The sequence below is a fragment of the Miscanthus floridulus genome, chromosome 15 (genome assembly GCF_019320115.1).
Source record: "Miscanthus floridulus cultivar M001 chromosome 15, ASM1932011v1, whole genome shotgun sequence".
NCBI classification, from domain to species: domain Eukaryota; kingdom Viridiplantae; phylum Streptophyta; class Magnoliopsida; order Poales; family Poaceae; genus Miscanthus; species Miscanthus floridulus.
The window spans coordinates 553568-675463 of record NC_089594.1 but is presented as its reverse complement, the minus strand read 5'-3'; the positions used below and the strand labels follow the sequence as shown (position 1 = coordinate 675463).

At 45.9% G+C, this 121896-nt stretch overlaps 4 protein-coding genes and 4 pseudogenes across 20 annotated transcripts; 5 read left to right on the top strand and 3 right to left on the bottom strand.

The window, feature by feature from the left end:
• Positions 1 to 7389: 7389 nt before the first annotated feature.
• Positions 7390 to 9437, top strand: LOC136509588 (exocyst complex component EXO70H1-like). The gene has a single exon (XM_066504342.1). The coding sequence runs from the start codon at positions 7390 to 7392 to the stop codon at positions 9214 to 9216; it is 1827 nt and encodes a 608-aa protein (XP_066360439.1). The 3' UTR covers positions 9217 to 9437.
• A 653-nt stretch (positions 9438 to 10090) lies between these two features.
• Positions 10091 to 11553, bottom strand: LOC136509358 (glucuronokinase 1-like; annotated as a pseudogene).
• A 2236-nt stretch (positions 11554 to 13789) lies between these two features.
• LOC136509359 (glycine-rich protein A3-like) lies at positions 13790 to 28327 on the top strand. Of its 14 annotated transcripts, XR_010772325.1 has the most exons (5): positions 15797 to 16067; positions 17028 to 17077; positions 18790 to 18894; positions 19403 to 19584; positions 19853 to 20053. XR_010772325.1 is itself a non-coding variant. In XM_066504177.1 (3 exons), exons 2-3 carry the CDS (start codon positions 27566 to 27568, stop codon positions 28325 to 28327), a joined length of 510 nt encoding a protein of 169 aa, XP_066360274.1. In that variant the 5' UTR covers positions 13845 to 13918; positions 27480 to 27565. The 14 variants fall into 14 exon arrangements, 1 of the variants encoding a protein (XP_066360274.1); XR_010772330.1 differs by lacking the exon at positions 15797 to 16067 and adding an exon at positions 13790 to 13918 and having other exon boundaries at positions 19403 to 20053; XR_010772329.1 differs by having other exon boundaries at positions 15797 to 15997; positions 19403 to 20053.
• Positions 28328 to 52187: 23860 nt separating this feature from the next.
• LOC136508286 (caffeoylshikimate esterase-like) lies at positions 52188 to 55027 on the top strand (annotated as a pseudogene).
• Positions 55028 to 55170: 143 nt separating this feature from the next.
• LOC136508285 (caffeoylshikimate esterase-like) lies at positions 55171 to 59199 on the top strand. Of its 4 annotated transcripts, none has more exons than XM_066502939.1 (4): positions 55171 to 55556; positions 55587 to 55661; positions 55748 to 56407; positions 58743 to 59199. In XM_066502939.1, exons 1-4 carry the CDS (start codon positions 55539 to 55541, stop codon positions 59043 to 59045), a joined length of 1056 nt encoding a protein of 351 aa, XP_066359036.1. In that variant the 5' UTR covers positions 55171 to 55538; the 3' UTR covers positions 59046 to 59199. The 4 variants fall into 4 exon arrangements, with proteins under 4 accessions (XP_066359036.1, XP_066359034.1, XP_066359037.1 ...); XM_066502940.1 differs by having other exon boundaries at positions 55174 to 55556; positions 55587 to 55646; XM_066502937.1 differs by having other exon boundaries at positions 55171 to 55661.
• A 21559-nt stretch (positions 59200 to 80758) lies between these two features.
• LOC136509421 (uncharacterized) lies at positions 80759 to 81729 on the bottom strand. The gene is made up of 4 exons (XM_066504224.1): positions 81547 to 81729; positions 81239 to 81322; positions 80999 to 81131; positions 80759 to 80925 (listed from the first exon to the last, which is right to left on the bottom strand). Exons 1-4 carry the CDS (start codon positions 81727 to 81729, stop codon positions 80759 to 80761), a joined length of 567 nt encoding a protein of 188 aa, XP_066360321.1.
• Positions 81730 to 92183: 10454 nt separating this feature from the next.
• Positions 92184 to 107353, top strand: LOC136509420 (protein FAR1-RELATED SEQUENCE 5-like; annotated as a pseudogene).
• Positions 107354 to 108119: 766 nt separating this feature from the next.
• Positions 108120 to 110355, bottom strand: LOC136509632 (uncharacterized; annotated as a pseudogene).
• Between the last annotated feature and the right edge of the window lie 11541 nt (positions 110356 to 121896).

The following is a 121896-nucleotide window of genomic DNA, read 5'->3' as shown; positions in this document are numbered from 1 at the left end:
GGGCGTCCATTCGAAGTGGTCGGCCTTCTTCAGAAGCCGATAGAGGGGGAGACCTCATTCGTCAAGGCATGAGATGAAGCAGCTGTCATAGCATCCACCATGTTAAGGGTGGTAGCCATGGCTGGCCCCCTCCCATGCATCGCTGTGGGTACGCCTATGGAGGTCGAGGGTGTTGCGCACGTCACGGTTGTGGCCGAGGCGCTCATGCACTAGAACCATGATGCGTGGTCTACCGCCTTGCGGCGCCTAATGGACTGATGCGTCCTTGTTAGGTCGCTCTGAGGGCATGTGCTGGCTAGCGTCGAGCTCACGTTGTCGAGACAATGAGCTCTCGGCCTGCTGTGCCGCCGTGCGAACCTCATGATGGGCCCAATGCTCATCGGGCATCGTGGCCCCCGGAAGCCCACGGAGCAAGGCCACCGAAGCAATGATGTTCTGGCTCGCCTAGGCAAAGTGTGGGAGGATGATCATTCAGTTCACATCGCTGGCCATGGCGCGTGCGCGCCCACCGTCCCCGTGGTGCTTGATCTCTCGATCGAGCTTCGCGTGTTCCTGCTTGAGCTGGAGTCATGCTTCTTTAGCTTTCGGTGCTGGGCCTTTAGCTGCTCCACCCATAGGTGGGGTGGGGCCCCTGCATCTCCTTTGACCTCGTCATCGAGGTTTTTCGTTGGGGTAGCCTCCTCCTCTTGGATGCTTTCGACGTGTCCCTTGGGGGTACCTGTCATGAAGTATTCACGAGAGGGGTGATGGCTCCCCCTGCTAGAGTCAGAGCCAGAGGGCTACTCTGACTCTTCTGCGAGGAGGTCATGGAAAGATTCCGCGACATATTCGGTCATCCCCATGAACTCGTCATTCATGGGGAAAGGAGGCATACGTTGTGCCATAAGGTGGCTAACGGTCTCTGCAACGTTGCGTAGACCGAACGGGAGCACCATCAGGGTGCTCCAAATGAGGTATCCCAGAGAGAGCAGCTCTCCTCCGGCAAGCTATGCCATGACATTGGCAAACGAGAAGGTGAGGTAGCGCAGGTCCTCCTAGGATGGTCGGGGTCCTAGGAAAGCATCGAGCTAGCGCTCTAGCCTCCCGTACTTGAAGCCGAGGAGTTGGTTGCCTCCGGGGGCGTGGGCCTCCGGTGTGTGTAGCTGCAGCTCCTCAAACGCCTCAGTGATCGCATCGAGGTCGGTGAGGTGGAGAGGTTGGATGGCGGTGGGGGCCTATGCCAACTGTCCCTCCATCGTGATGATGAAGTCTAGGTCCCCGAAACGCACGTGCACGCTCAGAACCTAGATGATGTCGTGATTAGCCATCCGAGGCCTGGTGTTGATGTTGAGACACGCAAAAGGCCCCTACCTGGCGTGCCAACTGTCTGTGTTTTGGGTAAACACCAACGAGTAAATTTCAAATATTGCGTGTCTGGATTGGATGGTGTGCTAAGAGGACACGAGGTTTATACTGGTTTGGGCGAAATGTCCCTACGTCTAGTTCATTGCTGTTGCTCGTGTTACTAGCACTAAAAAGTTCATAGTAGGGGTTACAAACAGGTGAGAGAGGGACATGTCCCAAGTCTCTGGTGGAAAGAACGAATGGGTGCCGAGAGCTCGGTCGCTGCCCGGCTATGTGTTCGAGGTTCGATGCTAGTGGTTTTGATCTGATGCCCCTTAGTGGGGTGCCCTGCTTTCCCTTTTATAGGCCAAGGGAAAGCATGGGTTACAGTGGGAGAAAAGGGGAGAATGAGAGGGAGAGGAAGTCCTTCAGGGTCCCCGAGCCTTTCTTTTCCTTTGTGCGGGTCCCACTGACATGGCAGGTGGTGATAGGGATAGCTCCACGTTGGGCGCCTGTCCACCGATGATGCCATGCCCTAGCGTTGTCAGTGGGTCGTGATGTCCCACTCCACCCTAGCGGGTGGCGTGGCCAACCAGCGTGCTGATCAGCGACCGTACAAGGAGTAGGCAGCATAGTGACCACGTGTCCATCACTGTGGGCGATGTGAGTTTCCTAGAATGACATGTCGCAGGGATGGGTCATGTTGAGACGTGACCACTCCCCACACAATGCCAGAAGTTTGACCTTGGGTTGTACTTTATGGCCCGTAGTGGTTGGCGGCGGCATGAGCTTCCATTAGGAGCCATGCCTGAGGGATCGAGCGAGGCAGAGCTAGCCTTCAGACGTCGGGCGAGGTGGAGTCCGCCCTCAGATGTCAGGTGAGGCGGAGCCAGCCCTTAGACATCAGGTGAGGTAGAGCCCACCCTCAGAAGTCAGGCCAGGCAGAGCCCCCCTCAGACGTTGTCGGGTGAGGCGAAGCCCACCCTTAGAGGTCGAGCGAGACAGAGCCTGCGACCTCAATGTCAGGCGAGGCGGAGCCCATCCCTAGATGTTGGGTGAGGCGGATCGCACGACCTTGGGGTCAGGCGAGGCAGAGCCCGCCCTTAGAGGTCGAGCGAGGCAGAGCCTGCAGCCAGAGGTCGGGCGAGGCGGAGCTCGGGGCCTCAGTGTCGGTTGGAGCTATAGTCGTACCCTTGACTGCCTGGATGGATTAACGTATAACGACCATTAGTCCCTCCTCTTCGGGTACCCTAGTATTGGTCCCCGACAAAACATGCTAAGCTACTAAGCTAGCTCTAATGACTAAGATACTAAGCTAATCATTATCTCTACCAAATAAATTTCAAGCTTACCCTACAAGTGCTTAACTTTTTATAAACCAACATCATGCCATTATTCCTTTAGCCTTAATGGGTATTTAACTACCATATTAAGTAGTCTATCCTAGGGCTATAAAATTACAGTGAGCACATAATAATACCAGAAAACTACCATAAAAAATTCAGGATTAAAGCAATCACCAATTTACCACAAAAATTCCTATAATATTTAACCTAATAATATTAAGCACTTTCAAATGATTTAATAGCTCCTGGTATCAATATGTATATATATGAACTAAATGCACTAATAGATAGAGCATAATTTTAGGAACTTAACAAAATTTGTTGCACAATTTTTTGATACCTACATGATTTTATATGATTTACCAAAGATCAGCTTAAAATTAAATCAGAAAAGTATTTCTAATTCCTTATGAAAAAGAAAAATGAATTCTCCCGCACGGCCAACACGCGCGGCCCATGCGACGCAGCGTGCGCGCGCGAGCCCGTGGCAGCCCACATGCGCGGCCCATGCGAGGCTGGCCTGTAGCCCGCGGTGGGGAAATCCCGCGCGCTGGCACATTAGCAAAAATGCCCCTGGACTATGAACAAAGCAACCCCATAGTCCATGTTAATATTCCTAGAGACAGCACCTATGCAAAAAGACCCTTGTACTCTCTCCTCTTTACAACGGCATGGTCCCTGGCCTCCCCCGTGCGCTCTGACGTGGCGAGCGGTGGCACTAGCGACAACGCTGGCCACCTGGGACCCATGCTAACCTAGCTAAGAGGCTGAATCTCACCAAGGGGTCGACGCGAGGCAATGGGCGGCGGTTGCACGAGCTAGGACACCGTAGAAGGACCTCTCCACAACGGTGGGCACCCTACGGCAATGGCAACGATGTTCAGGTGAGCCGCAGCAACAACAAGGCAGTAGGAGTAGTGGGTGAGCAACGATGACTCACTAGTGACCTAACCGAGGTGTCGGCTCGACCGGAGATGACATGAGCGAGGCTGGCCACGTGCACGCTGCGAGGTGAACGACAGACCGCAAGGGCACGCCTGTGTCAGCGGCAAGGAGGTGGCACTAGAGCTGCGACTAGCGTGCGCATGACGAAAAGGGGTTCTAGGTGGGGCTAATGGTGCAGTTAATTTGATACGAGATGGCAAAGTTGGAGCTGGCCATGAGAAGGCGGGCTGGGCCTTAATGGCGCGGCGGCAGGAGCAAAGCTCCAAAATTGAAGCTCGGCCTGGTCGTAATCAAGGCGGGGTGGGGGCGGTCGGCAAGAGGACATAAAGGCGGAGACGCGGGCACGAGGAATTGATGAGAGGGGCTCGCTCTCTGGCTCACCGTGACCACGACTCGATGGCGGTGGAAAGCAGAGGGAGAAAGAGAGAAACAGGGTGCGACAGGTGGGCTCGGTTCGTCCTCGCCTTGGCGGGACATGAGCGGTTGTGGCCGAGGGACCTACATCCAAGCACGAGGGGACGAGCGCGAGGGTACGTGACCGGCCATGGCCGCGCGCCACAGCGCCATTAATAGCGTGACGACGGCGTGCACGGCCACGTGCAGACGGCACCCAACAGGGCCAGGGACAGGGCAGCGCGATGCAGCGAGCAGGCGTGAGTACGGGAGTGACATGACGGTAGCGGCAGCGTCGCGACATGAGGCAGCAGTGGGCGGACGCGACAGTAGCGACAGCGCGGCTGGGCAGCAGGGCGCGGGGCTAGCGGCTCGCTGCGGCCAGCCTCTACTAAGCCCAGGCGGTCCAACCGCCCAAGCGCGGCGGCACAGGGTGACTACGTAGGACGTGGTCATGGGGCGGCGCGGGGTGGCCGCGCGCACTACGCCACCAACCCGAGACATGTGACGCACACGAATTTTGAAGCGTCCAACACGACTAAACGGTTGCTCCAGGAGCCATACCATCTTCACCATGCTCAAGATGGCATATGAGACTACCAAATCGAGCTATAACACTACACCACCTCTTAACCCAATCTCTCAAAAGAATTTGCTAAACATAACAATGTCTAGCTGTTGAAAGACTTAGAAATTTTCTAAGTTTTTGAGCTAGATTTATTTTCAAGTTCCGTTTCTAGACTATTAGAAATACTAGCTAGTAACATCATTTTTCTAGAGCAGTATTTCATTATCATCTATAAAGTTTGCACTTTAAACTTTATTTAAGTATCACACACATGTTCTATAGTATTTTTGCTTAATAAAAATTAGTTTATACCCCTACTTGTTAACTATATAAATCGTGGAGTAACTTTCGTTTAGCATTTTTATTGATCGTTTTGAGTTACAGAAATTGATCTACACACTTTATCCTATACATTAATACATAAACATGATGCTCATGACATGTTTTAATAATTGATTTAGGGTGTAACACCGAGGGTGTTACAGACGCCACGTTCAACTTTCCTAATGCTAATGCATTAGGGTAAATTTTATCTTTCACCACTAAAAAGTCCGAGATTTACCATATATCTCGTTACCCTACAAAAAAAAAATTCAAAACTACTATTCATATAATATATACAGTTTTTTTGACCAACCTAAAAGTTTTAGGCCCTCTTTGGAACGGAGAAATTTTGCAGGAAATGTGAAGGAGTTTAACAAGAATCAGTTTATTTTCACAGAAAAAACGCATGAAATGGGAAAGAATCCGGCAATCCAAAGGGGCCCTTGCTTTTCTATGTATAAATAAACATCAGCAAACACAATGACATAAAAGAACGTACTAAAGTTTTATACTGTCTACAAAAAAGTTTCTTGGAAACGTAGCACTAGTTTTAGGTTACTTTTCTTTGTCCCAATGTCAAATATTTATTGTTGATGACGGAACTAACAATTTAAGCGAAAGTTTTTGATAAGTTTAGCGTTTGTAGTCTTGTTTTTCTGAAAGTATTGTAACAAATGATCTATCATCACAATGTAAGCAACACCAAAGAGATATCTAATGATATCCCTTGTTTCAATATTTATTTTGTTGATATGCCGTCCCTCTATCTTCGAGTTCGTCATGTCTCTCATCATAGCCACCTATGTATCTCCTTGATGACCTATATACACACACCTTTCATCTTTTGCCTTAAGCCCGCCTCTATTTTCCCCAAGTCTGTTCTAGGTAGAGAGAGAGAGATGCCTACGGGTCAAAAGGCAAGACAAAGAGATTCCACTCCTACGTTTGGCATGGTGAGACCTAATCCAAGGTATGTGCATTTCTTTCTTTCTTTCTTTCTTTCTTTTTGTTGTCTTTTTCTCTCGGACTCCAATATTTCATTTAATTTTCTTGAACTCCTCCATTAAATCATGTAAATAGATTATTTCACTTATTATTTATACATTGTAGCATGCTCGATTTCACTTTATGGGTTTTTAAGTCCCCATCAAAAAGAGTAAAATTGTATACATCATACAACAACTAAGCAGGTAGGTGCATATTAATCCAACAACATGCAAATACTCATTTTGTTAGAAGCACAGTGCACCTACGACTCAAACACTACCATGTGTGTGTATTTTTCTATGCTAGGTTACCGTCGTGATGTTGGGCAGCCGATCAAAATAAGTTACCGTCGTGATGTCGGGCGTGCTAAGGAGACCAAACCAAGTCAGCTGGACCACACCCTCAAGTAACAGCAGATTATCCTGAAAATACAATGAGGCCAAATTCACCAATCGTGGTATTTGGACCGTAGATGCAGAAAACCAAATTCTTGTGTTAAATTAAACATATTACAAGACGTTAAACCAATCTGCACCAATAGTTATTGCATGGTGGATGCAATTCACTCCCACCAAAAATCATGTCGAGCAAGGTAAGCAAAAATTTAAAAAAATACTAATATAACTTCAATTTATATATGATGACAAATAATAAATGCAAAAGTCACTGAGGGAAATTGTCTCAAGATAATACTTTTTTTTGTTATTGTAGTACTATACATATTTTTATCTAGCACATGGTACAAGTATATATGACTGATGAATCATGTATTTTTTATTTTACTCCAGCCAGAACGTAAAGCCGTAAAAATGGAAGGATACTAGTACAGTGTTACGGGGAGCCGATCACGTCACGGCAGACTAGGTTAGTGTTTAGTTGGCGTTTTTTTTTGAATGGTACTGTAGCACTTTCGTTGTTATTTGGCAATTAGTGTCTAATCATGGTCTAATTAGGCTTAAAAGATTCGTCTCGTGAATTTCGTCTAAACTGTATAATTAGTTTTATTTTTTTATTTATATTTAATGATTCATGCATGCGTCCAAAGATTCGATGTGACGGGAAATCTTGAAAAATTTTGGGAACTAAACACTACGGAAAAAAGAGCAGTACTTACTGGGTCAAACAAACTGGAGGAGGCAAGATCAGGACAAGGACTTGTTTAGATTAGGGTTAGGAATCAGTATTCGGCACTGTAGCACTTTCGTTTGTATTTGACAATTATTGTCTAATCATAGTCTAACTAGGCTCAAAAGATTCGTTTCGTAATTTACAATCAAATTGTGTAATTAGTTATTTTTTTATCTATATTTAATACTCCATGCATATGTCAAAGATTTGATGTGATGGAGAGAGAGTGAAAAAACTTGGAATCTAATCAAGGGTGGGTGGGCATGCTGCAATCCCCATGTATATATATTTGATTTGATTTGTATCGAGTTTGCTCGATTCGATCGCCTTCGCCTGTGTTGTTGCAGCTGAGCTGGGTCGCGGGTCCGTCCACCGATGCCTCGCGCCTTCTCCCCTTCGCGCTCGCCGCCACGGCAACGCCATGCCCTCCCTCCGCTGCCGCGCCACCGCCGCACGCTCTCCTCCACGCTTGTCGAGGAGAGCGTTGCTGCCGCCGCCGCGCTCGTCCAGAAGTGGCACCCCGACGTATCATGCTCCCTCTTCCTCCACGACGGCGCCGCCGGTCAAGCGGAGGAGGCCCAGGGCTTCCTGCGCGCCGCCGCCGAACTCCACCGAGCCATGCTCTTCTTCGCCGCTGACACGACCAACCCGAACTCCCAGAGCGGCCACGGCCTCGTCCAGGCGCAGGCGCTGCTCCAGACCGCTATGCGCAGGCTCCAACTCGAGCTCCAATTCCTGCTCGACAAGCACGACGAAAGCCAACAAGCGGCCGGCGCATCAGCTGCCGGTGCCAGCAGCAGTATACGCGCAGTCGCTAAGGCCATGATGGCCGCCGGCTACGGCATGGAGTGCATTTCCACCTTCAAGTCCCACCGTCGCACGGCTCTGGCCACCAAGCTGCAGCGTCTGCTCGGCTTCTCACCTCCAGCTGCTAGTGGTTGCAGTAACAGTAACTCGTCGCTCTTCCACAAGATCACCTGGGAGCAGATCGACGGCAAGATCATACCGTCGTGGATCGCCACTGCCACCGTCGCCTTCACCTCCCTCTTCACCGGGGAGAAAGACCTCTGCGACACGGTCTTTGCCCGCGATGCGGCTGTTCGTGAGGCTGTGTTCGCGGCCATCGCCAACGACCAGGCCACGAGCCTCCTCGGCATCGCAGAGGCCGCGGTGGCAAGAGCAAGGCGCGCCCCAGAGCGCCTGTTCCGGGTGCTCGACGTCCATGACTCGCTCACCGAGGTGCTGCCGATGCTCTTGTCCGTTTTTGGGGACAACTCCGAGGTCGCCACCAGGGCCGCCGTTGTGGTCACCAAGGTCGGCGAGGCTGCGCGCGGGACCCTGAGCAGCTTCGAGGCGGCAATCCAGAAGGAGCCGTCCAAGGCCACCACGTCTGGCGGCGCGGTGCACCCGCTGACCCGCTACGTGATGAACTACCTCGTCTTCCTCGCCGACTACCAGGAGGGCCTTGCTCTTATCTACGAGCAAGCTGATGCAGCAGGCGCGGAGTCAGTTTCGGTTGTCGCCTCTGGCAACGTTTCGCCGGAACATTATTCGGTGTCAACATCGTCTTCGTCGTCGAGCATGTCGTCGTCGTGCTTTTACAGTTACAGCCCGATCCATCGGCTGGTGTCGGTTCTGCTGGGCAAGCTGGACGCCAAGGCCGGGTGCTACCGGGAGGTGGCGCTGAGCTACCTCTTCCTGGCGAACAACAGCAAGTACGTGGCCAACAAGGTGGCCGGCAGCGGCAGGCTGCAGGGGGTCCTCGGGGAGGAGTGGGCGGAGGCGCAGAGCGCCAAGGCGCGGGCGCACGTGGATGTGTTCGTGCGCGCGGCGTGGGGCAAGGTGATGTCCGCCATCTCCTCCATGCCGCAGGAGCCTGAGGTTGTGGAGGCGGCGGTGTTGGAAGCGGTGGGCATGCAGGATCAGTGTGTGGCGGCGGACGAGGAGATGGGTGGGGCGTTGAGGGCGGCGGCAACAGCGGCAGTGGTGCCCAAGTACAGGATGTTCTACCGGCGGTACGGCGTTGCAGTGCGGCTGACGCCGGGGGACGTGGTCACCATGATCGCCGCACTCTTTGGCGGGACTATAAGCACTCCATGGCATCAGAGCCGGTGCACCGAGGTGGCAGAGCCGCTGCAGCGCCATCTTGAGGATCCAAATTCAAACACAAACCCAAGGAGACCGCAGCAGCTGTTCGCCTGACAGAGAAATCATCAGCATGTACCTAGCTGAATAGATCAAGAAAATTCGTTCTGTCATTCCTTTTCATTTTCCCCAATCACATGTTGTTAACTTTGAGCAGCATTTGAAAGATTGGCAATAACATTCAAGCTGATTAAGCGTTTCATTTGATCACATTAGACTACTTCTGCTATAGTCCTAAGTATCACCTGTAAGGCTGTAACATGAAAAGTTTTCTTTTGGTTAAGCAGAAGAGTTGTCCTCCAGAGATGATGGAGCTCAATAGTAATAATACAAAAAAAAAACTGAATGGCCACTGGCTCCAACTTTGCTTTACTTTGTTTGAAAGGACATAGGGGATGATGATATGACGTGTAATGGATGATGAAATGAAAGAATTTATATACTCGGTGCCTGGAGACTGGAGGGGGGCAAGCAGGCCGCCCGGCCCGCGGCCGTCTAGCTTTGGACCAGGTTCTGCTTTGCTGTCGCTGGATCGCATTCATCGTCATAGATTGCTCAGACTCGCAGACCAGACAGCAGACAGCAATGCATGTAAGCTGGATCATACAAACTCTCTCCCATATGCTCCAAAAAAAAAAAAAAGGATGACGCGCGACAATATACAAAACCAGCTTTCAGCGACCAACGCGAAGGTAAGCTACTCCGTATCTCCATCGTCCGTGCCCTGCCCTCTTCGCACGCTCTACTAATAACCTAGTAACAATATACTAATCACAGTCCCATCGTGCAATGCAAGCACAAGTTGTTTTGTATACACCACATCCACATCGTCACCACTCACCAAGACAAAAATTTGCAGTACTCTTCCATTTGTTCATTGTTGAAAACAATAGCCTTGCCTTGGCCGTCATGTATCATACAAGGCATCGACTAAACAGCCACACACCATCACACATATCAAAACATGACAAATGAAGGAACATCATACAATTGTTTTATCTTGTTTATCGTTTTCATCGTTCAACTAGGAAGCTAATAAACTTGACAGCTCCGCATCCGTCAGCATCGAGGGAGCAACTTTCACCTGCTGTACAACAAAGCCGGCTGCCTCGCAAGCCTTGCAGAGATGCTCCACCTGCGAATCCCCATCTGGGCACAGCGCAACCACTGCGCCTCCGCTGCCAGTGAACTTGGATGATGCGCCCACGCTGCGTGCCACCTCCACCATCTTTATGTTCACTGAACCAAGTACATCATCCCCAAACATTTCCCTACAATCACGTAACCAATAACCACATATGACTCTGTCGTACCTTGCCATTCCATGCATGCGTTCAAGCAGACACATTAATCTTACCTTCGCAGATCAAAATTCTTATTCATAAGTCTCGCTAGCTCAGTATAATCCTTCTGCAGCAAAGCCTTGTGGCCATCAAATGCTACCTGCGCTACTTCCTTCATACCTGATATTATAAACTCATCACCATCAAGCTATCTTTGTCTAACAGTGCTGTGGACCTACGTTAAAAACCATATATGGCTGTTAATTAGCAGGACTCAAACATCTCAATATTATTCTGTGGCATGTGACTAGATTAAAGAATGAACTGCAGTTTATAGATTTAATTCAGTAAGAACCTTGCCAGAGTCACTGGGGTTCTCTGCATAGATGAGGTATAGAGGAGGAAGCAGATTGACATCCAATAGCATGTATATGCCATGACCCAGCTTGTCGATATACCCCTGGCTAAAATCCTGAGTAATACACAAACTGTAAGAAACAGAGTTCAAACTAGCTAGCTGTACTTATGGAACAACTTATACATTATAATAAACAGAGTTCACACTAGCTAGAAGTATGTTTGCAAGAACTATACTATCAATAATGAATGCTTGTATCACGTAACGTACCATATAAACCAGTCCTCCATAAACCTGTGCCACTCGGTCCTGAAGTCCAGCAACAATCCCAAGCTCTTTCTCAGCGTTGAGAATTAGATTAGGTCTCATTTCAACTTTTATTAGATGTCTGACATCATAGAGGTCAAGAAGGCAACTTAGAGCAGCACAAACAATCGTGCTCGAACCCGACAGCCCAGCCTACAGAACAAAAGAATCAAGACAATATGCATTTAATCTCCAATTCATCAGCATATCAAGAAAATGCTTTTAGCAAGGGTTAATATACAGCTACCAATATGTAATGCGAGTAAAAGAGGGAAACAAATGAAGTGGATCCCGACTAGTTACCTGCCGAGGATTATTAGTATCATATGATAATGTGAAATTTTCAGCTTTTAAACTGATATTATTTTGAATACAGTGATTGTAGAAAACTTTACAGATAGCCATCAGCAGCCGGACGCCTCCATAATATCCTTCACTTTGCAAACGACTCACCTAAACAAAAAAGGGGGAAGAAATTAATACCAACATAAGTTATTTGTTGAAATAATGGTAGCAATAGATATATGCCTTGAACATGGAATATTTCAATATAATGTTCAGGCCGGCAATTGCCTTCCGTAGTTCCTCTAGAAAATAGTGAAATGCCTTGATGTTTCAGCAAGATTGTTTGTTTCTGAACATGATTCTTCCTAGCCAAAACACAAACTGATTCGATTGTTCGAAAAAAGTGTTTTGCCCTTGTATTTGGGCTAGGTGGTTCATTCCATTTGTATTGAAAACAGTTTAAGAAGAATTTGCCTTGTGCCAAAATTTTCAGAAAGACCCTTTTTATTTTTGCCTGTATTGTAAGCTCTGATTCTTTTCTTCTTTAGCATACAATGCGTGGGTGTCTCGAATTCATAATTCATATGGAAAACTAGATATATCAGTGTACAACTTGTTCCTTCTTGGCTCATTATGGATTCCACAGATTGAAAATGTGCACATAAGAGAGATGCACAAATACATTGTATGATTGGGCTTGCACAACAGAACTGCAGTGCTTGATTCATTGCAGTGATGCTTGATGGTCATAAGTGGGAGGGAACGGAAGAACGTAGCATGTTTCAGGCAGGATGACATGGCCATCTTGTTTGATTTGGTGAAAAGAGGACTAAATAAGATAAGGAAAATTGGCTCATGGACACTAAAAGTGACCACGCTTTGCTGCTGGACATGCAAAATGAAGCGATTTGCTCGAGGACACTCTGGTTCTTGACAAATTTGTTGGTGGACACTCCGCCTAATAAAATATTAATTTCTGACTTTTGAGGAGAGAGAAGGGCGGTAAAATGTCCTTTTTGCCCCTGCCCCTTTCTTCTACCTTGGTCCGGCGCGAGGTTGAGGACGGCGTCCAGCCCCAGCGCGACGTCGCGGTCCAGCGCATCCCCATCCTCGCCCTCCACCTGCTGCGCCGCGACGCCACTCGCGCCCAACCTCTGCCGTCACGTCCGCGCGCCGCCATGGCCGCGCGTCGTCCTCCACCCGCTGCGCCGCGACGCCACCAGCGCCCAACCTCCGCCCGCGCGTCCGCGCGCCGCCATGGCCGCGCGTCGTCCTCCACCCGCTGCGCCGCGACACCACTCGCGCTCGTCCTCTGCACGCGCGCCCCGCGCGTCCGCGCGCCGCCATGGCCGCACGTCGGGCTGTGGAGGGAGCCGCGCCGGTGGGATGCGGGGGAGGGGCGCGGCCGCTGCCGCATGGAGGAGGGCGAGCCGCCGTCGCACGGGGGATAGGCGCGCCATGGTGGCCCGCGCCATGCTCGCCCTCGCCCACGCTCGCCCTCGGCATGGTGGCCACGACGCGGCCGAGCACCATCACACGTGCCGGGTGCGGCCAAGCGGGGCCGTCGGGGCGCATCGAGCAGGCGGGGCAGCCGGGGCACGGGGGAGCGCGGCAGCCGGGGCGCGCTCGAGCAGGTACGACCGCCGGGGCGATGGCGAGCGTGGCCACCGGGGCTCCGGGCGGGGCAGGATGAGGACGGGGGCCAGGGATCGGCTCGACTCGGGGCAGGGAGGGGCGGCGCGCCGGCGAGGCCGCCGGCAAGGGCGTGGCGGAGGAGCAGGCGAGGCCGCCGGGGTTCGGCTCGTGGCGGCAGCGGGTCAGGGGGCGCGAGCGACGTGGGGAAGAGAGAGAAGGAAAAAAAAAGGAAAAGAGAAAGAGGCAGGGGTATTAAAGACATTTTACCGCTCTTCTCTCTCCTCTAAACCCGAAAATGAATATTTTATTTGGTCCGGTGTCCACCAGCAAATTTGACAACAAGTAGAGTGTCTATCAGCAAACTGCTCCATTTTGGCAGTAAATAGAGGTCACTTTTAGTGTCCACTGGCCATTTTTCGCAATAAGGGGCCTGTTCGCTTGAAGGAATTTGGATGGTTTGAAGGAATGCTGGAGAAATTTGTGAGAGAAAAATATCGTTCCGGATGAAAAAAAGAAGCGGATCAAGCCGGGTTTAAGGGCACGCGAACGGGGCCAAGATAAGATGGGAATATATTCGTTAATTATGTTTTCTGCAATGGAGTGGAATCGAATCAAATAAAAACATATCACACGGTGCAAGGAATTTATTAACTCCATCCATTCGTTCAGTAATATAAAGTAAGTCTGAAAGAATAAAAGATTCGGAAGGTGGGTGGAAAAGAAGAGGAAGGCTTATTCTCGAGTTAGTGCATTAGACGATCAACTCGGGAGAACTTGTAGCAGGAGTAGCTTGCCAATAAAAAAGCACCGTCTCCACCTTCATTGTTAAGCGAAAGGAACTAAAGACAGACAGTAGCTGGGTTTCACCTTCGGGATCGACCTAGCCTCGGAGGTAATGTAAACACAAAGCACTGCCTCTGCCTTTTGTCACTAGTAACCTACATGGCTAGTAACTATTCGTGTTTGCTCAGTAATCTTCGAATTATTATTTAAATAATAAACGATGTCGATTAATTGAATGGATTGGGGATCGGATAGCTAGGGTGATAGATGGAGTAGACCAGTGCTTACGAGTTGAGGGAGAGAGGGGAAGGCGATGAGATCGTGGTGCGGGTGCGGCTGGATGAGCAACTGGGGCGAAGGGTGGAGGCGGACGGTGGCGAGGACGTCGGCGATGGTGAAGGACAGCGCCCTGCCACCGTACACATCGCTAGGGTTGCCGAGGAGCCCCACCCGTGCGTACGCCCACCGCTCCAACCCCATCTCCCGCGCCCGCTTCCACCGGTCACTGCCATCTCTAATCACGTCTTCTCTCCTCCTCCACAGATCATGAGACGGAGGTTACTCGAACTCGAGACGTTGCTTCTAGTTATCATACATCGGGCCGGGCCGGGCTAGTCCAGGTTCGGATCGGGTCATGACCGAAGCCCGCCAGAGCTGCCTTTTGTTTAATTGCCTCAGCGTTGGGCTATGGCTATATGTGGTGGTTGCGAAGCTGGGTGCTGAACATATGCTCGGAGATTTAATTAGCCAGCGCAAATTTCTTAATTTTTCTTTTCTACCGATCGGGCCATTTGGGCTTCCCATGGTCAGGTTGGGCAATCGATTTAAACTGATAATTCGGTTTAGGAAAACTTCAGTTCCGGCCAACACAGCAACCGATCGGTTCTAGAGAAAAATATATGGGTTTCGGTGTAAGTGTTCGGTTTCAATTGCGTGGGATCTGGTAGCGGAAGTGGGGCTGGGACTGAGAGACGCAGCGCCCGCGCCGTCCCCCCGCCTTGCGCACCGCGGCCTGCAGCTCGACGGCTCGACCCCTGCGCCTGCGCTGCCCTGGGCTGCGGGTCGCCGCTCGAAGCTCGCCCGCGACGCGCGGTCGCGCCGCCCCGCTCGCTTCTCGCCCGCGCGGCAGGGCCGCTCCCGAAGTCCCAATCGCACAGGCGTGGACGCGTGGTCGTGGTGGGCTTTGATGCCGTGGTGTGGATTGGAGGGTTCACGTGGGCTACCACTCCCTTCTGCTGGGCTTTGGTGGGAGAAGCACAGGCACAGGAACTGACGGATCGAGTGGACAGGACAGAGCTGCTGCTGTTCGGTTGAACGGTTTTTCGGTTCGGTTTGGGACCAGAACCGAGAACCGAATCTCCCCGATGCAAAAACTGAAGCTGAACCAAAATACCGACACCGCGGTTCGGTTTCGGTTCGGTTCAGTTTGGGTTTCGGGTTAAAAGTGCGCACCCTGAAACCATGGGCTAAAAAATAGATCTAGTTTCAACTCGAAATTTATTCTGGGTAAAAAAAAAAAGTCTACACCCACCGACGTGATAACCTGAGTTAGGTCAGGTCAGATTTTCTTTCGGACAAGTTGGATCAAGGTTGAGTGACTCGTGATCAGATCTAGCCCCTGATAGTGTCGTATGGTCTAGATATTCAATGTCCTTAATCTTTCCCAAATCAAATAAGCATATTATTTTATTACTAGTATCTTATTATCTCTTGACCTAAACTAAACTATCTATTTATACGATATCTGGCATACTCTCACAAGATCCCCGTTTATCAATCTAAGAAAAAGATTATCTTTATTTGTATTTTTATATATCTATTTATATTTGATCCATTTTCATCTATATAGTTGCTTGGTTTGGGGTACCGCTTCGATTCAGTGTCCATCAAAGCAGCACCTAAGCTAAAATTTACAAAATCACTAGAAATTTGTTCATAGCTTCACCAAAGTGTAATACCCAAAAAAAAAAAGATAGGGAAGGGGAGGCCTGCTAAAGGCCCAGCCAGCCAGCCCCTCCTTCACTCACGCCCCCTCCTTCCTCCTGACCGACCCTCCCCTCTTCCTCACGTTCTTCCTCTCTCCCTCCTCCTCCCATGGCTGCCTACCTTTGAATCCAAGCTCTGCAGCGCCAAACCCTTGGGGGGATCCAGCAAAACGGATCGGGGATGTCAAGAGGAGCAAGAAGAGGTGCGTCTTCCATGGAGATTAGTCCTTTCCCCATCTCTTCCTACTGCCCTAGGTTTGGGGAATATCCAAGGTGAGGTGAATCCACTTTAAAACTGTTAATTGAGGTGCTTAGATGTTTCTTGGTCATGGGGATTAGTGGGTTTGTAGGGGAATCACCATTTGGATGTCAACCTAGGGTCTGCTGTCCTGGAGCTCGAGCAGTGCTGCTGTTCATGTGGTTTAGTTGACCTAAACGATTTTTCCTCAACAAGTTGATAATATGGAAGTTGTAGAGGACCTTCAGATCTGTTTGCCTGTGAAATTTCATGATTTTATCCCAGATGGTTTGAGAGAGATGAATTTTCTAAGCTAGCTGCTATTTTCTGACGAAAATCTGGACGGAGCTGGATCTAGCCGGATTTGAAGAACCTTAGAGGATTTATATGACTTTACAAACTATAGGAGAATTGTAGCATTTTTCATTATCTCTCCATATTGGTAAAGATCATGGCTTTTGGATAAGAGGAACTCTAGATATAGATTTTTGAAGTTAGAGGTACTGTTTTCTCTGCAGAATGTTCAGTTATCCTTTGCTCATTCATTGGGCCACCTTGCTGACCCTATCTGCAAATGTGAGAAATATGAGAGTTGTAGACCATGAGATGATTTGCAATCTGGCCAAATTTCACAATTTTTGGACAAATGGGTATGGAGTTATAAAAATGTGAAGTCGGCTGTCTCAATTGTTAGACAAATTCTGAAGCCTGTTTTCAACTGCCGATTAGGCCATCTTTTAAGCATGATAAAAATATAATCTCTTCATGAAAGTTGTAGGCCTTGTTGTGTAGATCCCCAAAGTGTATTTGTTTGCTATCATAGCCTTAATAGATTAAAAGATACAAAAAGATGAAGCAGCAGTGCTGTTGTTGGCTGAATTTCCAGAGTGTTGTCAGGCCTTGTTTGTGGGGGTTTTTCCGAGCATAGGAAGCATTTGTTTGCTGTTTATATACATCTTTGGTACTGCTGCAAACTGAAAAACATGTATGTTCAGGTGGAGTCACTTCGAGACGCAACTAGCGTCCGTTTTCATCGTCGGTAAAGGCAAGTGAATGTAGCTGTTGTGTTGCTACCACTTTAACATGCTATCTTTACTGCCTCCACTTATAAAATGCAGCACACATACTTATATGTGGTAATCTGAAAAACATACATGATGCTCATAGTTATGGCAGAAGTATAAATATGATGTTACTAGTACAGCTATGTAGTGGGTGTATTCCTTTTTAATTCGACATGGCTGCATAGATAAATGAAATGTTCAATGGATGATGGTTTTTGAACTCATGGTTGAGGCTGATAGTATATTGCACTTGTGGCACATACTTGGTAATTTAAACTATCTCATGATTCTTTTACTATAGACGAAGTCTATGGAATCCTTAGTGGCTTAATAGCTGATGGATTTGTTATAGCATTATGTTGATCTTGGTGTTTGAAAACATCTGTGGCATTATGCTACTTTTTGTCTCCTAGGGCTAACACGTGCGGACCAAATGAAGTTTTGGGTTATGAGTAAGGTCAGAAGTAGTTTCTAGAAGTCTTTGGGTATATGTGTGTTCAAACTTAAGAATTAAGTTACGGGCTGACTAGCACTATTTTAGAAGTTCCTTTTTAAATATGATATACATGGTTTGGGCTTAGATTACAGATTTGGTGCTTTACTCCATATTTAAAAAGATAATACTTACATTCTATCCTATACCTGTTAAAATGAAGGTGACCCATAGATAACATGATATGGAGAATGAATTTGTTGATACTTGGCATACATGAGATTCTATAATTCAATCATGGTTGATACTATTTATGTTGAATAAGCTCTTTATGCATCTCTCCGTATATATTATCATGGCTTGTTCTCTTGTCATTATGGAGTATGTGGTATTTGGATTCTGGAGATGGCATTTATATTGTGGCATTGCATCACATTGCATTGCATGGCATTTGGAGTTATGTTGTGAACCTATGGTTGCGACCGTACCGGTACAGCATCGTCATAACGATGCAGCTTCATACCTTGTTGGGTATGAAGGCAGGAGTTCATATGCATGCATATGCATACGTCATCATTTATTGGGAGCCGATACAACTTCATACCTTAATAGGTGTGAAGGCAGGAGTTCATGTGCATTGATATATAATTCGGAATGTTTTGGATGTGGGATGTGATGAAGTTACCTTGTGCCGACATACACTGGGATGTTACTTATGGGATTTCGAATATATCGTATGTGAGCTTCTTGCCATTCGCATATTTGTTATATATGGGTATTTGAAATATTGGCGTGATAGAGTTGCAATGACTAACATGATAAGTGATGCTTCTCTATGGTGATGTGTATTATGGTATGGCCTATGGACTGTGGAGATATTATATGTGTTGTTGCAGTGCATTCCTATGGGCTTCAATGCCATTACAAATGTTATTCCATTTTTTTTAGGTATATGTTCTGTATTTATGCTACCTATATTTTTAGTTGTTATGGAGGCCTATATGCTATGGCTTTTGAGGGTTGTTAACTATTGTTCTACATGGACCTTATATCAATTGTTATGGTAACTATTGTGCAGACTAATGTTGTTTTTGCCATTGCCATGATCACCTAATTCTTGGTATATCAAGTAGATTGGTGGAGATGTTAATACTTGTTACTTTATCGAATGATTGGTTAATCTAATGTGGTTTAAATAGCCTGTTGAAGTAGTTCGCTTGCTGAGATTATTCAATCTCACTCTTGTTTTCCCCTCCCTAGGTTGTCTTTTGATGCTAGCATGGAGGGAAGTGGGTTAGTTGCACTACATACACTTTCACGGGATCCTACCTAATGCTAAGATGTGTTCTTTTAAGTTTATGAGATGTGAGTATCCTTATTCATGTTTGTTTAAGTCGAGTAGTTGTTATGTTAGAGAACCACGCTTTATAATCTATCTATTTGTTGCTTCCGCGTTGGGCTGGTTTCAAGGTATTTGTTGCCGAAATTTTCTAGTTCGGCATTTTGTGGTGTAGTTGTGTAGCATCCTAGGGTTGCGTGGCACCTGGGGTGTTACACAAAGTTCATATGTAGAATCTTAAAAAAAATTGATGGCATTATATACTGCAGGTGAGAACACATTAATAGAAAACTTAAATAACACATTTATCCTAACTATTTTGTGATAGGTGTATCTTTATTTCTTGGCAAAATTTGCTACGGGACACTCAAAGTGACCTCCCTATGCTACGGGGCATCGATCCTCTTGTCAAATTTGCTGGTGGACATTAGACCCAGTAAAATATTCATTTCCAGCTTTCGAGGATAGAAGAGCTGTGAAATGTGCATTATGCCCCTGCCTCTTTCTTCTTCCTTACTCGCTTTCTTTTTTCAGGCATGGGTGGCCGGTGAGCTAGGCGAAGGTGGCCGTGGCCTCGATCGGCGCCCGCGGCGAGCAGCGAGATATGCTCACGCTGGGAGAGGAGCAACGAGCAGTGAGACGTAGCGCGACACAGTGTGGGCACCAAAGTTCATATGTAGAATCTTAAAAAAAATTGATGGCATTATATACTGCAGGTGAGAACACATTAATAGAAAACTTAAATAACACATTTATCCTAACTATTTTGTGATAGGTGTATCTTTATTTCTTGGCAAAATTTGCTACGGGACACTCAAAGTGACCTCCCTATGCTATGGGGCATCGATCCTCTTCTTGTCAAATTTGCCGGTGGACATCAGACCCAGTAAAATATTCATTTCCAGCTTTCGAGGATAGAAGAGCTGTGAAATGTGCATTATGCCCCTGCCTCTTTCTTCTTCCTTACTCGCTTTCTTTTTTTAGGCACGGGTGGCCGGCGAGCTAGGCGAAGGTGGCCGCGGCCTCGGTCGGCGCCCGCGGCGAGCAGCGAGATGTGCTCACGCTGGGAGAGGAGCAACGAGCAGTGAGACGTAGCGCGACACAGCGTGGGCACCAAAGTTCATATGTAGAATCTTAAAAATTTTTTTGATGGCATTATATACTGCAGGTGAGAACACATTAATAGAAAACTTAAATAACACATTTATCCTAACTATTTTGTGATAGGTGTATCTTTATTTCTTGGCAAAATTTGCTACGGGACACTCAAAGTGACCACCCTATGCTACGGGGCATCGATCCTCTTGTCAAATTTGCTGATGGACATCAGACCCAGTAAAATATTCATTTCCAGCTTTTGAGGATAGAAGAGCTGTGAAATGTGCATTATGCCCCTGCCTCTTTCTTCTTCCTTGCTTTCTTTTTTCAAGCACGGGTGGCCGGCGAGCCAGGCAAAGGTGGCCGCGGCCTCGGTCGGCGCCCGCGGCAAGCAGCGAGATGTGCTCACGCTGGGAGAGGAGCAACGAGCAGTGAGACGTAGCGCGACACAGCGTGGGCGTAGGGCCACGCGAGACAGGGACGGCGGTGGCGGCCGGCCATGGAAATCTGATCGGCGAGTTCCCAGTTTGGGCCATGGTTGATGAAGCCCGCGATTTGGGCTACGATTTGGACCACGTGAGCAGCACCCGAGGGTGGCGACGATGACACCCGACATTGTTTTTGCGTGGGAGAAAGGGAGGGCGAGAGGGGCGACGGCGGCCAGGAGGCGGCTCTGCCCGTCCCCGAGCAGCGGCGTGGCTTCCACGGCCTCACGGCCTAGGCAGGCGCGGGCGGACGGAGCCTGGGTCAGGCACAGGGGCGGCCGGCATCGTGGCCTGGGCGGCCTTGAGGCCTCACCGGAGCTAGGCTTGGTTGGCGCGGTCGGCGTCGGTGCCGTGCTTGTGACCTGGGCAGGCGCGGGCAGATGTAGCACGGGCTGGGCGGATGGAGGTCGTGCCGGCATCGTGGCCTGGGTGGGTGCGGGCGGCCCCGTGGCCTCGCTGGAGCCAGCCATGGTGGGCACGACCATCTTCGAGGGTCGAGCTATAACACCCGGGTCTAAGGATAAAACTAGATACACACCATATGTGAGTCTAGAAAGTCAAATCTCATATGTAGCTACAAATAAGGGTAATATCGAAAGACAATGCTCAATATATAACGTACTTAGTATAAAGGATATAACCTTAGATAGCAAACAACGACAAGACAATTCTGATCTTTAGGTGAAGACTCCAACTCCACAGGGACAACTGACTGGTTGATCACAAGCCTAATTCCTCCAAACTCTAACAATCTGGTACCCATCTAGGATTTTTCCAAAGATTTAAAAAGTAAAGCAAGCGTAAGTACATGTCGTACTCAACAAATATAACATGGGGTTCATGAGGTTCAAAAGGCTGACACTGGTTTAACTGCGATTAGCTTTTAATGAGTCATAATTTTAACAATTGAGCGGCAACAAGTTTATTCACAAGCCCACATAAACACATGATAAGGTAAACATGAATAATGAATAGAATAAATAATTAACCATTAATGATCATCTATTCCATAAGAGTTCCAAGGCCGCTCGTGACCGTGAGCATGGCTGTTATAATAGTTTTACACTCTGCGGAGGTTGTACACTTTTGCCATGAGCCGTGATTTACCCTTTCGCCCGAGATAGCTAGCCTCTTGACCCACAACCTAGGAAGGTCGGCAGGGTTCACTATGAAGCCTTTCAAAGGTTCGTCTAACAAGTTAGGGCCGCTAGGATCCAATTGGCAAACAGATGTAGAGCTCCCCTTCTCGATGGCACAATTCCTCGCAGGCTATACACAAGAGGACATAGGCCGCACTATACCTAATTCATCAAGCCCCTCTCGCGCCATAAAGGTAACCACTAACAAGCTAGAAAAATGTCCTCATACTTGACTAAAGCTAGAGCCATGTGGCACTCATGGTTGTACTGTAAGTCCCTGTTGACTACTTACAGATAAGTCCTTAAGGAGAGGAATCTAGAGCACCATAATATTAGCCCAATGCTCTAGCCCTCTTGAGCCATGTTGCTAAAAAGCTTCTTTTAGTGTTTATTGTATATACCATTAGTCAAGTTACAAGATCATGGTTATTTAATGGAGCGCTAGCATCATACTACCAAATGCAATACCCCATAGGTGACAAGGAATCCAAGATATCAAATAGCTAGGAAAATTTACTACGGTTGCCAAGGTAGACACATGCATATGATTAAAATGTGATTAATGTGAATAGGACAACAAGGACGATCCCATGCTATACTTGCCTTAAACTCAGATCTTCTACTAGTTCTTAACCTCCAAAGGATTACTTCTTGATCACCAACGCAAAGCTCACCGACTAGACATGATCATAAAGCACAACACAAGCATCCATGCAATCATACATGAAGCAAACAATAAAACTAAATTAGAATAGTACACCAAACATATGAAACAACGAGTGAAAATGTTTTAAAGACGTTCTACATGTTGCTACGAACACACAGACGCAAAAAGCACGCTAATTGGAACTACGGTGCAAAAGAAATGACTACCGAAGGGTTTACTTTGAAAAGAAACTATTAGCTTCATTTACTTTATATCTTAACTATATAAAAGCATGGATAAGATATTTCAGAGAAATATCTAAATTGAATTAAGCCAAATTATATTTGATTTAGAAAACCAAGATAAAACTAATCTTATTTTATTTAGAAAAGATAGAAGCGGAAAACCTAAGTTGCTTTTAATTGGAAAACTAATTGCATATAGATTAATTCTAATTAACATTTTATTTGAAAGCATAGATCATGTTAAACAATTCTACAATAACTTAGATTACGTTGTTATGAATCTAACGCAATTTGAATAGGTCAAAACGGAGTTAAAACGAAGAAGATATGATGAGAACAGTGTTAGTGGTAGTTTTGTAAATAACCCGAACTAGATTACGTTTTAAAACATGAAAACGTATTTTCCAGAGAGTGCTTTGGACTATAGGTTGTAATAAAAAAAAGTGCAGGGACTCTTTAGCAAAATCTCCAACCGAAGGGGTATAGGTGAATGTCGGCCGTTGGATTAGATCTGGATGGATCAGATTGAAACAGTGCCAGGCGCGGCGGCTGCCATGATCGGTGGTGATCGAACTCACCGGCGCACATGATTAGGGCCCTAGAGGCCATGATTTGATGAACCGAGAGCATCGGATAAAAGAGGAGACGAAGGCGAACTCATCAAGGGGCTTTACGCGGATGAAGGCAGGACTACAGCGACGTGTGGCTCAGCGGGACGGATGGCGTCGATCTGCAAATGACGACGACGATAAGCAAGCAACCGAAGGCAAGAGAAAGGAAGGGAAAAGATCCAGCGGCTTTGCAAACTCGACGCGAAGCTCGGAGAAAAGCTTACGGCGGCGTTGAAGCAACGGAACGGTGAAACAAGCTCGGCGACGATGGCGGCGCTTAGGGTTACAGCGGCTGCGAGCTCTAGGCGAGGTAGCGGCTTGCTCTAGGGTTAGATGGGGAGGCGGCATGGTGCGGGGGGATCGGTATTTATGGGATAGTGCCGTGGGGCACATGCCAATCCATGAGAATTCAGCGTGGAGGTGGACTCCCAAGTAGAGTTCGGCGTGGAGACGGGAGGAGGAAGACGATGGCGCGGTTGACACGCGGACCCAAGTTGTCAGCGATAGGAGAGAGAGGAGAGGGCGGCCTGCTTTCAGCTAGCTTGCTAGGCCGTCCCACTCAGCGGGTTGCGCGATGAAACGGGGAAGAGAGAGGAGGCAATCCAACTGCTGAGTTGGGCCAGCGGAGAGGGTGAGGCCGAGCAGGCTGCGGGTGAAGATTTGGCCAGCTGGGCCAAAAGAGAGGGAGGAGGAAGAATTCCTTTTTCTTTTTATTTCAAGTGTTTTTTTCAAATTCATTTTCAAATCCATTTGAATCAATTTGGAGTTTGGTTTCAAACCACTCAATACAAAATAATATGCAGCAGCATGTATGCACAAACATGTAGCTAGACCTTATAGTTGATTTTAATTTTAACAAAAGTTATTATTTTTCTAAGTTTAAATGCTCACAACATGCATAAATAAATCATTTTCATCTATTTTAAAATGATGCAAATTTTAGCGTGTTACACAGGCTCGCGCCCTAGGCAGGCGCGGGATAGACAGAGGTCGCGGCCAATGTCACGGCCTGGGCAAGCGCAGCTGGCCTTGCGGCCTCACCGGAGCCGGCCGTGGTGGACGCGGGCGTCTTCGTGGCTGGGCTCATGGCCGAGGCGAGGGCCATGGGCACCTTGCTGTTAACTCGGATGGAGAGAGGGGAAGAAGAAAGAGGCAGGGGCTTAACGGACATTTTACCGCTCTTTTCTCTTCTCGAAAGCCAGAAATGAATATTTTTATTGAGGCCGGTGTCCACCAGCAAATTTGACAAAAAACAGAGTGTATATCAGCAAACTGCTTCACTTTAGATGTCCAGCAGCAAAGGGAGATCACTTTCAGTGTCCCATAGCAAATTTTGCTTTATTTCTTTGGATTATCACATCGGCAAATGTGAACACATTTAATCCTATTTTTAATATGAGAAGTATATCTTTCTTTCTTTTACTTTACCACACCTACATATGTTTATCCTCTATTAACCTTATACACCCTGTACACGTCATCAGATTTATTATTAAGTTTTATATAGACAGATATAAGTCTCCTCCATAGTTTTAATTTTCTTTTTTCAATCTTATTTTTGAACTTGCAAATATGTTTTCCGTTGAATTTCCATTATTACCCGTAGTTAGGCCATTTGCAAATGCAATGCACCCAACTTTGGGTGTTGTTTCTCCTATAGCATTTTGTGCGCGAGCTTTCAATTTTTTTTTCATTTTTTTCTTAAGTTGACCTTCATTAAAAATTGGACGACCGATGGTAATGTGAACAAAATAAATAAGATGCTTTCCTTTTGTTTCAATACATCCTCTTATTTTAATGGAGTATAGCAAATTGTGTGTACCTAAAAACAATGTTGTTCTATTGGTTTTGACAGTAATTTTAAATGTGAGAATTTATGTTATATATTTATATTCTATTAGTGCTGGTATTGGATAACTAGTGTGTCATACCTATTGAGAATTTTACTTTCTCATGACATGCATGCCACTATTATTGTGTCTCAAAATTTCAATAGCAAAACATGCACTGAAATCTTGTGTGTTACATTGATGCGTGTCTATTCTACTAACTCATGCTCTACCCAATCTCGATAGTGTACATACAACAATATATCTAAGAGAAAAGACTAACAACAAATATTGATAGGGGCAAATGAAGACGAGTTGAACAATTAAAAAAATGACAAGGCAATTCTGCCATCCAATCATTACTTAACCAACAAGAACGAGAAGGTGCATCACCTTGGCCTTTTAACTTTGTGTTCTTGATGGATAGTTTTCATCCGCAATAGGTGTTCTATCGAGCAAGGTTGGTTGAATATATATTATTATTAAGTTCTTCTATAATCTTGATATATTTATTAATTATTGTAACTAGAGTGGGAATGGAAGCATGGTATCCACATAAGCTCCAAATATACTACTCTAATCTAGAACAAAAAGCTCATGTAGCCAACATTAAACATAGTTAAATGATTGCATCCATTAAATAAGCCATTGTATATTGTATATTACATTTATTTTTGTCATGTATATTGTTTATCACCAACTAAGGAACTCTTGATCTATCATGTTTATTTAATCAAGTTGTCTCAATCTTTCATTAGCAATGCACAACCTTTGCACATTTGTTTTACTTAGGTGTGTCCAACCAAAATTAAAAGTGTTATCAACAAATGCCCACCCACACAAGTTCAATCAGGTCAAAGATAGAGCTAGAACCAACCTAAGACTAGGGCTAGTAATGTATTCTTAGCCTTTATCTCTACATTACATTGAATTTTACAATAAACTATTTTCACAACTTCGAATTCACACTTATCAATGTTCATCTAAACAATAAACACTAAATAGTATATGACCCATCATTTAGCAATTTAAACAGGAATAAACAATCATATAAATGTACTAAATAACATTTATACATAATAAATGGATGTTTAAATAGACATGGTTCGTGTTGGAGAACTGGTTCCAGTGGAGATGTAACGGTGGGATCTCTGCCTAGGCGAAGGCCCTAGGCGAAGACTGAAGAAGAGACTAATGGGCCCAAACACAGTTAGGGTTTCATAAATGAGTCCACCAACTTTCCTTTACACAGGGTTTTGCTCCCCCTTTTATAGGACTCTGTTTACTATCATTCCTTTTTACATCTCTACCCTGTGCCAGCTAATGTACATTCCTGGAATATCCTAGCACCTATACTAACCGCCGTGGGCAATCCAGGCTTTCTCTTCTTGCACCGCCTCTACTTCTCGGGCCTTAGCCTTTGGCCCATGGGAGGCCCATTTTTGGCCCGGGACCAAGGTGCCATGGAGGTCTCCTTCGATAGGTGGAGACCGCCCAGCCTTCGCTTGAGCCGCCTTCACCTCCGTCTTGCTGTCCGAGTCCCCGGAGCCTTTGCTCTTATTTCTCGGACCTCCGCCTTGGACCGCGCCTGGGAGCCTTCGCCACCTTCGCTGCCGCATCTGGGGGGCCTTCGCCGCACTATTGATCATGGGCGAAGGTTCCTTTAGGGATTCCTGCACATCATCACTTGCATGATCTGTCGGTGTAAGTTTCTGTAGTCCAAAGTGGGATCTAACCTCCGCTACTCACATATCCATGTCCCAACAGTTGGCTACTGTGTAGTTTAAATAGGTTGAATAGCCATTTAGTGAACAATGAACATATGTCAAGAACCCATGCATACCTCGATTATGGTAGAAATATCATACAACACATGGTATTACTAATTTAAAAACAACACCATAGAGTACATTTAAATAAAGATAAACAATGGGTAGCTTCATCCATGGACCATCCCATCTATGCATTTATTTTGCTTATTGAATTCTGTTGATTTCCTGCAACACTTTCTCAAGGGGATAACTTCCTTGAATTGAGTTAGCAAGTACTCAATGCATTTACTTTTAAAGCAATCCTATTTCATATAGTATGCAACTAATTGCATCCCAACTATAGTGATTTGCTAAGGAACTTAAAATACCATGGCCATGCTGTGGGATTTGATGCACAACCACGTTTTAATAGAATGACCATTGATTACTTTTCATTAGTCTATATGGTGAACAAAAAATTACAATACATCCATTTTCAAATCAAATTAGCCCGTCACACTTTTTCAGCATTTATTTTATATAGTTGCATTAGTTAATATTGCCCCACCACAAACTATACTAGTGAAAGCGTTATTGTAACATGAAAGACAATGGACAAAGGATTTAAAATTCCTAATTGTCATATAAAAGGTTCAAACTTATGGAGTAAGTTTTCTCATTTTGTTTTCATTGTGTGATCATTGTCATTTTTAACCATGAGAATTATTTATATTAATTATTACCTCGTTATTTGTATGTGCATTTTCATAGTTAGCAATATTCTTCATACAATAATCTTGGTGACAGAACATGGGAGATGGAAAGGACAATAATCATGCTGACAAAGGATGCCATCCCCAATATTCTTCATACAATAATCTTGGTGACAGAACATGGGAGATGGAAAGGACAATCATCATGCTGACAAAGGATGCCACCCCCCTACTGGCTATCCACAACCTGGATCTATATGTCCACCACCATTAGGATCATATCCATATCGTTCACCTATGTACTCTTTGCACAGTGGTTACCCACCATCTGGATATCCATTATATACTCAAAGTGCTTACCCATCGATGGGTGGCTATCCTGGTGCTAGTTTATATGCTACTCAACATCATGGTACTTGTGCCTTTATCATTTTTTCTTCCTATGCACCTCATCATGAGAGTGAGATCAAATTAAGAGGGATAACTAATCACATGGTCATGTGTCAATTCCTGTTATTTGCATTGGTGTTTTACATATTAACATTGTTAGATTAATGGTATTAAGTATTATACTATATAAACCTAGTTCATGCGTTCACTTTTGTTTAACTATAGTGTGACATATACATATATAACTTGATACCATGATGTTGCATGTTCTCAGGTCAAGGATCTAACATGGGGGCAACGCTCATTGGTGGAGCAGCTGCCGCCGCTGCCACTGCATATGGTGTACATCACTTAACCCATGGGCATCACCCTCATGGTCACCATTTAGGGCATTATGGAATGTTTAAGCATCATCATCATCATGGACACTATGGCAAGTTCAAGCATGGAAAATTTGGGAAGCACATTAGGTTAGGTGGAAAACATGGCCTTCTAGGGTGGAAGCATCACCATCATGGGTTCTTTGGAGGAAAATACAAGAGGTGGAAGTAGTCAAATTATAGGCAAGGGTATGCAATTGGACCGTGCAAGTGTGACAAATAACATATGTCAAATAAAAACAGGTTGGTTCATATTAATGTTATATGCACATGTAATGCTGTTATAAATTACTTATTATATGTGTCATCATCAATCTACAATAAGAATACATACTTTACTGATGGCTTATGCTAGGAAGAATTGCTACAGTTTCTATGAACCATTTAATGTTTAAACGTGTGAGCAATACCTTTTTTTTTGTCTGTCATTATTTGATAATATTTCCTCACATAAATACATTTTCAACACATAAGGTGATACCTCCCTCCTATTTTTGTTCAAAATATGTAAAGTAAATTTCAACACATAATTCAATACCTCCCTCCTATATTTGTTCTAGTATATGTAGCACCCTTGCTTGTTAGTAGCTTGCTAGTAGTTGTGTTGTTGGCCTATGTGACCCAATGTTGGTGTTGCTGTGGTGATTTATTAGAACCACCTTAGAATCAAACTTTAGGAGGATGAGGCCATCCTATAATCGTCATTGCACCAAAAAATGGAACCTAAGGGTTAACCCATTTACACAAAGAAGGGATGGAGGCATAAGAGAGGTGTTATGCATATTATAAGGTCAAGATGGTTGACTAGAGGGGGGGGGGGTGAATAGTCATTTATAAACCTAATTGTGTTGGCTAGCTGAAACAAATGTGGAATTAACTAATCGTTTATTGCCACGACTACACCCCTCTATCTATTTGATCAAGCACCTTATAAAAGATCCTACACAAGGCAAACTAAGGTACCGAGCTATTGGGAGCTCACCTAATAAATTCTAGTTAGTAAGGTCACACAAACCTATGCAACTAGTCAAGCAAGCACAAGGGAGATCCTACATATACTAATGTGCAAGCAAGAACAAAGCACAAGTATTAACACTAGCACTACTCAATTAGCTACACAACACAAGCACAACTAGAGAGCAAAGCTACTTAGCTACACAAGCTAACTAGCACAAGAGCACCAACACTTAGCACAAGTATATGAACAAGTAAATACAAGCTAGTGTTAGGGAATTGCAAACCGATCGGGAAAATAAAGTTGACACGGTGATTTTTATCCTGAGGTTTAGTGGTTCGCCAACCACTTAATCTCCATTGAGACAAGATCCAAGGTTGCCGCTGGTCCTCTTGCTAGGTATGGAGCTTGCAAGCCCGCAATCACCCCTCGAGGTGAACTCCAACATGAGCACAAGCACTTGACCTAGCTGGACCACTTGTCACCATTCACACATTGCTTCTACTAGAGTTGCTTTTTGTGATCTCCAGCGGAGACAAGCATAAGAGCCCCGTACAATCAACTTCTCTAGAGCACCATGTTGGTATTTATTAATGCACACAGATAAATCCGCAAGCGCACGGATATCGCTGTAGCTTTCATCTAGAAGTATTCCAAGTATCGTATCCACAGGAAAACATGTGAGACTACTACGGTCTAACTTAACTAGGGGTAGGAACAAGGCTAGGATAAATAGGAGCACAGAGAGGATACCTAAGGTTCTCTTGTTCTGACTTCTATAAGCTATGTCGTCTACTATTCAACTAGGGACATTACAAAGGAAAAACACCAGTAGAGGATGCTTTCCTTCGTAACCGGATCCTACTTGGCCTATAGACGGGAGGTGGACTATAGAGGATTCAATGAGGCTATAAGAGTCACCCTCGTGAGCTACCACCGATCCCGAATGTAGGGTGCATCCACGATTAACCCAAGTCTAAGCACCACGCTTACCCTATGATTAATACTTTACTCCCTCTAGAATAGGAATAAAGCACTCAAAAGAGTCGCAATCCTGATAAACAATATAAACAAGATGCTTACTTGAATCAGAAGTTGATTACCAGAGAAATCTCAGAGGCAAGCTTAGATAGAACTTGCATCCACCAAGGTACAAGCCATAGAGAGAGAGAGCACCGACATGCCGACACCTCCTCCAAACTCTTCCCTCACTCTCTATCTCAAAAAATATTTATAGGACTAAATCCTATAGAGGACTAATCTTCTCTTGATAGCTGCTCTGATCCTGATGAGGAGGATATAAATTAGGGTTTCAGGATGGCTCTGCTGGAGGGGGTACATGGCTGTATATATAGGGGGTAGCGTCATTTCTGGACCCTCGGATCAAACTGACTTAAAAGGATGGCGTAGATACAATCTAGGAGGCGGTGGAGAACCAACATATGAAGCGAGGGCTGACTAGTGGGCCCTATAGGTCAGTCGGCCTACAGACAGGGTCGGTCGGCCTGTCACAGTGAGAGGTGGGCCCCACTTTGGTGGTTTGCCCTCTGGAGTCTTCTAGAGTCTTCCCAAGTCAGTTTCGTCGTGAATAAACGTGATTTGCTTTGACGAATAGGCCCTCCTTGATGGTTTTCTGATTAGATCCTCCTACAAACACAGATTCACCAAAACTCATGGAATTTATTAGTATAAACCCCTAGACCTATGTTTGGTGATGGAATTAAGTATATATGTAGGATATGTTGATGGTTTATAATTGATGTTAACGATCGTCAACAAGTTGCCCCAAGCTTAACCTTTGCCAGTTCCTGAGCAAAGCTAAACTCATCAATAGATCAAGAGTTGCTACAATGTTTTCGCACCTTAAAAGTACATATGCGTTCAATAAAAAATTCTCCTCTGGATTAGAATAAACTGATTTGACTTTCAAACTTATCCATATTACCTTCAATCATGGGGCTTCTTAGCCTTCACTTGGGTCTTGAGCAATTGAAAGACAGAATGATCAAGTCAAGCACTATGTCTCAAGTTCTTGGTTCCACCATTGTTCCGGAGTTTTTTGTAAGTTTTCAAAATAAAACTCAGAGATTCCATTGTATGACACTCTCAAGTCTCTCAATATATGTGGTATTTATGGATCCTCACCAAGGCAATAAAGATGTTATGCCTTTTCTCTTCCTACCACTAAGGCTTTATGTAGAGTTCATAGGTAGGGAGAAAGTTAGAGCATACTTGCAATGCATATATTGTAAAGTAAAACAATGGATCCAAAGAGAGCCGAGTCATACAATCAAATCAAGATGTGCATGTGTGTGGATGTATGGTGGATATATATGGTGGCTAACCTAATTCTACTATGCTCCTTGAAAACATATCTCTCATTTGCAACTTGGAAATATTTTTGCAAGAGAACAGGGGCTATCTTATTCATCTCTCTTTTTTAGGCGAGCATTTGAGTACCCATTGTTTTCAATATCTCAGACACTTTTGTGTCCATTTTTTCTCAACTCTTTTTTTCTCTTTTCTCTTTTCTTTCTTTTTTATGAATAACTTTTGCATAGCCCCATGTCTCTTTTATGCAACAAAACTTTTGAGAGATAGCAACAAGAACTTGAACATTTATTTGGTGGATGGGAAACCTAACAAGCATGTTTTTGTGTTCACCCCTAGTGTAGGAGTAGAACATTTTTTGGTGGATCTAGATGGAAGACATGTTTTTGTGTCTACCCCAAGTGTAAGAGTAGTGCATATTTGTCACACCCAATTTTAATGATAAAATGGGATGTAAAATCTTATGTGCGCCCAGAGATCAGTCACACACATAAGCCGGCAAATTATGAATAGTATCATCACAAGTGTTTATTACATCACGAATATTAAGATAGAGTCTTCACATAGATATAGCGGAGGTATAACAAAAAGATCTCTCGTGGAAGCTCCATTTCACAGGGACATCGACTGGTTGACCACAAGTCTAGAAGTCCTCAAGAAAATCATCATACCCATAGCCATCTGTTACCCATCCAGGATTTTTATCCAAGTAATGAAAATAAACAAGCGTAAGTACATGTCATATTCAACAAGTGTAATATGGGGTTCATGAGGCTCAAAAGGCTTGACACAGGTTTAACAGCATTCAGCTTTTAGTTGTCACAATTTTAGCTTAAGAGTAGCAACAAGTTGTTTCAATTTCCAATGGAGAACACATGATCAATGTAAACATGAATAATAAATAGCATAAACAGATAATTCTTAGTGTTCATCTATTCCATAAGGATTCTAAGGCCGCTCGTGACCGTGAGCACGACTGATATACCAGTTTTACACTCTGTAGAGGTTGTACACTTTCACTGTGAGTCGTGATACCCATATGCCCGGGTTTGCAACTCCTAAAACACTTCCAAGGTGAGCAGGCAGGGGTCACTATGAAGCCTTTCAAAGGTTCATCTAACAAGTTAGGGCCATTAGATTCACTCAGCAAACAGATATAGGAACCCCCCCTATCGAATGGCACAATTCCATTGCGGCTATACACATAAGAGTAGAGGCTGTCCTATACCTGATTCGGCAAGCCATTCTTACACCACTAAAGGTAACCACTAACAAGCTAGAAAAGGTCCTCATACTGAGCTAAAGCTAGAGCCATGTAGCTCTCACAGCTGTACTGTAAGTCCCGGATGATCACTTACAGATAAGTCCTTAGGGAGAGGAATCTGAAGCATTTAGAAAGTAGCTAAATACTCTAGCCCCCTATTTCCAAGTTGCTAAAAAGTCATATTTTAATGTTTATTGCATATACCATTAGTCAAGTTACAAGATTATGGTTTAATTGAGCACTAGCAAAGCTACCCCAATGCATAACCCATAGGTAACAAGGTAAAAGTTCAATTCTAGGGAATCCCTATCAAGGCATGCAACATGAATTTAATGAATTAAAGTGAATAGGAAACAAGGATGATCCCATGCTATACTTGCCTTGAGCAAAGTACTCCTGCTGGTCCTGCACGTCAAAGTAGTACCCTTGATCTCCCACGAATTGCTCACCGTCTATACTCGATAACACAACAACATACAAGCATCCAGGAGCAATCATGCAAAGCAAACAAAGCTATAGATTAGAACAGTACACCAATAGCATAAAATCAAGATGAAAAGTTTGGAAAGCGAATCTACGTCTCGCTACGAACACACAGATGTGAAGATCACAAAAATCGGAGCTAAAACAAAGAAGTTATAAATTAAACAAGTTTTCCTTTAGTAAATAATAGATTAAATCTAATCTCAAATTTTAAAAGTTGGAAACCTACTTAACAATAGCATAAACATGTAGATCACTTAATTATGAACCTAACGCAACTTGAATGGATCAAATCAGAGTTAAAACGGAGATTTTATGGCTAAAACAAGTTGAGTGGCAAAACTATAAATAGCTGAAAACATATTTTCAATCTAACCGAACCAAAATACGCTTTCAGAAAAAGAAAACGGAATTGTAAGGGCTCTTTTGCAAGATTCCAAGACGAAAGGGTATCTTTCATCTGGGACCGTCGGATTAGAATTGGATGGCCTATATTCACTCGGAGGGGAGAAAGAGAGAGAACCTGGCCAGAACAGGGCCGGCGCCGAGGTGGGCGACGGCGGCGCCATTGCCGGCTCACCGGAGCTCCCGGTGTTCGGCCTACAGTGCATGGTTGGACTCACTGGAGACATGGGGAGAGAGCGGAGGAGATGGGGATCTCACTGGAGCCGAAAGGAACGAACGGAAAGCGACGACGACAGCGCGGCGTTCGACGGACGGCGGCTCTCGTGGCAGCGCTAGGGCGAGGCGCGGCTGCGGGCTCGCGTGGGCAAAGACCTTGCTGCGAGGTGGGATAGGGAGGCAGCACAAGCTCGGGCGGCTATTTAAGGGTGCGGAGGCGTGGGCAACACAGCATCGAGGCGTGGCGGGGACAGACATGGACGTCGGCGTGGCGGAGGAATCCAGCTCGGGTACGGCGCGGGGAAGAAGAAGCGCCGACATGTGGGCCAGTGCTGTCAGCGGAAGAGAAGATAGCTCACGCGCGGCGCGGGGGTGCGGAGCTGGGCCGGCTGCCCGATGGGCCGTGCGGGAAGGGAGAGGGAGGGAAAGCGTGCCGGTGCAGCCCAAGAGCAGAGAGAGAGAGCGACGGCCCACGGAGAACTGGGCCAACATGCCGAATGTGGGAATGGGAATGAAAGAAGCTTATTTTCCTTTTCCAATTTTCCAAAGCAATTTCCAAATACAAATTCAAAACAATTTGAAGTTTGATTTCAAATCACACCTACTCAAAAATCATTATGCAGCAGCATGAATGCACACACATGGTTGTAAACTTATATTTGATTTTAATTTGATAAAATCCATTATTTTCCCTAACTCAAATTCCCACAAAATGCATAATTACTCATTTTCTCCTATTTCAAAAATATGCAAATTTTAGGGTGTTACAATATTTGGGTGGTGTGTACGTGATCTTGATTTTAAGAGTATAACAAATCTCTCATAAGGGTCAACAAAGCTTGACAAAACCCAATGCAAAAGCAAGCAGCATATATGTGGAAGTTTTCCTAGTCTAAATAACATGTATGGCTTTGGTGGGAATTCAAGCTTTGTCATACAGGAACTCATCATGTAGCTTTTTTATGTTTTTTCAAAAAGATAAATCTCCAGAACTTTAGTGTCACTTGGAACAAGAAAAAAAACTACTCAGACCTTCTCATATCATATCTGTCAACTACCTAGACTTAGATTAAGCATATGCTACCCACGAGTTTCAGGTTCAGAGTAAATCTTTGTATCAAAACAATTTTATCCAAAACTCGGGACAATTTAAGGCTAGAAACTAGGTACTTGAAAGGAATTACAACAGAGCAACTATTCATCATTTTCATTTAAGAGATTATTCTGAGTCCTCTTTATTTTATTCAGTTCTTAAAAAATAAATTAAAGCAAACTAGACACACCTTTTTATTTTGTTTTTAGTTTTTTAGACCACACATTACTACTAACTATAAGTATTTATTTTGTTTTCATTCATCGTTTTTAACTATTAAAAAGAAACTAAAACTAAAACAAAAGGGGAAAGAATACTTACTTGGATACACATGAGTGCATCTCCCCCAAGCTAGCTCTTTCGGTGAGGGTTCAGTGTTGTAAGTCCTTCGACCTAGATTTCTCCTCATGAAGTTTATTAATCGAATACCTTGGTTTGTTCTAAAGACGAGGGTTCTTGTGATGATGCCTCTAATGGTGATGTCACCTTCTTTTGCCAAAACCCATCTTGGTTCCGAGTTTGGATTTTGGTCTGACAGGTTCAGAACACTTGTAGAAATTTGGAGAATCAACCGACTCTCCCATACTTTGCTTGAAATGTGTCCTACTCATAAAGACAAGGTAGAGATCAAGTGCAGGGGCTCTGTTGGTGGGAAAACACCCATAGAACCAAAACTTTATTTATTCATATCTAACCTTAGGCACATCAAACAAGATGAAGTTGATGTTATGTGCTTTGTTCATTTATATCATGGGTGATAAGATCAAAAGATTGAGCATGAATGTAGCATTTGAAGATATTTGGCCAAAAGGGTTGAATTGCTTAACCCATGGAAGGATTGTCTATCTTTACATAATGTATCAATCTTTACATAACTATGACCATGATCTTCCAGAGATAAGGTGTGCAACTTTTAGCTCATCTGGTTAAAACTATGAGATTAAGAAAGTGGTGCTGGGAACAAACTAAACATGTTGAGTTAATCAGGTTAGATCAAGTAGAACTGTAACTCAAACATGTTTGTTTCTTATTTGTGTGCCTACCAAAATCAAGGAAAAACTTTCTAAATGATGACCATTTACCTTAGGATGTTACCTTTGTCCTTGGGGCATGATGACACCATGTGACAAAGAGTAGATGACTCATAATGGTCCTTCCTGTTTTGCTTGAAGTTTTCCTTGTTTGGCTAGCCTCACAGTTATGAGCTTCTTGTTGCCTTCTCATCCTTTTGTCATGCCATCTTTTTTCTCTTCGATCTTTGATATTTTGTTGGATCTTCCGCTCCACTCATTGTTTCATGCCTGCTAGGGATTAGTGGACCACACATACCCGAAGGAATATAACAAATTTGAACTATGAGTTGTCCATAAATTATATGAATTACATCTATGCTAATGAAAAGATGGGTTTAGGACTACTTTAGCATAGGTTTTGTTCACCATGTTTTATACAAGCATGGCTCAAGGCAAAGGTAACTTGTAGTAGAAGATAAAGTGAATGAACTTTGATACTTACAGTTCTTCCATCCATGATGAATGACATGTGTCTTCTTTGCACACTGTTATTGGAGTTCGTCATGTGCCTTGCTTTATCTCTAATTTGAATTCATCTCGTGACTTACCCAAATTGAATTGAGAGTTTTCTGCAATGGTTAGTCCAACAACATATCCGGTGTATACTAAATCATACTTTTGGCTCAAAAATCAACCTAGACACCATGTATAATTTGATTTCAGAAGGCATTTTAACCTAAGCACCACACTTAATTTAAAAGCCTTTGGAAGTAAAATCAGCATACCTTTTGGTTCAAGAATCAAACTAGACACCGTGTCTAATTTAATTCAGGATAATAGTTTAATCTAAGTGCCATGCCTAATTTAAAAGGTGTATGAAAATACTTCAAAAACCTACACATATACTATAGCAAACAAAGGTAGCATGAAAGCATTATAGAGATTTACTTAAATGGAGATGAAAGGGTATGATTGTCGTTTAGCAAATTGAACATGGCTTAATGATAGAGACAATCAAAATTTGCAACATGGCATAAGATTTTTCAGAAAAGTCCATCCGCATACTTGAATTTTGCAAACACAAAATCAAGTTTGGATGGATGTGGTTAAATATTGCATGATAATTGGTTGGACATACCTTGCGTCGTCATCCTTCATCCTTTTTGCTTCAAACCTGGAATTGTTAGTGACAAAAATACCAGAAGGAATATTTTCATAGTTATATTTCTATGCTCATTTCACAAGGGCATTATAGCAAAAGATGAAAGCTCATGTTATCTCCCGAAAGTGCTTGTTTTAGGGCATAAGCTCGTCCTTGGGAAACCTCCAAATGTATTTCTAATTGGTGAAGTGGTTTCCCCTCCAACACCAACTTTTGGGTGCCTATCTCAAGATTCATGCCAACGAGATTTGTAATATTTATGATAAACATATGTATCTACAACCACCCTTTCAAAATTTTTATGAATAGGAAGCACAAGGGGGTTTAAGATCTCGTGTGTGATAATGTTAGAGAGACCAATTGATTCAGGAGATTTCTCATGTGAACATGGATTTGATGAGGTGTTAATGAAATAACTTCCATGCTCATCGATGTCATCTTCCTTTTTAGACTCTAAGGTTGTTTCTTCATGAATGTCTATATGCGGAAACATTGTCTCCATCATTCCATGCCTATGACATTCATTGGTCATTTTATTGTCCAAAATTTTCCTTAGATTGGTGACTCTCGGGTTGATCTTATCCAAGGCCTCGTCCATCCATTCAATGGCAATGACACATAAGTTCTTAATATCCTTTAGTCATTGTTGTTGCTCTTTTTGGTCTTCCTTGTGGCCTTCATGACTCCTATGCTTTAGGTGTCTTGGTGTATTTCTAGGATCATCATGAGTTTTAGGAGAAATAGCATAAGAGGAATCATCAGGGTCAAGGATGGGTTTGAATGAGACATCTAATGTGGGTATAGAAGGGGAGAAGATAGGAATTGCTTCTAAATGTCTTGGCTCTCCTTCTATGGGTTCACTAGACATGTTATCCTTGAATTCTTCCCAATGTCCTACATGGGAATAATGATGCTTTCTAAGAGATCCCTTCTTGAGAGGAATTGAATTATATTCGCTCGAAGGTCTCTTGTGGAACTAGAAGTTTAAGCTTTTCCTAAAATCAGCATAAAAAAGATCATCCTCCTAAGAAATTTCAAAAGGTTGAACTTTTTTCTTTGGAGGATTTGGATTTTGGGGAATTGATGGTTCCAGATTGATAGCTAAATCTTCGGATTGGAGTGGTTGTGTTTTGGCTATCAAAACTTCCTCTTCTTGTTCGGAAGATGATTCCTTCTCTTCCTCGTGGAGTTCATTATGAATGCTAGTGTAAGGAGTCTTTCCACTAATTCTATCAAGCATAGATCTTGCTTCACTAATAGTCAAATGAAGGAAAGATCCTTTAGAGGCTTGATCAAGGGATTGCGCAGAATCCTCGCTAAGACCCATATCAAAATGTTGAAGGAGCATCGGGTCTAAAATAGCAAGGTCTAGGCCAGTGGTGATAAGATTGTTAATACGTTTCCATGATGTGCCAAGAGATTCTTATTCTAGTTGTCTAAAATTTAGAACCTCTTTCCAAGGCTAACCACTATAGAGATGGGAAAGAAACATAAACAAAATTTAGAGCATAATGTTTCCCAATCAACTTGCATACTTCCTACGGTTAGATTATACCATTGTTTAGCTCTTTCCATCAAAGAAAATGAAAACAACTTCCATCTTAAGGTTTCATCAGACATGCCAGCGATACGCAAGTATGCATAGGTCTGCTCAAACTCCTGTAGGTGCGAGTATGGGTTTTCACTGCATTCTCCCAAGAAGGATGGTTCCTGAATTAGTTTTATTAAACATGGGCACAGCTCATAACCAGGTGTTAGGATAGTCTCTATAGATTTTGGTGGCTCTAGGCATGCGCTCATAGGTTTAGCATATTGATATATAGGTGTGTTATCCATGCTAAAGGAAAAATTAAAACAAAAGATAAAAAGCTAAGCTAGGTTCGTAGTTAATTCAGCAACAATTTCCCCGGCAATGGTGCCAGAAAGATTGTTGGTATTTATTAACGCACACAGATAAATCCGCAAATGTACGGATACCACTGTAGCTTTCACATAGAAGTATTCCAAGTATCGTATTCATAGGGAAATGTGTGAGACTAACTATGGTCTAACTTAACTAGGGGTAGCAACAAGGTTAGAATAAATATGAGCGTAGAGAGGATAACTAAGGTTCTCTTGCTCTGACTTCTGTAAGCTATGTCTTCTACTATTCAGCTAGGGACATTACTAGAGAAAAACACCAGCAGAGGATGCTTTGCTTCGTAACCGGGTCGTACTTGGCTAATAGACGGGAGGTGGACTACAGAGGATATAACGAGGCTATAAGAGTCACCCTCGCGAGCTAGCATCGATCCAGAATGTAGGGTGCATCCATGATTAACCCAAGTCTAAGCACCATGCTTACACTTATGATTAATACTTTACTCCTTCTAGAATAGAAATAAGGCACTCAAAAGAGTTGCAATCCTAATGAACAATATAAACAAGATGCTTACTTTAATCAGAAGTTGATTACCAGATAAATCTTAGAGGCAAGCTTAGATAGAACTTGCATCTACCAAGGTACAAGCCGTAGAGAGACAACACCGATAGGCCGACACCTCCTCCAAACTCTTCTCTCACTCTCTATCTCACTATTATTTATAAGACTAAATCCTATAGAGGACTAATCTTCTCTTGATCGCTGGCTCTGAGGAGGATACGAATTAGGGTTTCAGGATGACTCTGTTGGAGGGGGTACATGGCTGTATATATAGGGGTAGCATCAATTTTGAACCCTCAGATCAAACCAACTTAAAAGAACGACGTAGATGCAATCCAGGAGGCGGTGGAGAACCGACATACAAAGCGGGGGCTAACTGGTGGGCCCCATAGGCTGTCCGGCCTATAGGTGGGGCCAACCAGTTTATCACAGTGACATGTGGCCCCATCTTCGATGGTTTGCTCTTTGGAATCTTCTAGAGTCTTTCCAAGTCGGTTTCATCGTGGATAAACGTGATTTGCTTTGACGAATAGGCCCTCCTTGATGGTTTTCTGATTAAATCCTCCTGCAAACACAGATTCATCAAAACTCATGGAATTTATTAGTTTAAACCCCTAGACCTATGTTTGGTGATGTAATTAAGTATATATGTAGGATATGTTGATGGTTTATAATTGATGTTAACAACCGTCAACACACCACACAAGTTCTTGCGTTCTTCGATGGAGCCTCTTGTGACCAAGCTATCTAGGAGGTGGCGACCTCCAAGAGTAACATGCTCTCAAGCTTGCTAACCAGCCCTAGTGCAACTAGATGATATACATCGGTCTCAAGCAAATGCACAAGATCACTCCAATCTCACATCGTTTACAATAATCCATCTAAGCACAAGTGAGGAGGGCTTCTATTTGGCTCTAATATATGGGAGATGGACCCTTGGGCACCAGCAAACACAAAATGGTTGCCCAACCCATCTATATATAGAGCCTATCAAGCCAAACTAGCCATTGGGGACAATCCCCACTTTTTGTGATAGCATCGAAAACGACGCTGGCCCACCGGAGAACTTGCATCAGAGAAATGGACTGGCACATCCAATGATCATATTCAAATGGTCACTTGACCATTGGAATAATGTTTCTTTCATGCACCCTTCCCGGTGCACACCAAAAATATTTGGTGACTACCATGTAGTCAGTGGCCCCTCAGTGCCTACATACTCCTATGCGCCCTTAGCTCCACTACCAGAGAATTCCAATGGTGCCAAGCACTCTCGGTTGATGCCACTAGTAAATATTTCTTTGCACCAAAAAAGTTTAGTGCCCCACACCTTGATTTCCGGTGCCTCATTCAAACAGCCATGCATGCCAAGCCATATTCTAGAGCTGACCGCCGAGAGACCACCTGAATTTTTTTGGTGCTGCCTCAATGGCAAGCCTATCCTCCGATGCTCTCTGTAGGAGAATGTCGAACATTTCTGGTGCAGAGACATAACTCTCTATGCCTTGTTTCAAACCCTCTTTCAAACTTGCTAACTTCCACATGTTGTCCAACATGAAAACAACCTCTTTGGCCCTAAGCTAGCATTTTCAAAGGATTTTCACTTGCTCATTTTCATGTCACTTGGTATAAATGGTTCACAATTAGATATCACCTAGTGGCACTAGATAACCGTTTAGATCACATAAATGCTCCTCTTGATAGTACGACTATCTATCCTAAATCCGTCGAGCACTTTGAAAGCATCTAGGCCCCTAGTTGGGTTTCGGTGATTAATGACAATACAAGATTACTATGACTAACGTGTGTTTTTGCAGATGCAATTAAGTTAGGTCATGGTAATGGAGATCGATTGGGCAATCAAGGTTGTCATGCCCCTACGATGGAAATCGTTTCGGTTTTCAAAGGATGGACGACAAGGTTAAGGATGACTAGTTCTAAGTGTCGATTGGATTTGGAGAGACACTTAGAGTAGTTTAGGACTTTGTTTTTTCCTTTGGCTATACTATTAAGGGGGGTATGGATGGGTAGCTTGACCTAGTTGAGTCTAGTGAGTTAGGTGTGGTGCACACTTGTTAAAACTAGCTCTAGGTAGCTCCTATGAATGCCTAAGATCCTTTGGAGCAAACTTCATTCATATATGATCGAGAGTTGGAAGTGAATGGAGGGTCAAATGTTGACCAGACGCTGGCCGCAGGGTCCGGTCAGTTCATTTGATCAGCAGTGTGCGTTCGGTGCGACCGGACGCTGGAGAGGTCAAGTGACCGGACGCTAAAAGGCAGCGTCCGGTCGACTCCAGTAAGGTTCCAGAGAAGGGAATCTGCGACCGGACGCGTCCGATCAGTTCTGACCGGACCGTGAGGGTTCAGCGTTCGGTCGAGTCCAGTAAGGTTCCAGTAAGGGTTTTATGCGACCGGACGCATCCGGTCAGGGCTGACCGGACCCTGCTAGCGTCCGGTCAACACATTTTTACTGGTTCACGGGTTGAACTGACTGGAGCGTTCGGTCAACACGACTAGAGCGTCCGGTCACCCCGCAGAAGCTCATAACAGTTTGTTTTTCAGGCTGCCTTATAAATAGAAGCTCCACTCGTGTGTGGAGTCACTTTTGCTCATTCCAACAGCTAAGAAACATGTTTGTGAGTGCCAAGAAGAGCAAGGTCCTAGTGAGGTGATTGAGATTTGAGAATCCAAGAGAGTAGCCTCATTAGTGAATCAAGAGTAGCAAAGTGTGCATCCACCTTCTCATTAGGCTTCGCGTGGTCAAGTGAGAGTTCATGCTTGTTACTCTTGCTGATCGCCATCACCTAGATGGCTTGGTGGTGGTTGGGAGCTTGGTGATCACCCGGCGGAGCTTGTGGGTGACCCAACTCAAGTTGTGAGCGGCTTTGGGTGATTTGCCGCGACGGAGTGTCGAAGAATCAACCCGTAGAGAGCACTTGATCCTTGCGCGGATCAAGGGGGAGCTACACCCTTGCGCGGGTGCTCCAACAAGGACTAGTGGGGAGTGGCGACTCTCCGATACCTCGGCAAAACATCGCCGCGTTCCTCTCTCTCACTTTATTTTGAGCATTTACTTTGAGTACTTACTTTGAGCAATTCAATACTTGTCTTTACATTCATAGAATTGCCATGCTAGAGTAAGTTTGGAACATAGATTGCAAGTCCTTTGTGCGTTAGTTTGATAGAAACACTTTTCTAGGCACAAGGGGTTAATTGGGCTATCCGTAGGATTTGATTATTGCAAGAAAATTTAGAATTAGCCCAATTCACCCCCCCTCTTGGGCATCTTGATCCTTTCAATTGGTATCGGAGCCTCATGCTCACGTTTTTAAGCCTAACCGCTTAGAGCAAGATGTCTCACGGGGATGGACCTCCTCCTATCTTTGAGGGAGATGACTTTCCATATTGGAAAATTCGCATGGAGGCGTACTTAGAAGCTCTAGACGTTGGTATTCTTAGAGCCGCCTCACAAGGCTTCCCAAAACCTCGGGATGCTACAAACCTACAAGGCAATGAGGTTAACTATGAAAAATGGAATGCAAAGGCTCAAAACACCATCTTTAGAGGCCTTTGCAAAGATGTGTTTAACCGTGTAAGGAACCACAAAGACGCCCATGCACTATGGTCGGACGTTTGTGCGCTCCATGAGGGAACCAAGAGTGAGCGTGAGGAACGCTATCATCTTGTGATTAAAAAGCTAAATTCATTTGAGATGCTTCCCAAAGAAAGTGCTAATGAAATGTATTCTCGTTTAAATATTCTTGTAGAGGAAGTCAATGGGCTTGGACTTACTCAAATGTCACCATCCGATGTTGTGAGAAAGATCTTAAGTGTCCTCTCCATTGACAAATATGGGCATATTGTGACCGTGCTACATCAAGGTGATCTTTCCGCCGCTACACCGACACAAATCTGGGGAAAGATCAATGCTCATGAGATGTACATGCACATCACGCCACAAGACGGCTCATCCTCTACAAAGAAGAAAGAGAAGGATTTAGCATTCAAAGCTAGCCAAGATAAGGGCAAAGCAAGACTTGAGTATGAGAGCTCAAGTGATGAAGATGAAGAAGAAAGTCTTGCTCTCATGGTGAAGAAGACCGCCAAGATGCTAAAGAAGCTAAACAAGAGTGGCATCAAGTTTGACGGCAAGAAGAAGAAGTTCTTCACTAGCTCAAGAAGAAAGCCAATCTCTGAGATGGATTGTTACAATTGTGGCGAACTTGGCCATCTAGCTCATCAATGCACAAAGCCCAAGAAAGACAAGTTCAAGAACAAGAACAAGGGCAAGAAATATGACTCAAGCAATGAAGATGAAGATGAGAAGAAAAAGAACAAGCCATACAAGAAGAGAGATGGCAAGAAGAGGGACTTCCACAAGAAGAAGAAGAGTGGAAAGGCCTACATTGTCGGTGATTGGCTCACGGACATTGATTCATCAAGTGGATCATCCGATGATGATAGTGACAATGAAAAGGTGGCCGCCATTGCTATTGATCTTGCATCTTCACCGCCACCATCGCCATCACCCTCTACACACCTATGCCTTATATCACTAGAAGGTGTAAGAACCGAAGATCAATTAACGGATATCTTCACTAAACCGCTAGATGAGGCTACATTTTGTAGATTGCGAAATGAGCTCAATGTGCTTGATTTTAGCAACTTCACTAAAAATTGAGCTTGTGTTGTCCCTTGCATTCATTGTAATATACAACATGTTTAATTTTTGGCAATGCATATAGGGCTTGTCTAACATGGTTAAGATAACCGCCGAAAAGCGTGTGAAGAGGCTTAACCTTGGATCAAACTTGACAAGCAACTAGATTTACTTACAAGTATTGCATATGCATGAATGTTGGTTTGTCGTTTTGTTCCATTTGCCCTCTTATTGCCTATTTTCTTAAAAAGAATTATAGCCTAAGGCAACATATTTTGAAAAATATGAGGGTTTGAGAGAGGTCACTCACATCAGTCCCAATTGGTGTTTATTTGGATCTTATTCAAGTTGGGACTTGATTGGGAACAGGCAGCGCGAAGGAACTTTGAAGATTTGCTGGAAAAGGTGCACCGGACGCTGTTGTCCAGCGTCCGGTCAGTTCATAGGAGGTGAACTGCTGGTGAAGGAGTGACCGGACGCTACGTTTGTGCATCCGGTCAGGAAGGGATCCAGCGTCTGGTCGATTGAAGAAGGAACAGGCTGTACTGACCGAACCCTGCCTGCGTCCGGTCATGGACCACCGGACGCGTCTGGTCCTGATTCTAGAGGAATTGGACCTCTCTGGAATCAACCGGACGCTGGGTGGTAGCGTCCGGTCGCTACCACCAGAGCGTCCGGTCAGTGGATTTCGCGCGACATCGGGACTCCTTCTCCGTTTCCTTATCTGTCGCGTTTGGGGGACCTATTTAATTCATCAACCGTACCCCTTGCTAACCTATTCAGCCGAGCCCTAGCTAGCGCCGCCGTTCCCACGCCTAAGCCACCGTGCCACCGCAGCTCGCCGCGCCGCCGTAGCTCCGTGCCGAGCTCCTTGCGCCACCGCATCCGCTACTCGCCACCATGCCGCCGCAGAGGAGCCCGCAACCGAGCCTCTCCGCGCATCCAGTCCGCCAAGCGAGCCTCCTCGTGCGCTCGCCTGACCCGAGTGCCTCCAGTGACTCAGCACCGCCGTCGGCTTCTCTGCCACCGAGAGCAGCTGCCTTGCCCTAGCTCTCCCCCCTCGATTGGTAAGGGCAAATCTGTTTTCTCAAATTGCTTCGCATATGACCTAGTTCAAATCTCAATGCATTGACCTAAATCATCCAGGGCCACTGATTCATCGAAGTGCTTTGCAACCTAACCCTAGCCCTGGGTCCGAGGTTTCCCCCGCGCGACGTCTTTTCTTTTCCTGGATCGCTGATCGTCAGGTAGTTTGCCCATCGTCTCAATTTCGCACCTACATTGCTTGCTTCCTAGGTCTTTCGCATCTATTAGATATATTGTATTTATTCGTATATCCATCTATTCTATCGTGCAGCGAGTCGGTGTCGTTGTGGTTCTTGTGGCAGTTGGCAGTCAACTCGGAGCCAAGCTCGCGAGTAAGGATCGAGGCCAAGCCTTGGGAGTGTCAGTTTGACAGTTGATATTCATCAACGGCAGTTCATCTTCTTGTCAGATCAGATGGCTCACACCAAGAACATTGGTGGTGGCCCAGGTGATGATGACCGGAGGCCTCTGCCTCGCTAGCCTACAGGATCGAAAGGCAAGGCAACAAAGCAAGTGACATCCAAGAAGCGCAAGTACCCCGACACAGAGACAGCGAGAGCAGCAGTTGTTGCAGAGGCCACAGAGCATGCCGAGAGAGGAGGCGCTCGCAGTGGTGTTGTCATAGCAGACCCACAGCTCACACCAGCATAGAGGGCAGCAGTTGAGGAGGCTGAGCGTCGTCATGGTGGTCCACCTAGGACTGTAATGATGGCAGGACGTCGACTGGCCATTGAGGAGGCTTGACCTCAGGGGGAGTCCTAGCAGGAGGCACAGCAGCAGCCCCCACCAGCAGAGCCTCAGCCAACTCAGGACACTCAGGAGAGTCAGCAGGCCAAGGAGACCGTGCCGGCACCCTAGCTACGTCGCTCTGGTCGTACCGGTGCTACAGTTCCACCGAGGCCAGCTACACAGCACAGGGGTTCACGCCCACTGCCCAGACCATAGGGTCCGCCTCCAGTGGTACACCTCGACTTGAGGGCCGCCACAGCCAGACAGGTTCACCAGTTGAGGTTTGTTGAGTTCGATGTGTGGTTTCCTCCGAGGAGGGATGAGAGAGCAGCAGAGGGGTTCTACACGCCGCTCCAGGAGGATTTCTATAACGCATATCTGAACAGTGGAGAAGTGTTCAGATCTAAGAGAGTCTGTAGTTTGGAGTCTATTGTGGCAGCAGCTGGAGAGCACATCCGCCCCTACTTGTCATATTTGCCGGGGCTCGTAGATCTGATTGGCCGGACAGGAGTATATGTACCATCTTGGGTCCGACAGTTTTATGCTTCACTCTATGTTGATCCACATCACAACTTCATTCACTTTGCATTCAACGGCAGAGATTATAGGGTGATGAGTTTCAGGGCCCGGGAGATACTGAGGCTATAGGATCAGCCTGTCAAGTTGCATGAGGTATGCTATGGACAGCAGGAGCCTCCCAGGCGTCCTCATGGAGGGTTGGTGCCCCCTACAGATCTGGTGCGACATTGTTTCAAGGAGCCCTTTGGTGAGGGGTTGAGCAGGAACCCCAGTGACCTGACTCCTACAGCTCGTGTGCTAGAGGCCATTATCAGGAGGACACTACTTCCCAGGTTGGGTTACAGAGAGGGTCTGACTCGCTTACAGCTCTGGCTCCTTAATGCCCTGATGCAGCAGACCGTGTTCGACATTTGGGACCTCCTTCTATCAGAGATGGAGGATACTATTGCTGAGGGCTTCAAGGGTCGCAGACAGCTTCCTTATGCACATTGGGTCACATTCTTGATGCTCAAGTGTGTGCATGTCAGGACCCCTGAGATAGTTGCAGAGTACAAGGCTGCCACCACAGAGTTTCCCGCATATAACATGGCACAGAGGATCAGGCACAACACTCCACATGCACCAGCTCATCCTAGTCATTGTCCAGATGTTCCAGAGTCAGCAGCTCAGTAGGACGAGATCATTAGAGGCATAGCCGCTACAGAGGAGGAGCAGCTTGAGGCACAGCAGGGGATGACCGAGTCCAGTGATAGTTCGGATGATGACTATCTACTGATTCCTCAGATGCCTCCACGCAGACATGATGCAGAGGCCGGCAGTTCCAGCTCAGCTCAACCAGCACCGCAGACGGACCCCGCATTGATTGCCATTCTTGAGCGGATGCAGCAGGATCAGGTACGATAGGCACAGGAGACCGCTGCCAACTTCGCACAGTTCTAGGCTCGTCAGGACGAGTTCCAAAGGCAACATTAGCTTCTCCAGCAGCAGCAGCAGCAGATGCATCACCAGTAGTTACTCATGCAGCAACAGCTTATGGGATTTATGCAGCATGTAGTGACAACACTTGGGGCCCCACTGCCACAGCCTTCACCCCAGCTTGCTCGGCCTGCCACCACTTCGATGACTCCAGCAGTACAGCCCAGTGGACTTCAGAGTCAAGGACAGCCTCCAGCTCAGTTTGCCTCACCTACAGTTCAGGTGTCCCAGTGGTTGTCCTCACCGGTGGTTGCCCCACAGTTCACTCCATATCACACGGGTTTCTCACCAGAGCAGTCACCCTCGCTTTTTGTGCCTGACACATCAGTCTCCAGGAGTCTTGGAGCATCTTTCAGCGAGCTGACCGGCATGCCTACATCGCCTCATATGCATACCGCCGGTCCTTCTACAGTAGCTCCAGTCGTAGTGACTACTCAGAGGCTCCCCTCATCTGTCGCCTCTTCAGATCCTAGGACAGACATACTAGCAGCTTCATAGGCAGCACCAGCTCTAGCTTAGACCCAGTCCGCTTTAGCGACACTTCCTGCCACAGAGGGTCAGTCAGTACAGAGCTCAGGGTCCGATGATGATGGTGCCCAGTTCTAGCTTGCTCCACGTACTTCAGCGCCCGACTCATCCGCTACAGCCCCGCCGACCGACCCTTAGGTTTTGGTGTTTGACGCCAAAGGGGGAGAGGGTTTGAGTATGTAGACTCAGGGGGAGCGACTTTCAGGGGGAGCTAGTTATCTAGTTTTAGCTTATTATATACATTTGGAGTTTTATTTGTGTGATACACTATTACTTATGCATTCGTCGTGTGTTTACTTTCATGCATATTATTATATCTATGTGATAGTGTTATCTACGTGATTGTGATATATGACATGTGTGCTCACTACTTTACATTATTTATATGTCATATCACTTGTGTTATGCTCATTTGTCTTTGCTTTCGCGTTTATACTCCGATGCAAATGAGCTTTGTTACTTGTACTCATGCTTAATTCATATTCTTTGAGTACATTGTGTTGGCTTGGGTCATATAAGCTTGACTAACACTTTTGTTCTTATCGACAAAAGCTTATATGAACCAAGCCCGTCAAAAACCTCACTCTTTCACATACTCAAGGTGGTATTGTCATCAATCACTAAAAAGGGGGAGATTGAAAGCATCTAGGCCCCTAGTTGGGTTTCGGTGATTAATGACAATACAAGATTACTATGACTAACGTGTGTTTTTGCAGATGCAATTAAGTTAGGTCATGGTAATGGAGATCGATTGGGCAATCGAGGTTGTCATGCCCCTACGATGGAAATCGTTTTGGTTTTCAAAGGATGGACGACAAGGTTAAGGATGACTAGTTCTAAGTGTCAATTGGAGTTGGAGAGACACTTAGAGTAGTTTAGGACTTTGTTTTTTCCTTTGGCCGTACTATTAAGGGGGGTATGGATGGGTAGCTTGACCTAGTTGAGTCTAGTGAGTTAGGTGTGGTGCACACTTGTTAAAACTAGCTCTAGGTAGCTCCTATGAATGCCTAAGATCCTTTGGAGCAAACTTCATTCACATATGATCGAGAGTTGGAAGTGAATGGAGGGTCAAATGCTAACCGGACGCTGGCCCCGGTGCGACCGGACGCTGGCCGCAGGGTCCGGTCAGTTCATTTGATCAGCAGTCTGCGTTCGGTGCGACCGGACGCTGGAGAGGTCAAGTGACCGGACGCTGAAAGGCAGCGTCTGGTCGACTCCAGTAAGGTTCTAGAGAAGGGAATCTGCGACCGGACGTGTCCGGTCAGTACTGACCGAACCCTGAGGGTTGAGCGTCCGGTCGAGTCCAGTAAGGTTCCAGTAAGGGTTTTATGCGACCGGACGCGTCCGGTCAGGGTTGACTGGACCCTGCCAGCGTCTGGTCAACACATTTTTACTGGTTCATGGGTTGAACTGACCAGAGCGTCCGGTCAACATGACCGGAGCGTCCGATCACCCCGTAGAAGCTCATAACGATTCGTTTTTCAGGCTGCCTTATAAATAGAAGCTCCACTCGTGTGTGGAGTCACTTTTGCTCATTCCAACAGCTAAGAAACACGTTTGTGAGTGCCAAGAAGAGCAAGGTCCTAGTGAGGTGATTGAGATTTGAGAATCCAAGAGAGTAGCCTCATTAGTGAATCAAGAGTAGCAAAGTGTGCATCCACCTTCTCATTAGGCTTCGCATGGTCAAGTGAGAGTTCGTGCTTGTTACTCTTGGTGATCGCCATCACCTAGACGGCTTGGTGGTGGTTGGGAGCTTGGTGATCACCCGGCGGAGCTTGTGGGTGACCCAACTCAAGTTGTGAGTGGCTTTGGGTGATTCACCGCGACGGAGTGTCGAAGAATCAACCCGTAGAGAGCACTTGATCCTTGCGCGGATCAAGGGGGAGCTACACCCTTGCGCGGGTGCTCCAACGAGGACTAGTGGGGAGTGGCAACTCTCCGATACCTCGGCAAAACATCGCCGCGTTCCTCTCTCTCACTTTATTTTGAGCATTTACTTTGAGTACTTACTTTGAGCAATTCAATACTTGTCTTTACATTCATAGAATTGCCATGCTAGAGTAAGTTTGGAACATAGATTGCAAGTCCTTTGTGCGTTAGTTTGATAGAAACACTTTTCTAGGCACAAGGGGTTAATTGGGCTATCCGTAGGATTTGATTATTGCAAGAAAATTTAGAATTAGCCCAATTCACCCCCCCTCTTGGGCATCTTGATCCTTTCACACTTCTCTACTCAACCTTCGATTGGTGAAATTAAAATGTCCTACAAATATACCTTTACCTTGTGCATTCCATTCCATCTCCTTTGTCAGTGATGCCACAAAGGCATACAACCTCCATCTTCATTAAATGATGAACAATGGTCATCCATCAATGTAGCCAACCACTCTACCCTAACCATTGCCCATAGCATGAAGCTCCTCCATCACTCTCCAATCCACTTGATCATCATATCGAATCAACACTTGGTTTGATTTCTTGAATGATGTGATCCACTTCACAGCTTCACATGGCCTTATTGGTTCATCGATTGCAGCCTCGCTTGCTCTCTATGGCACTAGAGACTTCAAACAACCGTCATTATCTTGTTACTCTTGGAGGTCAATGCCTCCAAGATGGCTTGGAGCTCGTGGTTCCATTGAAGCACAATAAGAAGATATTGTGTTGGTGCTCCAAAAGATTAATTATAAGGGGTTTTGTGCTCACGCCACTAGAGGAGGTGAAGAGAAACTCTAGCAGAAAGGAGGTGTGGAGTGATTCTCATGTTCTATCTGGCTTAGAGATCAAGTGAAGATTTGATAGAGAATTAGTGAACATTGAACCCACCTCAACATGGATCAGCGATGGTCAACAAGTCATCAATACCATGGGAAAAAGTAGTGTCTCCATTGTGGCGATCTCTTGATCTCAAGTTTTATTCAGGTTTTACTTTGCACCGTTACATTCCTAGACTTGATTTGTTGTTTGTCACCCTACATTTCAAACCTTCACCTGACCTAGTGAAAGTAGTGTGTTAGGCCTTTTGTGTTACTAATTATTTTTTCCTAGTGCTATGAATTTTTAGTGGTCACCGTTTGTTCACCCCTCTAGCTGGTTACTTAGATCCTACACATGGCAGCATTCCGACATTGCAAAACCTCCAACGCCTATTGCCATGCCCGATGATACCCTATCACACTATCGGAGTGTGGAGCCAGCGCGAGGCACCTCCCAAGCCACATGTTCAGCCCCAAAGCGATGAAGTATCACTGGTTCCACCGAGGCGGTGTGCCCACAGTGCCCAAGACAACGTCATATGATCACCAATCTTGACCCTCCTAGTCATGAATGCTTACTGATTTTACGCTATGATTCAATGTCAGGTGTTTTTTTGTGGATGGAGTTGTATTGTCTTTCCACCATGATCCATAGGGTCATTTAATGGAAGAAGTAAATAGAAGTGACAAAAGTGTCAAATAAGGAACGAAAGATAAGTCTAGTGTCAATGAGAAAGAATGAAATTTCCTGGGCCAAAGAAAGACGAAGTTCATCTTTTTTAATCTCAAATAAGGATTTTTCTCAAATAGATGGGGATAGAGGCTAGGAAAACACAACCTTTGTGATAAGCTCAACCTTCACACTTGGTAACTTATTAGCCACTTTGTGAATGAAAAGAACAACAACTTAGGCTTAGTAATTTCCTCACAGACAAAGGGTGACCCCCGAGTGTATGCATGGAAACTTAGTTAGCTTGTTAGAGAGGCATGAGTGACTTCTTGGTCTCAGACCATTCTAAAATTCTTAGAGATTTGATTTAACTACAAAATGAAAAAGAATATTCTTGATGTGAACCACTAATCGATCTCTTGTCTAGCAAAATAAAACCATACTCTAGCTATAAGTACAAAAATGATTATCCGGTAGTTTGAACATGCTAATCCATAGAATAAAATTTCAAAATGAGCTTATGGAAAAGATAATTTTTTGGCTAAACTTAGACCGCATAAATATAACTAAGCCTCTACCACACAATTCATGTTTCCATGCATGCATAAAAACACCACCACACAAAACTACTTACCTTCAAATTAAACTATCCTCACAATGGGGTACCTCATACCTGCTTCTCTTTGTCCATTCCTAAATATATAAGTTGCATGTGTACAGATTTGTTTTATGCCTTGGTGTTGTCACTTCCATTCGAGAGCAAATGGATAACGCTGATATCAAGTATGATGAGGTCAATTTGTTTTGTTTATTCTTATAATTTATACTTTGATTTATGTTTTTACTTTTCAAGCCGATATGAAGAGCCATTCATATTAAAGCTCATACCATGTTTCCTCTCAATATTATCCATTTGGATTTTTGTGTTCTAGGAATATGTATTGAATGCACAAGGAATTAATCTCTTCACATGCCAATGGAGACCTTTGAACTCTGAACCAAAAGCCCTGATCTTTCTATGCCATGGTAACTAGGTTACTAATGTGATGTTTTTTAATTTTCCAATCCAAGTGAAGTTGCCTTTGGTTACATATGTATTTTATTTCTTGCTACCTTTTTTAGGATATGCCATGGAATGCAGTATTTGAATGAGAGGTAAATATTATAATTTGGTGAATTCCATGTGCACCTTTACTTAAAATTATAACAATATCATTGCATCTTGATCGTGAGTGAATAGTGATGAGATTAGATTAACTGTGGTAAAAACATGAATTGTATCTTGATTGTGAATGAATAGTGATGAGTTTAGACTAACTATGGTAGAAACATGAATAAAAAAAAATCCCCAAATCCCCATAAACTCTTAATGTCATATTAGGGTAATATAATTATAGTTTAACATATGTAGCATAAATATTTAAAAATTCTCATGATTAGCTTATATATATTGGGGTTATTACTTTTAGGCACAGGTACAAGGTTGGCACAGGCTGGATTTGTAGTACATGGAATGGACTATGAAGGCCATGGAAAGTCTTCTGGACTTCAAGGATATATTAGTAGTTTTGATGATATTGTGGTTGATCGCTCTAAGTACTTTGCAAGTGTTTGTGATATGTTTTACAAAATTAATACAAGTGACCTGTTATGTCACCCTTTTTTTACCCACATTCATAAGAAGCCATTTATTTTCTCTTAAAAAATGACCACTTGCTTTAAGAAAAAACTTAAAAAATGTATATGAAATTCCTATCAGTCTATTATTAGACTTGATGTAACATTTTTACAAACTAATAGTCTAATCCCCTTATATAGAGAAAGAAGAGTATAAGAAACAAAAGAGATTCTTGCTTGGAGAGTCCATGGGGGGAGGAATTGTACTTACGCTTCATAGAAAGGAACCTACCTTTTGGGATGGGGCCATTTTGGTTGCTCCAATGTGCAAGGCTACTTCCCAACAATTTGTCTTTTTTTTTTCAATTTCCTTTAGGTGCGTTGGCATCTTTGTTGATAAGTTGCCTATAGTTGTTCGGCAGAGCACACTATATTATATTGTATTGTAAGTTTGATTATAATATTGATTATTGATGCTAACATTCATATAGATAGTAGAAGATATGAAGCCTCACCCCATTGTGATTTCAATTTTAAGAAAGCTCAGCAATGTGATCCCTACATGGAGAATCATTCCTAATGAAGATATCATAGATAGGGCAATTAAAAGCGAGGAGTGGCGTAAAGAGGTATGATAAAAGATAGGATGACTCAATCCTAAAAGCTAATATGTTTCAATGAAAACATTTTTTGTGCTACTTGTTAATACCATTATTTATTATTAGGTAAGAGACAATCATTATTGCTACAAAGGAAAGCCTAGGCTAAAGACTGGTTATGAAATTTTCATGGCAAGCTTGGATATTGAAAGCAATCTTGATAAGGTATGAGGAAAGTTATCATTGTGTTTGTTCTTACAACACTCTTGGGGATAAAAAAAAATGGAATTAGAGGTTTTGTGTGCATCCAACCTAACGAATTTTTGAGCGCTAGACATTTTGGATGAATAATTATTTTAATGGTTGTAGTGTCAACTGATTAAAAATGCATGCTTTTTCATAATGGCATATACTGGGCAAATTCAAGGGGTGGTGTGTATCAACAAATACCATATAAGAATGGTGTCCTTGAGCAAAATTTGCCTTCGTCTGAACATGTAGTTTAATAATCATAGAGTTTAGTTTGTTCTTGATGATGTAAATGTGCAAAAAACAACAACGCTTGCTTTCACAAACATTGTAAAGATTCATGTGGACTACACATGCGCACGTATTATTTGTACGTGGAAAAGCACTACAAAGTTATAAATGAACAAAAAGATACTAAATAGTTTGGAAGAAATGTGAAAATTAAATCATGTGTGGCCACAACTGATTTTGCATCATTGTATAAGATATCATCCATCAGTTAATAAAACTAGATTTTGCATGGATGTTGTATGTTGCATTCTGTCATTGAAACAATAATGCGTGTTTGTGTTTCTATGTTCGTGTCTTCATTCCGAATAGGTTACTCTACCATTCATCATAGTCCATGGTGGTGACGATGCTGTAACTGACCCCACAGTAAGCGAGACACTATATACATTAGCGAAGAGCAAGGGCAAGACATTGAAGCTGTACCCTGGGATGTGCCATGCTTTGACTTCAGGAGAACCCAAGCAGAACATTGATATTGTGTTTTCAGACATCATCAAATGGTTGAATGAGAGCGTACCATCAATTTCCCAGCTTGGATCCAACAGTGGGTTACAAGAACAATGTTGTTAGCCAAAAAAACATTGAGTAGATGGTAATACATATTTTTATTTGTTAGAGATAATTTGTAATATACCATCTTGTAAAGGCAGACGATAGTAAACCAGATGTAGTTACTAGATTTGACATTTAATTTGTTGATGTGAGGGCTGACTTGTAGTTACTTAGTTGGGTGTAATAAGTGTATGAGAAGATGACATCCATCTGTGGACAGTCGATGGTGTTGACATATGTGAGACTCTCGTAATGTCACAGGCTACCATCAAGGTCGTTAAATAAAATGCATCAGCATGATGGATGGATATAGATGGAACTTTGTATGTATTTCGTGTTGGACCCAGTCCTTTTTTTTTTGGCTTGGCTTTCTGTTGGTTGAGAGGTCTCCTTCATCTGTTGGACTGCTGCTCTTGTTGAATGGAGATCGCCCATTCATTCATTCATCATACGCTCGCTAGGTGCTACATACATAAATAAAAATCTTGTGCGCGCATGCTGAGTTTGAACAATATAATCCTGCATATATCATAACTGTATATATTTATTTATCCTACGAGTAAGAGATGGCATGTAGGAGTACATACATACATACATACATATATATATATATATATATATCCCTTCCTCCTCTTCCCTGCTTGGCATTGGCATTCGCCCTCATCTATACCCCATCAATCATCTAGAGAGTCAACTCTCCTCTGTTTCGTCTTCCCTTCCCTGAAAGCAGTTGAAGAGTTGAATCGTCCTTCAATCCTTCTCCGGCAGGCGGCACAGCGGCGGGCGGCGGCAGCGGCGGGACCGTGATGAGGAGCAGCGGCAGCGGCGGGACCGTGATGAGGAGCAGCGGCAGCAGCAACGGCGGCGGGGCAGATGATGGCGGCGAGGTGCTCCTGGACCACGAGTACAAAGAGGTAGGTATTGAATTGGTAACCTCCGTCTGACCCCATCCATCCATCCATGATTCACGGATCTAGATAGTCTACAGCTTGATACTTGGTATATCCTATGGTAGGAGTACGTGAGGAACTCGCGGGGGATGAGACTCTTCGCATGCACATGGCTGCCTGGCAAGAGGAGGACACCAAAGGCGCTCGTCTTCCTCTGCCATGGCTACGCCGTGGAGTGCGGGGTGACGATGCGCGGCACCGGTGAGCGCCTGGCGCGTGCGGGCTACGCCGTGTACGGGCTGGACTACGAGGGCCACGGCCGCTCCGACGGGCTGCAGGGCTACGTGCCGGATTTCGAGTTGCTGGTCCGGGACTGCGACGGCTACTTCACCTCCGTGGTGCGGCGGTCGCAGTCGCAGTCAAAGGACGACAGCAAGCCGCGGTTCCTGCTCGGGGAGTCCATGGGCGGCGCCGTGGCTCTCCTCCTCCACCTCAGGCGGCCCGAGTTCTGGAGCGGCGCCGTGCTGGTGGCGCCCATGTGCAAGATCGCCGACGACATGCGGCCGCACCCGCTGGTGGTGAACATCCTCAGGGCCATGACCTCCATCATCCCGACGTGGAAGATCGTGCCGAGCAACGACGTGATCGACGCCGCCTACAAGACGCAGGAGAAGAGGGACGAGATCCGGGGCAACCCTTACTGCTACAAGGACAAGCCCAGACTCAAGACCGCCTACGAGCTGCTCAAGGTCAGTTTGGACCTCGAGCAGAACCTCCTACACCAGGTCAGATTCATCTTTCCTTGTCTTCAATTTCTTTTTTCTTTTCCCTAGCTGTACAAATCGATCGATCACATGGGGCCAGCCGGGTGACCCTTCGTCGTCATCTTGCTTCCCACAATATTAATGTGATTCACGATAGATGTGGATGGAGATCTACCAACCTATTCAACACTTTCCTGCATCCAATAGACCAATACTAATTTAACTAAATTAAATTAAACTAGTGGTTCGTTAAACCACCGACGTGTTTACTACTAATATAATAAACAACGTCACTGTTCGATTAGTTGCTTCTTTGACCAGTCAAGGAGATTAGTCCACAAATTATCACTGCACTCGAATACACTAGTACAATACTACCCCATCAGACACGACAGTCTCCAATATTGACTACCAACAATATGGCTTGCAATAGGAAGAGTGTCATATACTACTTATTATGAAAAAATTAAAATAGATGTCCAAATCATAAAACATTGCCTAAAAGGAATCCTAAACAAACTTAGGATTGAGATCAGATATTGGAATTATATTGGTCGCCATATTGAAACCCTATGATACTACCTTCATCCGAAAAATATGCAATTCTCACATAGTACCGAGTCAATGCAAACAATTGCATTCCTTTCTGGACCAAGGTAGTATATATTAACATTTGTCCAAATATTACCGGCTATATTTTGATTCCATTCATCAATACTTTTTATATTTTTATACAAAAATATAAAATTACATTTACATTAAAAAATAAATACTCCCATGTTATATTGGATATTTTTACTATGAGTGATATATGATTATCTCAATGTGATAATACTGACTCTCTCACCCCCAATGTTATCCAAGACGGACAACATGGGGCAGCTCCCTCGTCTCCTTTGCCCTATCCCCCGCTTACCACTCTTCATGTCTCCATCGCCACTAAAAATGCTTGCAAAATGTCTGTCGAGCAGCGAGAAGGGAAGTGATAGGCTATCTTGCTCCTCTCCCCTCCTCCCCCATCTCCATATATATTTCTCTGCTGCATCATGCAGCATGTGCCATGGTGGTGGCCACATTGACACCGGTGCCCACAGTGCCTAAGCTATATATGTTGTGCTTGGTTGGGGTGCCTTCCCCTAGCGATTCGATGGAGGTTGGGCTCGAGCCTTGGCGGTGGTGCGTATGGGCATCATATACCTTATTGAAGGTGTCTCCTTAGTGGCGCTTCGCCTCAGGTGGTTTTGTCTTGGTGAGAACTCGACCAATAATCCTTGGGTTGGCAATGACAGTGCTATATGCGTCGTGAACTTGAAGGCATTATCGACATGAAGCCACATGTACGTGTGATTCATCGGGCACTCGATGGAGTTAATATTTTTCGAGAGCTAGAGCTTCTATTTATATGTCGAGGCCTTCGTCGAACTCGACGCCATGGCTCAAGGCTATCTTCCTTATGCTTCCTGGTTTGGTAGCTTTTTCTTGATTCTAGTGTACCTCTAGCGGTTTTTTTTGTTGTTCTTTCTCAAAGAACCGAGCAGTAGTCTTCGCTAGTTGGGTGCTATGTGAGTCAGTCCAAATAGAGTCGTTGCCTAGTTCAATGGTGTTTCGGTGTCTAGACCAAGTGGTTTAGTTGTGCCATTGAACGACTTTAGGCCCCTTTTGGCATGGCTCCCCGAAGAAGGAAAAAATAGTGGCTTTACTAGCTCATACTTTATTTTGAGAGGAGAGATAAAAACTGCAGTGCATGGAGGAGCTAGAGCTTCACCAAACATGACCTTAGTTGGGTCGATGCTTTGACTGAGTTGGCTTAGGATTACTTGAATGTGAAGTCGTAAGTTGTTATTGGTTTGGCGGTTTTCATACCGAAGTCGTTTAATTAGGAGTGACTTGATACACCCCCTTTGTTGTGTGTCAGTGTGTGTGTGTGTTTGTTTTTGTCCTGTCTCCACTCAAAAAGTTAGATTGGGACTTGTTACTATCTTCTCCTAGTCAAAACTTGCGGCACATTGTCTCCACTCAAACATTAGGAATAACTGGGTGCATGTATGGCTGGTAAGAGACGATGATACGCTGATAGTAGTAACAACCTATGGCTATATACTGATTTGTTGAATGAATTTATATATGTTGCGTACCCGGGCATCATGCTTTTGTAAAACTCCGACATACTGACATCATGCTTTTATAATCATACTAACATCATGCTTCTGTAATCACATCTGTGTGAGCTTTGTTGGTGTTTGGCTCGGTAATCACAAATTACCGTCCCAGCTTTAATTTGTAAAACTCTTCTTCTGCTTAATGAATACTGTGCCAATGTCACGTTCAAGAATTTATATATGTTGCGTACGTGTAGGTGTCGTTGCCGTTCCTGATCGTACACGGAGGGGCAGACAAGGTGACGGACCCGTCGGTGAGCGAGCTGTTGTACCGATCGGCGGCGAGCCATGACAAGACGCTCAAGCTATACCCGGGCATGTGGCACGCCCTCACCTCCGGCGAGTCGCCCGACAACATCCACGCAGTTTTCCAAGACATCATCGCCTGGCTCGACCACAGATCATCTGATACGGACCAGCAGGAGCTGCTGTCGGAGGTGGAGCAGAAGGCCAGGCACGACGACCAGCATCATCACCAGCAGCACGGCGGCAACAAATAGCTGCTTGCTTGCAATTCTTCTTCATAGAACGAACCATTCAATTTGGTGATGCATGGATACACATGACATGTCAGTGATACATACCCGACTAAATTATTAGGCCGGTCTTACCTAGAAATTAAACAATCAGCAGTTCGATATATATATGAAATCATATATATCATCAAGTCTTTTATAAATTTGATACTTCAACCTGATGCGCTCACTATATGGATTGCTGCAGCAATCTAGCTAGATCCGATTCCTATCTACAACTAATGGAAGAAGCCCCAGCACAAGGCATTAGGATTTGGAATAATCAAACTGTAAATTTTCAACAGTATATATGCATGCTTACATAGTACATAAAAGTTACAAATATGATCGTATATCCACGTATCTTTTTAATACAAATTGATTTAAAAGTAACCACCGATGATGTATGTAACAGTAGACTTTTCAAAATCATATTACATCTTTATAAAAACATAAGAAACCTAGGGAAAACATACATGTTAGTCAATATGCCCCGTAAGAAAAAGAAGTTGAAAAACATAGGACATAAGCACAGAAGGAACACAGATCAAGCCCACTTTATAGAAGAAGCAGTACATAGTGGGTTGTAGCCCCATGGCCCAACTCATGTTTTTTTTCCCTTTGGAGACTAGTATTTCCTTACGCTGATCTGGCACTTCATCATGCTTACCGGATTCAATGCTAGGAGTATAATTATAGTCTTCGGGGCATGTTTGGTAGAGCTCCGCCAATGAAAAAAGTAAATCTGAATCATAGATTCACCTGGATCCACCATGGAGCAGCTCCACTATGGATCTGAGATTCGTCAAAGCATTTGGTATAGCTCCACCTTCATCTCTATCTCACTTCCACATGGGCCCCATGTACCAGGGGGCAAAATGCAAAAAAAGAAAGAAAAGTGGCATGGTGATGGCGTGGAGCGAGAAAGAATAGAACGAACTGTTTTTTGTGTAATCAGTGGCATGGTGAGTAATTTTCTTCAACTCCACCAAAGTTGGATTTGGTGGCATGGTGAGTATTTTTCTTCAACTCCACCAAAGTTGGATTTGGTATAGCACCCCTTGGGGTGCTCCACAAATTTGGTGAATCTAGGGGCAGATCCACCATTTTGGTGGAGTAGATCCACGATGGAGCTACTAGATCTAAAAGCGTTTGGCTACAAAAGTTGAATCTAGACGGTTTTGGTGAATCTGGAGCTGGTGGAGCTCTACCAAACAGGCCTTAAACCCTTCGACTTTACCCTTTTGACGCTCATGCTAGCTCCACCGTGGCACTGAATCAGTGTTTTGCCTCCTCTAAGCACCTTGTCACATACATCTATGTGCTCTTCGTGGCCTAAAATGCTTGCTGTCATATAGTCTCAGCCCTTGGAAGCCTATATTAGATACTTATAAGCTTCTTCGCTTCATATGTGTTGGCCGAAACTAAGTTTGGCCGCTAGAGCAACCATGACAAGAGACGCAACATGTCGGTGTTTCGTAAACTGGACTAGTAAACTTATACGATTGTCGCGCTGCTCTAGAAAGACGATGGTAGCGTCCAAAAGACACGAGGAGTTATACTGGTTCAGGCCGGAGCCCTACATGTCTCAGAGATGATCGAGTGCGTGTTCCTCGCTTGAATGCTCTGAAGTTCTTACAATGGGGGTGCAAGAATGGTGGAAGAGGAAGAAGAGCTAGAGCTAAGAGACGGGCAGCCCGAAGGGAAGCTTCAGGAGCCCTGCTATAATGGAGAGTGAGTGAATGAGTAGGGGACTTAGAATGTCCTGAGACGGGTGCCCTGGCTGCCCTTATATAGAGTTCGGGGCCAGAGCGCATACAATGGAGGAGGTTCTCCCGACCGAAGGGTCGTGAGCATGAGGGAGGGGTCCTAGCTAACTTGGCTTGCAAGCTACATCGTCTTGTGGAGCATGTCCGGGTGTGGCTGTCGTCATGGTCTTGTGGCCACGTCGTGGCATGATGTGGAGTGGTGCTACTGTGCCGGCCATGGCAGCACTGTAGGCACGATGGTGGTTCGCCAGCCGTCCTGTGCGACGTGGTCTCCACCGTGGTCTTGGTCATCATCTCCTAGTTTTCTGGGGCACCGTACAGGAGTTGGTGGCCGCCCCTAGGTCGTGGATCGCCTCATTGTCTTGAGGAGTGGGGGGCCACGACCCCTATCGCTGGGATCGTGGTTCCCGCCAGCCCAGATGGCCTCTATGTCAAAGCACTCGTCGTGGATCCCATCCCATAGTGGGTGGGATCGTACCCACGTCTTGTCGGGCCATATCCGGCCGGTGGTCATCATACCTGTCATCACCGCCCTGGACGGTATTGTCTTGTCTGTGCAGTGTGGCACAGGGATGGCGTCTGACTGGACCGAGGTGACTGTCGTCCCCTCGGTCCTTGTGGGGCTAGTGCAGCATGCCTGTTCTTGTCTGAGTAGGCACGCTTGGCTGGGCTCGACCTCTCTCTGTTCCTTCCAGGAGTCATGATGGGGGAGGAGTCGTGCGCCTTTCTGGCATCGTGTGGCTATTTTACGAAGGAGGGGTCGTGACTGACCCCAGCCTTAGCGTCTGTCCTGGTTCGCCTGACTTAGCTAGGCCTCGGTCGTTTAGGCCTTTGCTAGCTGATGTATTGCGGGCCGCGTGGCCTGCTGATTAATCGATGCCTTGAGACACCCCGGGGTTATGACCCTGACACAACAAATCATTGAAATTGCAGTCCGACCAACCTTACTTAGCCTTCAGGATGAGGAGCTCAAGCACAAAACGTAGCACCATTTTCAATACCATACAAACTCTCCTTCGCTGTTTTTATCCTTTTCAAATTTTCTAGACTTTTTGCACTCTTGAGTATCACCTATGATCCAATGGCCCGAAGCATTTTCTCCAAATAATCACTATCAGCTTTATCCCCGTCACGTCCTACGTTGTCATTATTGCCACTAGCTTTGTCCTCCAAACGTCCTCAACCATAATTCCCACAAGCTTCTTCCTCAGTAGCCCAACCACCACCACCAACACTAAATTGTTCACGGGCACTGAGAACTTTTGCATCAAGCCCATCTATAAATGCATCAAGCTCTCTTCTGTAGTTGCTTCTCGTGTCTCAATGTTAACGGGTGTTTCACCATGATGGATCCAAACTGTATAGTCCTTCACAAAACCTCGCACAATCAAGTGTGATCTAATTACAGCCACATCATCCCATGCGAGATGGTTCTTGCAATCCCTATACAGACAAAGAATTCCGATTATGTTCTTTGTCGCTATTGTATGCGCTTTCTCTACGGCTTCAAGAAATATATCGACTTTTTGTCGGAAACATGGCTTCCACTTTAAAGAACCATACATACATGACTTCCTGTACTCCATCTTTTCCTACAAACACCAACAAATCAAAAAATAAAAAAGACTAAGTTAGATATAAGAATAATTAATAACCCAGACGAATATAATTAATATCTAACAATATAATTATAGAAAGTCATTCTTATTTAAAATTATAGATAATATTGTTCAATTTTTTCATTATCTTGTTGTCGTAAAATACACATATAGGTACTACATATTCTTCATGCAAGAGATTAAAACAACCTAGTTAAGAAACTAACCACTAAACAAGTATTTTTTTAACTTTTGTTAATTAAAATGGATGATTTTATAGAAAATAATTGGCACCAATTAATATTTCATCCATCATTGTTCATGTAAACTTAATCCCATTTACTAAATAAAAAATATCAATGTTGACAATAAAAAAACTAATCTCAAACCCTAGTTCTAGAACTAGATGCAAACCAATCCCTCCCGAAAAACTATTAAATAGACCACTAAAATGAAGACATGGCCGCTAAAGTTTAGTAGAAACTTATTCCCCTACTAAATTTACCCTAGCACCTTCAAAGATTTGATATAAATGCACTCACAAATGCCTAAACCGCCATGGAAGAGAGAGAAAATGAAAACCACTAAACTGCAAAAAGAGACTTGGATTAGCATGTACTTACATTCTAAAGCCTCCTCCACCAAAGGAATCAAAATCAAAACCTTCCCCCCTTAGATTTGTAATTTTTGGGAGATAGCCCAAGGCCCTCCTTCCTTCCACCTCGAGTTATAGTAAATTTCCCGAGGAGGAAGAAGTGGGCTGCTACATATACACTGGGCCATTTGTAGAGGTAGCTCTATACCTCTACAAAAGATCTTCAGAGGCGGCGGGTGTATCCCCCTATTTTCAGAGATAGCTGGTAACACCAGCCACTTCTGAAGATGAATTTGTAGAGGTAGCTGGATTTGGAGTCGCCTCTAAATTGCATCTTCAGAGGTGGCTTGGTTCATAGGGCATTGAGCCGCCTCTACCAACAAAAGTCCCTGTTGATAAACAAATGTTTTTGTAGTAGTGTAGATTTGTTCTTCTTATTCTTTTTCTTCCCCAGCGAAGTCGCCAAAAAATGTGTTGACACTGATTTAGGTCACATACCAGCAAGGGCTAGCACGCCTGAGATTGCACATGATCTTGATCGCAGCAAGAACGCAGTAAATCAACGAAACCGACCAGCAAACCAGTTAAGCCAATTAGAAGCTCGTTTCTTCGCTTGGTAGATTCGTGAACACAATGAGAAGACCCATCAAGGAGGGGCACAACGAGGTTGTCCTAGGATCGGCAAGATCACTTAGAGCATCGCCAAATCTGATACATGAAGAATAGTAAGCATAGAGAGAGAGGCCAAAAGGGGTAGTAAATGTGTTTTTTGATGATTGGAAGTTGGATTCCTCAATTGGTCATGATCCTCTCGTTTATATAGAGGTGGGAGTCTTATTCCAGTAGAAAACATGTCTAATACGTAATCTCCAAGTTTCTCACGTTAAAAATAGATCCAAAACTAATTTGGAAATAAATCGGACTTGGAATAGGCAGGAAAATCGGCCTGGTTAGTTTTCACGGGCCTAGGCTCTCCGCCGGAGCCACATGACAGGGAAACCGGTCTGGCTGGTTTGGGCATGGCAAAGCCCAAATTTGTCCTTTCTTTGCTTTGGACTTTGATTCTTGTTACGCTAAATATTTTCCTCCATCTGCTCGACGGTAGGAATTTATTAGTGAAGCACATTTTTTATTATCAACATCAACAAAACGTACGGTTTGCTATGTTTACAATTTTGAAAAATCAAGTTAAATTTAAGCATAATCAGTAATGCTTAGACACTGGCATCCGTTCGGACAGACACGACTTCGTAGACCATAGAAATTTTCCCACTCACTACCACGTCATCCGCTCGCTACCGCCTGCGCCGTGCGCCCCTGCGGCCATCCCCCATCGTGCCCCAATCCCGCTCTCCCCATTCTCTCCCTCCCCGTCTCTTGGTCTCTCTCGCGTCCGATGGCAGCAGCAAAGCCCCGCTCCACCATCGCTGCCTCTCCTTCCTCCACCCAAGCTGACCACGCCATCTCCTCCCTCAATTTGCACAATGCCTCCCCAGTCTCTTCCCCAACCCTAGCGCCGCTGGGTTGCCTCGCCGCCACAGGCCATCGCCACCGCCCCTACCGATGGCCACTAGGCGCATGCGCCAGGGCACCCTAGGTCGTTCCCGGTCGAGCTAAGGGCACCCACGAGCGCGGCTAGTGCTGGTGGTCCTCCCGCTCCGCCACTCGCCGTTGGCTCCCACCCCGACGATGGGAATCAACCGGCTCCGGCCTCCCTGTCAACAGAATATCATCGGTAGTCCACTGAGGGGTATACCCATGATGGTAGATTGTTTGGTAGAGGTGCACATGATCAAGAACTAGATGGTAACAGAGTACAAGACACAAGATTTATATAAGTTCAGGCCATCAAGATGACATAAAACCCTACGTTCTGTGTTTCGATGGATTGTATTGAGATATTTGGGATGCCGACTAGGGGACCCCTGCCCCTCCTTATATACTCTAGAGGAGTAGGGTTACAAGAAAAGTATCCTAGTCAGTTATATGGTAGGTATTCTATTTAGATTACAATATCTATAAGATTCCTAATAAATCATATCTTCTGGAAGCCTTGGTGTACGCCGATCAGTGCCGTGCGCAGCAAGTCTCGATGTCATGGGCTGGATTGTCCCTGATGGTGTGGCCCATGTCCCTTGCCGTGGGTACCTGGGGTTATATCCCCCACAGCTAGTCCCCGAGCGCCTTGTATCCATTGAGCAACACCGTCTTGAATAAGTCCGAGCTGTTAATCATGAAGCCGACCAATTTAACTAGAGATCCGACCAGTTTAACAGGTGATATGAGCGGTGGAAATGGACGCTAACCAGTTTAACTAGCCAGCAGATCTCGAACTTAACTAAGTAAGGCTTGCCAAAAGGATGTAAGGAGCTCAAGATTAAATTTTCAAAATTCTTCACCTTATTAGGTGAAGTGTACACACTTAGGTGCCATTAGCGATGTCAAATGATTAACATTGATAACTTAGTCATCTGATAAAAGCAGAGGCAGATGATTACCACCTGTGACTTAGTCAAATCAAGCGCTTAGCACTTAACAAATCCAGTACACGCACAGTGTACACACTGTAGTCCCCGAGCTTGACAGTAGGTAAAGAATACACCTAGTGTCAGGGTAAAAAACTAGAAAATTCCAGTACCCAGCTTAGTTGAGAGCACAGCTAGTCCCCAGCTCAGCTGGAAACTACGAAAAAAATGTACACTCACCTCTAGATGAAGTGTACACACTTAGTCTCCAAGCCTGCTAGAATATGAAGAATGAATCTTGTAGCAGGGTCAAAGAAATTGAATCCAAATATTTTCGGAGATCAAAGAAATGGAACATGCTTAGCACGACCCGACCAAGTTGCTGGTATCCGTCGTGTGGCCTCGATCCGATCCGAATAAGGCAATCTGGATAGTCCGTCATAAGGCTTCGGGTGGCCAGTCTCCTCACCGGAGACCCCGTATCACCCCACCTCGGAACTCCCAAATCACAGCAACAAGGATAGGAGGAAAGCCAGCAGATGTGAATCCGAACATCGACGAGTATCCAGCTTAGCTGATGATGCTCGCATGAAGAATCCAAACACCGAGGAGTCCCCATCTTAGCCGGCGACGCTTGTACGAAGAATCCGAACACCGAGGAGTCCCCAGCTTAGCTGGCGATGCTTGCACGAAGAATCCGAAAGTCGAGGAGTCCCTAACTTAGCTAGCGACATTTGCACGAAGAATCCGAATGTCGAGAAGTCCCCAGCTTAGCTGGTGAGCCCCCAGCGTAGCTGACGATGAAGCCCAAGCGATGAACAATCTGACCAGCTGGTCGGTGAAGAAGCAAGCACCGAGAAGTCCAACCAACTGGTCAGGGCGAAGTGAATGTCGAGTAGAAGTGAGTGCCAAACAGTCTGTCCAATTGGTCGGTGATGAAGTCCATGAGCCTAACTGTCTGACCAGCTGGTCGGTGAAGTCCGACTGCCAGGTGGTGCGACCACTGGGTCGATGATATTCTTGTCCTTCCCGACTGTTCCAATTCCCGAGTGTAAAAAATAATCTCGTTGACTGAACCAGGCCCTGCAATACCAATATGTAGAATGGGTAGTACATGATGTAAAAATAAAGGCCCTGTTCGCTTGTGTTGTAATCCGTACTTTTCAGCTTGTTTTTTTAGCCGGAACAGTATTTTTCTCTCACAACAAATCAGTCAGAATAGTGTTTTGTCTTGTTTGTTCAGTGAAGCGAACGGGACCAAAATATATGAGCTCGGCGATAAAGGCAGCAGAGCAGAGTAGATAAACATTATGTTTGTGAAAAGTTTGTCATATTTAAAATATGAGTATTTTTTCTTCTAGTTGGTCCTGTATCGCATCACTAGCCCTGACTAGCCCATACCCCATAGCGTAGAGTGATCGGCACCCGTTTACGCGTAAGTGTACATGCGTCGCCAAGTAGCCGCTGCTGACCGCCCATAACGCAGAGCGCTGGCGCCTGTGCACGTGTAGGTGCAAGATAGAGAACAAGGCTGCTTCTGGATAATGCAAATGAGAACATGGCTGGTCGATGAGTCGGTGAAGAACAAATGGAGTATCTTAAAGATATCACGCATGGAGAACAAATGGAGTAAAAAATAATTGGAGAGACACCGAGGAGAAAATTGTATTAAATGCAGATATAGAAAGGGTACTTATCTTTAGTCAGAACATCTGGTCGGTGGCGACGAAATTGCCGGGCCCTTGAGCTTTCTGGCCTGTCGTCATGGCGGTGGTCGCGTTCGTCATAGCGCCGTTCTTCGCGGTGATCATCATTGCGACGCGGCAGGCGATCGGAGCAAGTAGTCTAGGTGATGTCGTCCTTATATTACTGGTCAGCCTTAGGCAGATCAGATTCGAGGAGATCGCTGACGTAGCCACATTCGATCTGGTCGGAGAAGCGATGCTGCATGGCGCTTTGATAGACGACCGAGAGGAGTAGTGAGAGTGTCACAATGTCCAAGTAGGCGGATGTTGCTTGGATGACTCGCTTGATGGCTCGGGCGGCTCGCTTAGCCGCTCGCTTAACGCTCGACGCAGTCGGACGGCTTGACGAGTAGAAGAATTGATCTTGAATTGGTTTGACAGCTGCTGCATTGTCCGTGTTGATCGGCACCAAGTAGTAGCTCATGCGCGCGATCGCGAAGGCAATGATGCATGTACATGCAAGTCCACCCCCTTGCATGTCTAAGCTACGTCCTTGTTTTCTCGTGAAGATGCCATGCTCGCGTCTCTGTGACGGCGACAGAGCTGTAGATTGATTTATCCGCCGGCTTCACTGCGAGGCTTTTTAGATTGGATCTATTACATGTTGATGCCACCGGAGTTACCAGTCCCTTCTTTGGCCGCACACTTTGGCGACTTGAGGACTGGTTTTGGTTTTCCTGCCAGCCTTGCATGCTAGTAGAGCATGGTGCCTTTGATGCTTCCGGATGCACGTGATAGCACCACGATGATTTATAATGGACGCTGCTCTGATCAGGATCTCCGGTTGTTGGCACGTTCGATGGCTAGCATCATCTGCCATGATCAAGATTCACAGATCACGGTAGATTGGAATCATGGCTGCAGCGCTCGACGCCAACTTGCTGGTGACGACTTCAGATCACAGCGTGTAGCCACGAGTTGCACCTAGATGGCGAGTCTATCAGAAGCTGACGAAGGACGCCACCGCCAGAAGCCGAATTGCCACGGATGGCGTTGATCTTGAGGTCCATCTGGTTCGCCAGCACGCACACCTCTACCTAACATGTCAACTGTCGACAGAATATCGTCGGTAGTCCACCGAGGGGTATACCGGCCACGATGGTGAATTGTTTGGTAGAGGTGCACGTGATCAAGAACTAGATAGTAACAGAGACACAAGACACAAGATTTATACAGATTCAGGCCGTTAAGATGACGCAAAATTCTACGTCCTGTGTTTTGATGGATTGTATTGAGATGTCTGGGATGCCAACTAGGGGACCCCTGCCCCTCCTTATATACTCTGGAGGGGTAGGGTTATAAGAAAAGTATCCTAGTCGGTTATATGGTAGATGTTCTATTTAGATTATAATATCTATAAGATTCCTAATAAATCATATCTTCTGGAAGCCTTGTGGTGTCCGTCGATCAATGCAGTGCGTCGCAAGTCTCGATGTCGTGAGGTGGACAGTCCTTGATAGTGCGGCCCATGTCCCTCACCGTGGGTACCTGGGGTTATATCCCCCAGTCCCCTCCACCGGCGATGCCATGTTTCAAATGTTTCAGACGTATGTTTTCAAGTGTTTCATCTGTTTGTTGTGTATGTTGCAATGGCTATATACGCATGTTGCAAGTGTATGTTTCATATTGTAACCATATGTTCAAGTGTTTCAGGTGTTTCAGACGTATGTTTCAAGTGTTTGATCTTGATGTTGCAGAAGTATATCCGGATGTTGCATATGTCAGGCTGGGCACTTTTTCACCGAAAACCGCAAACCGAACCGACCTGACCCAAAAAGTCGGTTTTATCGGTTTCTGTTCGGTTTCGGTTCTTGAGTCCAAGAAGTTCGGTGTTCGGCTTCATTTTTTTCTACTCAGTGAGAACCGAACAACCGATAGCAACCGAAGTCACCTGGCATTCCACACTACAAACTGGCCGGCTAGCCACAACCGCACGGGAAGCAGGGGCAGCCCACCACGGCCCAACAACCAAAGGCCCTAGCCCCCCGAGCCCCGACTCCAACCAACCCACAGCCCCATGCCCCCACCCCCGCCCGATGCAGCGATTCCAAACCCTAACTTGCATCTCCCGATCTCCGCAAGGCCAAGGCGCAGCGCAAGCGGCGGCGGCGGCATGCGTGATGCTGGCACGCAGTTGGTCAGCGCACAGCGAGCGGCTCGGTGCGGCGGCGCGAGTAAGAGCGTAGGTGCGCAAGGAGGCGGCGAGCGGCCCTTCGCGTCTCCGTGAGCAGGGAGGAGGGAGCAGCATGGCGCGGCGGCGTTTGCGAGCAGGACGCAATGAGCGGCCCGATGCGGCGGCGTTGGCGCAGGGAGGCGGCATGTGGTCCCACGCAAGGGGCGCTCTGGTGTGGCGCCGTTGTGCCGGCGTTCGTGAGCAGGGAGGCAGCCTAGCGCGAGGACGATGAGTTGGCTGCTTCTGCAGTTTCGGGCGGTTCGGTTGAAACCGAAAAATCGAGATAAAAAGCCAAAACCGAACTTGCCAGTTTTCAGCTTTCAAATGAACCGATCGGTCGCTGTTTATTGGAAACCGAAGTTTTACGAAACCGAATAAACTGAACCGAATTTGCGGTTTAAACCGAATGCCCAGTCTGATGCATAGGTTTGCATTGGCTTTGAAGTGTTTCCCGGTGTTTTACAAGTGTTTCAGACATATGTTTGTAGCTGGGGAACAACAAAGTGTCCCTATCCGAAAGAAACAACGTCCTCTATTGTGATGTTTCAGCTATTTCCGATGTACTCCCTCTGTCCAAAAATAAATCAACTCCTAGAATTTGTGTAACTTTATAGGAAAGAGTAACGACACTTTGATATAAAATGAGCACATTATAAAAATATATTCTATAGTAATATCTAATTATACTAATTTGATGTCGTAAATCTTGATGGGTTTTTCTAGAAATTCGGTCAAAGTTTAAAAGTTTGACTTAAGACAACTCTAGAATCTATTTATTTAGGGACAGATGGAGTATGTTCAAGCGTTTTATCTAGATATTGCAAAAGTATATCTGGTGTTGACCTACCTGCTGCAGCCGTCTGCTTTAGTTGTTGGCGCGCCACCGAGCGGGCATAGGCAGTCTCCACGTGGGAAGTGGATGGGGGCACACGCGGTCCCCACGTGCATGCGGGTGTGTGAAATGGAGCGGGCTCGGGTGGTACCCACGTACGCGTGGGTGTGTGGGAGCGAATTGTTGGTGGCGTGGTGTTTTCCGCGGGCGTGCATGACAGAGGAGGTGCGGGTATCCGGACGGGCGCGTCCATCCAACCGTCCGGATGCTAGTATCTCCCTAGCATAATAGTTATTTGTTAAAGATTTGAATGTCTGGCTCACCGGCTGCTTGCACATATACCATCTTGAGAGAATCTGTTTGGCAACTGGGAAATTGAGAATATATTGTTGCCAAATGCAAATTGATTGATGATCAACTGAGCATGAGAGAGAAGAGCCACGATAGAGAACAGAGAGAACAAGCGCCGGGCATGGGAATATATGGTGCGTGCGTGCGTGCGTGTGCTGGGTGTCTTTAACTAACTTTGTTCTTGGTATGCCGGCCATGACCATGAGATCGAAGAATTTAGGTATAGAGACGTCATATATGGATGTGCCCAGTGCCGCCCCTCCCTTCCATGCACCCCAAAGGTCAAGCCAAAGCTACCTCTGCATTTGTACTTTTGCACATGTTCATTCGTTGCTGCCTAGGGACGACGTCTGTGTCTGTGACGACCCGTACGCGCGTAGCATACTGCAGCCACATATCATTAGATTCCTTCCTCCCCAGATATATTATATACATGTTCTCTCTTGTCATCTCACTACGGGCGGTCTCACTTTGTAGATAGAGACTATATTCTTCTCTCTGTTTGTTTAATATTAATCATTTTGACGACAATGCATGGAACAAATGATTGAAGAACCCCTGTATATATTCATGATCAATCATGAATCAAATATATGAAATGAACTATTGTGGAATGCCTCATTAATAGTCCATAATTTTTATTAACTTTAACCTTAGGTTGGGGCAACTCTCTTCAGTTTCCGTCTTCATCTCATTTCCTAATTAACGTGTTTCCTATGTATGCTCCATCTAGATAGATGTCCATTCTTGGATTTGTCTGTAAGAGCATATCAATAATACCAAAAAATAATCCTGAAAAAAATGGTTTTGCAACCTTTCTAATACATAATGGAAACAAAAAAACTATCACCAACATTTTTTAATAATTTACACCTAAAAACCAAAAGGTATATCCACTTGAAGATTTTTGCTCGATACACCGCCGCTGCCGCTAGTCACCCCCACAGCCAGGCATCACCGGCATCCACACCTAGAACTTCTAAAAAAGAATCAAAATATTGATCGGATATTCAATTTCAGTGAAGGTCGGGGGTGACGGAGTGTCAAGAAAAAAAAAAACGCCGCCTCCATGAAAGGGAGTAGCTCACTACTAAAAAAAACGTTCGTAGCAACGGGATAATTTTTTTTAGGGGCGGCTAGTGATAGAGCCGCTCCTACAGTGGACGTGCTCGAGATCCACGAGACCAGCCACCCCTACAAATTGTACAGTAGTGGCGGCCGGTGATACGAGCCGCCCCTACAAATGGGTCGATTTGTAGGGGCGGCTCACTCACCAGCTGCCCTCGGTGTTGCGATTTATAGGGACGGCTCAATCACCAGCCGCCCCTTATAAATGCCCCACGTATAAAACCCTGCAGCCCCTTCTTCCTCCTCGGGTTACTCACTCCAACCCGTGAAAAAAAGATAGGGAGGCCTTGGGCACCTCTCAAAAATTGCTCTACTAAGGGGAAAGATTTTGGTCTCAAATCCTTTGGTGGAGAGGTTGTAGAACCTAAGAAAATGATATTCCACACTTTTTTTGAAGTTTTAATGGTTGGTCAGTGAGTAATTAGAGTTTTGCTTTTCTCTCTCTTCTATGGTGCTTGAGCTATTTATGAAGCAAATTATACCCAACTTTTGAATGTACTAGGGTAAATTAGGTAGGGGAACAAGATCATACCCTTATTTGGTCTATGTTTCTTGATTTTAGTGAACAATTAGTTAGTTTTATGGATGTTTCATGTGTATGTAGATCTAGATCTAGATCTAGGGTTTGTTTTTTTTATTAATTTCGTTTTTGTAAATTTATGTTTGATGAAATTGGACTAGGGTTTGCATGAAAGATATTGGGTAAAATATTAATTGTTGCTAATTATTGTCTTTGAAATTGTTTATTGTAATCAACAAATATATATTTTAATTATTTATGGATAAATAGGCTATGGGGGTATGACCCGGATACCCATGGCAGACCACATGGGTTGCGCCCCTAGGGGCGGCCCAGCCCACAAGACAAAGCCTTGCGGGGCACGACACTGCTCGGCGTCTCCCGTAAGACACCGGGAAGATATCATGAAGATACTACGAGATCTGTTAGGATACGTATGATCCCATGATTCCTGTAATCTGTTATTACTTTCTGGTTATCTCTCAGATCTAACCGACTTATAACCCTACCCCCGGACTATATAAGGCAGGTAGGGACCCCCTCCAAACACACGCAATATCATACGATAGCCAATACAATCCAACAGATCATAGGAGTAGGGTATTACGTCATACTGACGGCCTGAACCTGTCTAACTCGTGTGTCTCTGTTGCCTTTTTGTTCTTGATTACACGCCTCTCTGCCGATCAATCTACCTTCGTGGGATACCCCTCGGAGGACTGCTGACGATATTCTGTCGACAGTTGGCGCGCCAAGTAGGGAGTGTGCATGCTATTTCTATATCGAACAAGTTGGTATGTTCTGTAGGCTCTTCGTCCCTCCCACAGCCCGGTCAGATCTTCATGGTCGGATCGATCTCCTGGATCATCAATGCTGACGGAGTCGGAGAGCTCATCGAGCCGGTGCAGATCGATACTGCGCCGATCACCCCAACACCTGCGACTGTAGATCTGATCTCAAAACCGTCTCCAAGGTCGCCGTCATCGACAACTCGCTGCCCGCTTCCTTGCTACCAGAGGAGGCAAATCAACAATGATGATCGGATTGTATCCATCGATTAGGTTGGTCAGAAGCTTACCGGTTGCCTCTCCATCGCAGAATCGGCTCTGGACACTCTGGTTTAGCGCCGACCACCCTAATCGCAGAATCGGCTCTGAACACGTTGCAGTTTTGCCTCTCCAGATCTATTGGAGGCTGCTCGGGAAACTCTAGGGGTTACGACCCTACCCTTCGGGCTTACCAACGTCGCCGCCGCCTACCAAGATGCCCTATGGGGCAAATTCGCCGACCAGGTTGGAGACGTCCATCCTCTCACCGACTAGATCGCCGACCAGCCTCCGCCGGCCGTCAACATGCTGCACGTCGGCCGATGCCCTGGAGCATCCCTCCAAACCATCTTGGAGGAGAATCTAGACTCCGAGTCCCAGGGCTCTATGAAGACTGTCGCTGAGACCACCACCGAACTACTTCCTCTCCCTCCTTTCTGTGGTGGTGCAATCTTCAACGTCAACGTCGATAGCCCCCCACGGGAAGGGGAAACCGAAGTGGACCGCGCCGCCCGTGTCAACAGGAATGTCAACCGTGCTCAGCGCCGAGCAAACGAGGCTACCCTTGCGATGGCCGAGGCTCAGCTTGACTCGCAAGGAAGGCCACGTCAACTCCAATGCAACCTCGACGACGAGTTTATTCATGTTGACGGCCACGACGTCTACAAGACCCCAAGCACCAACCTAGCCATGGCCGCCAATGAGCTCGCCCGGCTCCCACAGACACCAGGGGTCGCCAAGGTCGCCGCCATGCTTAAAGCGAAGCACTGTTAGGTCAACGAGATCCGCTAGGATCAGAGACCTTCATACTCCACAAGCTCGATTCACCGATCAGCCGCGCCAAGATCTGATCGCCGCCCAAGTCGCTTCACCGACCAGCACTGCGATGATAGGCAATCCTTCCAGGGGGAGCTAGGGGCAACCACATCGAACATCACCGCCAACATGACCAGGAGGTCGACCAGGACATCCGAGGGCACCTCAACAATCTTCGAGATGCGTGATGATGTATCGATGAATGCCATTTCGGTCACCATGAAGAAGTACGCCGCCGCCAAGAGTACGAGCAAGAGTACGGTAACCCGGACTCAGCTCTCGAGCCACTCAACGCCAGCAATGCGGCAGATCACGGCGCTGACAACCCCGAAGGGCCTCCAGCTTTCATGAGGGCACTCCGAACACTCCAATGGCCCCGTAGTTTCAAAATCACCAGGGTCGAGCCCTACGAGGGAAGGATGAACCCCACACAATGGCTACAGGCTTATGCCACTGCTGTGCGCGCCGCCGGAGGAAATACCATTGTCATGGTGAATTATCTTCCCATCATGCTCACGCCAACCGTCATGAACTGGTTCACAAGCTTTGCCCTGGACTCCATTGGATCCTAGGAAGAGCTGAAAAAGTCTTCACTGACAATTATATGGCTACGTGTACTCGGCCGGGCACCAAGCATGATCTGAACCGCATCTACTAGAAGTCATTCGAGCTCCTCCGTAGCTACATCAGACGCTTTTCTGAGATGAGGAATTCTATTCCCAACATCACGGAAGCTGAGGTCACCACCGCCTTCATCCGAGGACTCCATCACCGTGAGCTTCGCTCCAAGTTCAACTGCAAGCCGCCCACAGGGATTGGCGAGATGATCACGACCGCCAACTAGTACGCCGACGCCGAGGAAGCCGAGGTGCGCTTCAATGAGGATGCGGGCACTCATTGCCCAACTCGTCGCAGCGACAATCGCACCGACGACCGGCGCCACAACGACCGCCACTACGATGAACGTAGTCATCATCGGGACAGCGACCGTGATCGGCTAGAAGGATCCAAGTCTGGTCAATATCGCCGTCGCTGGCCAGACCACATCGTCGCCGCCGTTGATGAACCTCGCGCCAAGCGCAACTGCAACGAGCAATACAAGAAGATCCTCGATGGACCATGCCCTCTCCACAAGAACGCCAAGCATAAGATGAAGGACTGTCTTGGCTTAGCTAAGGAATTCTAGGCCAAAAAGTCAGATGACGACAACAATGATGGCGCCGGAGGCCGCCAACCACCTGGGGGCAATAACAATGCCTTCCAGGATCACAGCAAGGTGGTTGCCACCATCTTCAGGGGCCTCGCCTCCACCGAGAGCAGAAGAGAACGGAAGCTCACCGCCCGCCGGGTGCTCGCTATCACTACGGAAGATGCCGCCGCCAACCCCAGCTATCGCCCCTGGTCTAAGGTCCCTATCACCTTCAGCGGGGCTGACCAGTGGGTGGATATCCCTTACATAGGGTGTTTCCCCCTCATCCTCGATGCAACCGTCCAGAAAGTGCTTTTTAGAAAAGTGCTCGTCGACGGCGGGAGCGCTCTGAACCTCCTCTTTGCCGAAGCCCTAAAGGAGTTGGGCCTCGGGATAACAGATCTCACACCCTCAGACTCCTCCTTCTGGGGTGTGGTACCTGGTAGGGCATCCAAACCACTTGGAGAGATCACCCTACCAGTACAGTTCAGCACGACAAGCAACTACCGCGTCGAGCACATCAACTTCTATGTCGCCGACTTCAACACCGCCTATCACGCCATACTTGGTCGGCCATCTCTGGCCAAGTTCATGGCTGTACCGCACTATGCTTATCTGGTGCTAAAGATGCCTTCGCCTGTAGGAGTCCTAGCCCTATGAGCCAACCTCTCCATCGTCTATGCCTACAAGACAGAGAGTCTCGCCCTCGCTGAAGCCACCGACCTCTCCATCCAGATGGCCAGTGTGGTCACCGATGCCAAGATGGTGCCCACCGATGACCTGGAGATCCCATCGCTGGAGCCTCCACGCGTCTCCGCCAAGTCCAAAGAAACCAAGGAAGTTGGCCTCGGCCTCGACGGCCCCTCCAAGACCGTGAAGATTGAGGCTCACCTCGAGGCCAAATAGGAAAGAGCGCTCGTCTCCTTCCTACGTGCCAACGCCGACGTGTTTGCTTGGAAACCTACAGACATGCCAGGGGTGCCATGGTAGAAGATCGAGCACTCCTTGAATGTCTCGCCGACCACCAAACCGATCAAGAAGAAACTCCGACGATTCACGCCAGACAAGAAGGAGGCTATTAGGGTAGAAATAAAATGGTTCCTAGTAGCTAGATTCGTAAAAGAAGTGTATCATCCTGAGTGGTTAGCAAACCCTATTCTCGTTCAAAAAAAAGAATAAATAATGGAGAATGTGTGTTGATTACACTGATCTTAACAAACACTGCCCTAAAGACCCCTTCGGTCTGCCTCGGATAGATGAGGTTGTAGACTCCACCGCCGGTTGCGAATGGCTCTCCTTCCTCGACTGTTACTCCGGCTATCACCAGATCTCCCTCAAGGAAGAAGACTAGATCAAGACGTCATTCATCATGCCTTTCGGTGCATACTGCTATACCACCATGTCCTTCAGACTCAAGAACATCGGGGCGACCTACCAAAGGGCCATCCAGATGTGCCTCGATCAGCAGATCGGCCGCAACATCGAAGCTTACATCGACGATGTGGTCGTCAAGTCTAAGACCACCGATAATCTTATCTTCGACCTTGAGGAAACGTTCGCCAACTTGAAAAGGTACCGATGGAAGCTGAACCCTTCAAAGTGTATCTTTGGAGTTCCATCCGGACTACTCCTGGGCTACATCATCAGCGCTCGTGGCATCGAACCCAACCCCGACAAGGTCTCCGCCATCACCAACATGAAATGTCTAACCTGCGTAAAAGACATACAGAAGCTTACGGGCTGCATGGCTGCTTAGCCGCTTCATATCACGCCTCAGTGAAAAGGGACTACCGTTCTTCAAACTCCTCAAGTCCTCCGAGCGCTTTTCTTGGTCGGAGGAGGCAGATACAGCTTTCGAGCAGCTCAAGTTGTTTCTAACGAAGCCTCCGATCATGACGACACCTCGACTAGATGAATCTCTACTGATCTACATCGCCACCACTTCTCGCGTCGTTAGCACAGCTATCGTTGTTGAACGCGAGGAGGCCGAGCATGCCTATAAGGTGCAATGTCTGGTCTACTTCATCAGCGAGGTCCTTAACGAGCCCAAAACTCATTATCCTCAAGTTCAGAAACTGCTATATGCTATTCTGATCACATCACGCAAGCTCCGCCATTTGTTTGAGTATTACAAGTTCACAATGGTCACTGAGTTCCCTCTGGGGGACATTCTCCTCAACAAAGAGGCCAACGGCCGCATCATCAAGTGGGCTATCGAGCTCGGCACTTACTCCATCGAAATCAGAAGCAGGCCTACCATCAAGTCACAGGCGCTCGTTGATTTCATCGCTGAGTGGACCGAGATCCAAGAGCCCATCGCCGTTACTTGCCCCGAGCACTGGGTGATGTACTTCGATGGCGCCCTCAACATCAATGGTGCTGGTGTGGGCATTCTATTTATTACGTCGACCAAGGATAAGCTCCGATATATTCTCCGAATACATTTTTGGGCCTCCAACAATGCCACTGAATACGAAGCGTGTCTCCATGGACTCCGTATATACGTTGAGCTCGACGTCAAATGCCTGATGGTATACAGGGACTCCGCGCTGGTCATCAACCAATTCAACAAAGACTGGTCCTGCTCCAGTGAGAAGATGGATGCATACTGCGCTGAAATCAGGAAGCTTGAAGGGAACTTCTACGGTATCAAGTACCACCACGTGGTACAAGATCAAAATTAGCTCGCCGACCACCTATCCAAGATAGGCTCTTCTCATGCCACGATTTCTCCTAGGGTCTTCATTCAAGATCTTTTGGCACCATCCATTAAGGAAGAGAAGGAAGTTTAGGAAATTCCCCCCGCCGAGCAGCTGGTACTTACGGTACCTTGGCCGACCGCCGATTGGATGGAACAGTTCATCAAGTACCTCACCAGCGCCAAAGTACCCGCCGACAAGACTGAAACTAAATGCCTAATCTATCGAAACAAGCATTACGTGCTGGTGGACGACAACTTGATGAGGAAAAGTGCCAAGGAAGGGATACTGCAAAAATGCATCACCCAAGAAGAGGGAGTGAAACTACTTCTCAAAATTCGCTCTGGTTCCTGCGGCAACCACACGGCCTCTAGAAACTTGGTCAGCAAAGCTTTCCGAGCTGGTTTTTACTGGCCCATGGCCATCTCCGATGCAGAAGACCTCGTCTGACATTGTGAAGGATGCCAATTTTTCGCCAAGCAAATACACGTGTCAGCACAAGAACTGCAGACCATCCTAGCTTCCTGGCCTTTCACATGCTGGGGACTGGACATGATCGGGCCTTTCAAGCCAGCGCTAGGTGGTTTTCGGTATGTGTACGTCGCCATCGACAAGTTCTCCAAGTGGATCGAGTATAAACCGCTTGTCTCGGCTACGACAAAGAAGGCAGTCGAGCTTTTCAAAGATATCATCCATAGATTCGGTCTCCCAAACAACATTGTCACTGACCTCGGAACCACATTCACTGGTCATCATTTTTGGGACTACTGCGAAGATTGATGCATCTCTGTTAAATACATCTCTGTTGCCCATCCCAGAGCCAACGGCCAGGTCAAAAGGGCAAACGGCATGATCCTTGATGCCCTCAAAAAGAGGCTATATCAGAAAGAAGAAAAGCATCTGGGCAGATGGCTCAAAGAGCTACCAGCTGTGGTCTAGGGACTGCGCACACAAGCTAGTCGCAGCACCAGTGTGTCTCCATATTTCTTGGTCTACGGCTCAGAAGCCGTACTACCAGCGGACGTTGCCTTCCGAGCACCTAGGGTGGAAAATTATGATGAAGAGCAAGCCGCAACTGTTCGGACAGAGGACGTCGATAGGGCCGAGGAAGAACGCCTAATCACTTGTATCCGCACAGCCAAATACCTAGAAGGCTTACGAAGATACTACAACCGTAACATCAAAGGTCGTTCATTTGCTGTCGGCGACCTCGTTCTCCACAGAAAGCAAAAAACTGAAGGGATGCACAAGCTCTCCTCCCCCTAGGATGGGCCTTACGTCATCAAAGAGGTTACCCGACCAGGGTCTTATCGGCTTTGTGACTTGGACGGAATCGATATCCCCAACTCATGGCACATCAAGCACCTTATACGTTTCTATCTTTGAAACGCTCCAGATATGTATTCTCCACTCCATGATGAATAAAGTTTTGGTCGACATAATTTGTCTCCATTATTTCTCCATTACGATTTAATCTCCACTTACGGTCGCCGAGCTATAAGCTACTCCTTAACGAACTCCAATACGAGATTGCCATAAATGCTCTACCACGTTTCTCCATATCTCCAATGTGTGATCGCCATAAATGCTCCGCCACGTTTCTCTATATCTCCAACGTGTGATCGCCATAAACACTCCGCCGCATTTCTCCATATCTCTGAAATGTTTTGCCGACCACCGAGCAGCACACGCTCTGTTCTATGCTCTATGGAGAAGACCCAGTCTTTGATCTCTCCCTACATGTGGTATGGGCTCCGCGCTCTGCGTTATGGGTGGTCGGCTACAGTTCCCTGGTCACGCCTGCTCCTCCTACACGTGCACGGGCTCCGCGCTCGATGATATGGACTATGGGCTAGCCAAGGCCAAGAGCACAGTAAAGAACTAACTGCTCAAACGCCACTTATATTACGTATATCTCCAAGTTAATTCGCCAACCGTCGAGCAGCACACGCTTCACTCTGATCTCTATGGAGAAGACCTAGTCTCCGATCTCTCCCTACACGTGCTACGGGCTCCACGCTCTGCGTTATGGGTGGTCGGCTATGGTTCCTTGGTCATGCCTGTTCCTCCTACACGTGCACGGGCTCCACGCTCAATGTTATGGACTATGGGCTAACTAAGGCCAAAGATTTTAGTAACGAACTAACTACTCGGATGCTACTTATACTGCGTATAATTGCGTTAGGGTTAATACTACAATGATTTCTTCACCGCAACACTACCAACTGCATAAACATGCACATGTCAACATTTATACATATACATAAATGTCTGTCTGCGCCCTTGTGCGTTTTAACTACTCTATTCAATTATTATAGCATGTTCTCCAAGTAGATTATCGGGCTTCACCATCGCCGTCCGTCTCGCCGAACAGGTCGATGTAGCCGACCAGCTTCTTCGCCGCGTCTTCCACCTCATCCTCTAGCTGCTGGTGCTCTGCCTCACCCATCCCTCTAGCGAATCCAGCCCCTATTTCCTAAAGGTCAATGGCTGGGTAGTGGGACCGGACCACCGCAAGGGCATGAGTAACTACGGTAACAATGGCATCGCGGTTGAAGCTCTTGAAGTTCTCCCATGCTACCTTGCACCTCTCGATGATGGTGTCCAGAGGCGATGGCCTACCATCAGGCTGAGGAGCCGCCTCTAGGTCGACGCAGTCGAGCACCGGTTTGACTCCGGCGACTACGGCGTCAAACTTGTTCCTTTGGGTCCTGGCGTCCTGCTCCAGCACATCAAACTATGCCTTGTCCCTCCGATGGTAGTCTACAAGCATTACAAGGTTCCATCAAGCAAGGAAATTACTTCAATAGTAACTCTGACTAGGAAGTACTTATCCTTCAGCTCCTCGGCCAGTTTGTCCGCTCGCCCTGACTCCTTTGCCTTCTCCTCTTGAAGTTGCTCAATGTTTTGGCACAGCTGGCCGAGCTCCACATCTTGCTCTGCAAGCACAATGATTATCAGCCACAATATGGTTTTTCAATAATGCAAAGCACATTCGCCGATACGCCATACCTGCTTTCTGCTTGGAGACGCTTCTGAGCTGCTCAGACTTCTGCTCTAGTTGCTTGGAAGCACTCGTCAGCTGCTCGAAGACAGTGGCCAGCTGCTCGGACTTGCCCCACAGCTGCTCGAATGTGGCCGCTAGCTGCTCGGATAGGACGCCCTTCTGGTTTCTAGGTTCCGTGCGTTGGACTCAGCATGGTCTCGCTTGCGCTGGGCCCTCTGGATGTTTTTCTCCATCAGCTTCATCACCTCTTTGAGCTTTGTATTCTCCTCGGCGAGGGGCTCCATCCCCTTTATCAGCTGGCGCCACTGCTTGGCAGTCTGAGTTATCCCCTGCAAAAACACCAATATTATGAAGAAGGACAATCTCCGACGTCAAAGATGAACATTACAGATGTAGTACTGACCTTGATCTGCTTCATCACTATGGACAGGGTAGACTCCAGCCTCCTGCGTTCCCGGGTGGTGTCCTCCTCAACAACCACCACTTCGTCACCCCGCTTGCGGAGGATTCGGACGGCTTGAGGTCATCATTCCTCGTGCTCAATTTCTTCTACCTCTTCCTCTTCCTCCGTAGCTGGAGGCACCACCAGGGGGCTCCGTGGCCGGACAGCATGTCGGACCACGCCCTTGGACACTTCGGGGAGCGCCGTCTGCTCCTCCAGCACCGCAGGTCTCTCCGCTCTAGATTGTGGCACAACGTCGGCAACTCCAGCCTCTGCTCCCGAGGACCGAGCCATTCCCGTCATTGCCTCGGGTACTGCCACTGACCCGTCAGCCACCGATGCCAACCGTTCATCACCGCCAAGTCCACCAGCAGGGGCAGTTGACTCCTCTGCCGGCTGCCGAGCACCCGGGGACTTTGGGACGGGAGCCGCTGGCACTGCCTCTGCCCCGGGACCAGCCCTCGGATGCTCGTCATTTTGGACGGGCAGGGTCATATCCTCCGCACGCCTCACGCTGCATCAGATCAGCTTGTCAATCGCCAAAAGAGATAAGGATACGACAACAAAATAACTCCAAGGCTAGGATACTTACGAGTCAGCCTGTCGGTACACTTTTCTGAACCGGCGCTACCTAACCGAGCCCCCAGCCATGGCCATGGGGTCAATTCTTGTGCCTTGGGGTTGAAGTCTTGCGGTCTCCACCGTCGGCCTCTCCTCCGCTCGCCACTCTGGGACTCCCCTTGCCTGCTGCTCGGGGACTCCCTTTGCCTGCTGCGCGGGGACTCCCATTGCCTGCTGCTTGGGGACTCCCTCCCCTCCCTTTGATTGCTCCTCCATGCGCGTGTTGCGCGGAGGTGCCTTAGTGCTCGGTGGAGGAGCCATTGGTACTTCATCGTCATCTGACCACTCGAACATCGCGACGCTCCACATCCGAGTGGTCTCATCACCGCCAAGCGAGATGCCGCCCGGCTTGAGCGGAGGGGTACCCCTCGTCTTTCTTTTCTTCTGGGCCAGCTCATCTGCCGCTGCTGTAACACCCTAGGTGTTTGCCTTCCACATTTGCACTTGCATTTCATGAACATGAGCATCATTCATCCATTCATAAGCTTATATCACATGAAACATGTCTTTGAAACATTGCAACATATCATTATGTTTCTTGTGTGTTGTTTCCTTTATGAAATGAAAAGTGTGCAACACTTAAGTGCAACATGTGCCACTCACTTAGTGAAACAAAGTTAGTTAGTACTATGCAACAAGATTATGAAACAAGTGAAACATGGCTATGAAACAGTTGTAACATTTCATGTGTTTTTCATTGTTTCAGTACATACCTTGCTTGATTCTTGTGTGACCAATGTATGGTGTGGCTAATTATTCTCCTAAGAACCTTAGTTATACTTAGAATGTCATTTGGAACATTGTCCATGTTGATCATTTTGCCTAATTAGGTTTCCAAGTCATGGTTTGACCAATTTGGACCCCTAGAGCTCTTGTGTTTGACTATTTAAAAAGTGTAGCTTAGGATGTTTGCATGGCTGAGCAACCTAAAGCAAAGTTGTAGAGGATTATATAAGGAACAAAAGTTATTTTATGACCATCTCATGAAAATGTGCAGAATATGCTCAAAAAGGACCCACAAGTCAGATTTGAAGGTGGAGTCAACACTTAAAAAAATTGCTAAGTCTTAACTGCCATTTTAGTTTGATTGAGCCCACTTTGGATTGATACAACTCTTGATCCATGGAGATCTGGCTGTTGATTTCTAAATCAAAGTTGTAGCCCTACTATAGCTCTACAACTTTCATGTTCATTGTTTCCTCTAACTCGTCACGGTTTAGGAGCTAATCGGTGTTAAACTTGCCCTGTCAGTCAACACCTTTGAGCTCTGAAACGAAAAGTTCAGACATCTACAGTGTTCACCGATTCAGAAATCAGCCGACGCGTGGTGACACCCGTCGCCGGCCGTCTGACCGCACGGCCATGCGCCGCGGATGCCCTGGCAAGGCCAGCCATGATGGGCACACTCACACGCACCTGCCCGACCTGTTCGCAGCCCAATTTTTCATTTCGTCGCCTCCACCGCAAGCAGCTACCGAGCTCAGCGCCCGCCATTGCTACCGAGCGAGCTTCGCCGTCGCCGAGCTCGTGAACCACCACAAAAACGCGAACTCCGTCTTCACCATAGCTCCGCCGTGTCCTCCTCTACCTTCTCCACCTCCTAGCTGCTCCGTTCATGCTTTGGTAAGGTCACAGTGACCATTCCCGCCGTCACCGCCATGGGCGTGACCTCGCCGGAGATGAGGCCGCCGTGGCCGGGGTAGCTAGGAATCGTCCCGTCCTCGTTTCTTTGCCGTGTTAGCACCGTGGCGACTTCAGGTAGCTCACACCGTGCTCGATTGAGCCGGCCATGGGTTGCCATCGCCGGTAGCTCGCACCGGAGCTCTGCCGTGCCGCCATCACCGGCGACGTGCCACCTCCGCTAGGTCGTAGGTCGCGCCACTAGCACCAATCGATTCACCGCATCATGTAGATCGCGTAGGTGTCCTCGGTGTCGCCGGAGGAGTCGCCGTCGGTGAGTTCCACCATCGCCGCACCGTCGAAGCCGCCTCCTCTGTTTTCGTCTCGCTGACGGGTGGGGTCGGCTGACACCCGGGTCCCACACGGCAGTGGCTGTGCATTCATAGGGCTAGTTCAAAAATGCAGTTTTGAATGCTGATTTGAGATTTTTGTATCTTCAAATGTGTAGATCCAAATACTGTGATTCCAATTTTGTTAGACTCATAGTGAAGTGTAGTATTTAACAAAAATATAATATGAGCACTTGTAGTAGAGTTTATGGAAGAATTAAATTGAAACTTTAAATGTGTTTTTGAATGCATGCAAACTTGTTTAAATCATATCTTGAGCTTCTGTGATCCAAAAATTATGAAATTTTGTGGGTAAGCTAGTCTTGTATAGTAGAAGCTCTGGTTAAAATTTGGGAGTCATTGCATGTATGGTTTTTGAGTTATAGATTTTCCTGTTACCATTGAATGATCCTTGTGTAAATTTTAGTAATTAATCTATGAATCCAATAGCTATGAAACTTGGTAGGTAGTATCTTAGTACCTTAAGGATGCTAGGAAAAATATGAAATCTGTTGCTTGACACTTTTCACTAAGGTTTCCTAATTATGCCATTTTAAGCCATTCTGCCTTACCATTTTTGTGTAGGTTGTTATACTTACTCAAATGGTGTGAAATTTTTATGGTAGTCTACTTAGGGCATGTAGTGTCTACTGTAATTTTTGTAGATTTAATGGGGTAGTTTTCATATATGTTTACGATTTCCTTTAATTAATTAAATAAATTAAGAAAGATATTAAAAGAAATGTTTTGGGGATGGACACCCTACTTTCTGGTGTTCTTGTGATATGTGTGATATGTGAGTAAGGTTGGTTTTGTCCAATTCAGTGTTTATATCATATGTTAATAATTATTTGTTTGCATTATGTCCTTCTGGACTGATCTGGGGACTTTGGAAAGTTCCCCATGATATTTTGATTTGCTGTGAATGGGATGAATACAAAAGTTGTAGATAATTTATGTATCTAGCTCCTGTCAAAATTTGAGGGCATTTGGCCCAGTAGTTTAGAAACTACAGCTGTTTAAAGTTAGGTTCCAGTTTTGCTTACTCTCTGCCTTGTGAGGACAGAGTTTTGTTGATTGATGAATTCGACCTGATAAAAGTTTGAATCATGCTTTGAGGTCCGAAAATGAATTGTGGATAATTTCATAATCTTTCCAGATTGTCTTGTTCCATGTCATTTGGAATTATAAATCTCCAGTTATGGCTAGTTTACTGTACCACTATATAGTCTTCATTTTGTTGAAATACAAATGCTTGAGTGCATGCTTGTGCGATGTTCTCGTTGATTGTTTAGGGGTTAGCCTAACTTGGGGATATGCTTAGGTGCAGGTGCTAGGTCATTAACTGAAGATGAGCAATTATACATTAGGTTGTATAAACTTGGTAAGTAAAGTGATTTGAATAGGGCTTAAGTTGGAATATGCAAACTACAGCGAACATGCGCATTCCCCGAGCATCCCTGATATTCGTCATGTGCATCCATGATATTTATCTTGCGCATTCATGCAATAGGTGTGCCGGAGGGAGTGACATTGCTGGAGTTCGAGGGAGCCAACCAGGAGGAGGAGCCCGAGGTGCAGGAAGCCGACGAAGCAGCCGCCGCGGAGGAATTGCCCGAGTGCCCTGACCACCAGCCTTCCTCGTTCCTGAAAGGCAAGCCCCGGAGCATATTAAGGCTCCCGTGTTTTTACAAATACATTGAGTATCTTTTATTGTTGATGATGCATTAAGTATAGGAATTGGTTGGAACCAATTGCTGCATTATATATCCTTCCTTGTCCAGATATCGCACTGGAATCCTATTTAAGTTCAGGAACGGGTTAAATGCTTAGCCATGCTTAGTGCGGTAGAAGTCAAGTGATTTCGTGTCACCTGCGAGCTTTAGGATGAGGTGGATCACGGTTGGCTATATTTGCTATCGTGGAAAAGAACCATGTGAATAATGAATTAAGACCGGACGGGGTCTTGTGTAGGTTTGAACATAGTGACTCCGTCTGAGTCGTTTAAGGACCGATACGCTGTACGTCCTCATGTCATGTTGAACGCAGCCTAACACTTAGCTGGCTAGATAAGTCATTCCGACCGCGAAGCCTAGTAGCTCGGTTCAGGCCGAGGACGCGAGCAGGGGTCCGCAATCTGGATGGAAGTAAGGATGTGTAGGGAACCATTGGCGTAAGCCCAAGGGCGGGTTAAGTCACCGAGCACTCATGGCAGAGTGGTTCTCTGATTTTGCGGCACTGTTCGGACTCGCGACTCCTAAATTGTACCAACGGTGACTTGTTGCGACCCTGACGGGGGAAGCAGGGTTTGTGTTTAGGAATACCCCTCCAGCTGGATAGGAATCGATTCGAATCGCCGTCTCTCCCGGATAGTGAGAACTTGACTAAGCAGCGGCAACGTAGATTCAATTAATTTAACGATATGGTTAAATGGATGATGATGATAAGGTTGCCACAATGAATACCTGATATGGTTATTAATGTTTGCACCCTAATAAAATGATTGCTTAGTATAGGTGCTAATATAGATGACAGGTTAATGGCTAAAAAGTCACTGCTAGTTCAGGTTAAGAGTTGATCATTATTACTTATGCTTTTCTGCAAAAAGAAAGTGTCAGCCAGCTCCACTATATTAAGCTATGCATAATCCTTGGTGTCATTTGTTTGGTTTTCGATGGGTAAGTCTAGCTGAGTACATTTCCGTACTCAGGGTTTATTCCCTCTTGTTGCAGATGACCTTCTATATCAGGGATTCTGTAAGTATTGTCTCCACCCGGCGGGTGATGAAGACTAGATCATGGGCATGATCTCTGTTCTCTTATCTGAATGCTTTTGCGGGCCGTGATCAGCAAACCAGTATGTGTATTTGAACTCGGTGTGTGAGTTAAACTATTTGCTTCCGCATGTTTTACAAGACTTGTTTTGTAATAACAATGACTCTGTGATGATGTAGTCTATTTGCGAACGTCTGTGAAATATTGTAACGTACGATATGTTATGTTGAATTACTGTGATCTTGGTTGTATGCAAGTTGGTTTGAAATCCTTCGAGATTTCGGTTGACTACCGGGTTTATATGGGCTCAAGTTCGAGAATTTGATCGTTTCGGCGATTGTTTTTGTACTTGCGCTCTTATAAATTGGTCGGTTCTGTGATAGCTGCCCTCTTCCCCCGGACTGTCTCTGACACTGGGGATGGATTCTCCATCCGACCAGCGTCCGCACCTCCCAACTCCGACGAGACGCTGATGGCACCTTCCTCAGGATATGTTGGTGGTCGGGCATCCACTGCCTGTGACCAATCGCTTCTCGGCATGCCTAAGAAGTACACCACTCTTTCCTGTGAATGGATATATGCATAAGTGAATCAGCTCACTGCTCGGCAACAATCATGGATAAAAAAGCATCATGAACAAAACAATTGCGATGGGTACCTTAGGAGGCGGATTTGTATAGGTGAAGGCCCTCGATGGCCTTGGTACGCTGAATGAGGCATTTGGAGCGAATAGCTTTACAGCCCGCTCTAGCATATCATTCCTCGTCAGCCTCCCCGTTCTCTCCCGGGTGCCATCGTCGTCGCCCTTGAAGTCAAAGCCCAAGTGGGCCCTCTCCTTGTAGGGCTAGACGTGGTGCACTATGAAGCTCGTTGCCACTAGTCCGCCATTAATCTCCATGCCTTTTATTAGGGTGAGGAGTTCCCTCACCTGCTCCATCTCAGCACTGCTCGGCTTCTCCGACCAGCTCTTTTGGCTCTCTGGGATATGGTCGACGTCGCGGTGGATTGTAGGATGGCTCTGCTTCATGTAGAACCACCTGGCATTCCACCCCTTCAGAGAAGTATTCAGCAGAACAGTGATGTACTCGCTCACCATCCTGTCCCGAAGTTGCAGATATACACCACCGACCACCTTGGAACCACCGCTGCCCTTCTTCTTCAACCAGAACATGTGTCTAAAGAGGTTGAAGTGTGGAAGAACACCCAGATACACTTCACAGAAGTGGATAAAGATCGAGATGTGCAAGATGGTGTTTGGGTGGAGATTACACAAACTAAGTGCCTAGAACTCCAATAGATCCCTCAGGAAAGGATGAACAGGAAATCCCAACCCGAGCCAAAAATAATCCTTAAACACCACTACTTCATCAGTATGGGGCATTGGGAAGGGCTCACCGCTGGCCGGCTGCCATCCGGCAGTGACTTGGTCAGGAAGAACGCTCGCCTCCACCATCCTATTGATCTCCACCTCCCCCATCCTTGATGGCACCCATTCCTCAACACGGCCGCCTTCTTCGGTTTCATAGCTCCCTTTTTCGACGCCATTTCTCAGATTTGATTTGGGATTGGTGGTAGAAGCATGTATGAATCTGGAAGTGTGACAGCTACGGAGGAAGATGAAATGGCAAAGTGGCAAAGGTAGGAGCGCGGGGTGCAGTGGCGCAGTTATAAAGCACTCCCCCACCCTTTCGCATTCGAGGGTTTTTGGGAAACCACTCCTAGATTGGCACCTCTCCGAATTCTCCACAACAGCAAGGTGGGCCGTTACCTGGGTTTTCGCGCAACCGCGGCCCGTATCGCCCATTTATCTCCGCAATTTGTTACCGCTCACCGAATATTTGCCGACTTCTCCGCCAACCGTTACAGCTCAGTAATTACTACTGTACAGCCATTACTCTGGGTTTTTCTCCGTGATTTGTTTTCTCCAAGATTTCCTCTTGTGGCTCGGGGACTATGTCAGCACTACGTCTCGGTTCCTCACTGCATTGGGGACTTTCTTTTGATGACTGCTGTTTCTGACCCTGGCACCACGTGACTATGTCACCTACTATCAGGCTCGGGGACTAAGTGGGCACACTTCACCTCACGGTGAATGTGCTTTTTCTCAATTCGGGGCTACGCTTGGGGACTGGCTGCCTGCCCTGCTGGTCTTCTACTTTTCTTCTACTTTGGACCCTGGCACCACGTGACTACATCACCTACTGTCAGGCTCGGGGACTAAGTGGCACACTTCACCTCGCGGTGAGTGTGTTTACTTTATTCTGGAAGACTCCACGCCTCTTGAAGCTAAAGAAGACTATCTGCCTTTCCCATGGTCGGACTCTAAGTGGGCACACTTGGTCCACTATGAAGAAATTTTTGATTCTGAACTTGAGCTCCTTACACCCTTATGGCAAGCCGTACTTGGGTTACACTGCTCGGCTATGGCTCACGCTGCTCGGCGATAGTTCACACTGCTCGGCAACGGTTCACGCTACTTGGCGATGGTTCATGCTGCTCGGCAACTGCTCAGCAACTCATCACGGTGGTCGGACCATGAGTTTGACTGCTTGGCTTTGTTTGTACCTGCTCGGACAAGCTCAAGACGGCGTTGCACAATGGGTACAAGGCACTCAGGGACTAGCTGTGGGGGGTATGACCCTGGATACCCTTGGCAGACCACATGGGCTACGCCCCTAGGGGCGGCCTAGCCCACAAGACGAATCCTTGCGGAACATGATACTGCCCGGCGTCTCGCGCAAGACACCAGGAAGATATCCTGAAGATACTATGAGATCTGTTAGGATATGTATGATCCCATGATTCCTGTAATCTGTTATTACTTTCCGGTTATCTCTCAGATCTAACCGACTTGTAACCCTGCCCCCCGAACTATATAAGGCGGGCAAGGACCCCCTCCAAACACACGCAATATCTTACGATAGCCAATACAATCCAACAGACCATAGGAGTAGGGTATTAGGTCATACTGATGGCCTGAACCTGTCTAACTCGTGTGTCTCTGTTGACTTCTTGTTCTTGATTACACGCCTCTCTTCCAATCAATCTACCTTCATGGGATACCCCTCAGAGGACTGCCGACGATATTCTGTCGACATAGGCCATTAATTATTTTTCCTCTACCATGGTATGTTTGTATGCTTCATGTAATTATATTTGATTTATATTCATATATATATCTGAAGTATATACAATTATTCTCAAGTAATTATTAATTTGATTCATTTATATATATATCTGAATAAGTAGTCCTTTAATGTTTGTTGTTGTTGTTGTTGTTGTAAAAGATGGAGTATAGAAACTCTTGGATGTATGGTTCGTTAAGGTTCGAGGCAGGCTTCCGTGAAGAGGTGGGTAAATTTATTGAAGTTGCAGAGAAGCATGCAACGACGTTGATAGAGAATAAGGATACAATTATTTGTCCCTGTAAAGATTACAAGAACTATATGGCATGGATAGATGTGACTATCATCAGATCATATTTGATTATGCGAGGATTTGTTGAGGACTACACAGTGTGGATTCATCATGGTGAAACAGTTATTGTTAACAATGAGGATGAGGAGGAATACGGCGATTAAACCCTAGAATCCCTGTCCCAATATTCAGCAGAGCTTGATGCACGAATGGATCCCGAGTTTGGCAATGAACAAGGTGGTGATGCTGGTGGTTGGGATGGTAACGATGAAGGTGGTGCCAATAATAATGGCGGAGCACGTGTCGGGGATGAAGATGATTTGGAGGACATGATTTGAGCCCTTGGACCAGAGATTTTACTAAAGAGCCCGAAAGGTCTAGAAAATTTGGAAAGAGTGACAAAAGCATCGAAGGAGACTGTGTATGGTGTTGAAAAGGCTGTCCGACACATTGGACATTGCTAGGTTTTGTGCTTGAGCTACTCATCCTGAAGGCTAAGTACGGCTGGTCAGACTATAGTTTCAATGATCTATTGTGTCTCCTGTCATGGGTGCTGCCACAACCAAACTTAGTTCCTACCAACACATACCAAGCGAAGAAGGTCATAAGTCTATTGACAATGGGGGTTGAAAAAAATCCATGCATGCCCCAACCACTGTATCCTTTTTTGTGGCGAAACATTCAAGTCACTGGATAAATATCCCCGGTGTGGGGCCATCCAGTACAAGAACAATAACCTTTACGGTGGGGATGAAGCCTCCATGGGGAAAAGCGGAATAAGAAGGGTACAAAAAAGGTGGTACAAGAATCTTAGCCCCAAGAGGACACTCCATTAGGCAACAATGCAAAGCAGAGAAGAATTCCTACCTTGGTAATGTGGCACCTGCCAGTGACCGGCCGCTTGAGATGTATCTTCCTAAACCCTAAAGAAGCTGCACTCATGACATGGTGGGATGATGAGCGCAAGGTGGATGATGATAAGATTGCACACCTAGCTGATTGTAGTCAGTGGCAAAGGATCGATGAGAAGTACAAAGAATTCAGCGATGACCTAAGGAATGTACGGTTTGGCTTGAGCACTGATGGAATGAATCCCTTCAATGAGAGGATGAGTGACCATAGCACTTGGCCAGTGATCTTGACCATGTACAATATTCCAACGTGGCTGTGTCAGAAGAGAGAGTACCTTCTCCTCACTATTCTTATTTCTAGTCCTAAACAACCAGGCATTAATATAGACGTGTTCCTCGAGCCTTTGATGCAAGAAATGGAGAGGCTATGTGTGGCAGAACCGCCTAATCTAATGCCTCCTAGGAGTACTCGTCTTCCATTAGACACTAAGTAACCAAGGGAGGACACCAAATTACGCTGTTCCGTCGAGCACACCCCAAAGGAGAACCCAAAAATCCATATTATTCCATCAGGATCACAAATGACAGAATAAAGCTTACAACATTATTAACCATTTCTTACATCACTTTTAATACAACATCAGAGTATAATATTTATTGTTATAACAACGAAATATGAACAAGTTATTAGAGTTATGAACAATTTAATTTAACAGCGGAATATAAACATATGAACAGAGTTATAGTGGAAATAAATATCTATTCATGACATGATGAAGCATTGATATATAAACTACGACAACAGATTATAAAACTTCCATTTATAAAAAACCATTTAGTGAGAGTTATAAATAAAGACTATGATCGTAGCGTAAAGGAATCCTCTCTGAGCCCATTAGGAGGAATCCACAGACAAGGGTCAGCTCTAGCATCCACCTGTCACCTGCAACAAGGAGAAATAAAACCCTGAGTACTCAATTGTACTCAGCAAGACTTACCCGACAGGAGAAAAGAAAAGACTCCAAGGATATGCAAGGCTATCTGGCTTGTGGGTTTATTGCATCTGTAGGACCAGCATGGCCATGGGGGCACGCACATGCTCGCGTGCACACACGAAGGCCGGCGACGACGGAGACGCGGTGCGGAACCTAGGCGCGCTTGCGCGTGCGACGGTCGGCAACTTCGGCGTGCCATGGCGCTATGGACAAGTAGGGAGGGAGGGCAGAACAGGCATGCGAGAGGAAGAGCAAGGAGCCGCCTACGCGTGCAGTGGTAGCGAGAGCGCAGCCGCGCCGGTGTGCAAGGCGTGCGCGGTAGCGTGAAAAGCGGCAATGGTAGCAGTTGCTTGGCCTCGGCGTGCACTAGAAGGAGCACAGGGAGAAGGAGTAGTGGGGCATGGGCATGATAGAGCCATGTGCTCCCATTAAAATTCAGACAAGACACTAGCGAGGGAGAGAAAGGTTGAAGGACAGTGGCGCAGGCAAACAGCCGCAGCGTGACGGGACGGTGAAGGCAGCTAGCTCCTCCGTGGTTTGGTGGGTTGTGCGGTGGGCGGGGCACCACATCGGCCAGACGGCTAGCAGGCAGTGCATGCGGCGACCGTAGGCCGAGCCGTATGACGGTCAGTAGTGATGCGCACGAATTTTAAAGAGACGCAAAAACCGCGGATTAGCTTGCTAAGTTCCAACCAAAATGCACTACCCTAGAGTTGACACTACCATCTCCCGACTGAAGCAACCCATATGACCAGAAGATGACCAGTGAGAAGGAAACAGAGACGCCAAGATAGACTGGTCGCGCAGGATGCCGGTTCATGGACAGAGCGCCACTAACATGGTTAACATGTTCAATGCGTTCTAGCGAAGTTCGGTTAATTTTAGAGTGATTGTCGTAACCCCTAATGCAACTACAACCTGTCCCATGCTCAAGTGCTTACTCCGATGCAACCCACCGTGCAAAAGCATAACATTAGTGGTGAGGTATGTTTTAAATAAAAAATCTGAGAAACTCGTTTTAGAATTTTTTTTTTCTTAGGCCTAAATCTCGGTGCTAAACGAACTCGTAACACCAGAGGTGTTACAACCAACCCCCCTAAAAAGAATGTCATCCTGAGATTCAAAGTAAGAATCGGAAGAGGGGGGAAACGTGATTACACTTCGTAGATCAGAAATTACACGAAAGATTACACGACTACGAATACTAAACCACACGGGGATTTAGGGATACATGGTTAAGAGCAACCTAATACAACCGAGACTTAATCTAGAAGGCGAGATAGACGAGGGCAATGGAGAAACAACAAGATAATGATTATCCAAAACATGGCGTATGACCAACAGATCCAGAAATAGGAGACTAAGAAATCAAACATCGTGAACCCTAAGACCGAACTAACGAACGGTAGACTTGAACTTCTTCGAAAATTAGATCATTTCTTCTTAGATTACACCATCACCTCAGACTGATGAACCTAGCTCCACAATGTCGACTGGATCTCGTGGCTCTATGTTGGATTTGAGGGGATGGGAATGGAGAAGAAGAACAAGGACCAAGGGTATCTTATTGTCGGCACGAAATTTCATCCCGTGCCGAGGGCACACGAGCAAGCCGGAAGGGTCCGCTCGATGGAGCTGGAGATCTGCCTAGCTTTAGCACAGGGATGGTCGATCCTGCGCAATCCTCCCGAGATGTGCCAGTCAATTGGACCCTGCAATTGACAATGAGAGAAAGCTAATTAGTAATTTAAGGCAGAACATACCGATGTTGCCAGACAGTCCCGAATGTGCTGCTCTGAGAGCCGATATGGAAGGAAATCGACTAAATAGTCGATTCTAGCATACTCATAAAGATAAATCAATTAAAGCTCATGGAAGGTAAATCGGTTATCGCTCAGGATAGATCTCGTTATTTAGACAAACATTAGTCAATGGCAAGAGGATGTCAACAATGATTAGTTTATGCTAAGCCAATGACTGCAAGTAACTGAATCCCTTTTGTATAAATGAAACAGCTCATCGTCATTTAACCATTTAATAAAGATAAATCTAATGAACATATTAGATCTCATCTATCGCTATGACCAGTGGGGCATGAGGCAGAATCATGCAGGCCATAGAAACAACAATAGATTCGATGACCCTAACTTATTACTAATATCAGTGGGGCATGAGGCAGAATCATACAGGCCGTAATACAATAATAAGATCATGGGGCTAACATATCTTTCAACCTATCTTTACTTCAACGGTCTCGTGACATGAACTGTTCGTAAAAGCACTCGATATTGGCTAAAACAACCGATTCAGGCATAGCGCACAGTTAAGGTCATGCCCTATCAGAAATAGATCTACCAAATAACGATCCCCACTCTACGGTGCTAACAGCGGGGTGTTAGGCAGAATCACACAGGTTGTGATAACGGGCCATGGAACGGTTTTCACTAGCCAATAGATCTACTCAAGATCAGACATGCCTTAACCGCACACTATGCATGATCAAGATTGACATAAAACAACCGATAAAACATAACTCATCGTTTAAAGTACAGATTAGATCAAATTTAGATTAACAAACGATGGGTTAAAAAAGATATAAGGCCGATCTAGATCAATCCTAATCGAGCGAAGTGATATTGCTGTAATTAAATAAATAATGGAAGCAATAAGCAATATCAGTAACTTAATGAATCTATCCGAAGGAACGCCACCCTTAGATAGAGCCGATAACTTGACCTTAATCTAGTTCGAGCAGTGGAGGTCGATCGGATTGATGCAACCATACTTGAACTAGACAAGAGTCGATAACTACCTTATACCAGAGTCGTAGTGGAGGTCAATCGGATTGATGCAGCCATACGAACAGAAGTATAAGCCATGATGGTACTTACAGACAAGCAGTGGAGGTCGACCAGATCGATGCAGCCGTACTTGCTGAAGAACTCGCCGAGATCTACTCTACTCCTACTCCTAAGGGGTGGTCGGAGTCAAACAAGTAAGTAACTTGTATTTGATTGATTGTGTGTTTTTTACAATAGCAGGGGTCCAATATTTATACCTAGAACCTACGCATGATTCCTACCTAAGCACGACTCATCACAATTTTGGCCCTAGAGAAAACATTCTGAAATTAAGATAACTTGGACTCTAATCTTTCCCTTTTTGTAGAGTCCAACATGCCTTGTCCCAGCGCCGATCGTAGTCTTTGTCGTTATCTGCCGGCGCTATCTGAAAAAAGCCAATTCCAGTGTTGCATTCGAATCAGCTGCACGCAATTGATTCCTTGATGACATGATCTTGGGAGCTTTCGAGTCCCTGCGATTCTTCTTCCAAATTTTGGTGTAAACACTTATAGTGGCAAACGGAGGTGGGACACAACACACCAGAAGTGGAGACAGTGAGAATGGGATATATAGACGGTTCATGCTGTGGGGATAAACTCGGCCATGATGCGCTTCCTATGCAAGCGAGTGGAGGGGAAATAAATTAGGGAAGATAAGAGGGTTCGCTCAATGAGGCAGGCGTGCTCGTGGCCGTGTCCCCAAAAGAAGAAAGAAGGGAGGGGAAAAAGGGGGGGTCCGGTACGGGGAAGAGGGTGCGGGGTAGAGAGCTGACCGGATGCTAGGAAAAGAGAACGCACAGTGCACAAAAACGATGAGTGTGGCACGACACCGTGGCCACGCGAGAACATGGTGCTAATGGACCCGACACTGATGGTGTCCACAGGGCACGCAACGAAATAACCAGCATGCGTAGCGTGGTCAAACCAAACCAGGACTTGGGACATGACATCCACTCAGGCTTTTACAATCACTCCCGAGTACCCACGGCTAACTTTCCTTACCACTCTTCTTTTTCTTTCCCTTCCTTATCCACCATATGTACCAACCTCTATATGAACTGAGAGCACGACATACATGCTTCCTCCTAAACCACCTCCTCTTGTTTACCTTGAGAGAACACTATTTCATCAACCCGTTGTGGATTTCCTGTTTGAACACTTGAACATTCCCAAGGAGAATATTTTGTAGCAAAAGCGGTACGACGGTGTAACTTGGTAAAGGTACTTGGTCAACAACCTTGATACCAGCGCGTGTCGAGCAACATCACCATGTGGCAGCTATTCCACAGAGAGCCCTCGGTTTTGTCGTGGCACCATAAGCTATTAACATGGCAACTATTACCAACTTACACGCCATGAAGGCAGTGGGGTCATAGACTGCAGAATAAGAACAGTATTGCAAGGGAAGATTCAAACAACAAGGGTTCCCTTCGCAACAAGGAACAAGGAATTCAAATCCAACAACGGATTGGATTTAAAGAGATTCAAGTGTTCTGCTGGGACATCCACAATTAGTCGATACAGTGTCTTATGTTCTCCAATCACGGTTGGTCTGCTAGCATCCGAATGGTAAGTTCTCCTGTAACCCTCTTAATATCATCCTTGAAAACCCTAAGCACGTCAACGAGACTTAAGCTAGATGGACGCAATAACACAGCGAAATAAATAAAATGCATATTCCAACGGTCCTATACGGGTACAACATACAGGCATTCAGTCTCCCATTTTTGACACATCATCCACCTTCCCTACAGTCAGACTACCTCAACAACTACGGACGAAAAACAACGGCAAGAGTACAATACCAAAGGACAGCGACGAAAAGCACTACTACTACGGTACAATATCCCAAGGCAACTAATCTACTCTGGACCACGCATATTCATTCTCGGGCTCGGTGGATTCTTCTACCGCCATGGCTATGGGTCTTCCTCCTCTCTGGGCAGCAGTTGAGTGAGAGGAATCAAGGGTTCTACTTCTGACACTTCCGAGGGCGGAGGTGCTGACGACACTGCAACACCGGTTCTCCTTCTTTCTGGCGGGTGGACAGGGATCCCCTCTAAGATCAAGGAATCCTGCCTTTCAGTAGCCAGCGTCCTCTGCTTGGCCCTAGTGACCAGATAGACTTCTCCCAACTCATGGGCATGCTGATCTTTAGCCTCCTTTAAGGCTTCTGATATGGCAGTCTCCTGACTCTCAGCAGCTGCCGCACTGGCATGCACTTTGACAAGTTGCACCTGGAGCATCCTAAAGAAGATCTCGACTTCCTCGGCTCGCCGGAGGCACTTCCTCAGCTTCGAGGCTTGCCGGTCATACTACTCATCCAAAGCAAGTAGGTACATGGTCAAGTGCACCACGGTAGGACTATCTTCTTGTGCATCCCACCCTTGCAAAGCCTCCATGCGAGCCCTCCATGCCTGTCGATTCTTTTCCAAAGGTGGAAAGAACCTCATGGGAGTATAGGCAATGGGCTCCTCATAGATCTGGCAAAGATACCGCAAGGCTTTGCGGACAACCTGGTAGGTGTCGACGAAGCGAAACCCGGTTGTGGTCACATTCTAGGCTTTAGTGAAGTTAGGGAACTCTTCACTCTTCCCGATGTAGACGATAACCTCACACCGCTCAGTGCCATGCTTTTCATACTCATGGCCCTCATACTTAGGACGATCTTTGACTTCGAGTTTTTGCAGGGTGGCATGTAGGATTCTAGGAAAACCCTCAACGTACAGGCAGTAACTACTAACCCAGGCTCCTACCATCCCTAGCGGTGGTTGTGAGGAAGGACTGAGCGAAAAGCTTGCTCAAAGGAAAAGCTAGACGAGCTAAAGTGCGCCGAGTGGTGGTACCAATGGCTAAGCCAGGCTCTGCTTATAAAGGCAGAGCAGTCAGTGGTCCTGACGTAGTCCTAGACTCAGTGCGGTGTAAGGACCTCCACCCAAAAACCACCCTGACAGTCAGTCTAGAAAGAGCCAAAACCCATGACAAGAGAGTAACAAGTCTTCCCTGCGCCCATACTCAAGTATATGCTCAGGATAATAAGTCTGTGACCTGCCTAGAACCCAATGCAATGGCCGGTCCTTAACTGACATAGACAGGGAAAACAGTATAACCAAGCTATGTCCCGTTGGCCACAGGACACAACCTCTTACACCCACCAATACCCAAACCATATCCCTGCCTGCTCCTTTCACCGTTTATATATTCCAAGTGATAATAATGTAGTAACAACAATAATATATTTCCTATCTCTCGCGAGTGACAGGCAATCACTTGACTTCTACTAGAGTCCTATAGCATAGCAATCTACACAATCCTGTCATACTAGTAAGACTCATAGGATAAAGATTTATATATGCAAGTGGGTTTCATTCAACTCCTTAAAACTTAATGCACAAATATAATTTAAAGTGCAGAAAAGTAGGGGTTATGCACCTAGGCTTGCCTGGGTAAGATTTAATCAGAAGTTAGCTTTCCATCATGACGACACGATCTCCAAAAGTACCATTTCTCCATGAACTCCCGATGACTCCGCGATCCATCAACGTCCCTATTATGATATGCAATGCGATGTAATGCAAAGATGTAATTAATCAACTGCAACTGTGACTCGTAAAATATGATTTATGCCTTTCAAGTTAACGAGCTAGTTCTAACGACTAACGTACTAATCTATGTATCAACATCATCGAGAAAGGTGCCATTTTCCAACAAGTGTTTTAGTTATACAATTCCAAGGTGTTTCTTTATTCAAAATAGGGCATCATTATCTACTCTAGTAAACTAATTATTATTGTGCTACAAAAATTATAGTGAGTACCTAATATTGCTAAGAACCTATTGTAAAAATTTCAGATCCAACACTATTACCAATTTATCACAACAATTCCTACAAGTTTATATTTTTACAATATTAAGTATCTCAAATTAATTATATAGCTTCCAAGAATATTATCAAACTATGTGAACAAAATATACTAGCAGATAGATCATGATTTTAGGAGACTAACAAAATTGGTTTCATAATTTTTGGACTCCTAAATGATTTTATATTTAAATAACAAAATCGGCTCAGAATTTATATTAGGAAATCTTCACTAATTCCTTGGAAAAAGAAAAGAACACCGTGGCCCACTCGGCCCACGGCGAGTGTGGCCTCAGTGTGGCCCATGGCCGGCGAGCCGGCTCGGCCCACAGGCGCACAACGCGTGGCCTAGGCGCGGGCGGTGGCAGGCCGGCCCAGCGCGCGAGACACAAGTCCGGCCCAGATGGACGTGTTGCCTAGGCGGGGCAGGCGGCGCTGACGACCCAAGAGGCAGGCAGGCCATAGCCCAGCAAGCCAGCCCACGTGGTCCGGGTAAGGCGGCGACGGCACATTTGTGAAAAGGCCCCTGAGCTTACCTGAAATTAACTAAGCCCTTATTTGTAAACCTATGAGTCTAGCGTTTTTGCAAAATGAACACGATAAAGAATTCTATTTGCGCTTCCTCACCTTCTTTCCCTCCTCAAAACAGAGCATGAGCATAGGACGGTGGCTCCGACCGATTCCTGCCGTAGGGACAGCGACCAGGCGGCACAGGAGTAGCAGAGGACCCGGCCGTGCACGCGGTCGTCGATGACATGGCCAGAGGCAGCCCACGCCATGGGCGGCCACGGGGCGACGGTGGTGGAGGTGAAGCGGCATGGCAACACAGGCCTAGGCGCGCTCGTGCGCATGGCGTAGGCGAACGAAGCGGCCGCGCAGTGGAGCCACAAGTCCAGTGTGGGACCGTGCAGACTTAGCGCACTCGCGTGCGAGGAGCTGGGTGACGGTGCTACAGGCACGACTGGAGGCGGTGAGGTGCTGCAGCCGTGTCGGCCATAGGTGCGGGCGGTCGTGGCCCGGCTAGGCGCTCTGCGGTGGTGAGCCGTGGCCTGGCGTGGACGACATCGGTGGTGCTGTGAGGTACGACACGGAAGGGGAGCAGCATGGGGCAATGCGACGGGGGGGACTGTAGGACCAGCAAGGCCATGGGGGCACGCGTGTGCTCACGCGCACCCGCGAAGGCCGGCTTGCGCGTGCGACAACCGGTGACTTTGGCGTGCCGCGGTGCTGTGGACAAGCGGGGAGGGAGGGCAGAACAGGCGCGCGAGAGGAAGAGCAAGGAGCCGCCTACGCTTGTGGTGGCAGCGAGAGCACAGCCGCGCCGGTGTGCAGGGTGCGCGCGGCAGCGTGAAAAGCGGCAGCGGTAGCAGCAGCTCGACCTCGACGTGCACAAGAAGCAGCCCAGGGAGAGGGAGCAGCAGGGCGTGGGCATGATAGAGCCATGTGCTCCCATTAAAATTCGGACAAGATGCTAGCGAGGAAGAGAAAGGTTGAAGGACAGTGGCGCAGACAAACAGCCGCAGCGTGATGGGACAGCGAAGGCAGCTGGCTCCTCCATGGTTAGGTGGGTTGTGCGGTGGGTGGGGCACCATGTTGGCCAGACGGCTGGCAGGCAGTGCACGCGGCGACCGCAGGATGAGCCGTATGACAGTCAGTAGTGATGCGCACGAATTTTAAAGAGATGCAAAAACCGTGGATTAGCTTGCTAAGTTCCGACCAAAATGCACTACCCTAGAGTTGACACTACCATCTCCCCACCGAAGCAACCCATACGACCAGAAGATGACCAGCAAGAAGGAAAGAGAGACGCCAAGATAGACTGGTCACGCAGGACGTCGGTTCACGGACAGAGCGCCACTAACATGGTTAACATGTTCAATGCGTTCTAGCGAAGTTCGGTTAATTTTAGAGTGATCGTCGTAACCCCTAACGCAACTACGACCTGTCCCATGCTCAAGTGCTTACTCCGATGCAACCCACCGTGCAAAAGCATAACATTAGTGTTGAGGTATGTTTTAAATAAAAAATCCGAGAAACTCGTTGCGGAAATTTTTCTTAGGCCTAAATTTCGTTGCTAAACGAGCTCATAACACTAGAGGTGTTACACTATGGAGGCATGGGGAGCCAATGTACGATGCGTTCTGAAAGGAGGACTTCATATATAGAGCATTAATATTTGTTACTACCAATGATTACCCCGCACTGTTTGCTTTGTCTGGACATATCAAAGGGAAGATGGGATGCTTAGTTTGCTTGGATGGTACTACATGGGTGTTCCTGGATGCATCCAAGAAGATAGTTTACCTAAGTAACCCACGCTTCTTAAAGACAAGTCACAAGTACCGCAGCAAATTATTCTTTAGATTTTATGACAACACCCCAGAGATTGAACCCCCTCCGGAGAGACGTCATAACGGAGAACACGTGTCATTTGCATGGATAGATTTTACAGTGGCTGGGGTACTTCTTGGTTCCTCTTGGTTCCTAAGCAAGTTATTAGCTCTAATTAATTTTAAGAGTGGAAGGTTAGTATTGTAATTGCGTCTCCCCCTCCCCCGCAACCCTGCAACCCACACATAGCCTCCCCCCTCCCCGGCAACCCATCGCCGTCGAACCCACGTGGAAGGACGCGACACTGGCAGCCGCCGCCTCGCCCTCGCACTAGCCCTAGCCGGCGCCGCCTCGCCCTCGCCCTCGCCATCGCGCGGAGTTGCCGCCGCCGGCCGGCCCTCGCCATCGCACGGCGCCCTAACCCACACGCGGAAGGACGCATCTCGCCGCTGCCTCACCCTCACCATCGCGTGGCGCCGCTGCTGCCGGCCTGCCCTCGCCCCCACTCATCGCTTGCACCGTGCCCGTCGCTCCTCCCTCCTCCCTGGTGCCCCCACCTGGTGTGTGTGGCCCCTGGGGACCCTGCGCCCACGCCTAGCGCATAGGGGACCCTGTGCCCCCACCTGTGCTGTCATCGCAGCTTCCAAGGAGCCGTGCTTAGCCCCCGCCGGTGGTCCCGTGCCCTCCGTCGACAGCGCTCGCCACTAGATCCAATCGAGCTCCAATCGTAGAAGGCCAAGGTTCCCCTCCTATGCACTTGTTTTGCATTTGATTTATCTCATATATTCAACTCAGGAATGCAGCCATGCATTTGTGCAGTTCCCTAATTGTAACACAACTGAAAAATATTAAGAATGGATTCACATAATTATTTTTCATTGTTTCCGGTGTATGATCCAGGCACTTAATATAACAATGTTTTGTCAATGTAGGCTTGTTGCTCGCCTAGCTAGCGCATTAGAGTGTATGCTTTTTTTAGTGATCCCCAAGATGATCTCACACGGTTTTGATGGTCTGGGCTGGTACCTTTAGCTTTGTAATGGAATTTCTTGTACCTTTAGGTGTTACTGCATAGCAATATGATGCTAACTTTCACACATCTTTACCAAAAGCATGGTCAGTTACAAAAATGACAAAAATAGATGGCTAGTCAAAGTTGGCACATTAAGCAAGATCCTTAATATCTTTCCTGTTATCTTTCATCCATGTTATCTAGTGTTTGTAATAAATTATTGAAGAGTATGCTCTCACATAACCCCTACATTAGGGATGTTATCAACCTTCTGTATTTCTGTGCTGCTGAAATAAATGAAATCAGTACTATTGCTTATTCAGTTGTGTTTTGCTTTAGGGTAGAAGCCAAGATACTAATAAATTTCTATCTTGTTGGGTTGGACGGCTGCTTGTAAAAGCAGCAGTTGTTGGCTGTGAGCAAAGTGAGTCTGTGAGAGAAAGAGCAGCTGCAGCCACTGCAAGAATGAACTACTGAACAGCCTAGAATGTGACAATGCCAATCTGGAAAATGCTAGCTGCCAAAACTGCTTGTTAGGTGTACCTTGCATGGATTAGCAGAAATCAGCCTAGAATGTGACATATTAGCAACTTTCTGTCAATCATGTAGGTACCTAATGAAAATTCCAGTAATTCCAAAGCAGGTTGATTGTTCTGTTCGTGGAAATTTACCATTTTTAGAGGTAGATACATTTCAGTTCACACTGCTAGAGCTAGGAGGGTCTAATTTGTTCCGTGGAATTTTAATTTGTTTAATGTTGTTGATGGATACAGGAGAAAATGCTGGATCTTGAGTCTTTGCTGGAGTACAATGAAATTGTTAGGAAGATGTTTGCTAATGAAGAAGAAGGATTTCAGTTCTATAACAACTACGGTTTTGAGAAAGGATTTAGTGTGAGGAGAAGCTATTGTGAGTGGGACAATGGCCACAATGAGATGACTCTTCAGAAGTTCGTTTGCAGTCGTCAAGGTTTCCGTGAAGAGAAGCAGGTGAAGAGGGCGATTAAGAAGAGGAAGCCACGGAATATTACCCGTGTTGGATGCCTTGCTAAATTTGTGATTGCACGAGATCAGATCACAAGGCGGTGGTATGTGAAGGATTTCATCAATGAACACAACCATCCAATGGCACCAGCAAAGCTTACTTGTTTGTTGCGTTCACATAGAAGAGTCAGCGATGAGCAGAAAGCTGAGATTGTGGAGATGGAGAGTTCTGGGATCCGCAAACACAAGATAATGGATATTTTGGAAATACAGTATGGTGGGTATGATAAGGTTGGGTGTACAACAGGGGACTTGTATAATTTCTTCCATAGCTATAAGGCGGAGACAATTGCTGCCGGTGACGCTCAAACAGTCATCAGTTACCTGACGGAACTTCAGCGTAGAGATCCTGATTTCTTTTTTAAGTACATGGTTGATGGGGAAGGACACCTGAAGGGACTATTCTGGTGTGATAGTCAATGTCTGCTTGATTATTAAGTATTTGGTGATGTCGTTGTATTTGATAGCACCTACAAAACTAATCGGTACAACCTACCACTTGTTCCTTTTGTTGGGGTGAATCACCATCGAAGCACAGTTATTTTTGGATGTGGAATTATTTCTCATGAGAATATTGAGTCATATGTGTGGTTGCTGAGTACATTTTCTGAGGCCATGATTCAGAAGCATCCGGTCTCCGTGATCGCTGATGGAGGAGACCTTGCTATGTAGAGAGCAATCAGGCTGGTGTGGCCGAATTCATCGCATAGGCTCTGCATATGGCATATTGAGCAGAATATTATACGTAATCTTAAGGATGATGTTGTCAAGGATGAATTCAGGAGTTTCCTTTATGATTGTTGGTCCATAGAAGAGACTGAGAGAAAATGGTAGGAATTTTTGGATAAGCATAAGGTTACAAATAAGGAGTCATGGTTGTATCAGATGTATGATATGAGGGAAATTTGGTGTGCTTCGTATCATGCTGGTAAGTGCTACTGGACTGAGGAGCAACCAACGGAGTGAAAGCCTAAACTCTAGGCTTCATATGCGTCTAGATTGTAAAATGACACTGCTTGACATGGTAAAGCACGTGGAGCACTGCCTTTTAGGGCTGCGCACAAATGAGGCAAAGCTGGACACTGATGCATTGCAATCTGAGGCATGCACAGAACCAGATGCTTCAATTATTGAGATAGAAGCTGTAAAATCGTTCACTCCAATAGTTTTCGCCACAATGCAGTTCAGTATAAAGGCAGCCAAGAAGTGTTTTTTGATTTACATTCTAGATGGCGATAATATGAGTGAGTATATTATTGGCAGGAAGGATAAAGGAGACATGATGTACTATGTCAAATGTCAATTTTGTGATGAAGGCAATCTGAAGGGAATTTCTTGTTCTTGTGGTAAGTTACAATCGATTGGAACCCCTGCTCACACATCTTCTTTGTATTGGGTGATCTGGATGAAGACAAGCTTCCAGACTGTTGTGTTTTCAAAAGGTAGACAATGGGGGCGAAGAGTGCATTTCCTCCGAAAAGGAAGAGCACCATGTAAGACTATTCTGAAAGCCTACAGAGGTACCGTGAGCTACGCAATATAAGTCACGCTGCAGCCTTCGCAGCATCTCGTTCACTTGAATCATATGAGCGGCTGAAACACGTTCTGCAGGATGAAGCTGCTATGAACCTGCCAAATGGAGGAGATAACAGAGGCTAGAGGTATGGTCCGGTGCTGCCACAAGCCCCGGATGTTGATTATGTAGCATTCAGTAATGTGCTAGATCCCTTGCATGTGCCTGGAAGAGGGGCCCCAAAGAAAATTTTGAAGTCAATTTCAAATACGAAGAAATCTAAGGTCAAATGTAGCCTGTGTAAGGATGAGGGTCACAATCGGCGAACATGCTCCATGAGAAAAGAGGTAGTTCATCTAAGTTGAAAACAGGCCGTCTGCGAGGCATGTGTAGTTATGATTGATGTTTGTCCTCTTCATTTGTAGGAATCAAAGCTCCCTGAAGATGTGCTTGATATATGATTTGTCAATGATGAGTTTGTTGTTGCCTATTGTTTATAGGTACGCTGGTGAACAACTTATGATTTTCCATCATCTTTGCAAATTGACATGCTGCTATTTTGCACAGCTGAAAACTGATAACTTAATTCGTAGTGCATGCCTGATGTTCGGATATATGTAGAGATGTGTTTTGTAGTAGCCTGTGTTATGTCGTGGTGGCATGGTGAGGTAGCGGTTTTTCATTTGTTTGGAACTTTAGATCTGCAATTTTGGAGTGGTAGTTGTGCTGTTTGTGTAGTGGAGATTTGCAGTAGAGGTTTCCTGATCTCTCAGTAGAATTTGCGGCTGCATTATCTTAAATTTGAAGTAAAATTTGAGCTGTTCAGACAGTTCCGTACTTTGGTGCAATTGCTATGAATTCCTCTGCTGCTTTGTATTGGTTGCTGTCTGGAAAAAAAAACCCTGAACACTGATGGGCTCCATTTTGGTTGAGTTGTATCTGAAATCCTCATAATTATTATATGTTTACAGAAGTTTGAATTGCTTTGATTCCATTTTGGTTGAGTTGTGGGATTTATTTTATTTGATTATAGCTTAACTCACCACCATAGATGATAAATGAGATGAATGCTTCTTTTTAAATTACTTGTTACATAGAGAACTTTGAAAGCTTGATTTATCATGATATATTGAATTCCAAATTGATTCTTGTTGTCTGATGGCTTGCACGCACCAATCTTATGCTTTATCCTGATTGTATAATTGAAAAATGGAAGTTTTTCTCGATTGCGCAATGACTGACTGACTACCATATTGCAGGCTTGGGATGATTGAGAAGGCAAGGATGCACTTCACACTGGCTGGAAGTGTAAACCAGTCTGATCCTGTTGAGTGGCAGAAGCTGCATGAGGTGGAAATCCATCAAGGGAGATGCATGGATGCAAGGAAAATTGGAGATTGGAAGAGTGCACTCAGGGAAGCCGATGCAGCCATTGCCATTGGAGCGGACTCCTCTCAATTGGTAACCCTTCATTTGAAAATATGTTGTCTTTTCCTGGTAATCGAGTCATTCACAAGGGAACCGTACTTTGCACTGCAGCTTCTTGCCTTGAGGTCGGAAGCACTGCTTCGGTTGCACAAATTAGAGGAAGCTGATTCGACTATTGCTAGCATATTGAAATTGGATAATGCATCATTGCCTTCAATGCCAACCAAAGTCTCAGGCATGTCAGCTGATTCTTATGTCCATATTGTCCAAGCCCAGGTCAACATGGCATTTGGAAGGTACAAATACCGAGCCTTGAGAATCATGATCTGTTGCCTTCTTTCCTTGGTTCTAGTGACACAATGACTGAAACCTGTTTCTGCAGGTTTGATTCAGCTGTTGCATTGGCTGAGAAGGCTAAGCTTATTGATCGTGTGAACTCAGAGGTTGAACTGATCCTAGTTGCCATTGTAGAGAGGGACAGGATAGATGAATCGTGTTATTGGTATGGTATGTAGAGAGACAAGAGGGAGGTGGCTGGTGTGGTTCATGTCATTTGCATATAGTATATGCCTTTCTGGTGGTCTGTGGCGCTGATAGTAAATCACTTAGTAAGGAGTTACTGTAATCTCATATATATATATATAGAACTACTGTTCTGCATCTGGCTATAGAATAACTTATTCTGTGGCCACTTTGAGTTACGATAATTACCATGCTAATATATGAGATTACAGTAACTCCTTACTAAGTGATTTACTATAACATTATCGTAAATATCACCGTGAGTTGTAGTAACACGAGTATCATAAATGCATATTCATGTTATCGTAAATCAAGGTGGCTATAGAATAAGTTATTCTATGGCCAACTGCAGAATATATATATATATATATATATATATATATATATATATATATATATATATATATATATATATATATATATATATATAGTTCATGCTGACATTTGTTTCTATGAATAAAAGATATCTCGATTCTTTCCCGTTTTTCTGCCTTAGATCTCCTCGTGGAGATGTTGATCCTTGTTGGTTTTCCATACTTGCAAATAAGCTACCATTTTGGATCACACAGCACAGCAGCAGGTGAGGTGAGGACGTGAGGTCAATATTCCATACATCATCAGCTTCACGCCTCTCTACATGTTCATTCCACAATTAGGCTTCTGCTGATGCTGCTGTCACCTGTACTGTAAGCCTGTAGCTGAGCATGATGCATGTCTGCATGTGGCATGAGAGCCCGGTCATGTGTGTATGTGGGGATGGATGAAGAAGCATGGAGTGTGCTGGCCCCTGTGCCATGTGTGCTGCGTTTGCTTTGTCTGCCTGTGATTCGTCCAACGCTGCCTGGCTGCCATCAGCTAAGCTAGGAACAGTAGGCGCTTGCCACTGTTCCCAGTGAGGTTTGCAGTGGCAGGAGGACAGGGCTTTTGAGCTTGTGATTGTTGGCCATCTATGGATTGCAACTGCGAGGGGGCAATGATTTGGGTCCCCAGTCAGTCCATCTGATCCTGAGCCCTCCCTCCTGAATGCAGCAGCTTCTTTTTGCCTGAATGTGAATAGCAAGTTGGTTGGTTGGTTGGTGTTGTTGATTGCATGGGTTGGGTTGGGCAGGAGCAGCACTTTGATACTCCCTCCGTCCAGGAAAGAATGCAATTTTAGCACAGTATCATGGTTTTGTATCTTAAGTTCGATCAATTATAGATAAAAAGTATTAATATTTATAATATCAAATAAATATCATTAGATTAATTACGAAATAGTGTATTGGTAATGGCATGGACTGCCGCCTACCAGTGGACCATTGCCGGCAGCCGCCTCTCACTCCACGAGCACCACTGGCCATGTGCTTGATCTGAAAATGTCACTCATCGTCATTCTGCCAGCTACAGAGCGACACAACCATGACAGAATAGCACCAAGCTGTAGCATTGCACAGCTCATTAGCTTCCTCAAGATTGCAGCACACGAGTTCTAACACACGCATCTTAAATTAATATATAATCAAACTTCCAACCTAACTTTAAAAAAAGATGTAACACACTGAGTCTAACTTCGAACCAAAACATAATGCAACCTAAAAAGACGAAGCGCAGAGGGACTGTTGCCTTGTTCTTCTTCCACGGAGTATGGACAGCATGTTTCTTCATGGCATGGGACTGTCACCTTGTTCTTCTTCGTCATAGTAGCCTTGTTCTTCTTCCTCATTGTAGTCTGTTTCCATGTCCGACATGTCCTGCATTAAGTTCATTTCATGTTATACATATATGGTTGTATGAAGTAATTTTTTTTTGTGAAGAGGAACCAATACTCACGCCGTGCAAATCGTCGTTACATCCTTTCACTAGGTACAGATGACAAATTTTAGTCCCCTCTTTTTCATGAGCAAGCACCAATTCATTTACCTCTTCTTGTCCGTCAATCTGTACTAACCCAGTTGATGGCTGACTCCTAGGAGCAGGATTGAGGTAGTACAACTGTCTGTCTCCTCTGTATCCAAAAGGTTTCAAAGCCCCCAACATCATGACAAACTTAATAGTAGTGGCTGGTTTTGTAATTGTAAACTAGCCTAATTCTTCTCGACTGTCGTAGTACTTCTTCAGATCTGAATAAAGTTCCTTCACTGAGTGAAGGATAAATCGCATTACAACATCCTGCACGTATAGATTAGACGAATAAGGACAATTTGGCCACACGGAGTTTTACAAGGAAACTATACGAAAATTTCATATACCGGGCCACACTCGTTGTCCAGTAATATATGCATGTATTTCCGTGGTATGTAGATCCCATCTTGTACCTGAAAGTGCAAAGATTCGAGGAGTTCAAATGGCTATCTATATAATGCAAAATATGAAATACTAGCGTACTGTAGTTACCTCTACATTCATGTTGGCACGGACCTCCTCTTCTTGGATCAAGGATCAGCCCTCCTCTTGTTTGATCAAGGACTGAATCATTGACTTCAATTTTGAGCGCTCATTATCCAACTCCTTATCCATTTGTTCCCCTGCCTGCTTAATCATGGAGTCAACGTTGGCTCGCTCTTTCTTTATGTTGGCATCATTTTCTTCAAGGACCTTTGATAAGGATTGATTTAAGACAGCGCATTCCTGCTTCATCTTCTCGGCAAAGGTAGCACGCTGATCATGTAACGCTTGCTTCAGCAGGCGACCCAGTGCGACCTCCATTCTCATAGCAACGTCATTCTGCTCAATGGTTGACCCTTCGTCCAGCAGTTTTCGCTGAGAAATTATGTACCGCTCATTTTGTTGTCGCACTTGTTTTGTTCTGATGTCAGCGTCAGAACGGTCAAGCTGTAACTTCAATTTCATATCCTCGAAGTCCGCCTTTAGTTTGCTAGCCATCTCGTCCCACTCCTTCAGGTGGTTTGTAAGATCCATGGTACCTGAAGTTTGACGTAGCAGTTTTGTAAATCATAAACAAATAAAAATGGCTTAAGTTTTGAGCAGTGAATCATTGACAGTAGTAGAGAATAAAAATAATACACTATTTCTGTAAAATATATTGCTCAACATAATGTATCAGACAATAAATTGCATCTATAGCTGCACAAAAAGTATGATGTTGGAAAAAATGGTAAATATAAGCCTCTAACCCATATAAGCTATTAGTAACTGTGTACACAAAGAGGAATACAGCATTAACAGACTGTTCCAGTTCATTCAAATTCACTATGCATCTCTGTCATGTTTATTCAGCATTATATTGAGCAGATTCAGAATTTTGTTATGCTATTGGCAGAGGCAGACAACAATTACTAATCAAATATCAGGTGCAACGTATACAAGGTTACTAAAAGTATGAGACAGGTGAAAGCATTATTTTTGACGAAACAGGTAAAATCTTGGTCTAGAAATCAAAATAGATCTCGTCCTATGAGGATTCCATCTCTGTATGTATACATACAACAGTTCCCTACATATGAAATATTCCAAATGAATTCACTGAATGTCTGAATCACTAATACCTCGGTACCTCACCAATGAGACAGGAGAGTGAGAGCTGGCCGCCTGGGACTGGCCGCTGCCCGCTGGGCGGCTGCCTGTGGCCGCCGGACGCCGCCCAAATGAGGAGACGCGCAGGCCGTCAGGCCGGACTCCGAAGGGCTGAGGCTGGGGCGCACCGGCGCGGAGCAAGCGGGCAGCTGGCCGGCGGAGGGCGCGACACGAGGACGGGGACGGGGGCGCGGGACGACTCGCGAGGGTGGCTGCCGCTCGAGACAGGGACGGGACGCGAGCACGGAGTCGAGTCGGGAGGCGCAACCGGAAGGGCGAAAGGGGTCGTACGTGGAATTGGTGAGAATGGGCTCTGTTGCTCGCTTAGTGGACCGGTGGAACATTGGGCCTTATTGGGCTGGTAAGCTGAGAAGTGGGAAGAAGCGAGAAATGGCCCAGGTCGTGAATCAGTCGTCTTCAATCTATCCTACACATCTATGGTGAACTTTCTAAAAAAATCAATCTATGTTGAAAACAAAAAAAAATCCTTGGATCCGTCCCTGCACCCGACTGAAAAATCCAACCCGCAGTCCTGCACTGACTTAAACCCTAATCCACCCTGAACCAAAATCTAGAACCTGAATGCACTCTAAAAACTCGACCTTTTCACATGGAAATCTAGTATCACGATCCATACCTTCTCGAGGGCTGTGTGACCTCGCCGCAGGTGACCTGGATCCGGGGCTGTGTGACCTCGCCGGGGGTGACCTCGATCGGGCCACAGAGATGGAGCGGATGCGGCGGCGGTTATGAGATGCGAATTGCTGGGATGCGATGATTGAAACCAATCAGGGATAGGGAAACTACTAATTATAGACTCCTTGTCTGGACTGTATGCAATGGCGATCGGGGAGAAGATTCGTGTACTGGGCCTGATGCTGTCGGTGCCGTGGGGATTCACTCCGCCCTAGATGCTGTCGTCGCCGTGGGGAGTCCCGTGTGGTGGATGTGGGTAGGGTACTATCGGTGTTTCGAGTAAACACCAACGAGTAAATTTGTTCATTTGCGCGTCTGGCTCGGATGGTGTGCTAAAAGACACAAGGTTTATACTGGTTCGGGCGGAATGTCCCTACGTCTAGTTTGTGGTTGCTACTCGTGTTATTAGCACTGAAAAGTTCATAGTAGGGGTTACAAATGGGCGAGAGAGGGACAGGCCCCAAGTCTCTGATGGAAAGGTCGAATGGGCACTGAGAGCTTGGTTGCTGCTCAGCTATGTGTGATGCGATGCGTGGTGTGTTGAATCGATCCATCCCTTTCGTGGGGTGTCCTGCCTTCCCCTTTTATAGACCAAGGGGAAGTAGGGATTATAGATGGGAGAAAGAAAAAAAACCAGAGGCAAATGAGGTCCTACCGAGATGTCGGGTCTTCCTTTTCCTCTGAGCGAGCCCCGCTAACACGGCAGATGATGCTAGGGATAGCTCCACGCTAGGCATCTGTCCGCTGATGATGCCATGTTCTGGCTTGATCAGCAAGTGGCCATGTCCCATCCCACCCTGGCGGGCGGCTCGACGGACCAGAGTGCTGATCTACGGCCCTACGGGGAGCAGACGGTGCAATGACCGCACGTCTGCTACTGTAGATGATGCGAGTTCCCTCCTGGACCGTAGTGGTTGTCGTATGCTTCCGTCAGGATCCACGCCCGAGGGCAAATGGCGGCGCCCACAACACTGTAAGACAAATGTCGACGCTTACAAAACTATTCAGGCTCTGACATGCCTAGAAGGGCTTAAAGCATCCGTCTTGTCATATCATGTCAGTACTTTCCTGCAGGCGTGCAGGGTATGGTCCTCGGTATTGTGGCTGACTTGAGTGCGCTGCCTTATCTACGCGCGTAGTTATGAAGGAGCAGCGTACAGACATCGGACGAGGCGAAGCTAGCCCCCGGACGTCGGGCGAGGTGGAGTCTGCCCTCAGACATCGAGCGAGGCGGAGCCAGCCCTCGGACATCGGGCGAGGCGGAGCTAGCCCCCGGACGTTGGGCGAGGCGGAGTCTGCCCCCAGACGTCGGGCAAGGCGGAGCCAGCCCCTAGACGTCGGGCGAGGCGGAGCCAGCCCCTAGACGTCGGGCGAGGCGGAGCCAGCTCCCGGACGTTGGGCGAGGCGGAGCCAGCCCCTAGATGTCAGGCGAGGCAGAGCCAGCCCTCGAGGGTCAGGAGAGATGGAGCCAGCCCCCAGACGTCGGGCGAGGCGGAGCCATCCCCCAGACGTCGGGCGAGGAGGAGCCAGCCCTCGGGGGCCGGGCAAGACGAAGTTTGCCCTCAGACATCGAGTGAGGCGGAGCCAGCCCTCAGGAATTAGCTTGAGGCAGGGCCCATGGTTTCAGTGGACGAACGAGTGACCCAGCAAGCGGTGTAGTCGCGCTCTCGATCACACGGATGAATCAACGTTGACGGTCATTAGCTCCTCCTCTTCAGGTACCCTAATATTGGTCCCCGACAGTAGCCCCTGAGCCCCCGGGCGATTCGAGTAGAATTGCCTGGGGGATTTTTTTTGACTTGCTAGCGGGTGCGCACGAGCGCATCTGGTGGGTGAAGCCCCTGAGCCTATGGAGGAGTAGGATACTCCTTCAGAGGGTTTTCCGCACAAGAGGGTTCTGAGAACCCTGGCCCTCTAGTGTTGTCCATGGCGTGCCCTAAAGATGGCGATTTCTTCTTTGCCAAGGCCAGACTCTTCGCGGGTATGGTCGTGAGATTTGATGGTTGTTAGCCGGATAGCTCAATTGGGATCCTGGTATCCCGTTCATGGGGATCCGCCCAGGGTCAGCCTGACTAAGACTCGATTGCGGGTCGAGACTCCTGTGAAGCTCATGCGCCTGAGTTTTGGCCGCTCGCGGGCCCATCCTTTGTCATAAGGGTGCCTTGGGATGGCCGTCGAAACCATTGATGGGGCAGCCCTCGAACTCCTAGGCCCAGGCGGGCGGGAGGAGTGCTTTTTGACCTGTATCCCTTTTGCTGGTAAAGTGTGCTTGTCTGCCCGGGGAGGCGAAACGTCCGGCACGCCTTCGGAGGGAAAGGATAGAGATTGCGGACGCATATCCCGTGACGTGACATGGTGGTGGATCGTGGCTGGCGTGGAGATCTAGGTAGACGGTTGCCTTGCTCGCATCCGTCGCAACTATAAAACCAAATGGTTCGCCCCTAGGGTTTCGTACTTTGCCTCCTTGCCTTTGTATCTACAACCTCCGCTGCCAATCGCCTAAGCCTCCCGCATCCGTGTTTCAGCCATCGTCGAATTCGCATCCACCACTCCAATCCACCAATGGAGCCATGGTGCCACTCCGATATTACCCTCCAGCGCCTGGAGGGCCTCATTCATCATGGTCTCCTTTGCATGTGGACCACCGCTGAGGAGTGGCGGCTGCCTGGCGATGAGGACGCGTCGTCGCCGCCCAACGGCTACGTCGTGTCCTTCGCTCACTTCCACGAGCGGGGATTTGCCACCCTCGCCCACAAGTTTCTTCAGGGTTTGCTGCACTACTATAAGGTAGAGCTGCAGCACCTTAATCCCAATGGAATCCAGCACATTGTGGCGTTCGTCGCCCTATCTGAGGGATTCCTAGGGATTAGTCCCCACTTTGACCTATGGCGGTAGTTCTTCGCCATCACCCTCCTAACAAAGTGGGAGAAGAAGTAGGAGCTAAACCTGCCGATGGGATGTGCCGGCATTCAGCTCCGCAACAATCGGGTCGCGAGTACCCGTCGATGTGTCTATCGACCTCCTACAAGGGGTGGCATTCGCATTGGTTCTACGTCAAGAACGATGCGGCGCCCCCTTGCTAGAGTTCATCGGGCGCCTCATCTAAGAGGTCCCAGACTCGTGGAGGAAGTGGGGAGTCTCGGAGAAAGATAAGAAGAGAATCCAAGACCATCTTGCCACCATCCGAATCCTGAAGGAGAGGGGCGTGAAGGGGTCAGGGATCATCGGCACCTACCACATGTGGAGGGTGGCGCCGCTGATGAGGCGCGTGCTTCCCCTGCACATGATGGCGCTCGAGGCGTCACTTGATGAGATGGTGCTCACTGAGGGAGCGCTATCCCCCTCCAAAGTGGTGCAGCGCATCAAGGAGGCAATGGAGCCTTCGTGGGACGACGCCGGCGCTATCCTTGATTTTATGTATCCGGTGCCGGGGCATCCCCCAATGCGGCCAGAATTGGGGTACATTATCTTCGTAAGTTTTCTTTCCTTGTGCCTCCTTTTTAATTGAACTCCTGACCTCTCGATGCTAATATTGAGATAGGGGGACCAGTCGAAGAGACTCATCCATACGGATCACCCGGTTCCACTACCGAAGGACCCATCCATGATGGCAGCCAACCGCGTCGCGGTCGAGCGACAGCGGAAGGCGAAGGAGGACGAGAGGAGGAAGAAGCAGTAGAAGCTACGGGCACGGGAGCGAGGGGAGGACATGGACATTGATGACGATGACGATGAGGAGGATGACGAGGTAGTTGCCGACACTGAGTGGGATGACCTAGAGAGCGAGGATATGCTGATAGGTATCCACTCATCCGTGTGTTAACACTGGATTTTGGTCGACTTTGGAAGATGACAGGTGGACCCGCATGAGGGAGGAAGGACGTTCGGCAAACAAAGCGAGCGGTCGGCTAAATGCTTGTGCGGTTGGTTACTTCAGAAGGTGGTGACTCCATTCGGGAAAGCAGAAGATGGCAAGCAAAGCCGATCGAAAAGATGAAAGTTGTAATAATAAAGGACTCTGAGAGTTTAGGGCAAGGAATCGTGGTTTCCAAGTTTGTTTAAGAATTCCTTTGTAAATCGTAGTCTTTTAGGACTCGTGTTTTGTCTAGGGTATAAATATTGACCCTCGACCATTGTAATAAGGGTTCACAACCAAATCAATACAACCGGCCCCGTGCCAACTTTCGAGTCCTTTTGTCGTGTCGTCGAGTTCTTCGAGAGGAGTCATCGATCCGTCGACCTCCGTAAGTTCCGACAACCTTGTTATCATGTTTAGTATCATGCGGTGGATTTAGACATGATGCAAGTAGTCTTGTTTATTTTCAATGATCGTGCGGCGGATCTTTGCTTGACAATCAAGAAGTCTTTGCTTATGCTTTGTTTATGAGTAGATACCGTGCGGCAGGCGTTTGCTCAATATGCATAGTGAAAGCAAGACAGTTATCGGCTCTATTAGATACGGCAAAATCTAAATAGATTCATTAAGTTATCCTGTGTTGCATGTTTTAAATATTTTATATATTTGTAACACACTTCTGCCCAATCTAGATTGATATTGTTCGGCCCTCTCTTATGGTTTTATTCATGCTCTAATGATCATTGCTTTCATATTACCTTTGCAAATGAATAACATGCTCATAATGGCTGAATTGTTTTAATCTAGATTGTCACATGTCGTGGGTTCATGTATGTTAATTACGTTTAAGCTTTGACGAAACTAGGTGTCGTGCGGCAGATGCAGGTTTTAGATTAGTTTAATCGTGTTTATTTGCACGTTCCTTCTTCATGGACCCCAACTCGGCTGGACTGCTGAGCTTGGTTATGCATTAACTCATAATTAATTTCACTTGTTCAAACATGTCTTCCCATGCACATGCATTCGGCAATCAGATCTTTACGTGTGTTCATCTTACGATTAGTCGAATGGTTTATAAACTCGTTGGCAGACAGCTTCCTATAGCTGTATGTCGTTGTAAGTGGCTTCAGGGCCGTATACATGGAACTGTCTGGTCTCACCCGACATGTTCCGGTTTAGCATTTAACTGTTTTATCCCTTGTTAGTTTTTTCAGGTCAAACTGACTGGCACGTTTCCGGATCACGAAGCACCCGGGCACCCGATTGAAGCCACGCTTTTCGGCTTGCTGTGTGTGAGGCACGGTGTGTCACATTTTGTGCCAACACACTTTTTGGCACGCCCAGTGGGACAATCTGTTAGTTCAAGATGGCGTCTGAGATCAACAATGATCATGTTCTGGATGTGACCATGGTAGAATTGCCAGATAATTACAGGGATTTAGTGCTACAAGCATGTGAGCAATACCAGCGGAAGTGTTTGATGTCCTTTTCCAAAAATAAGAGCAATAAAGTGTTTCAAAAACAGTCAATACCAAGGGTTCTTCTTCCACATCAAACTGATTACACTGAAGAGGAGGATGCTCAGAAGATGGCAGCCTTGGTCTATAAAGCTATGGGAGAAACCATGACAAACCATCACACAGCTTTTCTGAATACCTTTCGGGCAATCATGATTAGTACTTTTGGTCCAATGGTTGATAAATACTTTGAAGAAAATGTTGGACCACTCAGTGGACCGACGCTTTTCAATGTTCCAAAGCATCAAGAGAAGCCTGTTGGAAAAGAAGTAGCGTCGCCTTCAAATATAGGTGGATTGACTCACACTGAAAAGCAATCACATCCCACCTATGGCCAGGTAACATTTGGTACCACAGGAGAAGTGCCACCTTCAGCTTATAGAGTTTCTCCAGCATCAAACAGATTGCAGAAGAATATGTATGGAGATGGGTATCAAGAATTTACTGATTACATTGCTATCAATGCTGTGCCAAATCCAGGGTATAGGAGTGTTTCAGGATTGCCTTCTGGAGTGCAAGTACAAGGAAATCAGGATTCAGGCATTGATGTTTTGATGCACAGGATGGCTGATATGATGCAGAATCAGTTCGGCTTGAAGCCAAAAAATCAATCTTATTCATACAAGTCTCCTTATCCAGAGTGGTACAACAGAGTGGCGTTACCTCCAAGGGTGAAGCCTCCAACAGATTTGACCAAGTTTTCTGGTCAAGATGATACTAGTACCATGGAGCACGTCAGTCGGTACTTAATGTAGCTTGGAGAAGCTGCTTCAGATGAAGCTTGGAGGATTCGATATTTTCCTTTGTCTCTTACAGGACCAGCTTTCACGTGGTTCACGTCTTTACCAGCTCATTCCATTGGTATGTGGGCAGAGCTAGAGCAGAAGTTTCATTCATATTTCTACACAGGTACTAATGAGAAGAAGTTGGTTGATCTCATGAGTCTGAGGATGAGAACAAATGAGACACCATTGGAATATCTTCGCAGATTTAGGGAGACTAAGAATATGTGTTATTCTCTGAATTTACCAGATGATCAACTACCTAGAATAGCTATAGCAGGAATGTTGCCAAATATCAGGGAGAAGTTGTTCGGCATGGAGTTTGATGATCTTGGCCAACTTGCACAGCGTTTAGCAGCTATGAGTAATCAGGCCCAAGGATTCAGGAGAGATAATCGCTTTCAGAAGAACAATGCTACTAATGAGGTGTACCAAGGTTTTCTGGAGGAAGCGACTGAGTATATTGATGAAGATGAGATAGCTGCAGCTGAGTTGAATTGGGCAAAGGAGCCTACTTAAGTTAGTCAACGCTGGTTGAAACAACAAAAGGGAACCTATGATTTTGATGTTACTAAGGCAGACAGGCTTTTTGCGTTGTTGATAAAGGAAGGACGCATCAAACTGCCGGAAGGACATCCCATGCTACGTCCTGAAGGAGTGAAAGACAAAAAGTATTGTGGCTTCCATAACACTAATTCTCACTCTATCAATGATTGCCGAGTGTTCAGAATACGAATCCAGAAAGCTATCCAAGAGGGACATTTGAAGTTTGATGGCAAGATGAAAATTGATGATCAGCCTTTTCCACAAAATATGATTTCTTTCTCTGTGAATATGGTCTCTGCCAATGATCTCAAAGGTAAAGGCAAGATGAAGGTGTTGACTTCTGATAGAGCAAAGAAAAGTGGTGCTGTTGACCCGGATCGGCAAGTCACCAGTAGAGAGCTGCAGCAACGAGTTCGGTTTCAGAATAGCCGAACCGAGAAAGGTCAAACTTCCAAACCCAGAGTTACATCACGTATTTTGCTAAACAAGTGGCAGAGAGAGCAAGAGAAGGAATACTATAAGAAGCAATGGTTTATGGAAGAATGCCGGAGGTATGAGGAAGAGGTATACCGAAAGGAGCAAGAAGAATACATGACAGAACAAGAGCAATTTCATTGGGGTTGTTCATTCTTTAGGCATTGTTGGAATGAAGGCTTAAGGTTGCCTGCTAGAAATAATTGTCCGGAGTGTAGTGCTCAGTACTCCGAATATAGGCAATCTCGAGTCGACCGCCGTCCCGTCTATGAGAGGCTTGGAACGAAGGTTCCTGAAGATGATCGGCGTTTAAAAACAGATGATTTTAAGAATCAGCAAAGGAAAAGATTTGCAGGTCAAGATTGGATTCATGATAGGGTGTATGATGAAGAAGCTGATTCCTATAGATACGTGTGGCAAAAAGGACAGTGGTGTCCTCCAGGCCTGAGGAAAAGTCAGAAAAGAAGAGTTCAACGGTTGAGGAATAGGGAGTTGGAACAGGAAGTTACCGAAACAAAGCAAATATGGCGTCCTAAGAAGAAGCCTGATGGATGTGGTCCTTCGGCTGATGCTTGCATGGCTTTCTTCCTCCCATCAGAGTTTATAGCTCCCGAAAGCCAAGATGTCCAAGAAGAGGTGTACTCTGATTTTGATGAAAGTGAATGTCAGGATTTGATGGCCCAGCTTGTATTAACACAGCAGGCTGTTTTTGACAAACCAATCAAGAATCGTCACTTGAGACCACTCTATTTAAAGGGATATGTCAATGGCAAGCCTTTAACCAAGATGTTTGTTGATGGAGGGGCTGCTATCAATATCATGCCTTATACTACCTTCAGAAAGCTTGGGATGACTAATGAAGAATTGTTGAAAACTGACATGGTGCTTAGGGACTTTGCTGGCAACCCTTCCGATACCCGAGGTGCTATCCATGTCGAGCTAACTATTGGGTCGAAAACTCTGATTACTACCTTTTTTGTCATTGATGGCAAGGGGGCATATAGTCTACTCTTGGGCAGAGATTGGATTCATGCTAATTGCTGCATTCCTTCAACTATGCATCAAATTCTCATTCAATGGATTGGAGATGACGTTGAAGTTGTACACGCTGATGATTCGGTAAGTGTTGCTGCCATAGAATCTACCTACTGGGAATATGAAGGCGTCGATTGTTTCTCTAGAAAAGTGTGGAAAGAAGGTCCTATAAATGTTTTCAGCGAGGGCCAACAGCCGATCCAAGCAGTCGGCTCTCATAGCAATTTTTAATGGGAAATCCTGTCGATGGCAACAAAGGAAAGTTGGGACGTGGTTTTATGTCGGCTGATAAGTTGGAAGAAATTGATGTTGGTAATGGTTCTAAGCCAAGGCCGATGTACATTAGTGCAAAGTTAAACTCAGAATATAAATCAAAGTTGATAGATCTGTTGAAAGAGTTTAAAGATTGTTTTGCTTGGGATTACACGGAAATGCCTGGATTGGATCGTTCCATTGTTGAGCATCGATTACCCATTAAACCTGGATTTCGTCCTTACAAACAACCTCCATGGAAGATATACAAAGAGGAAGTATTGGCCGATGTGAAGAAGGAAGTTGAAAGATTAATAGAAGCAAACTTCATTCGGCCATGCAAGTATGCAGAGTGGATTTCAAATATAGTACCGGTATACAAGAAAAATGGAAAAAATGAGAGTTTGCATAGATTTCAGAAATCTTAATAAGGCCACTCCCATGGATGGTTACCCAATGCCAGTTGCTGATTTACTAGTAGACGCAGCAGCAGGTTATGAAATCATTAGTTTTATGGATGGTAATGCTGGCTATAATCAAATTTTTATGGCAATAGAAGATATTTCAAAAACAGCCTTCCGATGTCCTGGTCATATTGGTTTGTTTGAATGGATAGTCATGACATTTGGGTTAAAGAATGCCGGTGCAACTTATCAAAGAGCTATGAATTATATTTTTCACGAGCTGATCGGCAAGATTGTAGAGATCTACATTGATGATGTAGTGGTCAAGTCTAGAAATCGTGAAGGACATTTAGCCGATTTAAGAAAGACTCTGGAGTGTACAAGAAAGCATGGCTTGAAGATGAATCCAAACAAATGTGCCTTTGGAGTTTCGGCTGGAGAGTTTTTGGGATTTTTAGTTCATAAAGGAGGAATTGAAGTTGGGAAAAAGAGCATGGAAGCAATAGACAAAGTTGTGCCGCCAACTAATCTTACAGAATTACAATCATTGTTAGGCAAAATCAACTTTGTAAGAAGATTCATATCCAATCTATCAGAGAGAGTTTTACCCTTTTCTCCTTTATTAAGGCTCAAGAAGGATCAAAAATTTGTATGGGGTGACATACAACAAAAGGCTTTTGATGAGATCAAGCAATATATGAAGGCACCACCTGTGCTGGTACCTCCACAACTTGACAAGCCTTTTAAGTTGTATGTGGCAGCCGATAGCCTAACGATAGGATCGGCCCTTATGCAAGAATTTGAAGGAAAAGAAAGAGTCATAGCTTATCTTAGCCGAAAACTGCTAGACCCGGAAACAAGGTATTCGGCTACAGAAAAACTTTGCTTGTGTGTGTATTACTCATGTACCAAATTTCGGCACTATTTGTTGAATGCCGAATGCGTGGTAGTTTCTAGTTTTGATGTAATCAAACATATGCTATCAATGCCGATTTTGAATGGAAGAATTGGCAAATGGATTTTAGCATTGTCAGAATTTAATTTAAGGTATGAATCGGCAAAGGCGGTAAAGGGTCAAATTATTGCCGATTTTATTACCCAACACCGGGATCTTTCTGTTGAGGCAATGAGCATTGTGCCTTGGGCCTTGTTCTTTGATGGATCATCTTGTAACAAAGGTGGTGGTGCTGGTATTCTCTTGATTTCCCCACAAGGAAAAACTTTTGAGTATGCGGTTCCTATTGAATTTCATGTTACTAATAATCAGGCAGAGTATGAAGCGTTGCTTAGAGGGCTTCAGCTTCTTATAGAAGTAAAGGCCGTTGCTGTTGAAATCTTTGGGGATTCTGAGTTGGTGATTAATCAACTGAGTGGTCAGTATGAATGCAAAAACAATGTGTTAAGAGAATATTATGAGGAGTGTAGAGAACTTTTGAAGAGTTTTCTGGTAGTAACCTTGCATCATATCCCTAGGGAGTACAATGAAGAAGCAAATAAGTTAGCTCAAGCTGCTTCTGGATATCGAGAGAGTCGGGAAGTTTTTGCTATAGAAGAAGGTGTTTTAAATACTGATCAAGTAGATGGTGATTGGAGATACGAAATTACCAATTATCTGAAAGACCCATCTCAAAGAGTTTCCCGAAAACTCAGATACAAAGCTCTCAAATTTGTGTTCCTTGATGATCAGTTATATTACAAGTCCGTCGATGGAGTATTGCTAAAATGTTTAAGTCAAGAAGAGGACAAGAAAGTGATGTATGAGGTTCACGAAGGATTGTGTGGTGCACACCAGTCAGCTTATCGGATGAAGTGGATAATTAGGAGAACTGGTTATTTTTGGCCAACAATGTTGGAGGATTGTTTTGAATATTACAAAGGGTGTCACAATTGTCAAAAATTCGGCAATATTCAAAAAGTTCCAGCGTCTGCTATGAATCCCATAATCAAGCCTTGGCCGTTCAGAGGATGGGGTATAGATTTGATTGGTCAGGTCAATCCTCCTTCTAGTAAGGGACACAAATTTGTACTCTTGGCCACGGATTATTTCACCAAGTGGGTTGAAGCTATCCCTTTGAAGAAGGTAACGTCAAAGAATATGATCAATTTTGTTAAGGAACATATAATTCACAGATTCGGGATTCCTCAAACTATAACGACTGATCAAGG

What these genes read in the sequence shown, in the direction of transcription:
- LOC136509359 (XM_066504177.1), top strand. Translation starts at nt 27,566, where the DNA reads ATGGGAGATGGAAAGGACAATCATCATGCTGACAAAGGATGCCACCCC. An exon ending in ATATGCTACTCAACATCATG is followed by an intron (nt 27,798 to 28,049) that starts GTACTTGTGCCT and finishes GCATGTTCTCAG; the next exon opens with GTCAAGGATCTAACATGGGG.
- LOC136508285 (XM_066502937.1), top strand. Translation starts at nt 55,539, where the DNA reads ATGAGGAGCAGCGGCAGCGGCGGGACCGTGATGAGGAGCAGCGGCAGC. An exon ending in AAGAGGTAGGTATTGAATTG is followed by an intron (nt 55,662 to 55,747) that starts GTAACCTCCGTC and finishes ATCCTATGGTAG; the next exon opens with GAGTACGTGAGGAACTCGCG. An exon ending in AGCAGAACCTCCTACACCAG is followed by an intron (nt 56,408 to 58,742) that starts GTCAGATTCATC and finishes GCGTACGTGTAG; the next exon opens with GTGTCGTTGCCGTTCCTGAT.
- LOC136509421 (XM_066504224.1), bottom strand. Translation starts at nt 81,729, where the DNA reads ATGGCTCGGTCCTCGGGAGCAGAGGCTGGAGTTGCCGACGTTGTGCCA. An exon ending in AGAATACAAAGCTCAAAGAG is followed by an intron (nt 81,132 to 81,238) that starts GTGATGAAGCTG and finishes CTATCCGAGCAG; the next exon opens with CTAGCGGCCACATTCGAGCA. An exon ending in CGTCTCCAAGCAGAAAGCAG is followed by an intron (nt 80,926 to 80,998) that starts GTATGGCGTATC and finishes TTGTGCTTGCAG; the next exon opens with AGCAAGATGTGGAGCTCGGC.
- LOC136509588 (XM_066504342.1), top strand. Translation starts at nt 7,390, where the DNA reads ATGCCTCGCGCCTTCTCCCCTTCGCGCTCGCCGCCACGGCAACGCCAT.